This window comes from Labrus bergylta, chromosome 18 (assembly GCF_963930695.1).
Source record: "Labrus bergylta chromosome 18, fLabBer1.1, whole genome shotgun sequence".
Lineage (NCBI taxonomy): Eukaryota > Metazoa > Chordata > Actinopteri > Labriformes > Labridae > Labrus > Labrus bergylta.
In genome coordinates, this window is record NC_089212.1 from 11,507,459 (window position 1) to 11,634,991 (window position 127,533).

At 40.4% G+C, this 127,533-nt stretch overlaps 14 protein-coding genes and 1 long non-coding RNA gene across 28 annotated transcripts in view; 9 read left to right on the plus strand and 6 right to left on the minus strand.

The window, feature by feature from the left end:
• Positions 1-416: 416 nt before the first annotated feature.
• Positions 417-3,880, plus strand: LOC109981352 (syncoilin-like). Its single transcript, XM_029276654.2, has 5 exons — positions 417-670; positions 913-1,406; positions 3,050-3,460; positions 3,538-3,662; positions 3,745-3,880. Exons 2-5 carry the CDS (start codon positions 930-932, stop codon positions 3,788-3,790), a joined length of 1,059 nt encoding a protein of 352 aa, XP_029132487.2. The 5' UTR covers positions 417-670; positions 913-929; the 3' UTR covers positions 3,791-3,880.
• A 961-nt stretch (positions 3,881-4,841) lies between these two features.
• On the minus strand, positions 4,842-7,228 carry LOC109981313 (histone-binding protein RBBP4-like). Its single transcript, XM_065966092.1, has 7 exons — positions 6,635-7,228; positions 6,416-6,531; positions 6,179-6,324; positions 5,940-6,089; positions 5,792-5,870; positions 5,036-5,161; positions 4,842-4,953 (listed from the first exon to the last, which is right to left on the minus strand). Exons 3-7 carry the CDS (start codon positions 6,181-6,183, stop codon positions 4,921-4,923), a joined length of 393 nt encoding a protein of 130 aa, XP_065822164.1. The 5' UTR covers positions 6,184-6,324; positions 6,416-6,531; positions 6,635-7,228; the 3' UTR covers positions 4,842-4,920.
• A 64-nt stretch (positions 7,229-7,292) lies between these two features.
• zbtb8os (zinc finger and BTB domain containing 8 opposite strand) lies at positions 7,293-10,620 on the plus strand. Its single transcript, XM_065966091.1, has 7 exons — positions 7,293-7,474; positions 7,726-7,750; positions 8,365-8,486; positions 8,616-8,698; positions 8,821-8,873; positions 9,344-9,380; positions 10,002-10,620. Exons 1-7 carry the CDS (start codon positions 7,393-7,395, stop codon positions 10,086-10,088), a joined length of 489 nt encoding a protein of 162 aa, XP_065822163.1. The 5' UTR covers positions 7,293-7,392; the 3' UTR covers positions 10,089-10,620.
• Positions 10,621-11,386: 766 nt separating this feature from the next.
• khdrbs1a (KH domain containing, RNA binding, signal transduction associated 1a) lies at positions 11,387-16,735 on the plus strand. Of its 2 annotated transcripts, XM_065966090.1 has the most exons (11): positions 11,387-11,769; positions 12,334-12,461; positions 12,904-13,020; positions 13,136-13,282; positions 13,408-13,535; positions 13,709-13,976; positions 14,096-14,172; positions 14,260-14,321; positions 14,445-14,622; positions 16,334-16,392; positions 16,488-16,735. In XM_065966090.1, exons 1-9 carry the CDS (start codon positions 11,604-11,606, stop codon positions 14,552-14,554), a joined length of 1,203 nt encoding a protein of 400 aa, XP_065822162.1. In that variant the 5' UTR covers positions 11,387-11,603; the 3' UTR covers positions 14,555-14,622; positions 16,334-16,392; positions 16,488-16,735. The 2 variants fall into 2 exon arrangements, with proteins under 2 accessions (XP_065822162.1, XP_020485692.1); XM_020630036.3 differs by having other exon boundaries at positions 11,388-11,769; positions 14,445-16,392.
• Positions 16,736-17,363: 628 nt separating this feature from the next.
• Positions 17,364-22,460, plus strand: tmem39b (transmembrane protein 39B). Its single transcript, XM_020629963.3, has 9 exons — positions 17,364-17,547; positions 18,190-18,396; positions 18,524-18,743; positions 18,956-19,039; positions 19,343-19,497; positions 20,501-20,834; positions 20,933-21,120; positions 21,204-21,324; positions 22,081-22,460. The coding sequence occupies exons 2-9, from the start codon at positions 18,266-18,268 to the stop codon at positions 22,312-22,314; spliced, it is 1,467 nt and encodes a 488-aa protein (XP_020485619.2). The 5' UTR covers positions 17,364-17,547; positions 18,190-18,265; the 3' UTR covers positions 22,315-22,460.
• Positions 22,461-23,344: 884 nt separating this feature from the next.
• ccdc28b (coiled-coil domain containing 28B) lies at positions 23,345-29,742 on the plus strand. Of its 4 annotated transcripts, none has more exons than XM_020630164.3 (6): positions 23,345-23,574; positions 24,831-25,264; positions 25,569-25,738; positions 25,980-26,134; positions 27,779-27,801; positions 27,923-29,742. In XM_020630164.3, exons 2-6 carry the CDS (start codon positions 25,029-25,031, stop codon positions 27,975-27,977), a joined length of 639 nt encoding a protein of 212 aa, XP_020485820.1. In that variant the 5' UTR covers positions 23,345-23,574; positions 24,831-25,028; the 3' UTR covers positions 27,978-29,742. The 4 variants fall into 4 exon arrangements, with proteins under 4 accessions (XP_020485820.1, XP_020485819.1, XP_020485821.1 ...); XM_020630163.3 differs by having other exon boundaries at positions 24,957-25,264; XM_020630165.3 differs by having other exon boundaries at positions 23,345-23,558.
• Positions 29,743-29,860: 118 nt separating this feature from the next.
• LOC109981338 (TOG array regulator of axonemal microtubules protein 1) lies at positions 29,861-43,138 on the minus strand. 2 transcript variants are annotated; one of them, XM_065966307.1, is made up of 23 exons: positions 42,895-43,138; positions 41,176-42,351; positions 39,509-39,575; positions 37,677-37,811; positions 37,186-37,458; positions 36,805-37,085; positions 36,435-36,667; positions 35,893-35,993; positions 35,645-35,809; positions 35,489-35,554; positions 35,047-35,204; positions 34,772-34,940; positions 34,288-34,524; positions 33,809-33,932; positions 33,540-33,645; positions 33,138-33,373; positions 32,844-33,002; positions 32,237-32,363; positions 32,045-32,154; positions 31,764-31,947; positions 31,428-31,647; positions 31,234-31,320; positions 29,861-31,127 (listed from the first exon to the last, which is right to left on the minus strand). In XM_065966307.1, exons 2-23 carry the CDS (start codon positions 42,205-42,207, stop codon positions 30,874-30,876), a joined length of 4,524 nt encoding a protein of 1,507 aa, XP_065822379.1. In that variant the 5' UTR covers positions 42,208-42,351; positions 42,895-43,138; the 3' UTR covers positions 29,861-30,873. The 2 variants fall into 2 exon arrangements, with proteins under 2 accessions (XP_065822379.1, XP_020485735.2); XM_020630079.3 differs by having other exon boundaries at positions 34,772-34,943.
• A 1,523-nt stretch (positions 43,139-44,661) lies between these two features.
• LOC109981384 (kelch-like protein 28) lies at positions 44,662-53,256 on the plus strand. The gene is made up of 6 exons (XM_020630140.3): positions 44,662-44,819; positions 45,628-45,888; positions 45,976-46,613; positions 46,705-47,148; positions 49,355-49,563; positions 49,645-53,256. Exons 1-6 carry the CDS (start codon positions 44,811-44,813, stop codon positions 49,806-49,808), a joined length of 1,725 nt encoding a protein of 574 aa, XP_020485796.1. The 5' UTR covers positions 44,662-44,810; the 3' UTR covers positions 49,809-53,256.
• Positions 53,257-53,332: 76 nt separating this feature from the next.
• c18h14orf28 (chromosome 18 C14orf28 homolog) lies at positions 53,333-57,331 on the minus strand. The gene is made up of 5 exons (XM_020630083.3): positions 57,067-57,331; positions 56,326-56,850; positions 55,973-56,062; positions 55,749-55,883; positions 53,333-54,489 (listed from the first exon to the last, which is right to left on the minus strand). Exons 1-5 carry the CDS (start codon positions 57,150-57,152, stop codon positions 54,306-54,308), a joined length of 1,020 nt encoding a protein of 339 aa, XP_020485739.1. The 5' UTR covers positions 57,153-57,331; the 3' UTR covers positions 53,333-54,305.
• Positions 57,332-57,626: 295 nt separating this feature from the next.
• On the plus strand, positions 57,627-70,805 carry mthfd1b (methylenetetrahydrofolate dehydrogenase (NADP+ dependent) 1b). Its single transcript, XM_020630085.3, has 28 exons — positions 57,627-57,820; positions 59,802-59,886; positions 60,122-60,181; positions 60,298-60,351; positions 60,535-60,671; positions 60,783-60,883; positions 61,009-61,145; positions 61,984-62,095; positions 62,197-62,324; positions 62,424-62,521; positions 62,736-62,909; positions 63,467-63,603; positions 63,725-63,771; positions 63,871-63,978; positions 64,080-64,154; positions 64,251-64,353; positions 64,444-64,520; positions 64,788-64,928; positions 65,022-65,090; positions 65,341-65,452; positions 65,650-65,789; positions 66,074-66,115; positions 66,330-66,430; positions 67,692-67,869; positions 68,078-68,185; positions 68,348-68,500; positions 69,425-69,545; positions 70,184-70,805. Exons 1-27 carry the CDS (start codon positions 57,783-57,785, stop codon positions 69,512-69,514), a joined length of 2,805 nt encoding a protein of 934 aa, XP_020485741.1. The 5' UTR covers positions 57,627-57,782; the 3' UTR covers positions 69,515-69,545; positions 70,184-70,805.
• Positions 70,806-71,423: 618 nt separating this feature from the next.
• Positions 71,424-73,981, minus strand: LOC109981273 (cylicin-2-like). Its single transcript, XM_065966494.1, has 12 exons — positions 73,866-73,981; positions 73,740-73,782; positions 73,020-73,182; positions 72,914-72,934; positions 72,756-72,816; positions 72,627-72,637; positions 72,476-72,535; positions 72,347-72,367; positions 72,039-72,248; positions 71,897-71,956; positions 71,782-71,802; positions 71,424-71,674 (listed from the first exon to the last, which is right to left on the minus strand). The coding sequence occupies exons 3-9, from the start codon at positions 73,080-73,082 to the stop codon at positions 72,132-72,134; spliced, it is 354 nt and encodes a 117-aa protein (XP_065822566.1). The 5' UTR covers positions 73,083-73,182; positions 73,740-73,782; positions 73,866-73,981; the 3' UTR covers positions 71,424-71,674; positions 71,782-71,802; positions 71,897-71,956; positions 72,039-72,131.
• A 3,280-nt stretch (positions 73,982-77,261) lies between these two features.
• Positions 77,262-78,899, minus strand: LOC136177013 (uncharacterized). Its single transcript, XR_010664665.1, has 4 exons — positions 78,264-78,899; positions 77,674-78,187; positions 77,561-77,581; positions 77,262-77,456 (listed from the first exon to the last, which is right to left on the minus strand). It is a non-coding gene; the product is annotated as an uncharacterized lncRNA (long non-coding RNA).
• Positions 78,900-83,142: 4,243 nt separating this feature from the next.
• ccdc9b (coiled-coil domain containing 9B) lies at positions 83,143-104,784 on the plus strand. 9 transcript variants are annotated; one of them, XM_020630014.3, is made up of 15 exons: positions 83,147-83,431; positions 86,298-86,405; positions 86,929-87,033; positions 87,204-87,362; positions 89,136-89,285; positions 91,481-91,543; positions 94,397-94,575; positions 96,725-96,774; positions 96,888-96,938; positions 97,131-97,227; positions 98,457-98,487; positions 98,585-99,173; positions 101,870-101,952; positions 102,405-102,464; positions 102,921-104,784. In XM_020630014.3, exons 1-14 carry the CDS (start codon positions 83,420-83,422, stop codon positions 102,417-102,419), a joined length of 1,692 nt encoding a protein of 563 aa, XP_020485670.1. In that variant the 5' UTR covers positions 83,147-83,419; the 3' UTR covers positions 102,420-102,464; positions 102,921-104,784. The 9 variants fall into 9 exon arrangements, with proteins under 9 accessions (XP_020485669.1, XP_020485667.1, XP_020485670.1 ...); XM_020630013.3 differs by lacking the exon at positions 102,405-102,464 and having other exon boundaries at positions 83,143-83,431; positions 94,400-94,575; XM_020630011.3 differs by lacking the exon at positions 102,405-102,464 and having other exon boundaries at positions 83,146-83,431.
• Positions 104,785-109,071: 4,287 nt separating this feature from the next.
• On the minus strand, positions 109,072-111,164 carry LOC109981334 (uncharacterized). Its single transcript, XM_020630074.3, has one exon. The coding sequence runs from the start codon at positions 110,698-110,700 to the stop codon at positions 109,978-109,980; it is 723 nt and encodes a 240-aa protein (XP_020485730.2). The 5' UTR covers positions 110,701-111,164; the 3' UTR covers positions 109,072-109,977.
• A 2,898-nt stretch (positions 111,165-114,062) lies between these two features.
• The window catches only part of plcb2 (phospholipase C, beta 2), a 19,976-nt gene continuing 6,505 nt past the window's right edge, over positions 114,063-127,533 (plus strand). Inside the window, exons 1-27 of the mRNA XM_029276650.2 lie at positions 114,063-114,270; positions 114,496-114,573; positions 115,249-115,317; positions 116,904-117,044; positions 117,505-117,584; positions 117,696-117,749; positions 117,858-117,933; positions 118,192-118,292; positions 118,681-118,841; positions 118,923-119,069; positions 119,176-119,333; positions 120,516-120,598; positions 120,768-120,852; positions 122,618-122,831; positions 122,917-122,999; positions 123,100-123,196; positions 123,327-123,411; positions 123,558-123,682; positions 123,944-124,095; positions 124,543-124,707; positions 124,806-124,905; positions 125,055-125,159; positions 125,293-125,357; positions 125,507-125,597; positions 125,712-126,152; positions 126,305-126,488; positions 127,057-127,198. Of these exons, the coding sequence (XP_029132483.2) occupies positions 114,187-114,270; positions 114,496-114,573; positions 115,249-115,317; positions 116,904-117,044; positions 117,505-117,584; positions 117,696-117,749; positions 117,858-117,933; positions 118,192-118,292; positions 118,681-118,841; positions 118,923-119,069; positions 119,176-119,333; positions 120,516-120,598; positions 120,768-120,852; positions 122,618-122,831; positions 122,917-122,999; positions 123,100-123,196; positions 123,327-123,411; positions 123,558-123,682; positions 123,944-124,095; positions 124,543-124,707; positions 124,806-124,905; positions 125,055-125,159; positions 125,293-125,357; positions 125,507-125,597; positions 125,712-126,152; positions 126,305-126,488; positions 127,057-127,198 (3,366 nt within the window). The 5' untranslated portion in view covers positions 114,063-114,186. The remainder of the gene's footprint in view (positions 114,271-114,495; positions 114,574-115,248; positions 115,318-116,903; positions 117,045-117,504; positions 117,585-117,695; positions 117,750-117,857; positions 117,934-118,191; positions 118,293-118,680; positions 118,842-118,922; positions 119,070-119,175; positions 119,334-120,515; positions 120,599-120,767; positions 120,853-122,617; positions 122,832-122,916; positions 123,000-123,099; positions 123,197-123,326; positions 123,412-123,557; positions 123,683-123,943; positions 124,096-124,542; positions 124,708-124,805; positions 124,906-125,054; positions 125,160-125,292; positions 125,358-125,506; positions 125,598-125,711; positions 126,153-126,304; positions 126,489-127,056; positions 127,199-127,533) is intronic.

Here is a 127,533-nt window from a genome sequence, read left to right on the forward strand (position 1 = left end):
ACGTATTAACCGCCAATTTATTACTTTCCTGTTTGGATTTTTTTATTTTTTTATTTCAGTGGGTTTTCTATCTGGGGTACAAGATATTGTTAAATATAATAAATACTTTATATCTGTCCTGGCTCTTCCTAATTCTCAGTGTGCTGTGTCATTTTGTGGGTGATGACTGAGTTTGATTGATATCATGCAAAACACTGCAAGCAAATACTGGATATGAGCCATGCAAACCTGATGGGCAGCTGAGCTCAACACTAAAGGAAACGGTAAACAGGCCAACATTTACAGGCCTGCTAATGTTGCCACTTCCCCTGTCTGCAGCAAATTGTTTTCATGTAGAAAGTTATTGCTCAAACAGCTTTAAGTCATGATGTCACCACCTCCTCAGATGCACATAAAAACAGGCTGTAAAGCCGTATAAATATAGCTCTCCTCTTCCCGGGCCGAGACATGTGTTAGCTGATGCATCCAGAGCATGTGGGCTGCACTGACACAGTTTTGGATCCCATGGGGGGCTGTGAGAGTCTTAGATAGAGTTTCCCCTGTGCCTCCAGTGTTATTAATATCACAAAGTGTGCCTCTGTTTTCCTAGTGACAGACCCACTGCAGAGCTGTCTTTATGGTTAAAAGAGAACTGTCTTCATAGCTGTCTGGATTGTCAGCTCCAAACACAGTAAGTCAAAAGTTAGTATTTAGTGTTATTGATCAGTATGGGAGACTGCTGATATAAACTGAGAGTTTTAAGTGCTCTTGTGCGCCATCTTTTGATGTTTAAGTGGTTTATAGCCATCAGAAATAGAAGCCTGATTCAATTAGCATGAATATGCTTTGTTATGCAAAACAGTTTGATTATTTAACCCCAAATCCCATCAAGTGTCGTTATGGGTCTTTGATTAATGACATTTCTCTTTTCAGCGCTTCTTTCTCCGGTGATGGACAATCAAACATCTGCAAAGAATAGGAAAGATGTTCTATCCACTGAGGACTCACATATGGAGCATATACGTGTTGAAGATACGCATAGCACCTCTGACTCCGAAACAGAACTAAACATAGATGAGAGCACACCACATCCCATTATTCATACAGATCGGGCAGTGATGGATGACTTGGGTCAGCTTTTTGACCACTGCATCCTGCAGGTGTCTCATCTAGAGGCGCAGAGGAACGAGCTGATCCAGGAGCTCCTCCGCCTGCAGGAGCCAATGCAGCGTGTGGTGGAGCACCTGCGGGGGAAGATGGAGGTGACACAGAGGCTGCTCACTCTGGCTCAGCTGGATTACATCGCTGTTTATGAGGAAGTGCAACAGGTGAAGAGGAAACTGTTTGCCACAGCCAGAGACTGCATCCAGAGCCAGGTGACACTGGCTGCACACAAGTACGAGGTGGCTCAGTCTGCTGTCACACAGGTAGGAACCGCTGCAGGCATGACACCTATAGAGGGCTGATTTACTGTGGGAGGCTAGAGCAGATCATTATTATTTTGTTCTGTAGTTTTAGAGACTTAAGACTTTTATAAGTGTCATTGAATTGGAATCTTCTTTTTCATGCAAATACTTAAAACTATTTTTACATAAGTAAATGTTAATGCTGAATTTGAGTCATTCCACAGTATGCAAATAAACATATTTGATATAAAGTTATGAAGCTCACCGTTTATTTCTTATCCTCAGATTGAAAGAGAGTCCGAAATAAGCCATTAAGCGATAACAGAAAATAAATTATTTTGAGGCTAAATGTTTTGTTTCATTAACGTACAAAATGTAATTTAGCATTGACATTTTTCTCTGTAACTGTTTTAAAGGTCACATATTATACTCCTGTTTAACAAGTAGTAACTGTCAGAACTCCCCAAAACCTGCCTTCCCTGCCTGTGATTTTCTTGCTAAAAATCCACTCTGATCCTGTATTTGATCATGCCTATAAACCCCTCTATATCAGCCCTGCTCAGAACAGGTTGTTTCTGTGTCTGTAGCTTTAAATGCAAATGAGCGGTGTCTGACCACGCCGCTTTACGGCGAGAAAGCAGACTCAGAGGGTAGAACAAACACCTAGCTGTTGGAGTGTCACCCACCTGGGGGAGGGGTCACTGCCCTTTGTGATGTAATGAAGGGAAAATCTCCAAACTGCCGGTTTATATATACATTTTCTGAAAAGTTGAGCAGGCAAAAGATGGAGATGATGGACTTTTCTCATAATAAGGGGGTTTGTAGACAGACAAGGGAAACATAATAGTGTCAGAAAGGCATCCGAAAGTGTATTTTGCATAATAATGTGAACTTTAAGTATATATATAAATGAATTATATTCTATCAGTCATTGGGTTAAGTTTCAGCAATGCAAACCAATTTCAACCAAATGTGTGTTGCTCTGATATGGTATCTCACCTGTGAAATAATGAATCAATTGTTTTATTTCTATATTCACATATTTCCTTTTGCATTTATATATTTTTAAATTCAATAAAAGTTGTCTTTTGTGGGGCGCTGGTGGTGCAGTGGTTAGTGCGCGCGCCCCATGTATGGAGGCTGTCGTCTCAAGCGGGCGGCCCAGGTTCACTTCCCTCCTGTGGCTTCCTTCCCGCATGTCATTCCCCTCTCTCTCTCCCTGATTTCCGACTCTATCAACTGTCCTGTCTATCCATTAAAGGCACAAAAAGCCCAAAAATAAATCTTAAAAAAAAAAAAGTTGTCTTTTGTACCTATTTTCAACTGGAACTCACCCTGTATTGTTTATTTATAAAAAATCCCTACATTAGAGTACTTCAGACTTAGTAAGACACTCAAAAGCATTGTAAACAAAACTAACACAAAATTGATTCACTCAAACAAGTTTAAGGCTCATAAATCTAACACTTAGAAACATAAAAAAAAAATGATGGAAAAGGCATCAGAGGCTTTATAATAAATTATAATCATCATCACTTTAACCTTATCATCTACCTTTTAAGTCAGTAGAAATTTCAAGTTGTTTGATTATTGTCCTCCTGCTATTTCACTGTTAATCTATTGAATGTTTGTATGAGTTTCTCTAATTTTCTTTTCATCAATAGGAAGAGCTCAAGGCCAATATCCACAGTCTTAACCAGGAGTTGTCCCAGCTCCAGCAGGCCTACCAGAACCAGCTGATCTCTTTGAAGGACCAGTCCACCAGACCATGCAGGCCCCGGGCCATGAGCGACGTCAGCCAATGCCGGCAGGCTTCAGCCCGGCTGCAGCGTCGGCTCAGCGGCAGCGTAAAGGCCCTGGAGGACTGGTACGAGCCGCGGCTGATGGCCCTGCTGAAAAGGAGGCAGATCGGGGAGGACGCCTTGAGAAAGAGCAGGGAGCAGGCGGTGGACCTGAGGGCTAGACTAGGTCCCCTGAATGAGGACTTGCAGAGACTGGAGCTGCAGAGAGCCTGTCTGGAGCAGAGGATCAGTCTGATGGAGCGGGAGAGGGAGGAGAGTGTCACACAGCATAAGGTAGTCACTGAAATGTAGGCTGTAATGGGGAAATTTGGAAAAAAAATTAACTCTAGATGTTTGTTCACTTTTCACAGGAGACGATGGAGAATTTAAAAGAGACTCTGAGAGAACTTCAAGTGGGGTTTGAGATTCAGAGAAAATCTAAGAGAGATTTGGAGGAACTACGGGACGGCCTTTCAACAGAGCTGATGTTTCTGAGGTGAGTATACACACAGCTTTTAAAGAAAAAGATCACCTGTGAGCATCAGGATGACAACAAACAACGTTTTTTTTTTTTATAGAGGCTGTGATGAACCCAGAGGAACTACTGCACAGCAGGGTCCATAACTTCCAGTGGATGATGGTCACAAGACTTAAAACATTTCAGTCACATTTGTTGTCAAAAACCGGAACATTAATTAACTCGTGATATGCAGTACAATTAATTTATTTGCTTGCTTTCACCAATTCATTTACTTGTGCCAACAATAAAAACACATGGGGACATATGTAAATATGTTATTATGAATACACTCATGTGCACAGGAGATAAGATGTAGCAAAGAAAAAAATGATTGTAAAAAATAAGAATCATGAGAAAACTACTACTACAAGCATCAAGAAAAGCCTACATTATGTACAATTTGATTAAAAATTGATCTTAGAAATGTTTTTAGCACAACTTATTAAAGCGCAAGACGTGAAACCATCAAAGAGAAAACCTGAATATCAATGGATGCAGCAGTGATGGTTTCATCACAAAGTTGATCACTCATTATAAAAAGATCTCAAAATCAGACTGATACAGACTTACTTTGAATAGTCCATGACATGGGGCGCAGTGGTTAGTGTGCCCGCCCCATGTATGGAGGCCATAGTCCTCCAAACGGGCGGCCCAGGTTCAAGTCCCACCTGTGACTCCTTTCCTGCATGTCATTCCCCATTCTCTCTCCCTGAGTTCCAACTCTATCCATTGTCCTATCTCTCCATTAAAAGCCCAAAAATAGATTTTAAAAAATTGTCCATGACATGATGAAAAACTGCATTTAAATCTTAAATTGTCTACAGAATCATCAGGGCCAAAAACAAACCTTTTAACAATTTTACTGCTTATGTACCCAGTGCTGGATAATGGATCCATCTTTAACAAGCAGGTCAAATGAAGGCACGTGGAGACTGGATTCATGTGTGGACCTCTGACACTGCAGCACCTTCTGGGTTCTCGTCGTTGTAGATATTTTTATCCTGTAGAAGATGCATTTTTAAAAAGTGTTAGCACTGTGACTGTTGTTCGATTTTAATAAAAGCATATCACATTTCTCTCGATGCTGTGTTTGAAAATAAATCTTTTTTTTTTTAGAATTTCATGAATTTCGACATGTGACAAACCAAACTCTCACCATCCGTCAGACTTGCATGATGTTGTCCTCTGATACAGAACATATGACCCACGGCTCGTTGGGGTTCCATGAAAAATCTCAGACCTTAACTGTGTGTCCTCTGTGGATGAACTAAAGAGAAAGAGAAAAGGAAACATTATTACAGCATGTCATGTTAAATCGAGCAATAACACACACGTGGGGATTAACTGACCAGCAGCTCAGGAACAGCGTCCTCAGCATCCTCTGGAGACTGTTCCTCTCTGGGGTCCCAGACGTTGAGCCTCCTGTCAGTACCGCTGGAGGCCAGGATGGTTTCATTATGAGGGGACCACTGAACCTGTCGGGTAGAGATGGACCACCATCAACAAGTCCGTAACTGGTCAAAAGAGTTTTGTTCCACTGACAGTTGTCCTGTTTACAATGATTACATACTACCAGAAGCTACATGGGGCCGAGCCTGCTTACTACTTGGATGGGAGCGTGCTGGGAATATCATGAGCTTACTTTTGGGCCACTGTGGATCAGTGCTGGAGGGAATACTCTCTAAACCGGAGTGTGGAAAGTTTGATCTCCAGCTCCTGGGGATCCTTGGGTAAGACGCTGAAGCTGAATAGCATCACCAGTGGTGTGTGAATTTGTATGAATGGCATTTGGTAGTACTGATGGGCACTTACTGTTGCAGGCTCTGCCATCAGTGTGTGAATGAGACAGGCAGTGTAATGGCAGCTTTCAGTAGTCTAGAACTAGAAGTCTAGAAAAGCTTTACCATTTACAATGTATGCAGGGCTGCCAGGCAGATCAGTTCATATGCAGCATTGTAATTTAACATGATTAGTGAGCTACAGTGCTCCATGAGAATGTTTTTGTTCGACTACAGTCTTCTGTCTGTTAGTGACTAATTTTTACCAACATTTAAAACTCAACAAAACAAAAGTTATGCCACAAAATCTGCAGAGACACTTCTTACTTGGAAAATCTCGTCCTTGTGCGACTCAAATGAGTGCAGCTTGAGTTTCAGGTTCCTCAGGTCCCAAAAGAGCCACGGTCTAAAAATGAAAGTCATCAGATTTGACAAAATGTGAACAGATCCTGTAAAGTGACGTGAGTGAATCTACCTTATCTGCCGAGCCACTGGCAAGAATAAACTCGCTGTAGGGATTGAAGGACAGGCAGTTGACTTCAGCTGTGTGTGCGTCCACTGCATGGCTCGGTTTGGAGGTGTTGTTGGACCGCATGTCCCAGCTGTGCCCAAGCAGACAAAAGCTCTGTTGTTAAAGAATAGAAAGGTCAAACTGGACAACAACTCTGTGTCTTGCCTTGGACGTCATCGCAAATTTGTTTTCAAGCCACTTACATCATGAGCTTCTGGTCATCAGCCACAGATCAGAAGAGTGACCCGAGGAAACATCCTCCACCACAGCAGTGTGGCCTGTGAAGATGGTCTTTGCATCCAAAATATTTCCCTCCTTTGGCCTGGTGCTGATGTCCAGCAGGCAGATACTGTGGAAAAAAACAGGGTGTATGAACATAAGTTAACAGCAACAACGACATTAGATGGAAAAATGCAGATTTTCTGTGATAGCTTTCTTACGTGGTCATCAGAAGCACTGAGGAGGCAGCCACTGGAGTACAGGTTCCAGGAGAGGCCGTAGCCCTCTTTCTGGTGGCCTCTTAATCTCAGATCTGGGGTACACTCTCCAGAAGGGTCTTCATTAACAGGAAATCAAAGTTATCCATATTGTTCAGAACTACCCTGTTGTTGCAAACATCGGAAATATTTCCAGACAATGCATTTTGGTTGTTCTCTTACCAGGTTTTGAGGGATGTTTTGCATAATCAAAGAGCAGCACGTCACTAGAGGGGGTCTTGGTGGCAATGATGTAAGGATTCTGAGGCATGTAGCGAGCTCGGTTTACTTCTCCCTCGTGGTTGATCTTGATCTCAATCTCTATCTTCTGGGTACTTACAGACCGAAAGCCTCCTAGCTCTGAAATGTCAAATGGGTTTTAACAAATGAAAAACTTGCTGAACAAAGGTTGTTGAACACTTCAGGTCACACTGCATATTATTTACAATAAACTACCTAAAAAAATTATTTAAAACCAAATACATGAAGATTTTCTGCAGCTATCTTTAACTTTATAAATACATTGACAAGAAGCATAACTGACACATTGTTTTTCTAAATTGTATTGCTTTAAATGACAGTAATCTAAACAACGCACAGGCCAGAGCAATTAACAGGTTTTTTTTTAATCTCTGAGTCATTTTTTTGTACTACTTTCAATCATTCGTGACCACATTAAGCGTATTCCGTCTTTAACAGCCATATTGTGCCGTAGTTAAACGAGTTAAATTAGTAATACTGGCAAAAGGGAGCAATCCAGACTATAAACATTAAGCCGTGCGATGGCGAATACAACAGGACTGACCAATCAGAGCGCACCAAACCGGACCGGATGTTGACGCAACATCCGGAATAACTTCCTCATGCTGTAAGCAGCTGTAACGCATTGACACAGTAAGTATACGATTTCATCATTTAAGAAAACGTTAAGAAAACTCACAATGGACGACCGTGAGTTAGACCTGACAGCGGAACAAAAAGCCACAAAGTCAAAATACCCTCCAATCAACAAGAAATATGAATGTAAGTTACGATCAATAAAGTATCTCTGTGTTTACTAAGCCTGTGAACTGATCCCAACACTTTTCTTTACACTGTCTCTAACTTATCTTACCTTGATTAAAACCATGTGTGCGCTCTTATTTAAACTGTATCTGAATAAAGTTAAATATGTCATACTTTACTGAATATGATATGTAAGTAAACCCAGCTTTTCTATGTTGCTGCTATAAGCTCTCAGCTCATTATGTCTCTTTTAATGTTCACTGTTACAGACCTGGATCACACAGCAGATGTTCAGTGAGTGTGTTTTAAATTGTTTGAAGTTATGTTTATTTTTTTATTTTTTTTATTAGGTGCAATAAAGTGACAAACTGGTGATATACAAATGAGGGACAAAAAAACAAACAAACAGCGTAGGTCAGGACAACGACACCAAAATACAATAAATAATAAAATAAAACAAATAAAGACAGCAAAATACGCAGACATCAATAGACACACATCGCACTACGAACAGAAAAACTACAAAACGATATGAAATACCTAAGAAAGGATACAAAAAGTGAAAGAAGCGATAGAGAGAAAGAGAGAAGTGGAGGGAGAGAAGGTGCTTTGTAAGGGGGACTTGAGAGGTAGAAGAGAGTTGAGCAGTGTGTATGGTGTGTGTTGAATATGTTGATGTTAAACAGTGTTGTGGTGTGAGAGGTGAGAGTTTGTGTAATGATGATGTTTTAGCTGAAGTTGACTGCAGCCGGGGTTTTGGGTTTGGTTTGAGCGTTTGATTTGATTGGAGGGGAGGATGGAGGGAGAGGCAAAGTTGTTATTTTTCTTTTCTTTGGCCGGGTCCTGAAGTTATGTTTATGTGTTGTACAGTTGCCATTAAACTCATATATTCTGTTCACTCTCCCAAGAATTCACTCCTGGGGAAGCTCTCTGGAGGAAGCCTTTGAGCAGTGTGCCATGGGCATGTTCGGCTACATGACCGATACAGAGACGGTGGAACCAATTGATACAGTTGAAGTGGAGTCAGAGGGTAGGAGTATAGATAGTTTGATATTGTCTTTTGAACATAAGCCTAAATCATTAACCTTTCTATCCTCAATCAGTCGTGCAGTCCTGCCATATCAATGATACTGAACTCTATGCTTACTTTTTCCTAAAGGTGATGACATGGAATCTCTTCTTTTCCACTTCCTAGACGACTGGTTGTACAAGTTCTGTGCCGATCTCTTCTTTGTTCCCAGGGTGAGTATGTCAGTCAGTAGTTGGTGTTTGTATATCGTACGTTTTTGAAATGTGGAAAAGTCCTTTTTATTAATTTACTTTTACGTTCTTCTCTTGACGTATTTATGTGTTACATCCTCTAGGAAGTCAAAGTTGTGCACTTAGACAGAATACACTTCAAGATTCGCTCCATTGGGTAAGTCTAGGTACCTCTTCACTTACATCTTGTGTACAGTTAGAAAATGGAACTAAAAAGAAGAAATGTTCATCAACTTCAGAAAGAAATTATCCTTACGTCAGCTCTGCATCGTCACGCTCTAAGGGGAGAACACAGAAATGCATTAGATAGCACTCTGCTCATCCAGGATCAGGGAATGAGCACAGAACATAGTAACAGACCCTGCATGTACTTATCCTGGCCTCTTGCTGTTTCAGAACCAACCCCCCCACATCGTCTATGGAAACTGAGAATGAGACCCTTAAAAACAAATTTACCTCCCCCTCCATTTATTGTTAACAAAAAGAACCTTCTTGCAGTCCCCAATCCTGAAAGTAAACTGCAACACCTTTCAACACTTTGCCATCTTCTGCAGGAATCTATTTTGATTTGTCTATTCATTCTTTCAAGCTGCTCACAACTTTGCTCTATATATGTTTTTATTACAGTTGGGGTGAAGAATTCTCTCTGGTTAAACATCCACAGGTAAGCTCATAAACTTTAATATTATAAAGATATTGTTTAAGAATAGCATTTGAAGATTGTCCATTCTGAGTGTAATTCTGCAAAGTACTATTACAGTAACATGTATATTTAATAGGGATGTAAAGGTTAATCGTAAAATTGTGATAAATAGATTCAAAGGTGTCAAGATTCACATCGGTACTCTGAAAAACTAATCGCAATAATATGGTGAGCGACATCAGCTGTAGATTTTGAAATTGAGGATGCACCATCATCTTTTAAATCGTTGGTGTGGAAGCATTTTGGCTTCCCCAAGACAGAAAATGAAAGAGGTGAGAATATAACAGACAAAAACTGTTTGCAATATATTGCAAGAAGACAGGAAACTACATAAATAACACAACCAACATGATGCAGTATTTAATCAACACCACAATGAGAAGCTCCAATCACTGAATCATGAAAAGGCCAAACCACACTGACAAGTGGGTTTGCATCCCCTAAAGGAATCTTTTTCAGACCTAATTTGTCTACAGTCTCATTTTGTAAAATACATATTGAGAGAATTGTATCATATCGTGAGTGGAATGAATCGTTACATCCCCAATATTTAAAGTTTGTTGTCTTGTGTTGTCAATCCAGGGAACTGAGGTGAAAGCCATCACTTACTCCGCAATGCAGATCCATGATACAGAAAAGCCGGAGATCTTCACCATTATTGATATCTAAAGATAACTCCAGAAGCAGACCAACTACCTGGTTCAATGAACTAGAACTGGTATATCTACAGGGCCAATTTAAGTGGTCTTGTTTTTACTATTGCACTGACTTTTGATTTATGTACAAAGTGGATTTTCTTCTTGAAGGTTGAATTGTTAATTCACTGAAGCATGTCTCCTAGTTTCTCAGGATTATGGTGCACTACAATACGAAAGATCTCTGAGAAGTACGGATCAATGATATGACGACGATATCTCACAAATTACATCATTTCAAGAGTCACAAAACCTTTCAACAGAAATGAGACTTGCAGTACTGGAAATAATACATTATGGAACAACACTGCATAGGGAAAAAACTGAAACATTTTCTTAAAGTAATATGGAAATTTAAACATGTTTTTTATTTCACATAAATCAGCCTCTTTTATGGTGTTTTTTATGACACATTTGAAAATGAACTGATCTGATGAACTTTATCGCTGTAAATGAATCAAAGAATGTCTATTTTTTGCTGTGGGATAAAATAAATAATACCTTGACTATTTTGTGACTTTTAATCATTCTGCAGGAAAAGCACTCAGTTAGAATGAAACAAGGAGATCATGAAGATAAACTCGATCAGCCATTACATCCAGGACTATGCTGGTTACTCTTGTTTAAACACTGATGTAACATCTGGATTGTAGTTTTGCTCGAATAATAACCACGATGCTCCATCCAGCTGAAACTTGCTAAAGTTTAAAAGTTCATTTGTCAAGTTATTACAGTGTATACCTGCTGTTTGCGTCTTTATTATTATTGCATTAGTATTTTATAGTTGTTATATTGTTTTTATTTCATTTTGGGCTGAGCAGGCTGTTTAGTAACTTGAATTGCAGCAATTTATCCTCCTTTATTCAGGCAAGGCACCTCGCATAGTGAGCAAACCAAATGTTTCTTTCTAGTGTGTGCATGCTAACGAATAATGAAATTCAACTGATAACAGATTGTTATTGATATACTCGATTGTCTGTTTTGGGATGAGAATCATGGTGGGAAATCTCACTCAACACAATTAAACTATTAAGAGTTTGCTTGTATCATTTACTGTGTATGTTTTGAACTTTTGCAGATTATTCGCTGTTATTCACAAATATATTCAAGTAAAAAAAAACACAAAGAGAAGGGCCAGGGGCATCAAATATTAGAAGACAATAAGAAAACATAAACAATGACAACCGATAAAGTCTTGATAATCTTCTCTTCGGAGGTTTTGTCATTATCTTGATCCCTTGATGACGTCATTGTCTCCTCCTCCCTTCACACTCAAATGCAGCTGCGCCATTCCTCCTTTGTCCATTGAACAGAGGGATTCGGTTAGCAGAGGAGAAAACACCGGCTTTGCAACTTGACCATTTATTTAAACTCATCCGAGACCCTGCGGTTTCTGTTAAGCTTACGAACAGGGCAAGGCTTCGTTCGTAAATACAAAGAAAAGAAAAGAAGCAGCGCTAAAAAAAAAAAACCCCGGTTCATCAACGTTATGAGCCAAGCGAATGGTAATCAAATCAAATCTGAGTCAGTCATAGAATCAAGCCCAGCACATCAGAAAAGCAACATGGAAGATACTAAATACCTCCCGGAGCTCCTGGCTGAAAAGGACAGCTTGGATTCATCGTTCACCCACGCTATGAAACTCATTTCTGCAGGTAAACGTGATTGTGCTTTCTTGTTAGCGTGTCGAAGCTAAAGAGATGCTAAAGGCTTTGAGGCCTGGTGGGGTTCCTCTCTCGGTCGACAGAGGCCTGCACAATGGCGCAAACAAAAAAAACACGTGGCTGTTAGCAATGTGTGTCAAACCTTTTTTTTTTTTTTTAAAGGGAGAATAACTAAAGGCGTGTTGTCTATTTCCCAAGGCAGTTAACTAATTCTGTAACACGGCTCATTGTGTTGCAACAACCAATGTGTTTGATTGTAACCTACCTTAGCAATAGAGCTAATTGTATAGCTACAGTTAAGAATTTGGACACATGTTGCAAGGTACATGCACATTTTGCAAACGTATGTGCAAATAAAGATGTGTTACCATGTCCTGATACCGTCTGTGAATGCATTTAAGAACAAGAACATGATTTCAAGTTAAAATAAATGGACATTGTTTGAATTGGAGCACGCCGCTGCTGCAAGATGTTTCCTCGTTTTCGATATTATAGAAATGTATAGCAATTGCATCAGAAAGCAACCGACTTTTAACCATTTTGACCTACCCACAGAGATCGAGAGGATCGAAAAAGGTGAAACTAAAAAGGAGCCAGAGAAGGAATCATATCTGGACCTATTTGCCACAAAGAGCCACAAACTCAAAGAGCGAGTCCTCATTCCAACAAAGCAGTACCCCAGGGTGAGTCTTTTCTTTTTCCATTCAGGGTATGAAAAGTCTCTACTGTCACCAAGGGAGTAGAGACTGTAAAAGGCACCCCCCCCCCCCCCCCCAAATTGCATTTCCTTGATATGCACCTGCAGTTTGCACATGCCCCAATAATCCTGTTAGCTTAACACACCCCTTCTTCCTCCAGTTTTATCGGCCCAGGCATTTTGGTCAAGTCATGTGCCAGGTGCCCTACTAAACTGGTTTCTGCATGAATAATTTACAGTGGCCTACAAAAAAAATGCAGTGTTGTGAAGAAAGGGGAGCTGTAACCACATGGGGCAGAGTAGAAAAGACCCGTTTTTGTGATGAATGTGACAGCCACAGCATTATTTTATGTAGTGGCAGACTTGCTGTGAGCCTGCATCCTAACTCTGTTTTAATAAAGCAAATTTCATTTCTGTATGTCCCACAGGTCAATTTTGTTGGTAAGCTTTTGGGACCACAGGGCAGCACAATCAAGAGACTTCAGGAAGAGACTGGAGCCAAGATTTCAGTGCTTGGAAAAGGGTCCATGAGAGACAAGACAAAGGTATGCATTGATTTGTTTTCCTTGTACCATTGAAAGGGTTTTATTTCTTACAATAACCATGGAGCAGATGTTTTCTACAGAACAAAAATAATTCTGACCTGATATTCTTTTTCAGGAAGAGGAGCTAAGGAAGGGTGGTGAGGCTAAATATGCCCACCTGGCCATGGAGCTGCATGTGTTTATTGAGGTGATGGCCCCTATACCAGAAGCTTATATGCGCATGGCTCATGCCATGGAGGAGGTCAAGAAGTTCCTGATTCCGGTAGGTGTCCAAAAAAATACTTCTTAGGCTTCAAACTGAGAATTGAAACTAAAGTGGAGAGTTTTCTTCTTCGACCACCACTATGGAATGCCTCACACTGAACAAATGTTATCTCATGTCTGTAGGAGCCTGGTGAGCATGACCCCTACATGGACCCTCACTTCCTGAATGGATCCCAGGATGGTTCAGGCAGAGGACGTGGTGGTCAGTATGGAAGGGGCAGAGGTGGACCACCTGGTGCTGGAGGACCTAGGTAGGAGCCTGATTTTCTGACAATAACATTAACCTGTACCACTGCACAGTCTAGCATCATCATGCAGAGTGTTGGTATATTAAAAGCCCAGGAACCTTTTGACCGGGACCACATAGAAAAATATGTTGTCAATTTAAATACAGAGGCTCACATTGCTGTTTTCTTTCCCATAGGGGTAGAGGAATGCCACGTGGTGGCCCTCGTGGAGCAATGCGGGGTGGAGCGCCACGTGGAGGACCAGGAAGAGGCAGCGCTCCCAGAGGTGCACCTTCTGGCAGGGGTGGACCACCTTCTGCGCCTAATAGAGGGGGGTCAAATCCCCGCTCTAGAGCCCCTACAGCAGGTGCTCCAAGGATGCTCCCCTCTGCAGCTATGTCCCATCAGCAGCACCAGGGTCCTCCATCAGGATCCCAGCCCAAGGCTGAGGGCTATGAGGACTATGTAAGTTTGTTTCTTCTCTTTGCATGTTTTATTTTTTTAATGGTGCCGAGTTCTGTGAGCTTTCCCTTTCATTGTAACTTTCATGAGTTTGCCTTAATATGTTTTTGCTTCGTTCATAGGCTCCTTATGAAGAGTCCTATGCTGAGCCTGCCTATGAAGGATATGACAATTATTACAACCAGCAATCTGCACCAGCGTAAGTCAATCATTTGATGATCTGCTTATCTGTACTTAATTTAAAAATTACAGGAGTACTGTATTAACACTTATTTTCCACCATCAGTGACACTGAATATTATGACTATGGACATGGAGAGGCCCAGGAACCTTCATATGAGCAGTATGGTAAGAGCTAGACTCGTAGCACACACTTACACATGCGCACTGAAAAGCCTCGTAGAAGCTCTTATCTGCCTCGCTCGGAATGTTAACGGTTTGTTCCCTTGTTTCTCTTCTCTGTTGTTGCAGCTCAAGACGAGTGGGACAACTCATGGTCCAACTCTGGGGCTGGAGGAAAGGCCCAAATGTCCAGGCAGACAAAAGGATCCTATAGGGAGCATCCATATGGAAGATACTGAACGGCTACTGGTAGAGAGTTGCTATGGCAACTGTCTTAAGATTGTAACTCGCTGAACATTTTTCAAAAGTAATTTCCCTCTTGTTTGTTCACCTTTTTTATGGTTTATTTTATTTTTTTAAACTCGTTAAAATCGTTTTTTGAGAGGGGGGGGTGTATCATAGAGTGCCAGAAGTGGAACGTGAAAGGTTTTTCGTTGTTTACCTGTTTCCATTTAATGTTTGTTTCAGTTGCGTAGATGGCAGTTAAGGTCCTAGTGACATAAACCTAACAAAGGAACAAGAGCAATGTTTTAGTGATATTTGATGGTTAGCATTTTAAGTTAATTGTTACTGTAAAAATGTGATTGTGGCGATAAACTCCTCTCACGTAGACTTGATTTTTTTTAAAGTCCTCCATTGTCAGGACACAAATTATGCATAATGCCTCAATGTAATTTTTCTATAACTAGTTAACGATCAAGTCACAAACTCAAAACACAACCCTGAGCAATCTAGTTTTGAGAAGTCACAGAATCTCCCAAAATATGATTGACCTTTTTACAAAAAAAAAGATTCTATTTTTGCCACCCATTACAATTGGTATGTTATCTGTCCAAGTTATACCTGCAAAAACGAATTCATGTCAAGCTCGAGGGATTACAATCCTTATTGTGTGTGAGAAAAGCTGCAGCCAACTCAATATTTTGTACATAATCTTAGGACAACTGTGTATGCTTTAAGCCGTGTCGTCTCTAAAATGCATAATGCTTGTGTACCTTTGGCTAAATAGGATTCTTAATATATCCCAAAATGTCTTTCTGCAGTGCGTGTTTCAATAAAGTTTCTAGTTTCTTTTTAACCAATCTAAACATGGTATTTTGCCTTTGTTGTACCAAAGGAATGCCCTCACTTTGTGAAAGTGGTCCTCCGAGGTTTCTCAACAATCCTGAGAAAGCTGTATGTATACCCGTCAGCCTGGCAAAAAACGAAAACAGCAGTGTTTTTACAATGACCTTATCCACTACGTCTGTTTTCAAAACGTACCTTAATGACACCTGTAATGTCACCTTCAAAAACAAATAAAGCTCATCATTCCTTGAGATAATGTGCTGCCAAATATATCTTCTACCTGAAAGTGATATAGTGCTTGACCATGTATTGTCTTTAACCTCTAGTTAGTTCAAGCTCTCAAGAGAGCAATGTATCTTCAGCCACTTGAAGTAACTGAATTTCAACAGTATTTCAAATCAAGCTTGCAGGGATCTTACTTGACTTTGATGCAAAGTCATGCTGGCTGGTTATATAAAAGAAAAAAATCGCAGAGGAGAGGATTCTAAAAGCCTAAAGATCGCCACAAGAAGGTAAAACTAACCCCAACACTCATTTGTTAGAATTTTATTTTGTTTCTGTGCAAAACATCAAGTAATGCAAGTCATCCAAAACATATTAAAACATTCAAGTACAAAATTATGCTATCTGTAGATATTCCGAGCAAAATAAGCGGTAAAAAAAACAATCAGAAATGGTTGTGATGCAACTCTTGCTCAAATAAATCTAATAATGATCCATTCATTTCTCTCAATACTTCTCAATTTCCATCTTGATAATTACTGTAAATGTAGATAATTGAAAACTTAGGTTGCACTCAAAGCGCTAAAACATCCCATTGGGGGACAAAAGCCCTTCAGCTTGAGTTGCATGATACTTTTGTAGTTTAAAGCAAGTTCTGCATGTGTTGTCCACTTTGTACATGAAAGCACCGTTTGTGTCCAAGATCTCACTTCTGTTTCTTTTCTTAGGTTGTCAGAACTGTGTAAATGCAGTTGAAACATTAACTCCAGCTAACCAGAGATTTAAGGTCAGTGCGATACATTTTTGCACATGCAAGATTTTTTTTGGTCCACTGTGAGATGTTGTATCAATGTGTTTCTCTCTCTCTCTCTCTTCCAACAGGCCCATTGGTAGTACCAGGAAAGAGCAAAGGCCTTGCAGTGTCTCTAAGACGGATTCTTCCTAAACAGATTTTTGTTTTTAAAGGTGCAGAGGAAGGCTGTAGATTTTCTCAGACCCTTCTGACATTGTTGATGCAGAGAAAAAATGTGTGTTTTTACATTTTTTTTAAAATGTCCTTTTATACAATATTTTTATACTTGAGAACTTTGACTTGTCTTTTATGAGAAATAAAAAAGTCTTAATGCGAATTGTGTTTTTGTTCTACAAGTCTATATGATGAGACGCTTGTGTGATTGCTCAATGACGGTCACTTTGTTGGAGCCTAGTTTCACTGGAACTGAATTGGAGAACATTGATCTTGTAGTTATGTCATCAATTAATGGAACAGAGCCATATTTACTCAGGAATCAATGTATTGTGTTACAAAGCAATTCCAAACAAAATCTAGACTGGTTTAAAGCTGCTCCTGTTATATATTTAAAACAGAAGAACAGTGCTAAGAATGTTGCATTAAAAAATAAGTAGCCTACTTGACATCAAGTTAATTATAGAAAGAGGTATTAATGGGAAATAAACATATAATGGTTAATATTTTGATCAGTTGATTCCACTCGCACTCTTCCTTGTTTGTGTTGATATAAAAGTCTTAAAATACATTTTCAAAATAAAGTGCAGGACCCTGAGTGAGCAGTCATCAGAAGGGCTTGATAAACATTTGTCTTCACTTCACGCCGGTTATATAGTTGCGAACAACCCAACCATTATGACATTGAATTAAAATGTTCCCACAGTTCATTGCATAGGCAGAGAAAGTAGATCATCTGTCCCTTGAGATAAGATTGGAGGAGTATCTCTTTAAGTGACTCTCCTCCCACAGCTCTCCAACATACCCGCGCCCCCTTCTATCAGCGGCTCAGGCTCACATCAACAATGACTGTCTCCGCTGATTTCAATGATAAACACGCCAATTGCTCAATAAATATTATGCAAATGTACATCGTTTAGATATTATCTATGCAACAAAGTAGCTTCTAAGACATACAACCAGACACTGGCATTGGTAAGCGAACATTTTCTTGTCTAGCCTGTTCCGTAGGTTTGTTTGGAAGCTAGCTGGGTAGTCCGAGACATTGCTAGCCTAGGCCTCAATCTTTGTATTTAATCAAGCATGGTGTTTGGCGGACAGACCTGGGTCCGGGGCTCATTGTACCGGTCCACGTTGTCTCCCCCCCACCCTCTGCCTCGTGTTTGAAAATGAACCGGCTTTTATCTAATAATTGACCAGCGAAGAGATGTGATTATGTTGCTAACTAAGCTATATTGTTATGTCAGCTTCCGCAAAGCCTGCACTAAGTGAAAGGATGCTATGCAGCTAATAATAAACATGTTTTAGTGCTGGCTGTCTGTCATGCATATTAATGCAGGGGAATGTTCGCACTGCAATTAGTCTTGCATGTGCTTTAAATATGAACAGAAAGTTGCAAATGCATATTTATGCAGTTTGTTACTTTGTCTTTTTTTTTTTTTTACTGTATATTATGAATTCTTCCTGTTGTACATTTCACAGTGTGTTTAAAATAATGAACATCTATTAGTTCATTAACATCACTTAACATGTACAGATGATTCTGCATGTATTGTTGGGAGTTCAAGATCAGCACTCCCATTTATACTTGTCAACCTGCTCAATTGTTGTGAACAGGAAACGCAACACGGGGAGGGAGGAATCATTCAGACTTGCAGATAACTCGGAGAACTGAGCCGTGAGTGTGTCTGCGATGGCTGGTGGAAGGAGAGGGGCAAACCGAACCACATATTGCAGACCTCCACTTAGCGGCGAACCCGGCTCAGTCAGCAATGGCAACCACTCCACCAGCTCCCCGGTCACAGGGGTGCGATCTCGTACTAGGTATGTGTGGATTCCCTCTAACCTGGGCTGAGGAATGCACTCTGACATGTGTTTGTCATGCTACATTTATCCTAAATTATGACATAATTGTGATACAACATGATAAATTATTGTTTCACATCTGCAGGAATGGTTCAGGAACATGCATGTCAAGCCCCCCGCTGGCTGCACAGACAGTGGTTCCTCTGAAGCACTGTAAGATCCCTGAGTTATCCGTGGATCGTAATGTGCTGTTTGAGCTCCACCTTTTCTTCTGCCACCTCATTGCCCTCTTTGTCCATTATATCAACATCTATAAGACTGTATGGTGGTACCCCCCATCACACCCTCCATCACACACATCACTGGTGAGTTTTGAGCCAACGTTTATAGACTGATGATCTTGTTTATTAAAGTTAAGATGTGTGTTTGGGTAACCGTACACCACTGTAACGCTGTTGTTTTGATGTTTACATGAACTATTAGCCTTAACTTGTCCTCTAGGTCTGTGCATGTCTGAGCATTTATGTTGTCATATAACAATAATCCTAAATCAAGTCAATTTTTTTTTCATTTTTAGAACTTTCACCTCATTGATTATAACATGCTGGTGTTCACGGTCATCATACTGGCAAGGAGGCTAATAGCAGCAATTGTTAAAGAGGTAAGAATTCTATTTTTGGCAAAAAAAATGTAAGAATTAAATTCTAAAACACAATAGAGCACACAGCATTTTTTCTGTATTTCTTTCCAGGGCCAAAAACAAAAACACGATTTAAACTGATATTGATACTGGACTGGTAAAATTGGTCTTGCACTCTGTTTACTAGCCTCTTATACATTCCTGCTCTGAACAAAAATTACTGCACATAATTTTTTTTTTTTTTTTTTACTGCGTTCTGTATGATAAATGCAGTCAGTAATTTCAGTGATGCACTTCATTCCTGTCTCTCTTCTCTTCTTCCAGGCATCACAGAGTGGGAAACTATCCTTCCCTCATTCTATATTTTTAGTGATGGCTCGGTTTGCTGTACTAACGCTGACAGGCTGGAGCCTGTGTCGCTCCCTCATATACCTCTTCAGGACATATTCTGTCCTCAGTCTGCTCTTCCTTTGCTACCCGTGAGTATCTACAAGAAGGAACACACCATTTCACTTAGTTAGTTCATGTAGTAGTGTAGTATCAGGATGCACTCACAGTAGGCCCAGTTGTCCCGTATCGTGCTTAAGCATGATTGCCCTTTCTCTTTAATGAATAAAGTCCACGTTGTCTACCCATGCTTGTGCTTGTGCATGAACTGTACCGTGCCAATGCACAGATCTTCCAATCGGGCCAGGTCCAAGGAAGTGTACCGTGCTTGAGCACAGATGAGAGCTCTCACACTAGTCAAAATAACTGGACTTTAGGGGTTAAGCGTGCTTAGGCACGATACGGATTGCCTAGTGTGAGTGGGCCCTCAGTCTTCTTCCACTGATTTTCTTGGTTACTGTAATGTCATAATCTGTTAATGATTTCATGCATGCACAAAACTGGGGGGAAAAAAACTCCTGAAGTTTTCGGGTTGAGCTGCATGCGTGAACGCATACAGACACATGAACTCTAAGAGGGCTGATGGGAGATTTCAGCAAGATATTATTGTGAGTGAGTGCATATGTGAAAACGTCTGTATGATTGCAAGTCCTCAACATTTCCACGACCCTTGCCTGCAAGTCCAGAGTCCACTTAGGAAGTCGATTAGATGCTTCTGTTGTGTCAGTTTTACAACATGCATTGCTCATGTTTGACAGCCTCTGTTTTTTTGGTTAGTTTTTATTTAATATTTTATTTGTAATCTTTGGAAAACAAGCTGTGTGTGTTAATAGTCTGAAGAATGATAACTTTAGCCATTGAAATGTTGCTTGTTATGTTTGTAGTCATTTCTTTATTTTGCATTGAAATGGGGAGCTTTACTGTAAACACTGATTTGAGACATTGGTTTATAAAACTTGTATAACCTGCTGCAAGTAAAAAATGATCTTAAACAGTGAAGCCCATATCCTATACATATATGCTTAACTCTTGAGGCAGTGTTGGCCTAGGGACCTGGGTATAAATTAAGTTATTTGTATCTCTTGTTTTCCGCAGTTTTGGTATGTATATTCCATTCTTCCGGCTTAGCTGTGACTTCAGGCGGGTAGGTCCTCTCTCCCCCATAGCCAGCATCGGCTCCAAGGAGGTGGGCAGCATGGGCCGGGGCCGGGACTACTTAACCGTGCTGAAGGAGACGTGGAAGCAGCACACCAGCCAGCTGTACGGCGTCCAGGCCATGCCAACTCACGCCTGCTGCCTCTCCCCGGATCTCATTCGCAAGGAGGTTGAATACCTCAAGATGGACTTTAATTGGAGGATGAAGGAGGTGCTAGTCAGCTCCATGCTCAGTGCTTACTATGTGGCCTTTGTTCCTGTGTGGTTCGTTAAGGTAGGAATCTGTCGGATATCCTGATTGAACCATTTTTTACATTCATACTTTTCAATGCCTCTCACTGTCCCGACATTGTTCCACTTTTTCCCCCTCAGAGTACACAATATGTGGACAAGCGCTGGTCTTGTGAGCTTTTCATCCTGGTGTCAGTCAGTACGTCCGTCATCCTCATGAGGCACCTGTTGCCACCTCGATACTGTGACCTGCTTCACAAAGCTGCAGCTCACCTGGGCTGCTGGCAAAAAGTAGACCCCTCGCTCTGCTCCAACGTTCTTCAGCACATGTACGTAGTATACACAGTTAGTTTGTGCACTTGTAATTTCAATCAAATTGTGAAACCTCACCCCACTCTTCTTCTTTGCACAGATGGACTGAAGAGTACATGTGGCCACAAGGAGTACTAGTCAAACATAACAAGAACGTCTACAAGGCCATGGGTCACTACAATGTTGCTGTTCCATCAGATGTGTCTCATTATCGCTTTTATGTGAGTAAATTAAGCGTAACTTTTTCAAAATGTAACACCCAAAACAAACACAACGATTAGGAGATGCTTTCACATTAGAGTTTAACTTGTTAGCCTTGTCATATCATATTTAAAAAAATATTTGTAATTTATCAATTCTTATTACCTCAACTGATTGAATAATATCTGAAAACATATTTATAGTTTTCTTTAAAAAAAAAGGCATTTAAAGTAAAAATGCTTATAAGACTTAAGGTGCACTATTGAGGTTGGTGTGAAATTGGAAATTGGAGAAGTGAAACAATTCTATGCTGTTTTCTGAACTGAAAGCACAAACTTTATTCACACCATAACTTCTCATGTAGCATTTTATCTTCAGTGATACAAGGACTACATTTTCCTCTGAGGATAGTTTGTGTACTGAGTTATAAACATATACCAGAGAATCTGTACCCTTTTCTGACTTTCACATTTCTTTACCAAAACTCCATAGTGCACCTTTAAAACAAAATAAAAAAGTAATAAAAGATGTAACTTGAGTCAAGGCATTTCAGATTCATTCAAGCAATCAAAACCTATTTCTTGTCAGCTGTAAGTTTGCTGTGATTTTCTCCATGATAAAATATTTTTTTTAGTTTGTCTCTCTGTTGTATCATGAACTGTTTTGTAGAGATTTTCGATTATGGATAGAAAGAGTCTGTATTTCCATCTAAAAAATGAGCTACTTACGCCTCCTTTATCTGTTGACTGACTTAATCTCGTCTCTCCCTCATCTAGTTTTTCTTCAACAAGCCTTTACGAATATTGAACATACTCATCATCCTGGAAGGGGCAATGATATTCTACCAGCTCTACTCGTTGATATGCTCTGAAAAGTGGCATCAGACGATATCGCTGGCCCTGATTCTCTTCAGCAACTATTACGCCTTCTTCAAGCTGCTCAGAGACAGAATAGTCCTTGGAAAGGCATACTCATACTCCAACAGCTCAACGGACCAGAAAGTCAGTTAGACTTCACTTACCATTGGTCGCTTTCACTTTGGAACAACACAAACATGCGTAAGAGCTTGGTATTTTTTCTACAAACTGCATTTTGTGTCATGTTTATGTTCTGATCTGCCATAATAAAAAAAAAGATATTTTTGTATTACTGTAAAGGTTTGATGTTGTTTTTTGTTGTTGTTCTAAATAATGACCCTTACTGTTGCCACACAAGGCCTCTGCATTTAAAAATAGTTACAATTACAGTAAGTTTATTACAGTGAGTTTTATATCTATGTGGTTATCACTTAATACAACATTTTTTAAAGTCAGATGTTAATACATTTATAGACTTTATCTGAGAGAAAGTATTTTCAAATAGTGAAATGTAAACACATTTATTGAAATAGTTTTCAAAGTAAGTGTTTTCTTTGCAAATAAAAAAGGGTGGATGTTTCAATTCTGTATTAAAAAATTAAATATAACAATTAGACATTCAGCTGTTTGTGAAACTTTAGAAGATCATGTCCGTTTTCTATCCTCCACATACATAAACATCATATTCTAGAAACCTCTTAGTTTCCAAACACAAACTGAAGTAACCTTGCTGGCATCAGTCATGTCTCCTTAGAAAGCTTCCTGCAGAACTACGGACAAGAGTGATCCTCGTGCTTTTGCTCTTCTTAAAAGTCTACTTTAATCTGTCTCAAACATTTTTTTATTATTATTACAGATATACCTTTCCCCCCATGGTGAATACTGCTCAAATTGATAGTGGTTGTCATATTTAAAGATACAAAAATGAAGAGGGTTTTAAATAATAAATTTTGGCGCCCCTGTGTGGCATGTTTGTAGTACTCTCAGGTCCAGCATGGTAAACCACTTTGGCAAATACATAATTTAAATAACATAAGGGGAAATAATTATCAGGAGTTCATCTTTGTTGAGCAGTAGTACACAGCTTCCTGGTCCTTGAACCTGTCTTACAGACCGCATAGTTAACAGCGACTACTGCACAGAGTGTGTGTGTGTACTGGCCATAGACTGTAAATAGGTACTGGCCCTTTAAGAAGGATAAAGACGACTCCGCATGAGCCGAGCGCATCGATGCCGCGCTTTACATTTGGTCGGTGATTTACTTGAGTGCCACGGGAAAAAAAAATCCAATATTAGCCTGGTCGACAAAGATCCATTCGTGTGAAGTCAACACTTAGGTTTTATACGGAAGCAGGAGATATGTGACGCTGTTTACTCTGTTGCTGGTTTGCTCTCTGGTGCGTAATTGATGCGGTAAGTCTTATTTGTGCCATATGTGGACGATAAATAAGCGCATACGAAATCCTTTACGCCGAATTCAACAGAACTGGAAAGACACTGCCGTCTGTCTAATATCTGCGTTCCTACAATATCAATTTAATCCAAGTTATTACGTATTTAAGCGTATAAAGTTGCTATTGTGTATTACTGTAGTGGCCATCTTTGTATTCTAATTTGAACGGAGGCTGGCGCAATGTTTTGGAGATAACAGTTTTTATTACATTATATGTATTATATCATCCAACAATAATAATAATGTGGCAAAAGCCCAGTGCCGATAAAACAATGACTTTAATACTGTCGATATGGTTTATTACAATGACAACTTCTATAGCCTGCCAGGTTTGAGGTACTAGTATCACTGAAAAACAGCTTCCTAATATAAAATACCACATAAATGTCGCCTATATAAAAATGTAACCCAATACAAAGTCATGCTTTAAGCTACTTGAGGTAAGATATGAAATCTATCTCAGTGTTGTAGGCTCCATTTACACTGTAAAGATGTTTTTTCGGGTCACTCACTGATTGTAAGTAGATCAAGTGTAGACTCCACTGTCCTATCTTCTAGATAAGTCTCAATCATAGTGCACTATATTGATTTTCTCCTTCATCCATTTATGTGAGAGTAATGTACATTAGGTCCATTTGTCTAACATACAAATAGCTCCTCTAAGGACTCATGTTTGTCCTCTCCATGCATGTGTTTTGTAAAAGAGTGAAACAAAAGACTACAGCTGTATCCATTTATGGAAACATACAAATAGCTCCTCTAAGGACTCATGTTTGTCCTCTCCATGCATGTGTTTTGTAAAAGATTGAAACAAAGACTACAGCTGTATCCATTTATGGAAAAATGTAATAATTTCAAGAAGTTTTTATTTTTATTTTTTATTTGTTTGGAAAATGGCCCCTAAAGTGTGCCTCTCTTTTGTTAATCATCTGTCTTTCCACTCTGAGGTAGACATAAAAAATATCTTTAGGCTGATGTTTCACTCCCGCTTTTACACCAGCGAAGCATCATGGGGAGAAACAAAACCCCTTTGTTTTCTTCCATTAAAAAACGTAATCTGAGTGTAAGCCCTTTTGTAGGCAGAATAGTGTTGTGCTCTTCCTCACTGTAACTTTCCATTCAAATCACAGTTGATTTGGGGTTTTCTTTGACATATATATGGGGGCAAGGCTGTTTAAGTTAATAAAAGCAATACTGATTACTGTTTTTATTGCAGAGTGTGCAACACCCTGCGCTGCAGCACTCATTTTTGCCGGAGTCAGGATCCTTCACAGAACCAATTCAGTGAAGGCTCCTTTTCCTAGAGCTGCAGGTTTTGAACTTCCTACCTTTGTTGTCACAGGACATCCTGAACACTACACATTGCAGTGCCCGCCTCATCTTATCCCCGAGAGCTCCACTTAAATGAGAAATAATGGAAGACAAACGCAAAAAGCGGAGCCCTAAGGTGTCGCTACCCCAGCCCCCTCCTCCACCCATCAACCCCCGCAAACTCACCGTCCTGCCTGCAAGCAAAAGTGCCACCTTCTCGCTTGGCTTGCCGCAGCCCCCCTCCCCTAAGAACAGAGGCAAATACAAGCGATCCATCGGAGCACCTGGGCAGCCCAAAGAGGTGTTCGCCACCGTTGTAGCTCCACCAAAGATCACAAGGTTTGTGTCTTAATGTAACACCAAAAGAAAATAAAACACGTTAGAGGTTTCTTTTTTGTTGTCCTATCAGTTCTTATTTTCAAACAGAAAATGTCTTAAATCAGATCATATTTGATTGAACCTGGTTTGGTTGTTATGCTTTATAACAGTAAAATAGGGTTCAGTAAAAAAGTCATTCTTAGATGAGGCATGATGCATGTCACCTTAAAATGTAAACAATGATAGATACATTAAATGCTGACTTAAAAGAGACAAAACCACAGAATGTGTGTAATTGTGTTGTTATCTTTCTGTTTTTCTTCAGGCCCCCCAAGGAGAAACCCAGGGCCCCCCAGCCAGCAGGACCCAGTAAAGTGGTCCAGTCTTCCCCCCTGCAGCACTCTTTCCTCACAGATGTGTCCGACGTGAGAGAGATGGAGGGAGGCCTGCTCAACCTCCTCAACGACTTCCACTCAGGCAAACTGCAGGCTTTCGGTAAGATAACCTCGATTAGAAAGGCCACCAGGGGAATATTCTGTTTCAGGTCAAGAGTAAAGCCAGTTGAAAAGTGGCTTTGTGAGACCAATCAGGCTGGAATCAAATAGCTCTGCAGCTATTTTTGTACCTGTTGCCATGGAAATACTTGTGACTTTGCTGTAGTCTCTCTGCAACCAAAATAGATGGTACAGAGTTGAGAGAAGTTACGCCTGTTGGGTTGAATTCCTCTGATTCGTAGGTAAGGTGTGCTCCTTTGAGCAGCTGGAGCATGTGCGTGAGATGCAGGAGAAGCTGGCCCGACTGCACTTCAGCCTGGACAGCCATGTGGAGGAGCTGTCAGAGGATCAGAGGAAGTGTGCATCCGACCACAACCTGGAGCACCTGCTCTGTAACGTAAGCTCAAACCACCACAGCACAAAGCCCTTCTCAAGGAAGCTTTTTCATTTGATAAGAAGAGATATATAATCTCATCAAATTTAGCTCAACCCTCAATTCCAATAAATAATATGTACATCCTTATCTGGGTCTTGGTAGAAAGGATTGAAACATCAACATGTGACATTAAATCTTTCCTCTGAAACTCTCTTCGAGTTTTGTTGGTTTTGTAGTTCCCCAGTGAAGAGTGAGGCAGAATTCACTGTTGGTTTTTACAAATGTTAAACCTGAGGCTGAAGAGATGAGTTCTTACATAACCCAGAAATAATATCACCTTTTTACCAGATAGACATTCTGCTTGAATAAGGAAAATGCATTAGGTTGGTTCTTATTTTTCTCTCTTTGACATTTTAAAAAGTTGGTGCTTAACCCAGGATCTGCTCATGTCTGCTCGGTGGCTTTCAGAATTACATTTGCAGATTTTAACTAAATGAATTCCAACACAATGACTTGATAGTTTACTCAAATGTCTGTTGATAAAACTGTGTAAAAAAGGTTTCCCCCACTAAAATTTTTTTTTTTTAATTCATGAGCCACACTTGTAAAACAGGTTGTAATTACATTGATTAAAATTGAAGTTCCTTTATGACAGAAGTGTATCACTTCTTTTTCTTTCATTTGGTTACATTCAGTAAAAAAAAAAAAACAAGATTGGAAACAAGACAAAAACAAAACAATGACATCAAATACATAAAGTTCCCCCAGTAAATAAAGTTTTAAGACCCTCAAACCTAAAACAAGAAAAGTGCATCAAGGGTTCTGTTGTATCCCACTTTTAACTAGAAACAAGTTATTTCCATTAAATATGATGTTTTGCTACTTTATTAGAGTTTGTGGTGATTATTTTTTTCCTAAAGGTTATGACATAGCACTTTATTTTTTTTTTTTAACAAAGGCTAGATTCAGATGTATCTACTCAGGTATCTACTCTTATCAGTCTGTATCCAGGTTCAGTGACTCAGCTCATGACATTAAGAATGACCTACTATAACCTCCTTTCACCTTTTAGCTGTGAACCTTCCTGGTCAGCAGATCTGGCATAAAAGAAACACAATATACTAAAGACTGTCTTTAGGTGACTCATCATGTGACAGTGTCCTCATTGTTATAGGCTCTGCTCATTTTTTACTATGTTCAAATGTGTAATATCATCCCGTACAAACAGGGATGTGTAGTCCAATAGTCCAATAATGCCTTGAAAGTGTTTCTATTGTTAGCATGTTGTGTGGCTCCTGGTTACCCTCGCCCGGGGCTGGTATGCGAGCTGTGGGGAAATTGTGCTGTTATGTGTGAGGGAGGTGAGAAAAAGCCTTCAGCTCATTAAACTCTCTGCTGCCAGGAATACTCTCTAGCTGCAGCAGAGGTGTGTAATCGCTCCTCTGAGCAGATGGGCTGTGAAGTGACTCTGCTTAGCATGGAATTGAAGGCTTGCTTTTGTAAACAGCGTAGTCTGATGAAGGGCTGTTGGTTCAAATATTGATCCAACACACACAGGCTGTTATGCAATATGATCACATTAATAATCGCTCTTGTGTTCTGACATATCTTTTTTCTATTTTTGGCTGTTATCCTCTTATCCATTTTCCCTTTTTGTTTCTATAGCTGGAGGAGCTCAGCACCTCAATGTATCCTTTCCAAACTGAATAACTCTTTATCAATGGGAGTCACTGCCCAGATGTTGGAGTTTATTTAACCCTTTTCATTCAAAAGTCCCTCTGCATGAATCCTTAACGTGTTCGCGTTCAGACAAAAGCTCCACTTGGCTGAGAACCAGGACCTGCCGAAGACATCTGGGCCATGACAAAGGGGGATGGATGACCACCTTCTACTCCTGACGTCTAACCAGTCCAGGTCTCCATGGCATTAATCCAGCTGCCTTAGTAGCAGAATGGAAAGGTCCACAGGAGGAGGACCTATTTTTCTCTCTCCATTTGGTCAGTGAAGCCAAGGGAACAATGCAGTGACTCATAAGCAGCAGAGCATTAAATGATCACTCAACCAAAATCATAAACCTCCCATGTAAGGCACAAAAAAATGATCAGAGGCTTTACTGAATAGTTCTGTGAGAAGAAATGTGTTGTGCTCAAGTTCTCAGAACATGCTTGGCTCCAAATATTAGTTACATCATTTAGTAACAAGTTGAATCCATGTTACAAAAAGCACATTTCATGACAGCTTAAGAAATAACACTATTTCATTTTTTGCCTGTTTTTTTCTTAGTTTTTTTTAAGTTATTACTCTCTCTGAGGAACGTTTTATTTTATACCTGTTTTTTGTTTTTGTTTTTTTTACATACATTCAGAAAGTACAAGTGTCTTTTAAGGAAGTCAAACTGTAGCTATACTTGACTCGCAGCATATTAGGCCCTTTTGACAACACCACTGTGTCTGGCCTTGAACTTTAAAGGAGTTTCAGTTTTGCTATTACGACAACACTCCCTCATCGTTTTTTATATATTTGTTTTTCAAATGTAATACTGGGAAGCAGACTGGATTTATGAGAGGCTGTATGAACCTTTATATTCACTGGATTTTAAAGGGACTATGTGGAGAGCTGTTGTACAAAATGTACCTTTGAATAACTTATAAATTAATTGTTTAATGTTTTGAAAATGTGCAGTAAAGCTACTGTATTTGTTAGACTGGTGGTTTAAATTGACTGTTTTTTTGTTTTTTTTAAAATCAGGATTTCTTTAAGGCTTTGTTTTAGTATACAAGGGCTCATCAGCATTGTCACTGCAAGCACAAGCTAGTCCACCCTGCTGCTGAGATGCTTTAAAATTGTACTGTGACATGAAGAACACAGGGAGTCTGTTCAGTCGGACACAAGACAAATACATTCACTGTGTCCCATCTCACTGTGTTAGACAGCACTCAGAGTAATGCAGCTGGCGTAGAGCTCTGTACAGTAACGTTTCTAAATGGCAGCTACTTTCATTGTTTAGTCATTTCAAAATGTGTCAGCGACGCATCTTGGGTGTAATAATAAATCCCTGACAATCAAATTAGGTGATCAATCGGAGACATTGAAGCATGTGATGCATTCGACTGCTTGCTCAGCCTACCTCTTTTCTAAGGTTTTCGCCTGGAGCCGCTCTAAAAGCATCTTAAAACACTTCTCTTCCTGATTGATTGAAGATCCTTCACCTAAGGGCTCCATCTGGTGTGAATTGTCATAACTGATTAACTCCTGATTATTTTCTCCATGAATCAATCTGCTTGTAGTCTATACAAATCAGAATATACTGAAACTGGAAATCAACAGTCCCTAAACTCAAACACAGTCACTTTGCAAAGATGTGAAACAGAACATTTGGCACTGGATGAAAGAGAATTCTTGAGAACCCATAGAAAACTGAACATGCTTGCAAAGAGGTTTGACTAAATGATTAACAAACATCTTGTTGCAGCTCCACTTTACAGTAAGCTCTTTTCTGTTTGATGTTTTAAGAGCAGCAATGAGCTGAAAATATGAGCTAGTCTCAGTCAAAGCATCAGAAAACTTGTGAAAGATGTGTTTTTTTAGTTACTGTACCCATGAATAAATATAATTTTGAACATTTTAAATGCCTTTCATGTGTGTTACTTGAGTGGTATTATATTCCTTTTCTTTGAAGAGGTCAGATGTAACCGTTTCTTGATCTCATTTCCATTCACAATAAAATTTGAATGAGACACCAGGAAGTTAGTTTTACAGAAATAAAACACTTTATTAATATATCAATCTGTTTTTACCTTGTTCACAAACAAGTTCAATATAATTTAACGATAGATGAGTTCAAAGGCTACTTGAAGACTGGCACTATACTGAGACACAATCAGATCTGGGCCTTCACTGTTCCTCAGACAAACGCTGTAGTAAAGCTGGACTTCTTCCCCTCGTACGCTGTCCCAATCCGGGAGAAATGATTGGAACCCAACCTCGATCTAGGCATCAGTGTACATATACTATACATATATATATACTCATAGCAAAAATATACACAGCTTTTAATCTTGCCAGTAAGTTTTGGTCATGCAAAAAAAAAAAAAAAAGGACTGTACCAGCGCAAAATATCATTAACAGGACTTTCAAACCATTACACAATAGATAAGTTATGAACTGTTGCATCTTACAGCATACAATTACAGATCAAGCTAATACTGTGCAAATACACATCGGAGCTATACAAAAGTATTTTGTACTTGTTCATGTAAGATCACAAATCTTTAAAACAACTATATAAGACAATTTGAAAATCACATATTTGATGAAACAGCAAAAAAATATACACCTTTCAGGTCCCTGTCTTCTTCCTTGTCTTTTTGTGCATTACAAATTTTACATTCTGCAATAGTGTCTGATTTGTCTACAGTACATGTAAAGATAATGAAGAAAAAAAACAGCAATGAAAATAACTGAATGACCAAATGCAAACACCATGAAGTCTATCATGATAATGAGCTACCTTTTCAAAGTGCAAAAAGAGCAGGTTGAGTGGATGTAAGACCTGATGTCAGTATGTTACAAATGTCCGTGCTTCTGTACCAGAGGAAATCTCACTGAGATAAGAATAAGAGCGCCTAATCTTTAAGGACTTTCTATTTATTGATATAAAAGTGCAGGCACTATAAGAAATGTAAAACATCTCTGTCTTCAAGTAAGGTCAGTGTAAATGTTCTTCCAACATTTCGATGTGATGGGATCCTGTTTTACCTTCAAGATAAGGTCCTCAGGACCTCGTTTAAACTTTTATGGACATTGGCAGGCTGAGAGGCAGCGCACTCCGTTAGGTTGGACCCCATCTGGGTGTAAAGGGCTTGGCACAGGTATGCGGTAGCACCCCTCACACTGCCGCCCCGGCCATGAATGGTGCCGCTGTGGGTAGAGGTGCCAAGAAGATGCCACAGCAAGGGCAGCACCTTCTGCTCCACCATCTGGGGCTTACGAGGGTAGAGCTCTGTCGCAAGGTCTGAGAATTTAAATTGAAAAGAAATAATAGGCAGTCAGACATATGGGCTACTCAAAAGCAGAGGTGTACTATTATTAACTGTTGAGTAACATTACAACAAACATACCGGCAACTTTTTCAATTAGATCCACCTTTGCTTTGCCATTTAAAAACTGAGCCTTGGTGCAGAAAGGCTGAAGAAGAAGAATATTATCTGTCGTGGAAACAAAACAAAAAAAATCACAAATTCAAATGACAGTCTTAAAATAGACTAATCCCTGAATTTAAATTGAACCAGAAATACTTAAATGCTTGAAATACCCAGATTTGCGATAAGTGCATTAATAGCTCCAATAGCAGCAGAGTATATGGCATTGTTTTTGGAGTTAAGGTGATTGTCAACAATTGCAGGAACCAGGATGTTGACCACTTGAGACAGATTGTCCTTCAACAAGTGGATGATTTTCTGTAGAGATTCGAGTGCGTGCAGGTTGACCTTGCTGTTTGACTCCTGCAGCCTGGCTTTAAAGCCATCAAACACCTGAAGGGGATGAAACAGGATGTTGTTTGATGGGAACAGACAACCACAACAAAGTATATAACAAAGCATTATTCATAGGATTTGAAAAAAGAAAAAAAGAGAGAGATAGTACTAACCGGAAAAATACTATTGATGACCATGTTAGGGTTGTTCTGGCAGTCAGCTGCTAGCTGGTCGATTCCCTTGATCCTCTCTCTGAAGTCCTTTGAACCTAGCAGGCCTGAGATCTGCTTGATGTATTCACTCTTGTCTGCAATGCTCTGAGTCTGAGATCTGCAGCTGTAATGGCTGTTTGAATCCCTGAAACAATGCAATGACATAAAATGAATAAATAGATAATACAAACAGTGTGTATTTATAAGTTTTAAAGGCTTAAACTGGTCAATATTCATCCCACCTGTTGTTGAGTGGCTCCCTGGTGAGAGACGATGCCCTCACTGTACCACTGCCTGGGAGGGAGCGTCTCCCCCGGGCTGATTGGGTGTCCTGGGGCATCTCGCCCAGACCCTAAAAAAAACCCAGAAACAATGTCCATGCAGCATAATGTTTTGACCTTTAGTAAAAATATGTCAGGAAAAAAGAACAGCACCTTTGTTTTGAGAGTGAAGACTGTCTCTCTGACAGTCGGCAGGTCTTTGGTGGATATGTATTTCTCAAGGATCTTGTCAAAGTCAGGGTGGGATGATAAAGAGAGCAGCATACGACGGCCATAGTACCTGCAGGTTGAAAGAGTAGAAAGGTGAGAAATCAGTCACTAAGTGTTACTATCTATTGCCTTACTGTTATAATTTACTAAGCAGGAAACTCTACCTCTGTTCTTACTTTAATGATAAAAGACTTCTGTTTCAGTGATGTTAAACATTTAGAAGAAAAAAAAAGTATCTACATTTAGTAATGTATCATTAAATACTACATTTTAATTGAAAAATCAAACAAAACATTTCAAATCTTTCTGTATCCAAACCATTCAGACCGATTGACAACCACAACACACTACAGCACAAAGAGGTCACAAGTTGAGAATATTCCTATCCAATAAATCTGAACATTATTAGTTTGCATTACATCATTTGTTCCTCGTCACTCAGTAGATTTAATTGTAAGTGCCATCTCTTTTAAAGAATCACACATTTGATTTGTCCAATTAGTCAATCTAGTCAGACTTGAAAAAAACAAATGAAGGTGCTTCTACATACCGGGCTTCCTGTGAGGAGTCTTGTGCGAGTTTGGTGACAGCAGGTAAAATTCTGTCTGTGAGATCTTTACCTCCAGACAGAAGACGGCCAGCACCGACCTTCTCCACCAGATTAGCCAGATGATGAGCGGTGCATTTTCTCACCACTGCGTTGAGGTGACTATCAGAAGAAGGAATTATAATTCAGAAAATACATTTGATTTAAAACTGTAAAGGGTATTTTGCAAAAGTGTAACAAAATGTAATGAAACAGCCCCTCACTTTGTGTGTACATGGACAAACAGTACATACTGACCTGAGTCCTCCAGAGAGTAGCGCACTGATGCTACGAGTGGGTGTGCAGTTCTGAACCATGCAGTCCAGAGCGGCATCCACATCCTGCCTGATGAAGGCATTAGTCTCTCCTGCTTTCTGAAGCAGAGCTTTAACTGTCCCCTCCAGCTCCTGGTCCATTGCCTTCTGCAGGTGTGTGTACAGATCACCGACTGTACTCACTGCAACCCTGGACACACCTGACCGCAGGTTCTTCACCTGAGCAAAACAGACATCATTACAGACTGACTGAAACAAGAGAAATCCAGAATCCAATCAGATATCAATACATAATTCGAGCAAAGCTGTTTAATTTTAGACGGATTAAACTTGTTCAGTGGATACAGGTTACAATATTGTGGGAGTTTTGTACAAGTTACAGTACCTCTTGAATAAGACAGAGGCAGATATCATGAAGCCTGGCCTGGAGTGTGTCTGAGTGGAAGTGAGCCAGACTGCGCAAGAACGTCAGACCCTCGATCTTCTTCTCCCTGAGAAAAAAAAGAAAGGACAAAGAAAGGATGTTACCTTTGTTTTGTAGATTTCCTTGACTTAGTTTAAGGATATGTGTCCTGGTAAATATAATGTTAGGTCATGAACATTCTCCTCCCAAGTAGTGCAGCCTAGGTACTGGGACAAGCAGGTGTTTCTCACCAGTCTTCGGTGCTCAGCAGGTTGAAGCTCTGTGTCAGGGCCAGGTCCGGCTTGGAAAACGGACACAGCTCCTGAGGCTCTGATAGATTTTTCTTTTGGCCCACAGCACCAGGAGACAGCTCATCTAAATGGCCCATAAGACAGAGCACAACACACAGACACATACAGGTTAGGTCTCATGTTACATCTCTATCAGTGCAAAAACAAGCAGTGTGTGGGCGGCGGCGCATTAACAGAAGGTTGTCAAAATAAAGCATTGTGGCACATTACCCGAAGCAAACATCTTATTCACCCATGCTCCGATGCTTCCACAGTCTAATTAACGTGCAACATTTTCTATTAACAAACACCTGTGAAAGCAATGGATGATCTATTTATAATGCAGAGGAACATACAAGCCAGTGTCAGACTAATGGAGAAATAATCCATAGCAACATAATAAAGACACCAGACCATTCAACTGACTTAAATCCACTAACCTGAGCTGTGAGACAGCGATGGTCTTGTTCTGCTGAGGCTGGGGGCTCTCCGAATACGTGAGAGGTTTTTGGGGTTGGGGGGCACTGTCGGGGGGCTCGGCTGGTGGGGTGGAGTGAAGCACTTGAGGGGGCTCTGGGGTCCTGGTGGGCTGATGGGACTTGTGGGGCTGATGGGGGACTCATCAGATAGAAGGTCTGCTTTGCTGGTGGGCAGTGTGCTTCCGTTCAGATGCAGATCTGTCAGAATCATTTTCAGATATTTTATAAGGCTAGCAAAATGTAAAAAAAATAAAAAACTGCCTATTCGCCATAATGCATGTTTTGCAGGCGCCAGTGGGCGGTTAGGTGGACGTGACACTAAGATATTTTTTACTAGTAGTACAAATAAGAAAATGTAAACTGACTTTAATTTTGCATTAAGAGGAATTACACACAAGCTAAATAAACAGAGGCACAGTTTTCAGGGTTTCAGCCTTTCTCTTGCCTTTGAAGGTCAATGCTCTATTCTCCTCTGTGGGTGAGTCAGAGAGCATCTGTCTGACTCGATGGCGAATCTTTTCTCGTGTCTGGTCCTCTTGGATTGCCTGCCCCTTCTGCTGTTCAAGACCCTGCAGCCGCACATTTGCCCGAGTAGCCCTAGTATTTTTCAGCCTCTGCTTCACACGCATAAGAAAAAAGAAGCACGAGGTGGGACATTGGTTACCATAAGCTATGGAGAATGACTTTGCATGACTTACTTCTGTACTCAGTTTGACTAACCTTAACCTCATCTGAACGTGGGCTGTCATCGCTGTCTAGGTGAATATGGCTGTAGATGCCTGCTGGGGCGTCAGTGGGCGGTCTGGCCATAGAATCACACTGCTCAAGTGACAAGACAGCTCCCGAGCGGCTGGAGGACACTGCAGTGCCAAACATGCCTAAGAAACACGAGGAAGGTGTTTGCAGGGAACTTAAATATATTAACTAAGAGGTGCACACCAAAACCAGGATTGAGTAACAGCGGGCAACTGTCTCTATTTGTTCTTGGCACGAGGATGAAGGGAAAAGAATTCCCTTTACAACTGTGGCTATGCTTCTAAGATAATCATTTCAATCTGTTGTCAAATAAAATCACTAAGCTAAAACGCCTTGGCCCAGATAATTTTGATCAATCAATATATTATTTAATTATTTACATTAATTAAGATTGGCAGACACTTACCTCTCCCAATGACTCCTTCTGACATATCTGTGGCAGGTGAGTTTCTGCTGCTGTCGCCCCAAGATCCTAAGAGTTTTAATTATAAAAGCACAACAAATGTCTAGCAGGTAAATCTAGGAAAAAGCACTAATCTGTTTGTTATCAACGCGTACTGACCTTTGGCAGGCTTTAGAGCTCTGACTGATTCACAGACAGCTGCTTTGACCAACGGAGGGATGGGTCCCGTCATCTCTTCTTCAGTTTTGATCGCTCCGTTTGAGTAAGTGACTCTCTGGCCAACAACACCCACCTCAGATGACAATTCATTCCTCTGGGACAATCCTTGATATAAAGAAAAACCTGTAAACAACCCAGGCTTAGTGAAAAAAATGAATTAGGCCAAAATATTGTATCTCTTTTTTTACCTTGAAGACTGCTGACGTCAGCGGTATATGAAGACCTCAGTTGTGCAGAAGGCACTCTCGCAATGCAAGGTTTCATTCCTGAAGAGGCTGAGTTTCTGGGGCTGTTGACACATTTGACAAGTGATACATTCTGCAGGAACAGCTTAGCACTCTTCAACACTGTGTCATATATTCATGTGTCGCAGGTTATCAAGTATAAACTTGTTAACATGTGTGTGACAACATTTAATCACTGAACAGATTATTTTTTTAAGTACCTGAGCTGACTCATGTCCCCTCATACTGTAATCATTCCTAAACCTAACATCACTGAGCTCATAACATTAAAAAGTAATGCATAATTTGAAGTTCAATGTTTATAAATGATAAAACATAATGTTGTTTAAGAATAATAAGAATGAATTACATTGTCTACAGAGGAAACATATAGTGTAAGTATATAACCAGTGTCACTATCAATATCATTAAGCATCATAATAAACAATAAGTCTAATTTCATGTGCAGTGATGGAGGAAACTTCTGCTAAGTGTGGATCTTTTACCTGGTTCTAATGCCATTCAAGCTGGAGTTGGCGACTGAGCTCAGACTGGACAGACCACTCTCGCCACTGTCTCTTTCCAGAAGTATCGGAGACGTATGTGAAGGGGAGTCCGGACCCTGGTCCAGCCTCACAGCTGAGTCAGGGCTGTCTGGATCTGGATCTACACTACCAAGGCTCACCTTTGCCCTCTTCTTTGCAGCGCTGTTGCGCAATGATCGCAGGGAGATCAGCATCTGCAACAGAAATGAGCACATAGAGAGACGTATATTATGCATCTAAAAATCATTCCTCTGGAGAAGCTGACTGGGCTGGAAGGATTATTTAGAATTTGGTCATTTAGCTCTAATCAATGGGAGAAAACATGTCTGACCTCCTGCATGTCCAGTGGATCATCCTCTTGAGCATCTTGCGCTGGACAGTAGCTGCCAGGGTTCCGATTTTGGTCCCTTTCTAACTGCTTCTGAGGGCTGACAGGAGCAATGGCTCTCTGGGCATTATGAGACTGGACCTGATCTGCTGTAGGGACGACTGGCGAGATAGATAGGGTAGCTCTTGGGCTGCTAAGTGCCCGGCGGAATGAAGAAGTGGAAGAAGAACTCACAAGGGAGGCACGGAGAGGCAAAGGAGAGCATCTGCTTGAGATATTGTCTCCTAAAAGGGGAAGCACAGGAAGGATGACATAAAACAGATGATTCACAGATGCCACATAATTTTAACATTCAACTAACATAGGGCTTTTTACTTATATTACCTTTTTCTGCACTTGCTGTTTCTCTCCAGGGGCTGGTTTCCCGCTGGTGGGGGCTGCTGTCTCTCTTGTTGGGCCAGGTGTTTGACATAGAGAGGGAGGAGTCTGCACGATGACGGGACAGTGTGGGAGTAAGCATGCCTCCTGGGAGTGTAGACAGAGGGTAGGAGGGCAGCAGGAAGGAGCCGGATGTTGCGGGGTGTGAGGGGTTTGAGGGAAGGGAAAAGGTGCGCTCTACACTTGGGTTCCTTGAGAGCGTGCGTCCCTTCGGTGCCACTGTGAGACAGAGTATTAACATGTAAAACTTTTTTTTTGTAAAATATTTTTTTAAATATATGAATACCCTGGAATAAGGACTCAAGTTATTCATTTCCAGTTTTTATTATTCTTATTTTTATTCATTCCTTATTTGTATTTTATAAAGTGATGCATGCAAGTATGCATTAACAAAATACATAAATAAAGCAGGTAATTCTGAACTAGTCTGTCCTTACCAACATCTGGGTCAGAGAAGTTTGTTTTAAATATGTCAGGGTCCAAGTTGAGGCTCCCACTTCTTCTGATTCGAGCAGGAGATGCCCTCCTTCTGGCAGATTGTGGCGTCCGAGGCGTCCGAGGCTCTGCAGAACCTAGATGTAAAGTATTCACACTATAAACTAAACTGTGTTGCGCAATACTGATGAAGCAACATGACAGTTACTATCCCCCATTAAACTGATGAAAATAAAAAGTGTATGATAGTATGAGACAATGGTATTTACTGAAGGAGTAACTAGGTGAGGTTTGATTTGTTAAGGTTGGGATAATTAAGTCAGCAACAATGTCTATCCTCTAAAAAACATAAAAGAAACCCTGCTCCAACTATGGTGAAGTCAGCTGCCCATAGCTTGTTTGTTTGTTTACTTTACCAGCAGCCTCATTTACAGCAGCAGAAACAACACATATTTGTAAGGCATCCATTTTTTTTGAAGATGGCTAATTTAGAAGCTTCTTGCCAAAGTAAATCATCTTGAGTATAAGTGTCATGTGATGGGGCCTAAATTCTACAATGTCTTACCGGTGCTGTGCTTAAATTTAATTAAGAAATGTGCCTCAATGTGAAATGCTTTCAAAGTGTTTACTGAATTGAACTGAGGGTAAAAGTTGTTTTATAGAGAGCACACAGGGTATCTGACAATGTGAACATGCAAATGTGAAGTTTAATGACTGTTTTAAATTAGGTCTGACTGTGTCCATAACAAACCAGAAGGCTAGTGTCTAAAAAAGGAAACACTTGGTGTCTGGTCCAGTCCATCGGGCTTTCTGACAGACTGGTATGACACTTACCGTATCTGCCGTACAACTGTGCTTCTCCAGATAATGGCATGTGGCATGGTGAGTCTTCTGACTCAGTAAACTAATCCAGTTTAAATCTGCTCTAATTTCAGTCCAGCTGAAGTTTACAGTTACAACCTGAACTGTTCTTAAAGCGGGGTACACTCTACAAGATAATCAAGCCGATTACGGGCCTGATTCCCTCCTTCCGACCAAAATCAACAAAGGTCCAATTATCTGATGGTTCCAAAGATTATCTTGCTAGATTTTCCAGTGGTGTGAGGTGTGTTATTAGTGATTTGACCAGGATTATTGGGCAGCCCTGATTTTAAATCGTAAAGATTAGACATAGCACAACAGACAAAACCATGGCGATGACAGCAAACGTGAGGCATTAAGATAGACGCACGTCAGGCCAAATTTGTTGAATTGTGGAAACAAACTCTTAAGTCACGTTTGACTGCGCTAGTATACGAGACAGTAGACAGTCTAACTGTGGTTGTTGGTGAATGAATCTGTTCATGTGTGGTGTGCCGAGTTGGTCGTCTGATTGCGCACCACACACTAACAAAACTGTTCCTATGGTGTGTCGGTGCAGCTGTGGCTCAGTTGGTAGATTAGTTCGATCCCCAGCAGCAACAAGTCCGATGTGTCCTTGGGGAAGACACTTAACCCCAAATTGCTCCCGCTGCTACGTCGGTGGCGTATGAATGTGTACGAATGGGATTTGTTACTTCTGATGGACACTTTACATAGAAGCCTCTGCCATCAGTGTGTGAATGTGTAGGTGTGACCTGCAGTGTAAAAGCGCTTTGAGAGGTCAGAAGACTAGAAAAGCACTATACAAGCTGAAGTCCATTTAAATCTGTCATAATTTGTCGTCATGTATCGGGTCGCTCACATTATTAAAATCATTTAAGACTTTAAAAGTATTCTAGTGTGGGCCAGGATTAACACCTGAAATGGAATTAGGGTGTGTTTGAAGTTGAGAGAAGAGAGTGTTGGCACTTACTGAAACTGGGTACATAGGTCTCTTGACACAGCTTCCTGGACAGGGGAGGGTAGTCCTCAATGGCTACCTATAATTGAGCAGATAATTATTTCCATGAATAGAACAAAAGAATGTTAAGTTCAAATAGGAAACATTAACAACAGGAGTGTAAGTGTAATTCCATCCGCCAGCAGCCAGACTGAACAAAGGGATGAAGCAGATACTCCGCTAGCTCAGAGACAAGGAACACTGACATTAGACAGACTTTTTGCTAAAGTGAAGAGATTACACAAAATGTACACTTCTAACGTTCTCATGAAAGTTTAACTGCCAATCTGCAACTTGTGAAATCTTGTCCTAAAATATATGAATCCAGTAGAGAGAGCATAATGACAGAATTCTGCATCAAACTCAGCCTTTGAGAGAATGAGTCCCACAGCCTCCAATCTGATCGACAATCATTGAAGAGCACTTGGTGAGAATATAATCAACACTAGAGCTGTAAACAAGCCATGTTTTACAAGCTAACTCTGTGATATTACCAATTAGGTTTCACATGTCCTTCAGTTCAGTGTGCTATGTGCTAACAGGGTTGCTGGGAAACAGACACAGCTTTAAACAGAAGGTTGTTCAAATGGAGGCACCAGCTGGATCATAGATTGAATACAGCATCTAATACCTTATGAAACTGAGCGATCAATAAGTAGACACATGAGGAAAGAGCGGCTGGTTGCTTATTCTAAACAAATTATTTTAGTTTGCGAGATAAAACATATGATGCAGTTTGAATGTTGTTTATAATGAAAGAGAGACTGATTTTTTTACAGCAATAGATGGGAGGGTAATTAGTAAGCATTACAAGATTTTCTAGACAATGAGACCCCCAGTAGGGTTTTCCAGGTTGATTAAACAGGATATCGCAGAACTCTATGAAGGGGGATAAAAGATATCCCTTCCTACTTGACTCAATCTATACTGCATCATGAGGAATAGAACTATATTTAGGAAAGGAGGCGCCACCTAGAAGATTTTTTTCAACTTTTAAGACCATACAATTGGGTGTGACAAAGCATGTTTCAAACAAGCATAACATTTGGTCAGTAAACTGTAAAAATATCCACAATTTTGAAGGCAAAGCAATTTTTAAAATATCATTCCACTGAATAATGAGCAAGACTACCTGGACGCAGACCAAGCGAGCCAACACAAAAATAGCCATGCCTTTCATGCTCTGTGCGAGGACTGCACTTGCTCACTGATTGCGAGCAAATCAGGATTATTGCAGAGACAAGGAGATGCTCTGAAATTTCAAAGTCAATGTGAAAAGCACTGTGCTGCTTCTAAAACCTCAGAACAGGCAGTCAACAGTTAGCTGATTAAAGCTCTCACTGATTTTGATTTGAAAAAAAAAAAAGAGTATTTTTAGAATAAAAGGGGAGGGGGCTTTGCTTTTGAGCAGTCATAGCTGCTTCATCAATGTCAATCACTGACAACTAAAATGGCAGAATGTCGGTCTGATCAGAGCAAAACAAAGCTACATATGACAGAATATTATTATTTTAAATTGTATGTCTTATTTCAAAGATGTGGTGTTATTAAAATCACAAGCTAATTCTGTCCCCGGATGGCTTAATTATCACGAGAAATATGTGAGAATATGACAAGCAGACAGTGGTGATGGACCCCACCTGTTCAGAGATCTTTCCATTCGGAGTATTACACTGCAGGTCAGTCTCTGTGGATGAGAATGTCGACATCTCCCAGGGTAGTTTGTTCTTCCCTTTGCCCGCGCTAACAATCCTCCTTTGGTGTGGAGGGTCATCAGTGAGAGAACCTAAGCTGCCATAGCTATAAAACCGCTCGCAGTCTGGTTCAGTCCGATGGCTCCTTGCACTGCTTACCCTCCCCCCATTCATCACCCAGTCCAGGTCGGCTCCAGAACCATTCTGAAAAGAGGACCGCTGTCCTGGTTTGGGTATGACTAAGCCATACTCCACTGTCCCATCTGAGGAAAGTTTTGGAAGGACATGTCTTGCTCGCCTTGCCTGTACAGCTGCCATTAGACCCTCTGCATCCTCATTGAGTTCAACCATGTCCACAGCTTTCGTTAGGGGCTGCCTTTTCCCTATTTCAAGGCAATAGTCAAAAACAGCAAACAGCTCAAGAGCTGCATGGCGGACTTTCCTTTTGCTGTCTGCCAGGGTCGGTGCAACCTCAAAACAAAGCTTGGGGATGTTGAAATCTTTTCTGGGATGAGTGAGCAGAGCTGCCATAATGATGTTGAGTACATCCTCCCGGACCCTTGAATTCTTGTGTTTCAAGTTGCCAATGACAAGATCCAGTATTTGCTGCGGTGGTACAGTTTTCATTAGCTGTCGAAACACATTCATATATTCAATTTTAGTGACAGTGCGGGTGTCCCCGAGAGCCTTAAGCGCCAATAAGACTATCTGTTTGAAATATTTGTCGACGCCTCTATCTAGCTTCTGAATTAGCAAGTTTAAAACTTGTAAGGTGCTGTAAAACACTTTGAAATTACTGTCATCCAAGAGTCGCGGCAGAAAATTGACTAGCTCCTCAATACTGCCAGAAGGGACTGATTTAATGTCCACCTCTGACAAGGCATGTTTGAGCTCTTCAACTCCATTTGTGCGATTTTGGTAATTCTTCAGGTCCAGGAGCTGCTGGTGTAGCTCCTGAGTGATCAATCCAGGTATCATTTTTGATGTTCTTGCGGATGCGGTCAAATGCGAGAATCCAAATAAGCATCCGCAATCCTGTGAGGATAACAATATTCCTCCTCTTTACTTCGTGCCTTCATCCTGAGTGGTTGCTGATGGAAAACCACTCATCTGTTTGTCAAGCTGTGAATACAAAACAGAGAAAAAGCAGGCCAATGAGACAAAACAAATCCTCATCTGCTTAGAGGGAAATGAATGCTACGAGCCTCTGTAATAATGCATATGAACATGTTACACCACAATTACATCATTGCAACGCTGCATGTTAAATGAGGTAGCTGTTCCTTAACATCATTATCTACTACCACCAACTAGGAGACGACCACTTGTGGCTGTCAGGCACAGCACCTTAGTTACCCACATAGATGCTGAGATAACCTTTAAACAAACCAGCTCTATGTGTCGACCTTCTATGTTATTACAAGTTAAAATGAATAGGGTCGCTTGCATCTTGTGCCAAGTTACACTAATAAATTCCTCCAACTGGGTCACACCAATACAAGACTACATCACCGTTAAGCAGCCTAATAAGCATTAGTAATGAAACCTTATAGTTAGCAAACTGCAACGACGCTAAGCTAACATGCTCCTCGGCTACATGTATCAGTGGTTATTACTGGAAGACTTGGACTAGCAAAGTTAGAAAAACAACAAGAAAAAACAGACCTCGCATAGCTCCCGGTCCTCTTCGGTCGCGCTTGAAGAGAAAGAGATCTAATGTTACGTCGTCCAAATGTCCATGTCAGGCTGCGGCAGCTACAGTTCTCTTGAGTGGAGACATTTTCCACGGTTGTTTAAGCTGTTTGGTAAGAGTGTTGAATGTTTGAAAGCTACAGAGGTTTTCCACACACACACACACACAGAGAGAGAGAGAGGAGCCCACACACGCACACACCAAGGCAGCAAAATGGCGAATACATGTCGCAAACTGAGCGCTTCCATGGTGACGCGTTCCAGGCGGTAACATCACCACAGAGCTGCAGGGACGAAAACTTAAAATACAGGCCTTTTTTTATTTTATTTTTTTATTTTTTAGAAGCCTTAAACTACTAAATCAACATGTTTTATACCCTAAATATACATTGTGCTCTTTAAATTTGATTTGGAATTTTACACTTGTATGGCTTTTCAGGCATAATGTATTTTATTTAGAGAAATCCAAACTAGAAAAACACAGGCCACTTCTTACTAATGTTTTACAGATGCACCTATACAAAAGAAACATTAAAAAAAAAAAAAAGTAAATTGCTCGGTTACCATTTCTACCTACATTTGACACACTGAAACTACTTCATTGACTGATATTTCAGAGGGAAATATAGGTTGGTTTTCTTTTTGCTCTAATTACTCGTACATTTTTACAAGACAACAGCAAACAAATTAGTAAAACAACTTAGTAAAACATATATAGTTTAATTGGACCAGCTGTAAAAGCTGTAAATTATATACATTTCTTGTATAAATCTATTTTTAATAGCACAGTTTAAGTTTGTTTCATCTAGGGGTATTCTTTAAATCTTTTTTCGGGTTAATATATATATATATGTATTTTAGCGTCTTAATTTGTAACAAATGTTTCATGTCATGTCTTGTAAACTGCTTCTGGATGCTTTGAATTTCCCTCGGGATCAATAAAGTATCTATCTATCTATCTACCTGTCTGTCTGTCTATCTATCTATCTATCTATCTATCTGTCTGTCTGTCTGTCTGTCTATCTATCTACCTGTCTGTCTGTCTGTCTGTCTATCTATCTACCTGTCTGTCTGTCTATCTATCTATCTATCTACCTGTCTGTCTGTCTGTCTGTCTGTCTGTCTATCTATCTATCTATCTATCTATCTATCTGTCTGTCTGTCTGTCTGTCTATCTATCTACCTGTCTGTCTGTCTATCTATCTATCTATCTATCTGTCTGTCTGTCTGTCTGTCTGTCTGTCTATCTATCTATCTGTCTGTCTGTCTGTCTGTCTGTCTATCTATCTGTCTATCTGTCTGTCTATCTGTCTGTCTATCCATCTATCTATCTGTCTGTCGATCTGTCTGTCTGTCTGTCTATCTATCTATCTACTAGTTACAAATTATTGCATCATAAACAATTTCATGGAGTGATAGTGGCCAATAACTTTAAAATCATAAGAAATTGTCATCTACAAATTGATGTGTTACTTTTAAAAATAAAGTATGTATTCTGATAATAATACCTAATACTTAAGCCTTCTTGAATTTAAGTGCTTAAATACCCGTACTTACATTTTGTGCAGAAGCGTATTTGGAATAAGGTTTTTATTGACATGTGAAAAAAATATTTAATTTTTTTTTTTTTTTTTTAAATATTGGCAAAGTGACTGATTGTCTTGGTTTAGAAATGGTTGATATGCATGCAGCTCTCCCTCGTGAGTGTAGTTTTATTTTGACAGCAGCGGAAGTGGGTGTGCTGTCTCTATTATAAGAGCTCATCTGTAGCTCTGTGGCTAGGTTGGCAGTAGGTTGTTTTCCTGATAGCCGCCTGGGGTTCCTACCCGTCGCCACTGAACTCCGCCACTGCAAAATCGGTCATCACGGCGGCACAACAGACGGACTACATGTTACAGGTTTGTCATCTGTGTGTTGTATCTGAGCTCGCCATGACGTCACGTTTTGTATCAGTCAGCCTTGTTACTGTATATCAATCAATGATGCAGCTAGCCACAGTAACGGTGTTTATTTTTAGCTGCTAACCTTCGCTGACTGCAGTGCATTGAAACACAGACGTGGGCCCTGTTTATTGGCTTTGGTCTAACAAGGTTCACGACATGCTGGTGACATACATGTCAATGCAAAAAAAAATAAAAAATCTTCTGTATCTTATTGAAAATTGTACAAAAAAAACCAAGCTGTGGTTGGGATGTGCCAGTGTTGATGGCTAAGCTGCTGCGTGTAGCTAAGAGATAGTAATTGAGTGTTGATCTGGCCATGTCCTCCATTCAGAAATTAAGACAAGGCCACAGTCAATACACTAACATTTACAGTTGTTGCCCCTGAATGTCACATGTTTTAAATGCACAGCAGCTTGGTTGAGGTGATTTTTAAGATCGTCTTCTAGGTAGTACGGCTGGTTTACTTTTTGCAACGCTGGAGAAGATTATGCTTATTTAGCTTGGCTCGGGGTATGCTAACAGCTACTACAAAACATCCCTGAATGCATCATCCTGTCCAGGCATGTATCCATATGGCGTGCTGTAAATAACTTAAATATGCACAGCCCTATGTCTATTTTTGCTGTTCAGCTTTGTATTGTCACAGCCACAAGATGACAAATGGCTGATTTATTTATTTTTATTTTTTCAGTATTTCCACTCAATCCGTGTAATCATTTCCAAAATGACAACACTGCAATGATATGTGTATTCCTGCCAACAGATGGACCAGCAGGACCAGTCCTATATGTTTGCCAGTCTGAAACGGCCTCACTCGGAACAGCTGCTGCAAGGCCTCCAGCTCTTGCGGCAGGATCACGAACTATGTGACATTGTCCTGCGTGTGGGTGATGCCAAGATCCATGCCCACAAAGTAGTGCTGGCCAGCATCAGCCCATACTTCAAGGCCATGTTTACAGGTAACCTGTCGGAAAAAGAGACATCGGAGGTGGAATTCCAGTGCATTGATGAGACTGCCTTACAGGTATGCTTTCAGCCGCCAGACACCACCAAGTGCTCTGATTAAGTGATGGTTTATTTAACACTTCTACTCTCTCTCTCTCTCTTCCAGGCCATTGTTGAGTATGCCTACACTGGGACTGTGTTTATCTCCCAGGAAACTGTGGAATCTCTGCTACCGGCTGCCAACTTACTCCAGGTTAAGCTAGTACTTAAGGAGTGCTGCTCCTTTTTAGAAAGTCAGTTGGATGCTGGAAACTGTATAGGTATCTCCCGTTTTGCAGAGACGTATGGCTGTCATGAACTGTGCCTGGCTGCAACTAAGTTTATCTGTGAGAACTTTGAAGAAGTTTGTCAGACGGAGGAGTTTTTTGAACTGACACGGGCCGAGTTGGATGAAATTGTGTCCAATGACTGCTTAAAGGTGGTGACAGAGGAGACTGTGTTTTACGCTTTGGAGTCGTGGATCAAATACGACGTAACTGAGCGACAGCAGCACCTGGCTCAGCTGCTGCACTGCGTCCGCCTTCCACTACTCAGCGTCAAATTTCTCACTCGCCTATACGAAGCCAACCACCTTATACGAGATGATCACGCATGCAAGCACCTGCTCAATGAGGCCCTCAAATATCATTTTATGCCGGAGCACCGACTCTCCTATCAGACTGTGTTGTCGGCACGGCCCAGGTGCGCCCCCAAGGTTCTGCTGGCAGTTGGAGGCAAGGCGGGGTTGTTTGCAACATTAGAAAGGTAATCCAATCTTTTCTACATCGTTTAAACATTTTGTTACAGTCTTTGTTTAACCACAAACTAATTGGATATGATCTGTCTTGTCTTGCAGCATGGAAATGTATTTCCCACAGACTGATTCATGGATAGGGCTGGCCCCGCTTAGTGTTCCCCGGTATGAATTTGGAGTGGCGGTCCTGGACCACAAGGTGTATGTGGTAGGAGGCATCGCCACGCACATGAGGCAAGGCATCAGCTATCGGAGACACGAGAGCACGGTGGAGAGCTGGGACCCTGAAAGCAACACTTGGTCCACGGTGGAGCGCATGGCTGAGTGCCGCAGCACACTTGGGGTGGTGGTCCTGGCTGGTGAACTGTACGCCCTCGGAGGCTACGACGGCCAGTATTACCTCCAGTCAGTGGAGAAGTACGTCCCCAAGTTAAAGGAATGGCAGCCTGTGGCACCCATGACAAAGTCCCGCAGCTGCTTTGCCACTGCCGTGCTTGATGGCATGGTGTACGCTATTGGAGGCTACGGCCCAGCCCATATGAACAGGTAATACCACAGAGACTGTTCTTATTTATTTACCTGCTGAAATGCAACAATTTGTTATGAGCCTTTAATGAATAGAAAGGTGCACTTTTGAGGAAATTGTTCACTGATTTATTTAATCAAATTGTGGTGAACAATTTGACACTTCTTATTTGTGCTCAAATCATAAGCATCAAAGTATTAAATTCCCTTTTATAATCATGATCATAATATTGAATTGAAAGGTTATTATAAGAAAAATACAACAGATTGTTTTTTGGATGCTCAGTTTGTATCTGTAATTGATGTTGTAAACCTCTTCTCCGTACTTGAATCAATTCCACATCGGATCTGAGCGACCAAAGATCAAAACATAAAACTAACCTTTCTTCACTCCTGCAGTTGAAATGTGACATCAGCATTATGACAATTTATGAGCTCTACCACACCTTTTTTTTTTTTTTTTGACAGAAATAATCTTTTCTCTTCTACGCTGGCTTGCTACCTCGTGGTCTTGGTAGATATTTAGTGGCTCTGACAAAGAAGTGAAGGATGTCTAGTGTGTCTGAAAAAATGTCGGGGCCCTGTTAATGTGTGAAGAGGAGTCCTCGCAGGAGTGATTGCTCAAGTTTCATTGAGAGGGTGCCTGGCTGTGCTGCTGGTTGGACCTCTGTTGTTGCTTTGTATCTCTAGAGAGCAGCGTCTCTGTTGCTTGTTTCCTTGACTCCTGAAACCCCTCAGGAGAATGTGTTTGGACAGAATCTTTGAGGACTATTTTCATGTCGTTCCCAAGTGGATGATATGTTCCTGCGTGCTGCAAAAACAATCCCGGATTGTTGGTCTTCTAGTCGCTATCAAGGGTTCATTTGGGTCTTGACAAATTTGGTTACGCACAGTTGCGGTTATTGGCCTTTTTACAACCTATAGGTGGTGTGTGTGTGTGTGTGATCGGACCAGTTGAACTGTTTTCCTTTTCTTAGCTTTAAATAACTCTTTAAAGACAATCTAGCATTGTTCTGATTAGGTTCTTTGTCACTAAGTTAAATTAGCATATAGAATAGGTTTAAAACTCCTTGATTACCTTCTCTTTTTTCACGGTTTTATACACCTATAGCCACAAATTGCACTTGCTTAAAGCTCCTGTGAGGACATTTTGGGATATGTCAATGTTGCTGAGCTTGTGGAAAATGTTAATCGATTTCTCTTTGTCGATCTTGTCCCGCACATGTGTGAGTTGTGTTTTCTTTATTTTTAATGTTTAATATGCAACTCGCAGTACATTTTTGGCATTGTGCTGTTTTATTGCCTGATCTGACACTTGGCAGAGATGACGGGCACGAGCAATAACTGTAGAAATAATCACGCTTTTCTCTGATGGTCTTGTTTGCCGTTGTCATAAAGAGGCTTCGGTAATAGTTTTGTCCGTTGGATTACGAGCAAAGACTATTAACGTGCGCTTTAAAGGTATGATAAGATATTTACTGAATTAAATCATGAAATGAACTTGCTATATGATGAGACATTAAGGCAACATGCTAAGTTTTGATTGTCATGCAGGATAGTTTGTTTTTGGTTGGACCACAGAAATGGGCGGCACCCCCACAAAGCCGTTCTGCCCCTCCCCTCGGTTTGCCAGGCAAACGGCAAGCCAACAGGTGTTGCAGTGATGGAAGCGGGCAAGCGGACTGGTTCAGATATAACTGATTCCATCAGACCTAAAAAGCCTCAGCATTTTTCTAATAAGCTCCACGACCAGAAACCTGGCTAAACAAGGTTAAATATTGGAGACGCTTTTGAAAAATGGAGAGATTTAAGAACGCAGAATGGTTTCAAGACTGACGCAGAGCTTATTAAAGACGGCTTCTGTGCCCGCAACATGGCATGACAGCATGACAACATGACAGCATGACAGCATGACAGCGTGCACATGGACTCTAGGGAGGAGGGGTTAGAGGGAGATGGGTCTCTCCAATGTTTTGAGTTTGGACTGCAGTACCAATTTTTAAACGCTAGGAGTCAGAGTTATCTATTGGTAATTTCAAACCTACCACATTTTATAGATTTTCTCAACATCTATTTTTTTTCAGCACCTATAAAAATAAACCCAGTTTCTTGACCTTGCTTACAACTCATAAATTAGTACAGTATAAATCTAAGGTGTTCGATTCAACTGCGCTTATACTCTTGAAATATTGTGTTGTCTTAACGTCTCTCTATCTGCTCCACACAGCGTTGAGCAGTACGACCCCAGCAAGGATGCCTGGGAAATGGTAGCCCCCATGGCAGACAAGAGGATCAACTTTGGAGTAGGTGTCATGCTCGGCTTCATATTTGTGGTTGGCGGACATAACGGAGTTTCACACCTGTCCAGCATTGAGAGGTATGATCCACATCAGAAACAGTGGACGGCATGTCGGCCAATGAATGAACCACGCACTGGTGAGTTGATGTCATGTTTTGGCTAAAGCTTCTATTTGTATTTTGTACGTAGCTCAATGTAATCATGGCCATGTGTTGCAGGTGTTGGCTCTGCCATCGTGGATAACTACCTCTATGTTGTGGGAGGCCACTCGGGGTCATCCTACCTGAACACTGTCCAGCGCTATGATCCTATCTCAGACAGCTGGTTGGACTCTAGCGGAATGATGTATTGCCGTTGCAACTTTGGTCTGACTGCCCTTTGACCCATGGCTCAGGCGGCTAGGACCCCATGAGAGAACTTATAGACACAAAGACGTTTCTTTTTTGTTGTCTCCTCCTTCTTCCCCACATTCATCCTCCAGGTGCAGAGGAGTGCTACACACAGACGTGAACACCAGAGGAGAGAGAGAGCGCCTGCTGGGTGGATGGATGGATGTGCCGGGCTAGCTGGCCGGCTAAACGGGGACCACAAGCATAGTAGCAGAAATGAGAAAAGAGCTGTGAAGTTGTGCTGAAAGAAAGGAACATGACGGGACAGATTTTTGTCACTGGACTGAGGGGATACCTGCTCTGCTGCTGCTGCTGCACCACAATGAGGACTCTGAGCCATTTCCCAGAGGATTGTGGGGGAAAACTTGTCACTTTTTGTTTCGAAATGATGTTAGCAGACATTGTTTTGTGTCCTTCTTCATGCCATTAATTATGTTTAACACTTAATGACGTCACTTAATTTCCCTGCTGCAACTAGAACCGTGCGTTGAGGTTTTGTAGAACACCGCAGTCGGCTGGTGTAATATGTATGAAAATGTGTTTGTCGGCCATGTAGCGTGTGTGTCTGTTTGAATGCTCGAGGGGTACATGCATGTCAAATAGGATTGTTTGTTTGTTTGTTTTGGTACGTGTCTGCGTGCAGAACTGATGCTTTGGGCTCAGTGATGAAGGAGTTCTGCATCTAAATCAGTGCTTCACAAGTAAACAGACAACTTTCAATCTTTATATTTTCTCCAAAAGGGCTGCCTTTTTCTCTCTTGTAAATAGTCTCAATGAAATATATAGATATGAATATATCCTCTAGTGCATTGCCTGTAAATGTTTTTCTGCACTGGGTCACGTGTGTGTGTGTGTGCGCGCGCGTGTTGTGTGTTTGGATGAGTGTTAAGTTTGATTTCTGCGTTGAGGTGAATAGCAAACTCTCTCCTGAGAGTATTCGCCACCCGTCACTTCTTCATACCCGGAGCCATTAAACAGCCCCATGTTCTAGCTTCTGTTACATCTTCTTAATGTCAGGTCATGGACTTGCTTTTCTTCATAGTTGTTGAATTGGACCTGGGCCCTCTTTCTCCACCCTTTGGTCTGTACACAATACCAACTGGTGCTATATTTAGGATTCAGCTGTTTTGTCTGCGTTGCCTCATACAATTAGGTCAACCTCTCTTCAGCCTCTGCCGCATTACATCTTTGATTTATTTGCATTGAATTTTAAAGGCCCCATATAAGGCAATAAAAAGGCCCTACTGAATGGGAAACTTGTGATTGGATAACAGTAGTACTCTGAATATTAACATCATACACAAATGGAAGTTTTTTTTTTTGTTTTTTTTTGTGGTTGTCCTTAATTTATAATGAGGCTGAGTTAGTATCACCCTTCTTCCGCATATTCCCTGGAGTAGATTACGTTTGCCTTATGTTCTTAATTTCTGTCCCCAGTATAAAGTCAATCTCTTAGCATGTAATTGGTCCTGACACCTGCTCACTGCACTCACCACCAAACGTGATTGTCATGTAGCCTTGGTCTTGTTTGCAGGCTCAGGTATGAGGTAATCCGTTCACCGCTTCATGTGAAGTGCCAAAAACCTAAACTTTTTTTTGTTTTTTCTTCTTCTTCTTTCTCACCTCCAATGCTAGAAGCAGCTTCCCATTGTGTGCCACAGTTAGAACAGTTGCTTTTGTGCCCTTATAGTTCATGTGTTAGCATTACATCTTCCATGCCGTCTTATGGATGGATGATAATAAAGCACCAAGGGCTGTGCCAGAACACTCAGGACATGTCGCCACCTGTTCTGTGTCCTGGGAGGTAAAACCCCAGTGTGTTCCTATGGGTGCATCCAACTTCACGCCGGCTGACGGTGCCACTATGTGCAGCCTTTGCTAACATCTAATGGACACATCAAGCAATGCACAGCAATAGAGGGGAGGGAGGTCTGATGTGTCTTGTTGAGTCACTTTTGAATAGTCAAGTCTAGTTTGAGCTGCTTGGTGCACTGATGTCTGCACACACAAGTGGAAACTTACCGAGCTCTGCATTGCACTTACCAAACGATTTGATACATGTTGTCATTTGTACATATGTTTTAATTTAGTATAATGGCATTTAGATGCAATAAGACGTTATGTTCTCTCTGTGGATGGAAATGTTTTGTGTTTGTCTCTTACAAAAAAAAAAAAAAAAGCCAAGGCATCTCATGTTGTAACAGAAACCACACATGGCATGTCTGTTGGTTGACACTGTTGGCTCCAATGACACAAATGGTACCCATCATGACTTTGCTTCATCCCAATCGTGTTGTCTTTTTATTGTATTTGCTTGTGAGCTTTTTGTTACAAGGCTTTTGTTTATTTAAACAGACTGAGATGAGTTGATCTAAAAAAAAAAAATGGTATGGCCAAAATTTGATGTAAACACTTCTAATATAAATACAGCTGTTCTCAAAACATGGAGGTGAACACTAGACGGAACAGGTGCTCTTCCACTTCACTCTTGCACTCTACCCTTGGGTTGTTTGATTATTGTAACCATTGCTGCAGACAGGAACTAACAGGACATTTGCCTTTAAATGGATCACTGGTAAGAAGTTGAGTTAAAAAGTCATTTCCTTTGATTTCTGCTTCATTTTGAAAAAAGTCACAAATAAGCAACCCAGGGGTGTTCCTGCATATATGTCATTCTAGAAAAGTATGACTGATTTTTTATTTTATTTTATTTTATTTTTAAATTTTGTATTTATGATTATAAATCTTGTTTGTATTTTTGGTTTTTCTGTTATTTGATTTGTTTTTTCTCACTTCTTGTATTTAACTTTTTCTTTTAGACTTTGTTAGTCACTAAACAGCAACAGCACAAATCACGCAGGCGTAATTCTGAGCTGTCGCCATGTTTCATTCAGCATCAATGTTGTGTATAATGTCATGATTTCTGAGGTGAATAGTAACTGCGACTTTAGTGAATATTGGAGTTACGCTGATGAAAATCTGAAAACGTGAATCTGCAAAATGAAGGGATGTTTAAATTATGTTCGTACGCGTTTTTATTATTAAGGCCTAACCAATGTCATGATTTTTGCCACCACTCTCACCAAAGTGCTTGTTCAAAGAAAGCAAAATGGATGACTTGAACCTGGTCTGCAATGGACTGCCGCTCTAGTGTTTGTGTCTGAAAGAAGAAAAAAGGAAATTGTTTGAAACTGATGTCAACGTCAGCCAAATGACCACTCTGCTTCTTTTACATTTCCCATAGTGTGTCTGAAACAAAGGTGACGATCATGAATTTTATATCCTGTGGATTAATACTGGAAGTACAAGATAACCTTAGGTGTAGAAACGGTAGCTTTTCACATTTGATCATGTTTGATTGAGGACATTTTACATACATTTAAGTCTGTTTGTGTGGTGCGGTTGTACCCAGTTTAAAATAAATGCCTGCCTTATAAGGTACCGTCTGCTTTTTGTGGCTCTTCTTTTAACCCATCCATGCAAAATCCACAAGTGACAAAACAAACAAATGCAAAGCTACTCAAAAATATTTTTATTTTAAAAGAAGCTCTCTGTGTAAAACAACAACAAAATCCAGCAATTCAATTTAAACAACAATCAGGGATTTATCCTTTTAGGATTCCCACAAACCTTCCTTACTGAGGCACTGTGTGAAACAAGTTCTTTGATGTTTAACACTATTTTAAAAACATTAAAAAGTTTATTTTTGGCAGCTGCAGAGTGTGCTGTGACAGTGTGGGAATGCTTGCATGCTATTGATTAGTATGGACATGCTGCTAGCTTAGCGCCTTTTAGTTTAAACAAGTAGAAACTCGACAGCCTTTGTGTCATTCAGGAATAATTCAACATTTACTCACCACTGCTAGCCACCAATTCTAGCCTTTTCAAGAAACAACAAGTTAACCTGACATGGAGCTCAGTCTGGTTTGGTTGTTATTTATCCTAAGACCACAGTGTCATTAGAAGAAGCACCGCTATTAAAAATAAGAAAGGGCTGATGTGCATGAATGTTTAACAGCCAAAATGATGGAAATAGAAATGATGATTAACAGTCTTCTTATTGCACACAGAGTAATCCATTTATCAACTACGACATTTTTAAACTATTCTTTCTCTGTGTGTCAGGCAACTATAAGAACAGCATGTCAATGATTCAATGGTTTGTATTTATGCACACCAACCCAGAACTATTATAGTCCATTATTATTCTTGGATTCCAAGCATTCAAAAAAGCAGGAACTTATCCTTTGCAAGCATTCAGGAGAATCTGATCTTATATCATTCAGCACTCTGACAGCTGACTGAGGAAGCAATATAGCTCACATGAATTACAGAAAAGAATGTTTCAATAATTATATAAACATGATTACAGCAACACCATGCCATCCATGGGATTGTTCAATATTAGACGAGGAATGTTTTTTTTTTTTATATTTTGTGCTAAGTTTGAGTCCTGCTCCTCCTGTGTGCACACCTCTGATAAGAGGAGTTCACTTGTCGGAGGCTCGGATGTAAATCAGAGAAGACAGCAGCAGGAGCTCTGGCGGCTTGTGTAACAGGATCAGATTGTCACTCCTCAGACCGTCGTAGTGCATCCAGCAGCCGTCTATCTGGAAGGCTGCAGAGTAGTGATGCTCCTCCTTGTTGAAGAGTGTGGCGCCCTCTAGTAAGTACCTGTGGAAAAAAGGAGCAAATTATATATATCTATTTTTCTTTATTCTGTCTACAGTACTCAGAAACAATATTGATTTTTATCATTCACAAATACTTTTTTAAAATATGTCTTTTAACTTAGTACTTTAATACTAGAAATCACAATTTATAGTAAATCTGAAAGATCATGAGATAGATGTGATGAGTACACAATTATATTTATTTAGTAAATCCATAGATCAAAAGCTAGAAAATTTATTTCTTTCTTACATGGAAAATCACAAATCCTATTAACAAAATTTAGATTACATTGTATTGTAATGATCAAGAATCGAACCCTCGACCTTCAGGTTCAGAGTCGACAACTCCACCAACTGAGCCACAGCCGACCAATAAATACATTTTTTTTTTTTTTAAATGGGGATTAATCGCATGTTATTTTGTCTCCCTGTAGTCACCGTGATGGAAATGAACGAAACTTATGTGTCTTTGAATGTCTCATTTCACTTTAAAAAACTGAGACAGCTCACATGACGAGTCCAAAGTAATATCCACCTTAGGACATCAAACATTTCACTTTTATTACCGTCCTCTCTAGCTGTTTTTATTCAGTATGTGATCCATAACAGGTTCCTTTTTCTGAGATTAAGTAAATGTTGTAACCTTATCTCAACCACAAACTCCTAACTGTATTTCAAACAACAAGTCAAGTACTCTCAGCTTTACACAGTACAAACATTCAAAATAAAAGCCTAACAAGTTTTATTTTTAAATGCAAAATGATTGAATTTAAAACGTGATTCAAATTTTGAGTAATGGCAATTAAAATGGAAATTTAGAAATGAATTGTGATTAAAAAATGAAATCATCCGACAGCTCTATTATTTATTTTATAGGGAAATATCTTTTTATGTCTGCATCTGAATTCTGAAACTGAATTTGCCCTCGCAGGATTAATAAAGGATAAATTATTATTATTATTATTAATTATTCGTTTCTGCAGGTGTTGTCATGTGCCTGTACACTTTATAATGTGGTTAAGCAACATTTTTGCCTTTGTACATGGACCAAAATAAAAATAATAATAATAATAATAATACATTTTATTTAAAGGCACTTTTCAAAACTCTCAAGGTCACCTTACAGAGCAGAGATAAAAAAACAACAAAGCAAGTTTCAGGTTACATAATTTACATATTAAGCAATACTACAGGTCTGTTGGGCAAAATGTCTGAAGCATGTAAACTGGCCAATGGTAACACACTGTGTAAGCTTCTTACCTGTGCTGACAGAGAGCCAGGTGATAAGGAACATAAGATAGTTCCTCTGACTTCCACTGCTGCATATTTAGAATGACAAAAGGTGGGGGTCCATGGCAGAAAACTCTTTGTGAGAACTCCCTTAGACCGTCGCACCTGTAAAAAATAATAAGAAGGGGGTATAAGACTGAACAAAGATATTAATGTATAGATATCAAATATGTCACATCCTCCCTATGCCTCACCCTAGTTCAGAGCAGAGTAGGAGTTTGGGGCAGAAGTGCAGATCCACGGCCGACTTGATGGGGTCTCTGTGAGGCAGCTCATGAGGAGGGCTAGAAGAAAAACATCAGGGGGAGATAATAACACAATTTTAAAAAACATTTATACAATCCATCCATAATCACTCCACTAGGTAGGACTAATTAACTTTGATAAAAAGAAATACCTCCTACAGTGTGATAATGTTCTACCCGCAGTACTGAACATGTGGATTTACATGCCGAAAAAAGTAAAGTATGTCAAGAGGTAAATGACACTCTGAATATCTACTCTATGTTTACAAAATTAAAACTTAGAGAAGGACATCACAACATGCCTGATGTTGATCGTGGTCTTGATGAACTCCTGGAAGCGGGCCGGGCAGCTCCAGTTGGTGCACAGACTCTCCTGCATGGTGGACATGAGGCTCTCCAGGTTCTCTGTGAAGTTGTCATGCTCGTTACCGAACAGGTCTATCTCCAGTGCTGTTTTCCGGACCTCAGAGCGATACTGTCTCCTTGACATCCTGTCCCAGATCCAAAGCATCTTGACTGTAGTGTAGTCACAGGAGTCCATCAGGTAGAGGAAGTACTCCACGAACTGCTTGCCCAGGAAGACAGCCAGCTCCCTTGGAAAGCCCTGATTCTCTCGCAGGATCACATACAGGATCATGAGGAAGCCGTCAATGGTGCAGGTGTTCTTTAGATTGATTTTGACGTACAGAGGGGTGCAGGATAAGGCCTTCCGCCCTGCTTTAATGGTGAAGACACCACCCCAAGGGAGCACAGGCCTCCAGAAGGAACGATCCTCTTCATCATTGTTGTTGAGGGAGGCACGGATCTCTTCAAACAGTGTCTTGGATCTAAAGACACATATGCAAATGAGTTAAGCACGGAATGCACAGAGGTGGTTTTAGGTAAAGTTTGTCGCTTCGATCATTTATTTCGAGAAAAAAGATACTTCATGATATACTCTAAGCCAATATGCATATGTGTATATGCATCCTCCAGATAATACACAGAGGCCTCCTAGCTTTAAAAAAAAAAAAATAATAATAAAATAAGTGTTTTCAATTTACCTTTCGAAGATGAAATTGTTCTCCGGGTTGGAAATCAGCGTTTGCAGCTCTTCAGTGTCGCTCCGAACAGAGAATCTACTCTCCATAGCTTTCTGTGTGTCTTCATGTCTTACTTCGGATCTACAGCACAGATAACGAAGTACAGGGTTTTCTCGCAGTTTCTGGTGAATAAAATATCTTTCGGCAAAGGCACCAAATGCCAAGTTGCCCCACACGTAAACACTGCTGCTGTTTTTATTTTAAACGGAAGCGTTGTGTTCACAGAGTGCTGCCCTCTGCTGGTACCTCAGTGTAATTACGCCCTCTTAAGTCCCGCCCATTCCCCCCCCGCCCCTTACCTCGCTCACTCGCTCGGTTGGATGAAGTGTTTCTATTGGCGTTGACTACCGAGCGCTTGTTTTTTTTAAGTCATATGATTGGCTGTTCGCGTTTCATGCGTTTCGAATAGTCCCGCCCTTCTCCTGCGTCACCCCCCCCCCCCCCACACACACACACCTCTCGCCAGGCTGCGTGCTACGTCAGACGCTATTCCTTAAACTTTTTACGCTGGTTTTAAACAGTAGTGTCGGACCTGTGAAAGAAGCCTGCGTCCACACCGTCCACTCCAGACTCCCGTGGAATAAACTCCAGTTTGCAGCGTGCTCCTCTTCTCCTCAGGCTGTGAACGTGCAAGGACAGCAGAAGCACCTGAGAACACGGACTTCCAGGACCAGAAGATGTCTGCTCAAATCATTAGTGGGAAAGAGGTTTCGGCGTAAGTATCACATTTTTAGTCTAGTACTTTTATGAATGCACATGTCCAGGAAGTTGTAACAGGCATGACTACATGTCTGTGAAACTTACTTAGTTGCTAACTGGACAGCTAACTAGCAGATTGATGCAGTTACTATGTAGTTAAAGTTAATGTCATTTGAGCCATAAACAAACTCCAGCACCTGATTCTAGCCTTGTCGTGCATGCAGCTGTTATATAGCTTCATCTTTTTCTATAACAAAACTTAGTTTGAACACAGTTTTGTTTGCATATGATGCCCAACACGTGAATGGAGTTTTCCACCAGTCTGTTGATTGTGTGAGAAATCAAAGTTTACTCTTGCACACTTCTTCTTTTGAACTGTGTTTCCTGCTTGTCATTTACCATAATGTTATATATTATATGTGTTCAGTGTAAATACACGGGCTTGTGACAATTTGAAATCTTGTAGTAACTCATAAATCTAGATCTCTAAATACTTTGGGATGCATTACTGTAAATCCTGCAGTGTTATGTAACAGCCTCAGGTGTTGATATGCTCTTTGCCCCATCAGTCCAGTGACCTTAAGTCTAGAAGCAAACCACACTCAAATGTAATCTGCAGTGGGTTTGTATGTTTTTCATTGCTCAAACTTTGAACAGTAGAATATTGCTTATAACAAACACGTTTAGGAAATGGATTTGGAAGAGGTGAACCTTTGCCTACACCAAAAACTACAGCACAATTGGCTGCATGTGCTTGTCACAAGACATGACAGGCTGCACCTTGTTAACTGTCCCTCACAGTTCTCATTAGTTAAATGAATTTGTGTAGCACAAAAGGACTATACAGCCTCTCCACAGATCTGCAGGGCCTTTACCTTCATTACCTCTGAAGCGCATCAAAATCTGACATACCATTGATTGTTCTGGACAAGTGACCTTTAAGGTCAGAGTTTTATTGATGAGGTTGTCGTCGTTTTTCAGGAAATGCTGTTTGTTGTGCGACTATCCTTCTTAGTTTATCATTGACAAGGACTTTAGATATCAACTGTCATTGTGAGGAGGATTGTTTTAATGTTGCAATATGCTAACAGGCAGAACGTTATGAAGTCTATAATATATCTTGTTAATGATTGTTCTTACTTTTCCCAGATCCTCAAAGTTAATCGTAAAAGCAACGTAGTGCAGGTCACATGAAAAACAATATACCTGAATTACAGAGTTTAGATAGAAGGTTGTCTTTTGTTATTATTTGTAACTATATGAATTAAAAAATTAAAGGGAGTCTAAAGAAATTAAGATGGTGGGAGACTATAAGGGTTTTAGAGCACGCACATTTGCAAGGACAAAAAACACTCTGAGGATACTTGAAAATGAGTTCAAATTGGTGTCAATTCAGTGTATCATACATCCACAATCAGCAGTCATCACATGTTCGTTTCATCTGTGCTGCCAATGACGCTCGTGATGCTCAAATTATCTCAACATCCGTGTGTCTTTAGAGCTTTTTATTTCACACTCAGTGAGACCAGAACAGCTGATTAGTTGTGTTATTAATTTTTATGAATAGAACAAAAAGAAAAGCTCAGGTTGAGCTCTTTATTTAGACTGGCACAGGTTAAGCACTTGAGTTAAAGACCAATAACTCTTTCATCAGTGCTGTGTGACGCAAATTCTTTATTTGTAAAAGTGTAGCCACTACCATTGCCAAACAAATAAGAGACAAAGCGGAGACAAGGTCCAGGGATACAACGCTCCTTCTCACAGATTTTTTTGTTTGTTATTGATGATAGAGGGTTAGAAAATTGTTTCAAAAACAGACAGTCTGTATTAAGTCTCCACATCTGCAGCCTTTGTTACAGAAGGAACACGTTTGGATGATGGCTTGTGAACCTCATAGTCATCATATCCTTTCATGGCGGTATAAAGATAGACCTGTCTGTCACTACATGTAGGCTAAACCCTGGACTGAGTTTAGTTCTACTGTCCTGTGTTCTCAGGCAGGTGAGGGAGCGTCTAAAGAAGGATGTGGAGAAGATGAAGCTTCAGGACCTCAACTTCAGACCTGGCCTCGTGGTTTTGCAGGTTCGTGTGAGAACTAAAATGCTTTTAGGTTAAAAAAAAAACAAAACATTTTTAATTGTTTAGCTAATTTTGCCATGTGCTTTCTCATGGCTCTCTCTGGAGAAAGTTCCCAGGTAAGGATAAAGTTGTGTGCCTTCCCTTGTTACACAGTTTATAGATGTGTTGTTTTGTAGGTGACTTTTGTGTTTGCGTTTATATTTCATCAACAGTGATGTGATTGTGTGTATCTTTGCAGGTTGGAGATCGAGATGATTCTAACCTGTACATCAGCATGAAGTTAAAAGCAGCAGCAGAGGTAAACAAAAACCAAACAAAAAAAAAACAATTTACACACAGTGTACTGCATGTGCACCACACTTCTACTGTAATCAGTCTTCTCTCTTGGTCCAATCTTTTCTTCTGTGCCCACAGATTGGAATAAATGCCACACACATGAGACTTCCAAAGACTGCAACAGAGGAGGAGGTGAGAAGGCATTCATTTAAATGATGATACTTTAATACTTGACATAGGACGCAAATTATTTTCAATGCTGAAAGATTGCAAAGTTTGGTATTTGAGGTGTTATTTGTTTCCAAATACGGTAATCACTTCATACAGAAACTAAAAGCTCTTGATTGTAAAGTCCATCTGTCTCTCTGTCTGCAGGTTCTTCACAGTATCACGGAGGTGAATGAGAACTCGTCGATCCACGGTCTCATCGTGCAGCTCCCCTTAGACTCAGTCCATAAGATCGACACAGAGAAGGTCACTAACGCAGTGGCCCCAGAGAAGGATGTAGACGGGTAGGCACTGACATAAACTTAAGATTGTAGTGCTTAAATCAAACCAAAGCTTTTTTTAATAGTTGAAGACCATTCTATTTGCTATGTTCACTGTATTCTGGTCTACTGCAGGCTGACCAGCATAAATGCAGGGAAGCTGTCTCGCGGGGATCTGGGCGACTGCTTCATCCCCTGCACACCAAGCGGCTGCATGGAGCTCATCAGGCAGACAGGTAGATGCCACAACTAACACCGTACAACACCTATCACTATGGTTACAAAAAAACCCCATCTTTAATCTAAAAATGTACGAAAAAGAAAGACAAAATCAGTTAATAAGACTTCTGCTCGTCTACAGGTGTGTCTGTGGCAGGGAAGAGAGCTGTGGTGCTTGGTCGCAGTAAAATTGTGGGCGCACCCATGCACGACCTGCTGCTGTGGAACCATGCCACCGTCACAACCTGCCACTCGAAAACTACTGATCTTGCTGGAGAGGTACAACAGCGGGACATCCGTCCAGCCTAGTAACACAGTCTAGGGCGGTTGTTCTTTAACAGTCAGGCCTCAGGACCCTCCACCAACTCCTTCATGAAAAATCCTGACCTACTTTTCTGATATTTTTCTACCAATCAGATTTATCTAATGAGAAATTGTGCAGGACCTCAGATGGTAGAAAGCATGTGACAGAACAAAGAAACAGAACGAAACAAACTTTGCTTCACAAACTTTTTGAAAGCATTTTTTTTTTTTTTGCCAGGGTCACATTCGCGACCCACTAAAAGTGCCCATTGTGCAATAAGTGCTCAAACACCACTCCAGGGTGTGTGGCATTTTTTTATAGGCCATTTTTTTCTTTTCTGCATTGGTCAAAGTGAAAGTATCCATGCAGGTATACAAACTGCTTTCAACATTTCTCCAAAGAGGTTAAATAAATCAAAGTCTGGCTTGTAAGATCAAAAGCATATTTGTGTTCAGTGACCAATTAACATTCTCCTTTGGACATGGCATGAGCTGCATGTTGTTTGATGTTTCAAATGAAGCCATTTCACAGCATATGTAAATCTGATGAAATGCTTCTTTACTTACAGTATGACTTGTATATTTTGTGTAACCTTCTGCATTGTGCGTGGCGCTTCATGTAAAACTCGTTGTAGATGACACCAGAATTACGGATCTCTGCTGCCATCTCCTGGCCGTAAAATTTACTTCACATTTGAACGTATTTTGAGCATTTCTAACATATCTCAGAAGTTAAATATCAGTCAAGCCTTGCGTCATTATTGCAAAGTATCATTGTTTTTCTGTTAAATGTTGTATCTTTTCCTTTGTGTAGGTTGGTAAAGCAGACATCCTGGTGGTTGGCATCGGGAGAGCAGAGATGGTGAAAGGAGAGTGGATTAAAAAAGGCGCGGTGGTAATCGACTGCGGCATCAACCATGTTCCAGGTCCGATTGTACATTCCTGTTCAAGCTTCATAGAAGTCCATCAGCAAAACTCAGGTTTAATTTATGTTATTTACCATAAAGGTTTTCTCATTGTCTTTCAGACGATACTAAACCGAGTGGGAAGCGGGTTGTGGGTGATGTTCACTATGCTTCAGCCAAGGAGCAGGCTGGCTTCATCACGCCTGTTCCAGGTGGTGTTGGACCCATGACTGTGGCCATGCTGATGGCGGTAAGATCCATCCTAAACTAAACTCTAGTTAAGAATTAGTCAGGAGTTCCTATTAATGCCATAGTGTCAGTTTGACTCTGAGTGTGTGTTTGTGTGTAGAACACAGTGCTGAGTGCAAAGCGTTTCCTGGATAGCCATCAGCCGGGGAAGTGGAGCATCTCTCACACCAAACTCAACCTGCAGAAGCCTGTGCCAAGGTTTGAATGCTTCCCTTCTTCTTCTCTTGGTCACTCACTCTATAAACATGTTACTGAAAGATTACTTTATTTTGATAATCCACATACAGTGCAGCCTTTTGAAATTCTCTATCTTGATGTGTTCTTTCAGTCTGTTTCTGTTTCTGTCTGTGCTGCGATAAAATGTTTAGTTTTTTTTGGTCTCATCTTTTTTTCTTTTTTTTTTTTCAAACAGCGACATTGTGATTTCTCGCTCCTGTGTGCCCAAACCCATCGACCATCTAGCACGAGAGGTGGGGCTGCTCTGTGATGAGGTGGAGCTTTACGGCAAGACTAAGGCCAAGGTCCAGCTGAGTATCATCAAACGGCTGCAGGCCCAACCAGACGGCAAATATGTGGTGGTCACTGGGTAAGCAGTCAGAACTGTTATCTCCTGTACTGTACTGCATTGTAGTTTAGTGTTCTATACTGTACTGGTTGTTTTACCCCCTACAAAATGATTATTTAAAGACTCTTTAGAAAAGATGTTCTCTGACAATTGGTTGTTGCTATTGATAGTGCTAATTCTACAATTCAATTCATTTAGCAGACGCTGAGTGTTGTAGGAGATATTAAAGAGTTCAGGAAATTCTTCACAGAAGAAACACAATTGAATATTTTTTATGTTTGAAATTGAATCACATTTTAAATTTACCTAGCCAAGTCAGAGCCTTGAAAATATTTTAGGGTTCAAGGTGGGTTTTTTTGTTTTTTGTTTTACTTTTTTTTGATGTGAAAATACCAAAAGTTGTCTGTGATGTAGTTTTTTTCAAATCGCCTCATGAATTAAAACAGCTGATAAAGTTCGTACCTCGTCATGCATGCTTGTCACAGATTCTGTTGATGTTTTCAAACACCTAAGACAATTATTTGGTATTTGGTACCTCTTCAAATCTGAAATCACTGATTGCATTTTTCTGTTTGCAGCATTACACCCACCCCTCTGGGCGAAGGAAAAAGCACCACCACCATCGGCCTGGTTCAGGCCCTGGGAGCCCACATGAAGCTCAACGTGTTCGCATGTGTCCGGCAGCCTTCGCAGGGACCCACCTTTGGCATCAAAGGTGAGATTTGAGGAAAAAACGTAACTCTGTAAGAGATTGCACAAGGTTGCAAACTGTTGAAAAGTACTTCTTTTAATCCTACACTAGTGTTTTTAAGTGTAGTTTTGTTTTGTGTCTGCAGGTGGGGCTGCAGGAGGTGGATATTCTCAAGTCATTCCAATGGAGGAGGTACTACACCTGAGTTTCAACTTAGCAAATTTACCTTTTTCTTGTTAAAAAAAAAAAAAAAAAAAAATACAAACTCAATAATAAGTCTGTTCATTTTAGTTCAACCTCCACCTCACTGGGGACATCCACGCCATCACAGCAGCCAACAACTTAGTGGCTGCAGCCATTGACGCTCGCATGTTCCATGAGTCTACACAATCTGACAAGGTGGGTTTCCTATTTTGTCTGTGATTTGATTAAAAATACGTTATGCTAAATTATTTTGAGAGTTGGTGGACGATTTATTTTCCCTCTCTTCGCCTCCTTAGGCTCTATATAATCGCTTGGTGCCGCTGAATGGAGGACAGAGAAAGTTCTCCCCCATCCAGATCAACAGGCTCAAAGTAAGCGACAGTGTCTGCGGACTTCTATGTTCTGACTTAACTTAAAGTCTTGACAAAAGAATAAAACTAACACTAAGTTTGTCTGTATTTGTTTAGAGACTGGGCATAGAAAAGACTGATCCCTCCACACTGACCGAAGAAGAGATCACACGCTTTGCCCGGCTGGACATGGAGCCGAGTTCTGTCACATGGCACAGAGGTATGAAAACTCAACATGTCTTTAAATCCACATGATTCTATCATTGTCTGCTTAATTGCCTCTTCTGAATATATATTTGTGCCGCTCTAGTGTTGGATACAAACGATCGATTCCTGAGGAAGATTACAATCGGCCAGTCTCCCACTGAAAAGGGACACACAAGAGAGGTAAAGAGATACAATCCACAAAGCTGGAATGATTGTTCATGTGATTTGTTTTGTCTAACAATAAAAAAAAAAAAAAGAAGACCATTGGGGAAACAAATGATTATCATTCTTTCAAATCTCTAAGTTAGTTGAAATCTCAACTGGAATTACCCACTATTCCATCTCTGTGTTTTTGTCTTTTCTGCATGTTGCTGATTGATTTCTTCGTAATCCTGTGCTCACTGTGTTGTTGCTGAGTGGTAATGTAGTCCCTCTTTTGTCCCCCAGGCCCAGTTTGACATCACAGTGGCTAGTGAAATCATGGCGGTGCTCGCCCTCACCAGCAGCCTGGAGGACATGCGACAGCGTCTGGCCAAGATGGTGGTGGCCACCAGCCGCAGCGGACAACCGATCACCACTGAGGACCTGGTCAGTGGTCTGGAGTCTCCTTCAATGAGTGAAATCAACATGTGATAAGTATTGTGGGAACATGCTTTAATAGGGTCATGTGTTTCTCTACAGGGGGTCAGTGGTGCTCTTGCAGTGCTGATGAAAGATGCCATCAAGCCAAACCTGATGCAGACCTTGGAGGTGAGTGAAACACAAACGCTAACATGCAAAGTTACCCCAAAAGAACCCTACAAATCAAAACAGGGGCAATTTAAAGCTCTTCTATCTCTTAAGCTTTGAAAGGTAAATCCCTTCAAATGATGATGCTCTTGTTGTTTGATTGCCATTTTTGGCCGAACCATTTTTTTATCCTTCCCCGTTGCGTGCCAAAGGGATGATGTTGCCTTTAGTTACACGCTTTGTGTGATATATAAACTTTGTATATCCACAGGGGACCCCTGTGTTTGTCCATGCCGGCCCATTTGCCAACATCGCCCATGGCAACTCTTCCATCCTTGCTGATAAAATAGCTCTGAAGCTGGTTGGACCTGAGGGCTTTGTAGGTAAGTGGCGATATATGCTAGCATGCTTCATCAGTATTTACATGTCTGATTTAGTACTGCACTGCCTCAATATATAGATGGTTAGCTGTGTTGGTAGTACAAGTGATGACATCATTAACATTACCCACTATGCCACACTGCTGGGATTTTCTTACTATTGTCTGTTTCTGACAACCCCTATCAAATTTACAAAACAGTGACCGAGGCCGGCTTTGGTGCCGACATCGGCATGGAGAAGTTCTTCAACATCAAGTGCCGCTACTCCGGCCTGAGACCCCATGTGGTCGTGCTGGTGGCCACCGTGAGAGCGCTGAAGATGCACGGAGGAGGCCCGACAGTGAGTTTTTTTTTAGCGTCCTTATAGAAAAATACTTTCTTTTTTTTTCACACGTTTGCTTTTCTCAATTTTGCAATTGTGAATATTGACTGCAGCACCCGCCATATACACATCACAATAAATACTTCTACACTGATTTATTCAGGATTTTTTAACTCTTGATTCATACCATACGAGCTTAAATCAAACGGCAAACCATCCAAATCGTCTGTTTTACAATGCTTTACATGTTAATTGTTAAAAGGATTTACATGTAGTGAAACATTTACCTTATTCTTCATCAGGTCACTGCTGGGATGCCACTGCCCAAAGAATACATTGAGGAGGTAATGTAGTACAAGAATCTACAATAACGTGGTATTTAATAAAACGTTTTCTGTTGATTTGCTGAAGATTAACAAAAAAAAATCAACATGCTGATTTGGCGGTTTAATGCATTATGAGCATCTCCATAGATCTTTTATATCAACTGTGAGATTGTGCTGCTTCTTCCTCTTCAATGAAGTTGACCTAAAATACTTTATGCATACCTGAATGTAGAACCTGGAGCTGTTGGAGAAGGGTTGCAGCAACATGAGGAAGCAGATAGAGAATGCGCAGCACTTTGGTGTCCCCGTGGTGGTGGCTGTCAATGGTTTCAAGTGAGTATGGCAACGTGGTTGATAAAGGATTGCATTGGTCTATACCAACACAGACATGGACACACAGACTTTTTGGGTTTAGTTTAATTATTACAGATCAAATTACTATTTACCGTATTTTCCGCACTATAAAGCGCACCGGATTATAAGGCGCACCTTCAATGAATGGCCTATTTTAGAACTGTTTTCATATATAGGGCGCACTGGATTATAAGGCGCATAGAATAGAAGATACTGCAGTCAAACGTTTGACTGGGGTTGCGTTATGCATCCACTAGATGGCGCTGTGCTAAAGGGAATGTCAACAAAACAGTCAGATAAAGTCAAACTTTATTAAGCGTTCTGACAACTCCGTTCACTCCCATGGTAACGATGTTCAAACGTTAATGTGCATATTCACAATATCTCCCAGCCTTGTTCAGTTGTAAACACGTAAAAGAAACACAGTCTGATACCGCTAATTCAAACGTTAGTGCATAACTCAACATTGTTCAGTTACGTATAACACGTAAAGCTCACTTTTTCAGTTCATTCCCCGTCCACGAATCCCTCGAGTTCTTCTTCTTCAGTGTCCGAATTGAACAGTTGGGCGAGTACGGCATCCAACATGCCCGGCTCCCTCTCGTCATTATCCGAGTCAGTGTCGCTGAGCGCCGTGTACAACCAGTATGGATCAACCAATTAACCAATTGATCCATATATAAGGCGCTCCGGATTATAAGGCGCACTGTCGTTTTTTGAGAAAATTAAAGGCTTTTAAGTGCGCCTTATAGTGCGGAAAATACGGTACATGGACACACAGACTTTTTGGGTTTAGTTTAATTATTACAGTTAAAATTACTATTTAGTTAGATCAACCTTGCAGTTCCCCCTAGCTCTCCTGACATTCAACTCATTTTAAGTGCTTTGTTTTTGCTTTATGGTAAATTCCTTTGATCTGCTCTGAAATCTGACTCTATACAAACTGCTAGTTCTGCTTGTAGCGTCCTCAAAACTCCCCTTAGTTTACATGAATCAAGACACATGAATCAAGTTTTACAAGTCGAGATGAAAAATAAAGAAGACCAGACTTGCTTTGAAATCAATATTTAGTCTGACTGTAAGTTATCGAAACCAGTAAAAATATGAAGCACTTTGAAGATTTGCTTTCTTGCACGGACTTAGCTCTTAATAGGCTTCTCTGTTTTCTACCTTTCCTTTTTGGATCTGTGTGTGTCTGTCTGTCTCTGACTCCTTTCGTTTCTTTCTGACCACCGTGCAGGGCAGACACTGAGGCTGAGCTGGATTTGGTCTGCAGCGTGGCTAAAGCTGCTGGAGCCTTCGATGCTGTGCGCTGCTCTCACTGGGCTGAAGGTGGAGCGGGGGCAGTGGCTCTGGGTCAGGCTGTTCAAAAGGCCTCTGAGGCTCCCAGCAATTTCAAGTTCCTCTATAATTTGGAGGTAAGGAACATGTTTTTACTTGTGTAGTTCATTAGGTATGTCAAAATAGTTTAGATTAAGTATGTTACTGAATCTATTAGATAGAGATTTATTGATGTAATTTTTTTGTCTGTAAAGGGAAAAAAAGCAAGATGCACTAAAGATAATTAACACCTAAGAAATGTTCTGATAAACATGCCTTCAGTCTATTTTTCTAACTCCTCTCTAGCTCCCTATTGCTGATAAGATTCGAATAATCGCCCAGAAGATCTATGGAGCGGATGACATTGAGCTTCTGCCAGAGGCTCAACACAAGGTGGAGCTCTACACCAAACAGGTCAGCACCTCTCCAAGTCCGCTGGTTTTCGCCGTTTGTCCGAGTCGTCAGGCCTGATTGTTGGCTGCTGCAACAGAATCATCATAACTGGAATGAGAAAGCTTGAATATGCCGTAGTTAAACATCCAACAAAACTTTCTGTGTCCTCACTTCTCCCCTCAGGGTTTTAGCAATCTGCCAATGTGCATGGCGAAGACTCACCTGTCGCTCTCTCACGAGGCCGACAAGAAGGGTGTGCCCACAGGCTTCATCCTGCCAATCAGAGACATCCGAGCCAGCGTCGGCGCTGGCTTTCTGTTCCCACTGGTTGGCACGGTATGTTTTCGTTCATGTTGATCCAACATTGCCTTCTCTGTCAACAGTATGTCATTTCCACAGCTTCGCACAAATGCAACTCCAAACTGCGTGACAATGTTCACAACCGGATTTTCTACATTTATCTGTCTATCATAAAATTATATTTGTATCCCATTCAAAGAAACAGAGCATGTTTCTTTACTGAACTCTTGTAATCTTTCTAATCAAATACAAAGAAAACATAACATGATATATTTTGAGCTGTAAAAACACAGCTGTGAGACGGTGTGCTACAACACGCAGGGGCAAATTCACAGAAATGAAAGGGATGGACTTCAGCACTAACTGCTTACGGACTACAGATGTAAACTAGCACACTTAACTCTGCATGTTTACATGTCCCATTTTTATACTGATATTCATCAATGTGCTCTGTTTGATTGATTGAAATCTTTATTTCGAGTGTGCGTGCATGCGTGCGTGCGTGCGTGCGTGCGTGCTTTTTTTTCCCAAGATAAAAAAAAAAACTAATCAAAACAGATCTAAGAAAGAAAATTGCATAAGACAACAGAAATTTCTAATTTCATGTTCGAAAAGGAGTGGGTAAAAGTGTGAATTTATATAATCCCACCCCTCTCCATTAATCTTTAGTTAATAAATGTATTTATGATTAAATAAGTAATAAATCTGTAATATTATATATACTTCCTTAAAAAGAAATAAACAAGTACATAAAAAGTATCATCAGTTGCACTTGGGAGTGTTTCACGCTTTGTCTTCAGGTCTGATTCATGAAGGGTGTGCCTGAATGTGCTATTGTTCAACCAAGTCCATTACCTGGATGATTGGATATGGTTATTTAATTTCTAATTATATTACCTTTTTTATACAAAGTTTTTTATTGACTGTGTAAAACATAGTCTCTGTTTTTTTCCCTCCTAGATGCCAACGATCCCTGGGCTGCCCACCAGGCCTTGTTTCTATGACATCGACCTGGACCCTGAGACTGAACAAGTCAACGGGCTCTTCTGAAGCAGGACTCTCCTGTACGAAGCTAAGGAAGGTAATTAAGATGAACGCACACTAGAGTTGGTATGATGAGGCCAAAGATGCACTATTTGGAATGCTAGTCATAACTTTGATACAATATCTTTTTTTATGTGGCCCCCATCATCCCCCAAAACAATGCACTTTTTTTCTCTAAAGCTGAGAAAAAAAAAAAGAAAACATCATGTCTGCTACTAATGACTGGTTTAGAGTACAATCAGAACAAAAAATAATGGAAACAGTTAGGAACAGTGGGCTGCTAGTAGAGAGTCTAACATGAGTCACAGCTAGAAAAATGTCCCCCTGTACCATCTTCAGTCAAATAAAATTGATAAAGCAAACACTGGATGTAGCAGGTTAAAAGTCTCAGCCTGTTTTTTAAAATTAAGGATTCCTTCAATGTAGTGAGCCAGGCCATACAGCAGTTATAACTGTCATACCCATATCCCAACATGAGCTTACATCTCATAATGATATTTAGTGCTTTATTCACTGCACTAGTAATGGATGTACTCAGTATGTGTAAATAAAAACTTAACGTATGGAAAAGTACTGGAACATCTCTTACTCACACTAAACTCTTATGTTAGCAGGGATGGAAGACAACTGTCAGTTTATTAATAGTTACCGTTGTTCTTTGTTTTTTCCCCCCAGCACTGAAACATCACGGTCTAATAACTGGAAAAGACGTTGAGCTTGTCTGCTGGTTCTGTTCGTAGCTTTTTCAATCAAACCCCGACATCTGTAAATAATTGATCTGCTTGCCCACATTGCTCCTGTTAGGAAAATAAATAATATGATTCACAGCAGAGTTTAGCACCTTGAGTCTGTGATAGTTTGCAAGTGGGAAACCTCCTTTTTTTAAAAAACATTTCACTTACATCACTTGCTGCACAGGTAATCTCAACGGTCTAGACGGTTTAACATCTGACACATCTGGAGTCTTGTTTTCATTTTCTGTTTATTTTCTGTGTGCACTAAAACAAGATAATCTCCTTTAACATGCTGTCTGTATTAGTCTACTGAATTTGATGTGCAAACAAAAAAAACAACTGAACCTAAAAGTACGGCCACCTTATGAAATATTTTTATGACATTTTATTTTCAGTCCATATGATGACTTTGAACCTTTAGTCTGTCCTGTGTCCTAACGTAATATTAACGCTGTCTAACATTAATAAAGCTTCGTCAAACCCAACTGTCATGACGCTGTAAAACAATGGTTTCCATTTTGTTGTCAGAAGAAATCAAATAAAGTGTTCAACCAGAAAAGCCACACAGGAGACTTTTTTTTTTTTAAATTGGACTAAAGTGTTTCAGTGTTTTTAAAATATTTTATTCAGTAAAATCTTGTAAATACAACACTTGTATAACACTATTCTGTTTACTTTATACTTAATTAATCCAAATGTATTCATTTAATTTGATCATTAAACAGTAATCTGTTAGTTATTGGTAGAGGAGCAGATCCCAGCTAACATTGTGTCTCAGGAGTCAGGTACATCCTGAATGTTTTCTTTCATTTGACTTAACGACTTGTAGCCTTCACACACCCTTGGCTGTGTTTTTTAAAGATATATTTTGGGGCTTTTTATGCCTTTTTATTAGAGAGATAGGACAGTGGATAGATTCGGAGATTGGAGAGAGAGACAGAGAGTGGGGAACGACAGACCAGGAGAGGAGACTTGTTATTGCAGACTTATAATCCAACAGCATTTTATTTCAACACTTTAATGATTCAACTCAGAGACCGGTCAAAATATTTGCCACATGATGTGCTTGTCATGGCTGAATATTCACATCTAACCCACACGATCATACTTCACTCTATTTGTTGATATGGAGTCTTCTAATGAAGCTCTGTCCACATGAAGAAACAATCCACCAGTCTTGCTTTGTATTGAGTTTAGTTTATTACAGATGGGTTTATTCTTTACCATCCTCACAGGAGTTTTCATTTATGAAATTCTCATCATTTATTTAACTACATCCATGGCCACCACCACCACCACCACCACCGTCACGGCCGCGGCTTCTACAGCCGCCACCACCACCACCACCACCACCACCACGGCGGCCACCACCACCACCGTCCCTGTCTCTTCCTTTCCCACATTTCCCTCCGCGCCTTTTTCGTCTTCTATTCTGTAAACCAACAGATGAAAAATGATCAGCACATTTAAAAAAAAAACTAAAAAAACACTGAATCTTGGGATGTATAGTTTTAATCAAAGATGATTTAAAACGCGTACCGTTTTACGCCGTCCTCCTTCCTGTAAAACAATAAAAGATAAATATTCACACAACGGGACTGTAGAGCGATTGAATTTTGTAAAAAAAACAGAAAGTAGCTGAAAGTTGACTTACTCCGTCTGACTCGGTGTCCGTTTCAGAGCCGTCGTCGTCCCCTGAGCCGCTTCTCCCGCCCTTGTGAGTGAATGAAACCGCTTAATAAGTTACCATGTTCTGTTTGATTTTGGTGTTTTACGTCGTGTTGTGTGTCACTCACCTTATCGCAGCCTGTGATGGAATGACAAAAAAAAAAAAAAAAAGATTCAAATTAACAGCTGAAAGTTGACAAATTTTTTTTTATAATTTAGTTCTAACAATCATCACAACCATCACCATCAGCACCATGGTTACCATCTTTCCCTTTCCGGTCGTCTTTCATTCCTCTACATCCCCCTTTTTGGCCCCTTCGTCTTCGTCTCCTCCCCTCCTGTGAAACAAACACATGAAGGATGATTGGCACGACTTCTTAAAAACACAAAGCTTCAGGCTGCATACTTTAAATTCAAAAAAATGTTAAACTCCTACCTTCTTACGCCGTCCTCCTTCCTGTAAAAGAAGAGTCATGAAAAAATCAACACACGCACTGCAAAGTTACAGAAACAGTTTGATAGAGAAAAGGAAGAGGAGGAGGAAAAAAAAAAAGAGATGACTTACTCCGTCTGACTCGGTGTCTGTTTCAGAGCCGTCGTCCCCCCCTGAGCCGCCTCTCCCGCCCTTGTTATGTGAATGAAACCGCTTTATAAGTTACTATTTTAATATGCTCTGTTTGATTTTGGTATTTTACGTCGTGTTGTGTGTCACTCACCTTATCGCAGCCTGTGATGGAATGACAAAAAAAAAAATATATCAAATTTACAGTTTAATTTTTCAAAATGTAAAAGAAAATTTGGAATCATTTTCACTATCCAAACAACACCATCACCACTATGATTACCTTGTTTTCCTCTCCAATCCTCCCTGTCATCTTTTCCACATTCCCTGCGTTTCCTCTCCCCCTTTCAAATCAACCACATGAAGAATGATTTGGCACATTCACCTAAAAGCACAAAGCTTCAGGCTGCATACTTTTAGTTAGAACGAATTTAAACCTACCTTCTTACACCTTCCTCCTTCCTGTTAAAGTAAAATATAGGAAAGTAAACAAACAAGTGCTGTAAAGTCACAGCAAACGTTAGAGACATGCTGAATGATTACTTACTCCGTCTGACTCGGATTCCGATTTTGAGATCGGGTCGTTGTCTACGGCTCCGTGTGGGGCCATCTTTTAGAGGGGACATCATGAGCTTTCATGTTTGAATGCTCTTAGTCACACATTGAAGTCACCATTAAATTAAAAAAAAAGGAACTCACCCCTCCACAGCCTGTGAGGAAAAGACAAAGAAAGTTCAATTTAACAATACTGAATTGACATTTTATCATCAACAATTAAACACGATCCTCGTTAAATGCATCATTTTTTTGATGAATGAAAAAAAGATCAGTGTTGTTTTTATAGTGCAGTGAACCAAAATCCTTCAAGTTGTTTGGCACAGATATTTGTATTTGTACTATTACCATATACCTAGAGCTGAAGTGTATGATCTCCCTTTTTCATATGAAATATTGATCTAATTCCTCTGAAAGCTTAATGTCAGATATTTGTTGTTCTCAATAGTCTTTAATAAAGTTCCAAATACACTGGAAAATAGAGCTAAAACACTAAAAAAGAAAAAGGAAAGATACTGTTATCCTAAACGTCCATATCTAGGTCGACACTTTACATACTTTCTTTAGAAATGTGGTGTAAATGACAAAGTAAAAGATGCAGGTAAACGTGTTTATGTGGAATAAAGTCCAGTGAGCGTTATAAAAGTAATGTCGGCCTGAAGATACAGTAACATTCTTAAACTATTAACACATGATAATAATAGAGACTTACTCATTTTGACTTGTTGATGTTGGTGGTAGAATATCTTCTCTTACTGAAACGGAGGAAAAAAGAGGTCTTAGAATATGAAATACTTCATTTTTCTTGAAGTAAAAAGCAGCGACACAAACTACATACCTGGTGCAGAAATCAGAAAGATACGTCTGATGGGTGTTTTCTGAACTCATTTATAGAGTGCCTGTGAAATGAAGAATGTGGAGGTGTTACTTGATACACCCAAGCTTCATGTTCAGAAACGTGACAGTTTGATAGTTGCAGGACAGGATAGATTTGGGAGTGTCCAGGAGAGAGAGAGAAAGAGAGAAAGATAGTGTTTGTCTTCATAAAAGTGATTGACAGCTCCTTTTTAAAACATCAAATAAACGACTTTCACTTTTTATCAATAATTATTTCACGTATGTATGTTTTTATTGCACTGATATTGGAGGCTTGCTCGATATTAAAGTCTGGGTCAGGAATGGGATTTAGGAAGGACATTTAAAAAAAAAAAAAAAAAAAAAAAATCTTAAACATCTTTACGAGTCTCTTACTGGCGTTAGCAGGTATGGACTGTAGATACTTATTTACCCTCGTGGATTGTTACTGCCTACAGGCCTAATGGAGATCTTATCTTCAAGTCAGCTGATCTCACATGAACAACAATCAAGCATGTGCTGAGTCGTGCAAAACTGTCACTGAAAACCAAGAAAAAGAGGGCTTGCACACTGCAAGGCTCCAGTGTGAACATTTAATTCACCAGTCTGAAGAAGGGCTGATCTCACATGACCTTCTGCACTCATGTGAACCTGGACCCCAACCTGGTGATCCCAGTGGTGTAGTGAAGGGTATGCGGAGTATACCCACTTATTTTTCAGTCTCCATAGGGTATACCCACTTCTAAATCTCATCTGATTTACACCATTGATTGATTGACAATATTCAGTAGTATGTTGCATTTTTTTTCCCCCCTGATGGTGAAGGGATGACTCTCCTTACTTCGCCTCTGATTGGCTAATACACACAAACTAAATATGTAGGAGTAGTTTTACCTGTCACTGTTTATAACACAGGCTGTTTATACTCTGCTGGACGAGCCTCTTAAAAAAGGGGAAATGGGGAAAAATTAAGAGTATACCCACTTCTTTTGGCACCACTGGGTGGGCCAGAGTGCCCTACCAGCATGGCATTTTTGGACTTGGAAGGTTTTCCCTGATGGCATGCCACTTTCATTGGGCTTGCAAAATGGGTAGCTAGTGTCTAATGACGCTTGACCGAGTGTGGTCTGTCAAGATCTGAGAGGGTCTCTATCTGCATCTTCTGAGGAGCTTGCTATCTGAGTACACCACCTGCAGAATGAATTAATCAAACAAGTTTGATCAGTGCCGCAGCTGAAGGGAGCATTGTGCACTCTGACTCATCAGTTAGTATATGTCCATTAACCACGATGTAGAATCACTCTGATAACCTTCCACAGCACACGATTGCATTTGGTCAATGGAGGTAGAGTAACTCAGCGGCTGTGTTTATGACATTACTCTTTTATGTTGGCTCCTTCTTGAGGATACACTGTGCCACCCGCTGGGTCCTCCCAAAGCGTCAGTATTTATCATTGGACCGGATCCACTGAGTGACTTGGAGCCATAGTGATCTGCTGAATGGCTGAGCACTTTAGGTCATGTCTATCATACAAAAATATCAAACAGCACACAAAAGCATCTTAATAGTTGAGTACTGGGTGCTGGACAAAAAGTATATCCAAAGACAGAGAAAGTCTGAGTCCACCAGAGGCTGCTCCAATTAACATTTAATGGGAATTATCACCTCATGTAATGTTTCGGGCCCTCGCCCTTCATCAAGTTAGTAGACACACCTCCACAATATATACAACTCCTGAGGTCACCTGACAGGTCATGTGATACAAAGGAAGGAACAATATAGATTATTTACTATGCAAGAAATTCATAGTTAAGGTCCACTATGCATAGACACTTCAAATACACAAGAACATACAAGAAATATATAAATATACACAACTCTAGCAGGTAAAAGCCTACAGTGCCTGGAGCATTACCAGAATAACTTGAATTACATAACATAATTACTAGAACTAGTGATGAAGACAAATTAAAACATAAACACAAAACACAAAACACAACATTGTCCAGCACTCCTCGTTTGGCAGAAGTTTTCAGTCCATCATCCAAAAACACTGCCACATTATTGACTCTGATCCAACTCTCACGTTACACTTCACCACCCTGTAATGTCTACAAGAGGCCACCAAACCTGAGAAACCTGTTGGTGAGAGCCCACCTTCCAAATTTGACTGCGCACCACTTTTTTTTTTTTAGAAAAGTCGGTGCCTTCTGGCAACTACAGACGCTGCAACTGCCCCCAGTGCAACTTCACACACAAAACTTCCACCTTCCATCACCCACACACAGGAAAAACCTTCGACATTTAATGTTATCACATGCAGCGCCAATAATGTAATCTATATTCTCAAGTTGCTCCATGTGGCCTGGTTTATGTTAGCCAAACGACTCTGAAACAACCTCTGAAAATAAGAATCTCAGAACACAGATCCAACATTTGTAACCATGACAGCAGAAGCCCAGTAGTGGCACATTTCTCACAATGTTTGTACTCTCCGGTACTTCAGTATTGATCTAGTTAAACAACCCAGTGGTGGAGGAAATGTCGAATTCTTTGTTGCTTGAACGAGAAGTTTTTTGGATTTATACTCTGGACATTGACTCCAAGAGGGTTAAACCAAGAGTTTAATTTGAGGCCTTTTCTATGATGAGTCTACTATTCAGCCACCTCAAGGAGGTTCACTTCTTTGATTGGTTTAGTAACGTTTATCATCCTGGTTCAGGTTGTGTTAATTTAATGGGAGGAAAACTTGCCCAGTATAATATTCCAATAGAAATACATGTGTTTGATAAGTCTATGAAGACTTTGGCTGTTTATACTTTCAAACTTTACAACATGAACATAATATTTAAGATGCTGCAAACAGATCAATGTCACTGAATATGTGTTTCATTGAACTACATTTCTTCTTCTTCTTTTCTTATTGTATTTAATAATGTCAGCATGTTTTTAATGTTACATTTTATTATATATTGTTTGATCACCTTTGCCCTTCATTGTGTGCAAACCTCCTCTAAATGGGGGATCAATTAAGTGTCTCCTCTTTTCTTTAATTCAACACAATCACATTTTCTGTTATAGCCACATGACATTATTGAGTTTTTTGCTATCTTAAGTCATCCAAAATATAGCAGAAAGTTTTATTTGTTGACTTGTATGATGTCTAATGCAGGGCTTCTCTCTCTATATACATCTGCTTCATGGTGAGGCTGTTTTGGCTGAAATACTTATTGAAAAAAGCCGCTGCAGCCTGTTCCCTGTAAAGCACTGTCACTTTAGACTTCTTCATTTGTGAGCCTTGCAGAGCTAATCTTCAGTGGGTGTTCATTTAAAGTCTCCCACTGAAGTTATATCTATGAACAAAAAAATAAACCACTCTTACATTTTCTTGATTAGTTTATTAGAAATATATATCATTCATAATATATAATTCTCAGAGGATTGTGATTCATTTGAAAAACATTATTTTCGACCACGTCTGCTTTCACAACCACCACCACCCTTATGATCCCCAGATTTTCCCCTCTCTTCGTTTCCTTTTCCACATTTATTTCTCTTCTTCCTTTTCTGATCCTGAAAACCAACACAGAAGAATGAGAAGCCTTTCTAGTAAAAAGCAAAAACCAACAAAGCTTTAGGATGTATGGTTGCAATTTAAACGTCTTCAAAACTCCTACCATCTTACACCGTCCTCCTTCCTGTAAAAGAAAAGAAAAGATACTTAACAAACAGTGCTGCAAAGTTACAGAAACAAATCAAAGTGCATGAAGGTAGAGGAAGGATGTCTTACTCCGTCTGACGCAGTGTCTGTCTCATCTGAGCTGGAGCCCTCTGAGCATTTCTTCTTTTCCTTTAATGAGAGTGAAACAGATTCATCATGAGTGAACATGTTTACATGCTGCGTGTCACACATTTAAGAAAATATAAAGTATAAAAAATCAATTACCTCTCTGTCACCTGTGACAGAAAGACAAACAAAGTGCAAATTAATAGTCATAAATGGAAAGTTTTTTAAAGGCAATAAAACACAATCCTTTCAAAATATATTTTTAAAAAAAACATCAGAACAACAACGTGTTGTATTTGAGGCCCAAGGACCCGAAATCCTTATAATAAAAAGATTTTGCATGGATAACTATGACTCATTTTGATAATAGAAAACAAGTGTATGTCAAATACTGATCATAACCAAGAGTAAGGAAAGGTTTTCTCTAGAATTCTGCAATAAAACACAAATTAAAAAAAATATTGTAGAGACTTACACATGTTGGCTTGTTTAGATGGGCAGTAGAATTCTTCCCAAACTGAAAACATAATGAGAGTTAACATCTTTATAAGTTACATCATTACATAATCAACAGTAAAGCCAACTATACTCACTACTTATGTGATGCAGAAGTCTGAAAGGTGTGTGTCGGATAGTCTGATGTGCGTGTTCAGACTGTATTTAGAGTGCCGGGAGATGGAGAATGTGGGTGTTTGGTACAAGCACACTATTACGGGATAAACTACTCATTGACCAATACACTTTATGTTTACAATTAAAAATGTACTAATGTCGCAGGAAAAAAAAGATTTGGGTGTGGCCAGAACACGAGTGATGGTGTTGTTTTCCATGGAAGCAATTAACAGCTTCACATCACAACATGAAATGAATGACCTTCACTGGCATCTCAAAAACAGGGGTGTAACCTAACCATAAGGTGGCTACAATGTAACTGGCACAGCTTTTGTTCAACTACAAACCATTGGTTCAATAAAAGCTCCGTCATGCACGACTGCAGTACATTGTAAGTGTATTTTGAATGGGAAACATAACACTAATATAACAAAGAGGTATGACTAGATGAGCCAATGGCAAGTGTCCTGGCACAACTTTTGTTGTTGTTTGGTTGCTAATTGCCTTCATCGAAAGAATCACATTGAGCGTACATGTGTGCTATATACATGTTAAACAGAATGATGTTGAAGTCCATCCATCTTGTATAGTCCCATCATGTTTGGGCAGATGTTTGCTTACCAAACATGAAAAAAAAAAGATAATTGATGACAGAAATTACAACAGAATGACTGAGGTTGTCTCTGCTGGAGGTTTCTGCTCCTTAAACAAATAAGTTAAAGTTTTCCTGGCTTCTGTTGCCGAATGGTGGACCTGTGTTTATTCTCTTTAAAACAATACAAAACACAGTACAGCCTAGACCTGCTCTTTTTGTAAAGCGTACCTGGATTACTTATGTGTTATGGCTTCATTTTTTAATTTGATTATTTTGGCATATCACAAGATCACAAATCAATGCAAGTTTTCCAGCATTAAAGTGAATATCTTATTTTTGCCTGCACCTTATAACCACTTATACTCCTACATGTACTGGAACAAAACAACTCCCATTGAATTCAAACTGTAAATTACTGAGGGTGTGTTTGCACTTCAATTGATCAGTGACATGGCTCGATTGTCTCTGAACGTGCTTTCCATGCAAAATCTTTCTTTCCAAAGAGAGATTGAAAACTTGGCTGCAGAAACAATGTGCTTCCTCTGAGCTTCACAGTGCTGTGTGTAAATAAACGCCTGCAGCCATAGTAACACAACCTTCCCTACCTGCATGTGTGTTTAAAATAATTATACCGTCCACAACTCAAGGACACACCTGCTACTGTGGCTTTGATTCAAGAAACCTGAAATCTGTGTCAGAGTCACCTGATGTGATCCAGGAAGATACAGGAGAAAAACAAACGGATGTAGGTCAGTACGGGTGAAGCCGACTCCAGAACTACTCTTTCCTGAAATGTGCAGGTTTTTGTCACGAAATGCAGAGGGAAATATTTAAATTTATCATTTTGATCTTACCCTCTCTCATGGCTTAAACATCAAAACCACAAAGAATTTTAGATAAATGTAATAACGTGTGTGTGTGTCAAGCTATAGGCAATGCCTCATTTTTATCTGAGCATGGCTCAAACATTTTGTAGGGTGTACTTGTGTGCAAATATCCTTATCCTCACAAAAGCTGACATCACAGTCATTTGGGTTAAAAAAAAAAAAACCTAGCCATTTGAACTGCGTTGCTGCCTTTTTTAAAAAAAAGTTGCAACTTTACTAAAAATGTCCATACGAGCTCCGTTTAGATTTATGAGAATAAATTCTCATTTCATATGTTTATTTGGAAAACATTGTAAAAGAAGAACCAGATAGGAGTAGATAAATGCTCAAGGGACAGCGCCTACTGGTGAGAACAGATCACAGGCCATTTAAAAGTGAGGCCATGAGAAACAAATGAAGGCAGATGATTCATCTGATTCTCCAACTGTACAAAACATCAAAACTAGTATGCAAATACTGTAAGACTACACCCACATCGCTTGACTCCTAATCTTTGTTATTCAAATTGTATTCTTATTTATATTTATTCTGCATTATTGCTTAATACATTAATACGATCTTCAATTGTGTCACTATACAGATTTACCCTTCATTTATATTCATATGTAGAAGTCACATCAAGTCTTTTATATCAATTATCAGTAATAAATGTAATAAAAACATTTAGCTGATATTATTGTTTGAAAACTAGTTGAATACTCATCAGACTGTAAGTTTAAATCATACAGTTTATTGTTTAAATACGATGCTGTGGACCTTGGGGACATGGGGGACAAACCCGGTGAGGGGACGTATGTGAGGTGGCTTTGTCAACAACATTTAACATCTGGATTTTCTAAGATAGATTACGAACTGTTTTTCTCTGCTATGAGTTTTATGCTTGAGCAGATGCTGGTGCTACTTTTTCCAGAGTCAGAGGACCCTGGTGAGAAATAATTTGGCGCCGCCTGGTGGACATGATGTGAAACTGGTTTGTTCCTACTGATAGCCTGATGACGGTGAGTCCTGCTGATGCGGAGGTCAGTGTGCTACTTATTCACTTTCCATCTATCATTACGATTAACAATATTTTACAAATAATGAATTAACTATTGGTCACTATCATGGCCCTGATATCTGCCATGTAGGCTACATGTTCACCAACAAGCAAAGAGGCAATACACTACTTTATTAATTAAGTGTTAATTAATAAAATAACACGACTATAATGATCTCAGGCTAACTGTAGCACCATTATCAGGTCATATTAAAGTCAAACTGAGTATGGCTAATGACAAAAGACCTGAAGATATATTACAACACAAGTCTTAGCTATCATGTTTATGACTGAGACTTAGGGAAATGCTAGCTATGGCATGAGTTTAAAGCACCACTGTTTCTATTGTGCTGCTAGCAAGTCCTTTACTTGACAATGCTTTGCTTACAAGTTAAAGCAAAGTTTAGCACTATCGTTAGCCTAAAGCTACACCACTTTGCTGAATCATATATTTTAAAAACAATAGAGTCCCATTCAGCTTCATGTAACTTCATGTAAGTAACATTCCTATGAATATTTGTTTTTCAATCAATTGAAGAAATTGATGAGCTTTAAGTTGTCATACTACATTTTTAACTCCCACTCTCTTCAAATTGTCCCAATAACAAGTTCATACAGTATATGGTTCATACCTGTAAATGATTCAGGTGCAATTGCAGGCAGCACATAGGCCTGCACCTAATCACCAGGTCAAAACTCAGCTGCTTAACTTTATCAGCTAGTACAATGGTTTAGAGCAGGAGTGTCCAAAGTGCGGCCCGAGGGCCATTTGCGGCCCTTGAGGAGATTTTTTGCGGTCCGTGACAGCAAATGAAGATTCAGAAGATTTTGGCCCGAGGCCTCGATTAAGATTGGCACATTATCTTATTTTTCTTTTTCATGTTAACAAGGGCTGAACAATATTCCTAAAATAGAAAATGTTCAGTAACATGTATGTTGTTTTTTTAAATCTACAGCTTTTACTATTTTCCACATTTTTTTTGTAAACTATGAAAAAAAAACGTATGCAAAGACTGTTGTTTAACCATTTAATGACCTGAGCTAAATGCAGAAAACTTTTCCAAAAAAAAAAGAACCACGTTACAGGCTTGATTCTGAGAAAAAAACAAATAAAGTAGAACGAAGAAATCAAAATTTTCCTTTTGTTATTTTATTATTTCCTGTTTTTAAAGGGGTTCTTTAGCGAGCCTTTTGATTCTGATCTACAAAGCCTTACTATTTTTTTTAAACTATATTTAAAAAAACAAAACCTGTGGCCCGCAAGCGATTCCAACACGACAATTTTGGCCCACAAGAAAAAAAGTTTGGACACCACTGGTTTAGAGTATTAACATGTTAGGGGCCCACTTCACATCAAACACAAACATTTTTTTTCCAAGTAATTTCTTACATGAATTCATAAATAAGTCAAACAGCTACTTGTAGGCTGAAATGGTTCTTATGTGGGGGTTGGTTGGCCAAAAATGTAGCCCAGTCTGTTAACTTTCAAAGCTGTGAGTGTTTCCACAATGCTCTGTGTATCAAATGGCTGACCTGCGCTCCTAGAGATGTCTGTGACATTTGTCTGCCCGGGCTGCCTGTTTGCTTGCATTTCATTAGCTCTCAGGCTTGGCTCCGGCAAAGGTAGCGCGCCATGCATGAAGAATTGTGGGAAATTCAGCAGGCATCCCCCAAACCCCCCCCCCCCCCAGTCTGTAGGAAGCTTCTTTAGTACTCCAAACATGTAGCCTGCAGCTTTTAGGAGACGCAGCTGTTGAAACCACAGTGGGAACAAACAAAACATGCATCTCATTTATGATGTTTGGATTTATATGCCATGTTTATTCTTCTTCTACCCCCCCCCCCCCACACACACACACACACACACACACACACACATTCACATAAGATTGGACTAAAATACACAATAAAAGATATTTAAATGCCCCAACACACACAAATATAATCTCCTTGAAAATTTAATGTTTAACATCTTAACTGTGTAGAAAAGTGTACACCTTCATATACATTATCTGAGACTAATATGCTTTATATAGGATAAGCACCTACTGGAAAAAATACAGATTAAATCAATATAATTAAATGTCAGATATATTAAAACTGTCATCATACTGTCAATTTAGTATATTTCTTAGTAAATGAAAAAAACAAAGTGATAGAATTCATTTGGTGAAGCTGACAAGAACATGATAATTGTCATTTGTAACAAACCCTTTTTTCTCTGATAGTTTCATTAAGTAATAGTTAAACTTCACATTTTGCATCGCGCATTTGTTGGGTGGTGACATAATATAACTAGCATGCTTTGAGCAGAGGATAAGTGAGGAGGGGGAAAGAGCAAGTGCTTTAAAGAGGGCGAGAGGGAGCGAGAGAGCATATGTTCAGGAGGGTGGGAGGGTTAGAGAGAGAGAGAGAGAGAGAGAGAGAGAGAGAGGAAGAGCACAAGCGGATGGGTGCTGTGAAATCCGTTAACAGGGGAGCACTGTGTATTTGTTAGACGTCTTGGCTGCTTGCCCAACTTGGCTCATTGTAATCGAGGCATGATCGGCGACTCCAGGCAGCCTTCTCTGCTGCCTCGGCTGCCTCGCGCCTGGACCCAGCCCAGCTCCCTCCGCTGACATGGAGAGACCTGTGAGTGCCTTCCTCTCTCCTTCTTCCCCCTCTTTCTCTCTCTCTCTCTCTCTCACCTCATCTCATCCCTCTCTCTCTCCGGCTCTGGTGTTAGGTTCCCCCTCTTCCTCTCCTGCTCTGTCGCAGATTTAGCTGGGGCTACATGCAGCATTTATGTTGCGTCTCTGCTCTCTCCCTCCCCTGTTTGGAGCTGCTGTAGGTGGGCAGGAACGCTGGGTAGAGAGGAAGCTTTGGCAGCTTTCTCTCTGCAGGGCCCCCTCCTCCTCCCCCTCTGCCTGCCTGCCTGTCCGGGCATGGCTGGCAGACCCACAACGCCACTGTGTGTTTTGGGGTTTTCTGCTGCACAATCGCAGATCTGGACGGCTCAACCCAAAGGCAAACCGTCCCCCACAGCGGTTTATAGAGACCGGCGTACACTTCTGTTTCCGACGTTGGGTTCGCTGAGATTCAGAGTCGGCAGCGTGTCTCTCCCTTGCGCCTATTCTTGGTGGTATGTCCTCATGGTCTGTTGTGTTTGGATACCCTGACAACTAGAAGCTGTGAGGTAGCTGTTCTCCAGCTTGCTGTGCTCTGTACTCTCTCTGAGTGAGTCACAACTTTTCTCATGCTTACTAAAGCTTGACACAACTGTCTGTAGTTTGTTTTGTTTTTGAAGTGTGACTGTTGAACTCCAACAACATCTCAGTTGCAACGGATCCTTGCAGGCACAATAACAGCAACAATGGAAAATAGCTTGAAGAAATTCCTCGCAGTACCACTGTGCTGGTCTTTGTGCGCTCGCTGGTCGTGAGTCATCTTTCTGTTATGGTTTTATCACATACAAACCGCCTTTACTCTTTTGTCGTCACTGAGGAAACAGAGGATGACTGACTCACTTTGGCACATCTCCTCCATGTATCCCTCAAGATGGTTTGACCCCCTCCAAATAATTCAGAGTGTGGAGAATGTGATGCTTCAAACTGAATTATGTGTGTTCACACAGCTTCGACAAGCCGCATTTGACAACTTTTTCTATTTGAAGGCATTGTTGTCGCATCTCCTCTTCAGCTGTGAATAACAACAGATGATGCCTTGGTTTGGCTTGGAAAGCGAGGAAGCTGATTGAGAGGGGAGCTCTTTGTTATGGTTATGTGTTCATTCAGTATTATCAGAGCACTACTGAATCAGATTTCTCTGATGACATGGAGAGAAATGCATCCCTCTGCTGCAGGTGCAAGATAAGCAGACACCAAACACGAGACTGATCGTGTATTTCCAAAGTTTTGGCTTGTCTACTTTTTTTTATCATAAGTCCAAAAGAATTATAAATTATTCCTGTTGAAATCTACATTTTATTGACATCTTCAAGCGTAGACTACAAGCTGTAGGCGAAGAAGCAGTTTGCTTGAGAATAGAGATTTTTTCCTCTTGGTATCATCTCATTTTCTGGAGCCTGTGTCTTTGGAAGATTACTTTGCTTTTATATGAAGAAGGTGCTTTGCCACGTGAGCAGCCGTCACGCTGACATATTTGGGATATTCTTATACACTTTCTTGCTAAGAGTTAAGAAGGATACCACTTTCCTGTTTGTATATCTGATTTGATGCTACAGCGAGCAGTAGTTAGCTTAGCCGAAACAGGGGAAACTGCTATCATGGCTCGGTCCAGTTCAGCAACAAATTCCATCCACTAGCATCTTTTCAGCTCACTTTTTTTGAATCACACAAACAAATGTAAAAATGAAGAACTGCACTAGAACAGTGCTTTCTATGTGATGTGCACATTCCTGCTACCTGGCTACTTCACAGTGACAAAAAGAGTTCACAGAGTGATGTCTGTATGCTAATCTAAGCTAACAGGCTGAGAGCTGTAGTTTATAGTCCAGGCTGGATTTATAGTCTTTGAACACTCAGCAAGAAAGCAAAAAGGGTCAATTTATTTCACCTTTCATATCATATCCTATTGACCTACACCTCTGGAAGTGTTGTGGCATATTCTGTGAGGCGTTGTGCTGTAGAGAAGTTTCTCATTCACCAGTCTGCTGTGACACGAGCCCCTCAGTTTGCTTCTCTGCAGGGTAAAGTTACCATTTCCCATCGCCCACAAAACTCTGAAAACAACATTAAGTTACTGCAGGCTAAAGGAAATGAGATCCCTGTTGGACTAATGCCATCCCATTATAATCCTGAAATATTATCCTCATCTCGTCTATTTTGAATATACGTTTACATGTTTCAACTCAGCAGCTCTCTTGCACATGTTTGAAGTTGGTACAACAAGCTGGAGAGAGATTTTCCTGAAAGGAAGTGTGAACATACACCTATCTGCTGTTCCATGAGAGAGCACATTGACTTTCAGTATGGAGGCATGCAGTGCTGACCACATTGGGATGGTTAGGATGCTCTGCATATGCATTCTGCCTGTGTAACTGAGCTGTGTGATGAATTCTCCATCTGTGGTGGATGTATAAGTGTTGTGTGTTGTTAGAGAACATGAAGTGATATGGACATGCTGGGGCATTTCTTTTCTATGTTTTTAATTCATTTATAGAATTTTTGTATATTAAGCATAAGGTATTACATACATATATGTATGTATTTATTAAGTTTGCAAGACATTGAAATAGTCTCCAAATATTACATTTATGTTCGTACCACCCAAAATTGTCAAGTACAGAAAAAGTGCATACAGTATCTGATCCGATTTCTAACATTATATTATAACGACTTTATGAAAGCAAAGTTTTTCTACATCTGCTAATGTTTATACAATTTGAAAACCTTTGCTTCTTTTATTGAAGGCTAATACATTTTGTTTCAAAGCTATGTTAAAAAAAAAAAAGTAGTACTTATTCATCGCATTAATTAGCTGATTTGTGTCTTCACAGACCCCCAGTGACATGATGCCCAAGAGGGATCATGAGAGGGACCTGGAGCTGGACAAGAAAATCCAGGCTCTACGCAGGAAGAACGAGGCCCTCATGAGAAGGTACAAGGTAAGGACAAGTGCTTGCAGGCAGAAAAGTCCTAGTAGTAGGGCTGGAGCAATTCATACAGTTTCAATTACAATTCAATTTTGGCATCCCACAAAAATGAAAACAACAATGTCCTGTTGTTATCTATTGTTATATTTTGGCTACAAGATTACATGAGCACTACTTCAATAACATAACTTATTTATTTTTATTAATTAATTTATTATTGCTTTTATATATATTTTTTTTATGTTTTTACTTGTTAATTTTCAAGAATAGCTTTATTGTTCAGAATGTCATTTTGAGGAGTGTTTCAGTTCATGTGATGCAGATGTTAAATCAATGAGTAATTGTGTTTAATTATCATGATCTTAATATCAATCAAAATTAATTGTGATAATGATTTTTGCTGAAATGGAGCAGCCCTTCTTAGTACAGTCATAGTCAAAGTAGAAATGTTGGGAGGGTTTTCTCCTCTCTTGAAGAACCTGCAGCTCTTTCAGGCTCCCTCATTAGTTGATTGTTTCCTTTGAGTTTCATGTAGGAGGTGGAGGAGGATAAGAAAATGGCAGAAGAGGAAGGAATGGTTCTGCAGAGCCGCAAGGGCAAAGCTGATGATCTTACCATCACAATCAGCAAGTCCACCACTGTGAGTTTTTCAGCACGAGGTGCCGGACTTCAGAACTGAAATAATACCAGACTAACTAGATCCTGAGAGCACTGCCCTTGTTGCTGCTCTTAGTCCTTTATTTGGAAAGGATGCTACTAATTTCATGATATATATGAGACATATTTTATAAAGTTGTTGTCTTTGGTTAGCAGGATAATCGTGTGGTGGTGACAAAACAATTCAGCGATGGTTCGCCAGCTGGGAAAGAACCACAGGAGTCCGGGCCTGACAGGGAGGGAGAGGCTCCACCGCAGGCTGCTGGCCAAGGCCACAGGAAGCAGATTATGGTCACCATGGCTGGCAAAAAGGTAAATACACTACAGTACTGATTTTCATTCAAAGTAAAGTGTAGTTTTACTGCAATAATTAAATAACAAAAAATAAAATAAAATAAACCTTTTAAATCAAAACGTACAAGTAGCTCAAAGCAATTCGATAATTGTTCGAGTAAAAATTAATTGGCGCATGGAGAGGTGGTTAACAAAAAAGGTTTCAGCTCCTAACATTCAGATATTGTCTCTACTGTGTATCTGCTATCTTGGCTACTTTGTTTTTTTGAATGAAAGAAGTGGGCGTAGCAACCATGACATCACCCCTTGTTATTTTTAGACTACTTTTTAGAAGCCTTGAGTTTGGCATGTGGGCGTCTTCTTCTTGTTTTTCTTGGCTGGAAAGTGTCCCTTTATGGACCAGAGGATGACTACTCAAGAGGTCAAAGTCAGGGATTTGAATGGATGCTAAGCAGAGAGCTAATGGCAACTCCCTGTTAATAAAAGTGGCTACACCCAAAATTATGCAAAGCATTAAGACTTAATATAATATAATTTAAAGGCAGTAGTAATGCGTATTAGGGATGTCATCATTTTTATTGATAGGCCCATAATGCTGGTTAAATGTTATGTCTAAACTGTGATGCAGGCCCCCCTCCATTAGTAGCTCCGGCAGTGGGCGTGCTCTCCCTGCTCTATTACCTGGATGTAAACCAGCACAGTGGATGGATGAAATCTAGAATGTAGGCTGTGTCGAAATGATGCATAACCTCTCGACCGGAGCAATGTGTCACCACATTCAGCACTTGCATGTGGATGTTACCCTGCAAGGGGCACCATAGACCTGGGGAGTTAGCATTGCAAACATCAGCCACACTTAACAAACCAATTTGACATTGTTTACCTGCAGAGTAAAGCACATTGCCAAGTGCCACACATTTCAGCAGCATTTTAATAGCCATAAATTTAGTTTATTGAAGAATGTGATAAACTGTTTCAAATCACAATTTAGACATTTCTGAGTGTTTTTCTAACCGTCAGGCTAGTTGACTAGAACTTAGAGTTCTGTTTAATCAACAGGGAAATGAGTCTCTAGGAACATCCCTAATGTATACATCACATCCCTAAACAGTGAATAAGGAAGTAGGTTATAGAGACCAATTATGTTTTATATCATGTTGTAAACATGTTGTTTTAATGTTCAGTTGGGTATCGACTATATATATAATATATGGGGTATTTACTCGCAGGTGTAGCGAGCCTCAAGTGTCCATTTTAGGAACTGTTATTTTTTGCCCCAGGGAGATGCTTTGAGCTAAAAGCTGGCACATAAGTTTGATTAATGAAAATATTAAAAGGTTTATTTTTGTGTGATGCCAGAGAAGACATCTGGATACAACAAAATCCTAAGGAGACATTTCTTTATTATTTATATACAATGTTTTATTAATACAGACTAAGGTGTGGGGGCTGACCCATAGACACTAAGTTTTCAAAGAGACACACTGCTGTATGGCTAATAATGCCAAGCTGTGATTGGAAGATTAAATTATATTTTAAATCAGCAACATCAGGGAAGAAATCATAGATTTGTGCTTTCACAAATACTTTTTCAAAATACTACATAAATGGCTTTATAGCAGACAACCAGTTTCTGTGGCAACTTTTTTTCGTTTGTTAGAATAAATGATTGTTTCAACTTTTTGTTCATTTTCTTGAATAGAGTTTTGAAATGATCAGGACTGGCCCTTTCATTTTACAATGAACCTTGCTACAGTTTTGATGCTGTAATATGACTAAGTGTCTCTCCAGGGTAAGAGGGTGGTGAGCGAGAGGCCAGAGAAGAGGCCAGGCCCTGAGGACGCCAAGAGCCCCACAGATGATGGACAGGCGAGGCGCGTGGTATCAGCGGGGAGGGGGAAGCAGCCACCTCACATGACCAAGAGAGAGGCAGCAGCACAGGTCTGAATCACACTCTCTGAACACTCCAGTGATCATATGCTTCAGCATTGCAGCCTCCCTCCCCTCTTTGTTCACTCTCTGGTGCTGCAGCCCCGACGTGTTTTACATAGATGTCAGACATGTCGGCTGGCCACACCCATCCAGTGATGAAGCACAATGGTGTGTGGACAGGAGGTGGAATGGAGCTGTGACTGACTGGTTTTGGGATTAAAGAGGGGGCTGTCATAGAGCTGTTGGTTGAGTAGATGCTCTGGCAAACCAAATATTCTTTGAAGGGCTTTTATTACTTTTTTCTACTTATTCAAGTGCCATCCCTCTCAGATCTGATTGTATTCATTTATTTTGTATTTTTATTGCTCAGCTAGCACCAGGAAATATGCTATCAAGTCTTTCCTCAACAAAATGCCGTGTTCGTTATCTATATTCTATATGGCTCAGATCACATGTTTAATGCAGATAGGCAGAAAACAAACATGCAGTGCTCCCGGTCGGGCTGTGAAATGCCGCACTGTCACTGCCCTTAGGCCCCCTGGGTATGCTGAAACTCTGAAACAGCTGCTCTGCCTCAGTCAAACACACTCACACTCACATACACACACACACACACACACACCCACACACACACCCACACACACACACACACACCCACACACACACACACGCACATATTCACCCATGCACTCAGACAGAAATGAGAGCCTCAATTAATGAGCTGATACACAGACAGCTGATCCTCACTACTATAAACACAGTCTTGTCTAGAGTATGGACAGAAAAGCAATGTAGGCCTTATCTAAATATGTCTGTATGTGTCTGCCTCTGATTGGCTGATACACTGACTGCTGCCCTCTAGCCCGTGTGAGCTAAAGTGCACTAAATTTATGAGCTTCTCTTGATGCTCCCTTGCCTTTATTTCTGTCCTGCTTGATTTGTACCTCCTTTATTCACCATGTGCACTGAATCAGCACTTGGAACAGTAGCCAGCGCTCCGGTGCACCAGACATCTTTGAAGTCCAGAGACCTGCCTTTTCCACGTGGTCGCTGTTTACATAACCAGTATAACTTGACATGGTTTACGAGAGAGAGAATGTCTCTTAGAGGAGTAGTTGCTGGAAGATGGTTCATGGTGAATTGCACCCTGCTCTGTTTTTTTGCAGAGCCTCTGAAATATTTTTATAGAGTGTGGGTGTGTGGAAAGAGTCTCTGACAGGGGTGTGGTTATTTGACAACATCCCAGGCAGATTGTAACCCCATGACTAGACTGTCACTTTACACCCAAAAGAGAGAGAGACAGGGGATGGGAGCAGTCGAGGGAAGGAGAAAGGGGAAAAGAACGGGAGGGGCAGAGAAGGGGAGACACTCCTGGCAGCCCACCGTCTGTTTCCAGTCTCCGTTTCCCCTCTCTGAAACCTTAAGTGGTCTGCCCTCCTCCGGCACGATTGTTTCCCCATTCCCACCAACCCGAAAAGGACTGATTTAATCGAATTAACATTCAACTGCCTTCTCACTCTGAAAAGGCTCATTATGCTGCCAGAGTGACGGCTTGGCCAGTTGCCAGGAAAGGGTCATAGGCAGAGAGGAGGAAGAAAATGAGATGAGGAAGAAGAAAGGAAACAAGGTAGTCAAGGGTCTTTTGTGTTTGCATGTGAGCCAGCCAGCATTCATGTCATGTGTGGGTAGGAGAGTGTATGTTGTCTGTAGGTGAGAAAGCGCTTTCTTTCCAGCATGTATTTTCTTTTACCCCCTTTGGCTGCTCATTTAAGCGTCGCTGTTAATGGCAACATGACTCATCCACTGTGTTCATGGAAGCAAATCCCTGCATTTAGATATCACTAGAGCCAAAATTCACACATTCTCCCCCTGCAATAAAGTGGGTTTTAATTTCACAACCTGTCTAAGTCTGACCTGCAGTTCACGCTCTGTTTTCATACCCTGATTGCAGAGTGATCCTTTAAAACAAAAAACCACAGGTGCCAGATTACACCGTAGCACCATTAGTCCAATAGGGGGCAGTGTTGACCTCTTAATTCAAGCAGATGAGTGTGTGCTCTTGCTTGATTTGCTTGTACTGTTTATGGCAGCAATAACGTGACTCTTTACAACCATTTTTAATTGGCTCACAACAAGTTGCTGTGTCACCCTTATTGTTGTTCTGCTAATACCTTTTTTTTAATAGTCGCTCTTTTCTCTGACAGGATGATGTTAAACAATGGCAGAAGCACACTGAGGAGCATCCCAGGCTTTCAGAGCAATGCCAGGTAACAGTGCACATGGTGGTGCACACCTACATGAACACACAAAACATATTAACATGTGAATTGTCCTCTAAAATGTACCTGGCAAGGATCAGAGAAAACTCATTTGCCAAATTGTTGTATCTCCAGCTCATTATGAACACATGAGTCACTACTGGGAACAAATGTGAAAAACAAGGTTTCCACATGACTGTCTTTGCACACAGATCCACAGAAAAAGGCCAATTGACCATCATCACAAACACAAACGCAGACAGGGCACAACACATTGCATGCACACTCCCACCTATTCTACTTCTTGTCCCCATCTGCCTCTCGCCGGCTCACGTGTAAACATTGCTGGAGTCGCTCAGAGCTGTCTGACAGATCAAGCGTGCGATAAACAGAATAACAGTTGAGGCGGGGGGGGGGGGGGGGGGGGCAGTCTTCAAAGGCCCGTCGAATGCACCACATGACAAGTGATGCTGTTCAGGCCTCCCTGTGCCTAGCCTGCTCTGTAGCTCGTGCGGATACATCGCTCGAGGAAAAAACACGCTGAGTTAGATTTTTTTTAATCTTCTGTCAAGCTCTTCTGGCAATTTCAGGCCCAAAGCAGAGAATCTTTAGAGGGTTAGGGGGGGAGCAGTTCAGCTGTCCAGAAAAAGAGGACCATCGTTCTTGTCTAGAAACACAGTGCAAAATATCTTTCTTCAATAATATCAATGATTATTGCAATCTAGCAAATACAAAATAACCTTGTGGTAGTAAATAGATAATATATACATTATGGGTGGCAGTTGCTCAGTCTGTAAGGACTTGGGTTGGGGAAAAGAAGGTCATCAGTTCAAGACCCGGTCTGAAATGGATCTGGTTGCTGGAGAGGCGCCAGTTCACTTATTGAGCAGGTCCTGCTCTCCTTTGAGCAAGGCACAAAACCCCCACCAGCTCAGTAGCACTCACTGTGGGTAACTCCCTCATTCTGACATGTCTCCATTAGTGTATGTCCATAGGATCCTGTTTGTGCATGTGTGTGTGTACAGAATTACAGCCCATGTGTGTGTAGATTGTTTAATAATAGAGTGTAAAATTGAATTTCTACTTGCGGGATTAATAAAGGATTTCTTCTGTTTTCAGCAAGCTAGTCGGTCATCTGTTGAGGGTGGTAATCTTTAAGTCATTTAAGATTTAATTTAACAATTATTTACTTTAAATGCCTCTGGGGTCTGCAAAACGTTTTTTGGTGTATCATATAAATTAGCGATGGTACGGAGGCTATAGTCCTCATAGCAGTGGCTGTGGGTTGGAATCTGGCCTCGGACCTTTGCTGCATATCATCCCCCACTCTCTCCTCCCAACATTTCCTGTCTCTCTTCAGCTGTCCTATCCAATAAATGCAAGAAGGCCCCCCAAAAACCAATCTCATTTAATATAGTGGTGACAGTAGCGCAGTCCACACTTGATTTAAAAGTAGAGTTGGACTGAGTAGATCAAAATATGAATCGAGTTCGAGAGTTTCAGGCAGCATTCATGGCATTCTCTTGTGACAGTTTCAGTAAGTCTGTTAACTTGACAGTCATATTGTTGCAATAAAAGCTAATGAAGTGAGATGAACAGCCTGGATCCTCATCTTATTAGAGAAAACAGATGTAGCCATTTTTTCTTTTGGGAACTTAAATGGCAATAAACACAATCGCAATACTCTTATCGCAGTAATATCAGATCATGACTGAAGTATTGTGCTCTGTCTGAGACCAGGTCCTGCTCTCTCTCAGCTTTACTGTGTCACATCCTCCTCACCTGCTTTACAGCCAAACAGCCTCCCTGTGAGGCCTCATGGAGGTGAAAAGTTGAAAAGTGCTAATTAGCAGTGCGGCAGGGGTGACATCAGCACACAGCCTGTTGGAACATGCGGATGGACTCTCCCTTGTGACCCCTGACGTCCTCCAGGGGGCCAGAGGAGAGGGAGGGGAAAGGAAATGGAAAACACAGGAATGGGCACAGATGAGTTGCTCAACGATAACTGAACATGTGAAGGCAACATGTTTACTTGGCTGTGATTGGTCCAAACCTGAGGGGAAAACATCTCTCGTCATAGTTTCACTGTGCTGTTTGACAGAACGTGACAAAGTGTCCTAAACCTCCAAAAAAAAAAATACATTTCTGATCTCAGCAGTATCGTTTTCCTCCTGCTAAATAAAAAGAAACAGTGATGAGCTCTTTTTCTCTATTTGTATCCTACGTGTTTTACCCCTGACCACAGCACTGTTTGTAGTACTGGTCCCCTTCAGGGCTTTGTAACAAAAGCACAGTCTCTTTCTCCTTTGATGTGTTCAAGAGCCTGCCCTTTAGTCATCGTAATACTTCCCTCTCTCCTCTCAGAAAAGATAAAGAGGGGAATAGAGTAGGCCTAGTTTAATTGATTGTGACTGGAATATTGTATTGAATAATTTAGAAGTGTTGTCTTACAGTTTTAATTGTCGACAAACAATAAGTGTTTTTTAAAATAATTGGAACTGACTGGAATACATCACCACAGAAAGTCTTTAAATCCACTCTGAGGCAGTCATTGGTGTTTCCAGTGGATGACAATATCCTTGTTTGTTCCTTTCTTTTGAACCCTTTGTTTGCCCTGTTGCTTTTTAATTATTTGTTTTGACATACGAAGCTGGTCTTGTTAATGTGAGGCTTTTGCTCTCATTAGTGTTCAGAGAGATCCATCAGATGGATTACAATGTGACACTGAGTGATACAGCTGTTTAATGTGGTTATTGCTTCAATGCAAGAGCTTCATTATTAAGTGAGGACAGTAGCATGATATAAATGAATGTCTCTTATTATTACGCCATAAATACACTGACCTGATTTGTGTTTGCTGAGGAGCCTGAGAGCCCACAGGTCTGCACAGATCTCAATATCCCCACATCGAAAGAGGAGCAGGAGGAGTATCTGCAGTGGAAGAAAGAGCGCGAGCAGATCGACAGGGAGAGAGTCGCACGCCACAAAAACGCCAAAGGCCAGTGGAGACGGGCGTGGGACATGGACAAAACTGAGAGCATGTAAGACTTCTGAGCACTCACACACAAGGCATGTCTTAATCTGCTTAAGTTGCACTCATATTATAATAATAAAATAATGTATACTTGACAGATTCTATATGCAGCATATTTAACACAGAGTTAACACAGATCTTTGAAAGACAAAGCACAAGCAGGATACTAAAAGAGTAGAATAACAACGGGAATCCAGAATCTAAAGCCAAACAAACGCTAGAAAGAAACAGTCGTAAAAAGTTAGAGCTTGAAGACAAAACACATAAACACAGCACATAGAAGACAGACAGGTTAGGAAAGAAGAGGAGGGCCAAGGAAATGACACAAAAACTTCAAAAATGTAGAGTATGAAAGAAATGAAAGGAATACATGACATAAACCGTTTTTATGGTTGGACTTTTGGTTTGTGTTGATTTAGCTGTGACCAAAGCTGCCTTTGCTGATTTCTTCCTGTACAAGCATTAGTAGTTTTTTCTTTTTGAACAAAATCTCATCCTTGCTTTGGAAATTGTAAAAAAAAGAAAAGAAAAAAAAAGTCTGTTCCTGCAGTATGCAGTTCATCACAGTGATCACCTGAAGACTATCCCCTGGAAGCAGTTTCAGACATTAAGAATAGATATATAGAAAATTCAATCTTTATGCCAATGTTCCTGTTTTTCTTTTTCAGGTCATAAAGAGACATCACTGTAAATCTCAGTCTGTGTCATAACAACCAGCTAAAATCTCAGGAGCTTTAATGTGAATAATAAAAATGTTTTATGCTTTTGTTTTATAAGGAATCCAATGCTGGATCCCTCTATATTTCTACCAAAAACCTTATTTTATTACAGAGTGTAAATATCCAGTTTGAGAGAGGAACAGAGCTATGCTAGCTATTTCTTCCTGCTTGCTCTGCTAGTGGTATCAATCCTTTAATCTAAGAAAGTGCAAGAAAGTAAATACAATTATTTTTTAAAAGTTATTCCAGCCCTTACAATCATACATTTGTGAAAAGATATTCTATAGTCTTAGTACAAACTGTAATTAATTCATACGCTGTCTTTCTGGCTGGCACATTTATTAGCTACTCCTCGTTCTAGCTAGCCAGTTATTTTACGCACCAATTTCTTTCTTCTCCCTCGATCTTCTACTTTTAAACTTTGTGAAAAGCTTGATTCAGCTTTGGTGCTCATGTAGAAAAGAAACATGACGACCTTGAAGAACAGCTTGTTTCAGTCTCGTAAGCTTATTGAGCAGACCAAATCCATTCAATGAGGTTTTAGGACCACATGATCACAAGTCACTAAATAAAGTCACAGGATGTTGCTCAATGATTGCATTACAATTTGATTACTGGTACTCTGAAGGTTATTGTATAATTGTAGTTTTCTGTTACTATAACTTGATGTGTTTCCTAACACTTTAAAGTTTGATCCTAGGAGGATTACGGTGAACAGACCTCACACATACACGCATTTAAAAAAGAACATGTCACATCAGCAGATTCATGGATAAAAAACAAAACCTGATTAGTATCTGGTGCCATAAATAGGGTCTCAGCCTTATTTTCATCAACATCGACTCTGACTTTTTCTTTTCAGTAGAAAGTTAATCAAGGGAGCCTAAACTTCTCCTTCTTTCTTTTTTCAATACAACCTTAAACTTACTGCAGATAAAAAAAAAAGCTAATTTATTTGATGTGTGGGATAGACTTCAAACCAAAGCGCCTGTAGTACAGCCAGTGACCAAGCTGCAGAGTAAATGATTGTGCTGTTTAAAGGAAGCATCAAAACGTAAAGAGACAAAGGAGGAGCAGTTATTTTTAACGTGGGATAAGGGATGGAATTCCTTACCTTATTTGGCGAGGCTTGAACAAGGCTCTGGAGTAAGAATAGAAGAGGAAATGTGTTTTTGATTCCACAATTTTTATTTTACCACTGGCTGTTAAATGCAAGGATGTGACTCATGGAGTTAAAATCTCTTCCTGATTCTGCAAATTCTCATATTTTTGGCTCATTTTGATCAAACTTTGAGGGTACTTAAAAGTCAGAGCCTCTAGATGTGGGTGTTGAGGAGCTATTATGTCATCAGAAATAAAAGTGATACATTTGACATGAACATCTCCCTTAAATCATTTTGTGTTTCTGTCTAAAGTAAACCGAAATTTTGATTTTAGGTTTACAGGCAAAACCCTTCCTGACAGGGACTGGGGGCCTTCAAGCAGAGGTGAGACATGCTCTCAGTCCAAATTTAGAGAATGAATTTCAGGAACAAATTCTGTGTTGTATTTTTACCTTTTGTATTTTTCTTAATATCGAAACGATGTTTCAATATTACAGGGGGACGAAATGCTAGAAGAGGACAATCAAGGGCAGGTGCTGACTCAAGAGGTATCCCACAATTATTGAATATCTGTTCATTTTAAACATTGTTAAAACATTTACATAAATTTAGATAAAAAAAAAAATAAAAAAAAATGTATAATGACCTGAGCGATACCATCCACTATAATTTGTATGAACCTTTTTTTCATGTAAAATGCAACAATTGTGACTTGAATTGTCAGTATTTATTTGTCCTAGGTCATGATAAGAGGGGCAAAGATAAGGGAGCCAAGAATGTGCCAGCGATGAGCAGCAAAGCAAAAGGAATCGATCGCCTGACTGGGAGAGCTCGGAGGTAAGTTACAGCTGAACATGTTCATGAAATGCATAAAACGATCACAGAAGGCTTTCTGATTTTTGCCACACTGTTCTTTAATATACAAATCACCCTGAGTATCATGAGACTGGATTCTAAGGTCCATCAGCCCGAAGGCCTCTTTCAGGTCTCACAACATTCATCATTGTCTTTTAATTTTTCGTCAGTTTCAAACACGTTACTGTGCTGTTAGACAGGACGCTAGCAGGATGTGTTGTTACATAATCGTCGTTGCTCATGAAACTAAAAACTACAAGGCCAATATCCTGGAAGTGCAGGATTATAGCCTTTCAGCATGACATTTTTATGTACCAGATGATCTGCTGTGTGTGTATCTGGTGGATGGGGGGGGGGCAGTGGTAGTTGTGGTATCAGCTGCTGATGCATCATAGTGTAGAAAGTCCACACAGGCCACTACACAGTCCTAAATCTAGATGTAGCTTAGTCACCTGCTGCTTTCTACCAAAACATTTCCTTTGCTAGTTGATGATTGATTTTTTCGTTTGGCTGTTCACAATTGCTTTGCAATGGGGCCGATATCAGACTCCTGCTGGACTCCACCTATGTAAGTGGCCCACATTGAATTTGAAAAGATCAGATTCTTTGTGACTTGTGCTGTTCACACTTTCATAAAATCTGGGTCCCATAGGAACAAAAAGATAAAAGACACTTTTGACTGCACTGTGAATGCAGCCCATAGCTCATTCTTAATTATGCAATAGTTCAAGGATTTTCTATATTTTGGAAATTGTGATTTGATACTAATACAATTAGCTACATACAATTATTTACATTTCTCTAACATAAAGCTAAAGTTACAGCTAGCAGCTGGCTAGCTTAGCTTAGCATAATGACTTTAAACTGGGGCAAATGACTTTCCCTGTCTCTTTAAAAGGTAAATATTCTATGCACACAACTTACAACTAGTGTAATTACTTTTCTTAAAATCCGAGGTTCGATGGGGACATGTTTGTTTTTTTGCAGGGTGTTATTTGAAGGGCGTTTTTTACATGGTCTGTTACACTGACTACCTTCGTTATGTTTTTAGAGTTCAACACGCCTTGAAGGAGCCTAGCTAGCTGTTTTTCCCCATTCGTACGCTAAGCTAAGCTAAGCTAACTGCCTAACAGCCTCATCTTGATAGTTACTGCAACTGTTTTAATATTGTAACAGAACAGATTTTGATTAAAGACCCATTTATTTTTTAGATGGCAGGGAAATGAAGAAGAGAACTCACAGGTAAGATATCAAACTTGTGTGTGTGAATTGGATTGTAAACGTTACTAAAGAAATCATCACATTTGTGATGATTTTCTTTTTTCATCTCGTCCACCAGACTCCTGACACAACGTTAGAGGAATTCCTGGAGGAGCTTGACGCGCTAACAGATGCCGAAGTAGAAGATCAAAAGGATCAGGAGTCAAAATTGAAACTGTCCCTTAGCACAGATTCAATGAGTACATCTGAGAAAGTGTCAGCTGCAATCCTGAGAGAAGACACCCCCACTCAGGGGAAGGCAGAGGTGTCGTCCCCTCGGGGTTTGGAGAAGAAAGTGCGCTTTTCAGATGCGCTCATCCCGGCGGCTCATACAAGGCAATCAGGCTCTCAGGACTCTGTTGGCTCAGAATCAAGAAGTCTGGGCTCTTTAAAAGCTTCCTCGCCTAAAAAACAGAAACATAAAGTGCAAGGGCCTCAGCAGCCTCTTGAAAGTGCCAAGCAGGATGATGGCAGTCCTCAGCATCAGGAAGGTGGTCCGTCTTCTGTTCCCCAGCAGAACGCCCCTGAAACTAAATGTACAAAAAGAGACACCACTCTCCCCACAGCTACCAGCGCCCCCTCCCCTGAAAAATCGTGTGCCTCTTTACAGGAGAGCTGTGTCCAGCCTGTAGAGCTTGCCAAGGGCAACATAAGCAACACAAACACAGGTTTGCAAAACATATAATGCCTTGAAAGGGATAGTTCCTTTTTTTGTTTGTTTTGTTTTTCTCTTCGAGGAGAGACCAGCAGGAGTACCTGCACAGGAGCTAGGCCATCATCGATGCAGACAGGGTCGTTTGCACCACTTAATTTAGCAACTACATCAAAACAAGCTAAAAAAAAACAACCTTGGGGTAAACGTACTGTTGGGGTTGTATCAAGTCAACTTTGGTTATATTCTTTAATAATTATACTTAATTATTAATAATATAAATAAAATATCATTAAACTATGTTTAATCTCGTTTTGGGGCACCAACCTGTAATCAGGTAAATATAACCAAAATATCACTCAAATCAGTCTCAAATTAGTTATTTAATTACTAATATTATTAATAATGAATAACTATATTTAATAAATTGAAGGCGTGAAATCCGTACACAAAGCCTTCGCACCCAGCTTATATCACAATGCAAATACACCAGTAATCACAAACAACTGCTCTCTTAAATTATAACAGAATTTATTTAAACAAAGCAACATCAATCCAAAATCAATGAATTTAATTAAACAAATAACTATTATAAACTAATCTAAGCAACAAACATTATCAAGCAAAGGCTTGTGGATGAGGTGTGAATGTAGGTGTGTGTGTGTGTGTGTGTGTGTGTGTGTGTGTGTGTGAGAGAGAGAGAGAGAGAGAGAGAGAGAGAAGAAGAAAGGGGGGAGATGGCTTCGTACCCTCGTGGTCGTTCACGATGGCGCAAACCTAACAAAGACCTGGGTGTGTGCACGTGTGGATGAAAGGGAGAGAGAAGGGGGGGGAAGATTACTTCGTCCCACGTGGTCGCCCTTCCGATGGCACACACCTAACAAAGGCCTAAATGTGGCCTTAAGCTCTAAAAGAGACTGAGTTCGGCCCTACACGATCTGTGTCTCTGAGGCGTCTGGATGGCCGCGAGTGTATAGATCTCTGTGCGTAATGGCGCGGTGGTGGAGTTGGTCTCCAGATGTACGTTTACACGGGACTATGTGTGTATGTGTGTGCGTAGAAGGGGAAATAAAAGAGAATAAAAGAGAAATGCGTGCCTGAAGAGGCCGGATCACAGTCCGACTCCCGCGCCACAACTCGGAGTAATTCCCTTCATTCACAGAAACAAACCAATAGCCGAATTCAGGTTAATACAGCTTACACTGGCCTTTCTGATCAGAAGAATAATACCCGGTTATAACGCTGTTACGCTAAACACATATAGGACGCAGCGGTCCGAAACAACAAGAGTTTTAAACAGTTAAAACTCAGGACGCAGGTCCAACAAAGATAAAAATTACAGTTTCTGCTTTGATCATCAATTGTTAAAAACACTCTCTAAAGCTAATTCTGCCCAGACCTAATTAAGCCTCACTTGTGAATCGCTTTGTCCGCGATTGGTGAAAGGAAAAGAGTCCGGCGATGGAGCAGATCTTCTGTCCGTCCTGGTGCAGAGGCGTCTGATGGCGGCGAGGGTCCCTTACGGCGAGAGCGGCTTCGTTGGTTCTCCGTCGAGTGGAAAAATGTCATTTGATGTCCTTTCGTTGCAGGACGGAATAAGACCGTTATCTTTCTGATAATCTGTTATAGTCTGACGCTCTCCGAGAAACTGAGATGCGTTCACTGGACAATCCGAGCTCGGAATTTAGAACACTGCCGGCCGCGGATTACCTGCGCGCCAAAACTTAAAACAAAGGAAGATTGTTGCAGGAAACAGGAGATCTTCTTGGGTCTCCGAGCACCGAAGGTCAGCGCGTGAAAGAGAGCGAGCAATGGAAGTCTTGGAGTTTTGTAGCCTGGCCTGCTCCATGGGGGTCTACCTCAGGTCCCCTCCAATGAGGAGAGAGAGGTTCCGGTCCCCCCTTTACTTCACACGTAGGTGTGAAGTACCGCAGGGGATTCTGGGATTAAGAGTCCTTTTAGGCCTCTTTGTGATCTCAGTGAATAACTCAAATGAGGCTTTTACAGAGGTGCAGGCCCAAGTCCATTGCTTGACTGTTCTAAGCCTGCGTGGCCCAACAGTACGCTATATTTAGAAAACTCTCAGTGCTTTACTCTTCCACTAGCAAGCCACTTAGTTTTGGCCCTACATCGGCACATCACTTGCGTGTTCCTTTGCCTGCATCACACTGATCAGCTGCTCGGGTCTATAGTGTCACAACTCCACATGAATTTGAACAATTAGACTGATAATTAAACTGTGTATTTTTATATGACTGCAGCTCTGTAAAAATGATCTCACTGATACAGCGACGACTATAGAGTTTGTTTTTCTAGCTTAGTTTTCTTCTTCAACAACACAGTGTGTTTTGATCAAGTGAACATATCCTGCAGACCATGGGTTGTGTTATTATGCATGTCGTTACATTTTTTATTTCATGTATTTGTTGTCTCTTCCCAAGGCCGCAAACTTGATGTAGTGTGCCAAAGTAGCTCCAACACAAAGTGATTTACCTCATCAATTAAAAAGTTAAAAAGGACCCTATCTTCGGCCATGTATAGCCTAGATTCTGTGCTAGCACTCAGGCCCTCCGGTCTCTCCTTAACAGGACCTTGCTGATGGAAATATACTTACTGTACTACTGACAACTACTGAACTATCCCTTTATTTACTTTTCTGACTGAACACTTGGATGATATATACCTAAACCAATGTCTGTTTTTCTTTCAAAGAGGAACGTATAGACTCCAGTCTATCTGTCCTGAGCCTGGAGTCAGGAGAAACACACCCAACACACTCCACCAGCAGCGACAAGGTCAGTGTGAGAGACAGGAAGACGAATGAGAGAATTGATAGATGTGTAAATGAAACCGGTGGAGGAAGGTGCAAATGGATAAAGAGCTAGAGAAAGACAGGCAGCACATCTGCAATGCAATGGTGTAATATTCAATTTGGTTTGAAGTACTGTCAGCACTTCTGCGACTTGTTGGAGTGCAGGAGAAGTAGTCTCAAGAGAGAATGCATTTTCTTCTCATCCACTGCTGAAGCAGCATGATAATATGTCTAACTGCCTGCGTAAATCATTCATGTAGAAAAGAGAGGTAGAAGGCCCTTGATTCATAAGATGATTACGTGAATTATGGAACAGGAATCAGTTCTCCCTAGGGATGTCAGCATTAACTAGTTAATCGCGATTACTTAAGGTCTGAAATTAATGCATTCATTTTTTTAAATCGCGATTAATCACATGCAATTTTGTCCCTTTAGGCGCACCGTGGATAAGCCAGTGTCTACCTGTAGTCACAGTGATGGAAAAGAACGACCCCGGTGCGTTTTTGAATGTCTCATTTCACTTTAAAAAACTCTCAGACATCTCAACTGACAAGTCAAAAGTAATATCGATGATCATGACATCAAACATTTCACTTTTGTTACCGTCCTCTTTAGCTGTTTTCATTAAGTTATTGATCCGTAACAAGTTCCTTTTTCCGAGGTTAAGTAAATGTCATAACCTTCGCTCAGCCAGAAGATCCTTACCTTGTTTCAAACAAGTCAAGTACTCTCAGCTTAAGACAGTACAAAACTTCAAAATAAAAGCACAAAGATTTTTATTTTTAAATGCAAAATAAGGGAATTTATAATATGCGATTGAAAATACCATTAATCCTGATTAACTATTGAAATTAAGTGATTAATCGCGATAAAAAATTGTAATTGTTCGACAGCCCTAGTTGTAACTCATACTCTTGTGTGTCTTTCTCTGTTTTTTGTTTTGTTTTGCAGGCAAGAGAGCATGGGAAGATTGTTTGATCGCCATCTTTCGGTATGTAAATACTGAAACCAAATCACCAGGAACACAGAGCGTTGCCTCTTTTTGTTTGGATGCATCATTTTGCTTGAAACAGCTATTTTAAGAACTCCTGGTTATGACTTACTCTTAAAAACCATGGTCTAGTTTTGCTTCGTAGGAGTTTTTAAAAACCTTAAAAATTTGACATAGGAATGGTGAACATTTTCCCTGCTTACATTTTGAAGTCCCAGCACTTTATTAGTATAAGAGTATGTGTACTGACACACTATTAGAATGATGGTATGCTACTTGAGTGCAATATCATTGAATGTTTACATTTCAAGGTACATATCAGTTAGCTAGCGTCTTTGGTAGCCCTTGAATTAAACTTCAGCCACAGTCTAATGATGAAGAAGCTGATCTGCCTTAGAGGTATTTGCGAAATGAAATGAAGTCTGTATTTTATGATGGTACATTAGTGACAGACCTATAACAGAGTCTGTATTCTCTAAAGGTGAGTAGATATTATTTGGGAGCTGCTTCCAGGAACAGTCGAAGGCCTTTCAAAAGTCATAAATCAAAACCTGATTATTATGCACATTTGAGACGTTTTGTACTTACGCCCTATGTGGAGGAGTTTTTTTTTTGTTTTTTTTAAGTTTTTCGTGTGGCAAAAATGTATTTGTTTGTAAAAACATTTAAGCCAGAACAAAAAAATGTATCAAATGTTGCTCATAGTGTTTTTGAACAACCTGTGTTTTAAGTTTATAATAGTCTCCAACCTTTTTCTCTGTTGAGGCTTTTGGCCCCTGTGGGGCCGACACACGTGGCAGGTTGAAAACAAGTCATCCACATCCATGAGGCCAAGCCTTTAGTTCACATTCAAAACAATAAATAATTATAAACAACATGTTTTTTAAAAGCTTCCTCACTTAGAATAGAAAGTGGTTGTGCCTTGCATATTGTCTTTTTCAAATACTGAATATGTTTATGCCATGGTTTGTATCATAACACACAGTAGTGTTGAATGTACTGTACTAACAGTGCAGCGTCAGTATTGATTTGTATTTATTTGCCTCTCCATTTGGAGAAAAGAATGTTTAGAATGATTTAGCAAATCTAACATGTGCATTATAGCAGCTGTTTTATTCTGTGACATGCACCGATTTATTTGTATTTATTGCCAATCAATTATTTTGATTCTTGGTATCAAGTGACTACTGCATTAAGAAGCCTTATAAGAACTCATCGAATAAGTTTTTGTCAATGCTACTGCATAGTAAACAGTTCTGTAACCGTAAGTAGAGAGCATTAGTGAACATGCTCTGAGCTGCAGGGCAACATCAGATTTGACTCTGGATACATAAAATCCAAACCATCAGCAATCTAAAGGAGAACATCAAGATATTTAATGTGTTTGAAGAGGCCTTATACTAAATTATGGAATGGCATTTCATACAGATTACCTCTGAAGTATTTAAATACCCCATGGGATTCAATTTAATGAAATGAATCTATGACCTACAACCGTTGAGCATTTGAACATTTGTCCTTGTTCAGCTATTAAGACATCTGCATAATCACTTTGCTTAAATGTCAAATCTAAGAGGTGCCTGTGGTCGTTTTTTGCCCCCTGGGTGTCTGTTGCTCACCTTCATGTTTTTACATGCACTTCCAAGGAAGAATTATTACTCAGTGCCTGTGTACGACTGTGTCAAAATTTGATCCTAACTTTACAATTTCAGAGTGCTGATTTTGTTTGATATCTGTTGGCAAAGTATAGCTTCGTATAGAGTAGGACATTTTAGAAGAAGGCATACAGATCATCAATAAAGTTTTTCTGTGTTTCAAACTCTATTCTTTATGGTGTTTGTTTGATGTACTGTCACCTTCCCCACCTTCAACAAAAAGAGGCAATGGCACAACAAATATGTAGGAATCCTGACTCTAGAGCATTATGCTGTTGAAAAACAACAGCCTCTTTAAGAGTGTAGATGTGACAGAAACGTAGAGCACATTGCAGACCAGACTGTCAATAAAGCTACATCTAGATTCTCTGAGTCCTGCCTTAGTGTAAGATTTGATTAATTTGGGATGAGTTCTCTGCAGACCTGTTTCATTGGAAACTGCCCCCTCCCAGCCCTACAGGTGGGACCTCCCACAGGTGCCACTATTTTAATTATCTCCTCCTGAGGCTATCTCTACAGCAGCCTTCTGCCACTGAGGCTGTAGGGCTTATGGCCTGCTGTACACAGTGAGCATAGAAAACTCCCACCTTTGTAAAATGTTCTGTCATGCTCTCAAAAGCTTTTGATCCCTGCAGTTAATATTATAAAACCCAGTCCATAACTATCCTGGTTCACATTAGTGCTAAGCTAGCTAATAGTTTGAAGGGTCTGACGTAATAGCACACTACAGTGGGGGTGTTGATTTTATGGAAATAAGTCCTGTAGGCCGTGTTACAGGATTGAAGTGCAGTGTAGGATTATGTCAGCTGCACTCTGCAGCAGAGAGAAGCTTCAGAAACGTTGAGGGGAGGGAAATTCAACTTTTGGTCAAAACAGCTTTAAAGCAATGTGGTGAAGGGACCTGTCAAAGTAGAACTCTTAAGATCCTTTTTGTTATAAAAAGCTTTTTGATTTGGTGCTGGGCTAGAACTGGCAGTGTGGGGGGGGGGGAGGAGGCTTTCTCCTAAATCCATTCTCCAAAATACTGTCACTAAATCAAACCAATGCAAGGGTGTTCAAGTTATCTTTGACTGCAGAATGAATTCATTAACTTTTATTTAGAAAAATGTAATGGGTGCTATTTGCACCATTTCCCAATTTAGTGCAATTTGCATTGAATAAACTGAATAAACCAAAGATAACAATATGTACCTAAAACATAATTCATTTGGCAGACAATATATCCTATTTAAGTCCAATAAATGTATTTAAACTTAACGATAAGCCAATGCAAGTAGAAGTGTATCCATTTCAAACAAATAACTAGGAGCATTTCCTATGGCTGTGCAGTGCACTGCTCAGATTTGACAACCAAATGGAGACACAGATAAGTGCTAGCAACACGTTTCGCGTCAACCCCACAGTGACAAGACTCCAGGTAAGAAAATGCCTTAAAGATATATTTACAAAACTGTCCTGTTCAAATTTTGTTCAACCAGCTACCTATAATTTGATACATAGCACAGTGAGATTTAACGTGACAATGGAGCACACTTTTTAATTATCATACAGAGCTAGGCTAAAGTAGTAGGTATGATATTTTCTAGCTAACAGGCTGCTGGTTGCACTAGACTACCAGAAAAACATGAGAATGACATCAATGTTGTCAGATAACTTGCACTGAGAGCGTCTATAAGCATATTTCAGACGTTATATGAACTAAAATTGCTACTGAAAATGATGTGCTCTCTCTCATATAATGGCAACATATGGCTTTGATGACATTAAACCAGTAGTCACATGGTTTTTCATTACAGTCGATGAATGTAGGTTAAGTGGAAGCGAGGTCGCCCCCTCATAGACCCTGATAGAGCCTGACAACACCTCACATTTGCAGTCCCTACTTAACGTGTGCGTCATCCCCCCTAAGACCTGCCATGGTTCAGGATGTAACAACCACGCCTCGGCAGCTGCCCTGATCAAGGAGAGTGACTGCCCCCCCCCCCCCCCCCCCCTATTCCCATCACACCCCCTGCCAGCATGGAGACAGGAGGCTGGGCTGGGCTGACAAGGTGTCCATGTCCTTCGTGCAATATTGATCTGAGGTCAGTCATTTCTGTTAGCATCACTTAATAAACCTATTGGAAGGCCTATATAGCAACTGAATAACCACAAAGAGCTGCAGAGTAGGAGGTGCTCTGTCCTCATCGTCATAGATCACAATTTGGCCCTTGTCAAAGTGCCTCAAATCTTTTCTATGCCCACTTTTCCTGCTTCTAACACATCAACTATGAGGACATTTATTTATCGTCCCACTGGTATATTGTTATTGGGTAACAATTATTATTGTGTCTGGTAAGTGATCTGATTTCACATTTTACAGTGAATCTTAATCAGCTAACACTTGTTCAGTGTGCCAGACATCATGTCCCACCTCAGAGGTGCACTGTAGAGTTTAGGAGTAAATACTCAATGGTAGACATCTTTGACCCTTTGACCTTGAACCTGAGTGTCACACAATGTTTCATTGCTGCATCAGAGGCCGATTGAAGATGTTGCCAGAAATTATTCAAAAGGTCGAGACATAAAATCATTAGTAGAAGCCCTCTCCCCAAATCTATAAATCATTTGCCCTTTTGTTAATTGGAAAAGCTTTTTGTTTGCTGCCCACATTTTGATCTCCTGTATTGTGAGACACCGTGTTCATATTTCCTGACTTTATAGGATGGTGTCTTGCTAAAACAACGGAGACAATGACAGGCCTTTCTTTCCTCCAGCTTTGTTTGAAAGGTCTCGATGTTGTATTGTGTCACTTCCAAACACATCACATCTAATGAGGACAACGTTTTCTGAGAAGCAGAACTTTAAATAGTCTTTCCACTGAAATGTTTTTAGCCTCTTATCAGACTGATATGAGGAACACTGTACGCTTGTTTTTATATTTTAACTGAGAAAGTGAGTATTTTTTAATCACATTAAATCTTACTAAAGGACAAGTACATACTTGTTTGATTTCAAACATCATAGACAATTAGGCTTTTGAACGTTTTGAAACATTTAACACATTTAGGCCTTTCATTTAGACAGGAGAGGCTGTAATATAAAGAGAATGATTGTCTTCTTGTGAAATAGTGAATCAGACACAAATTTAAATGTTTTTCTGTATTACATACAAATGGCCTCGTTAAGAATTCTTTATGTCTCTGTCTTATAATATAAGCTGTGCAATTGTTGCTTTTTTGGACAAATCTGACATTAAAGTGTGCCTAGAATAGCTGCAGTTATCATCAGTTAAGAAGCAATGTCTTTTCAAAAATGGCACAGTAAGCATCTTTGAGGACTTGAATGTATATACTTATATGATTTGACAAATGAACTGTTTTTGTCATTCCATGTTTAGAGAAAACATGTGATCCATACATTCGACCAATCACAAAATAAGCTCAAATGTACCATATGACTGACTTCACATCCGATAATTATCTTTCTGGTCTAACGGGTTCAAATAAGTCAGGAGGTCGGGTGCTGGGTCCTGACGTACTATCAGGTAATAACTGTCAGTATACTGATGAACTCCTTTATCAATAGGTCGCTCATTACTCCTCTCATATATCACAAGAAGCCGTAAGAGCCAATGGCAGCACATCTGTCAAGGCTGTGCTCGACACAGAGACCAGCGCAACATTGACAGGCCTGTCTCTGTGTCGCATACACTCAGTGTACCGCAGAAAACATGTTTCAAATTGTAAGCACTGAGATGTCTGTATTTTGCAATATTTTCCCTGGTCTTCTCAGCATGTTTAGCTCCTTGGCTTTGCTTCTGAAAAATCTGTCATATCAACACAACTGTGCGTGTCATCACTGTTTACATCACAGTGTGCAACATTTCTGGCTGCTCGGCGGAAATCAAACTGCCTTTACCCTCGTAGTGATAGTAAATGGTGCTTGTCAGAGGTAGCACAGAAAAACCAAACCTTTAAAGCAGAGCGAGTCCCTATCAGAGAGAGTGGGATCAAAAAATAGCACCAACGGCATTGTGTAATGTGTTCTTCTCTGTTTTCTACAGTGCAACAACAGAGCTCTCAAATCGATAACGCCTCCCTCACATGCTGCTGAGAGAGCGCATGGGGTGCTCGGTCTTATTTCCACTTCATAGTTCACCACATGTGACTGTGTGAAGAGGTTTCAGTGAGTGCTGCAGTGACTGAACTGTGGCAGACTGGGAGATGAATGCTTCTGTTCCCACGGGAGGCAGACACACAGGGCAGGTCACCCAGGTAATTACAGTGCTGCCCCAATCTAATTTGATCAGATGTCCAGATCACTAGAACATCCATAAATTCAGCTCTTCTTATACTTGCACACCTATTACGCTTGCCTCTTAAAATAGGCAATAAATGTGGGGTTTTCCACATTAAACTAATCACCTTAAGTGAACCACAAAGAATTCAAGCCACCTTAGTTTTTCATTTTCAAATGAAATTTCAGATGTTAGGAAAAACCTAACATTTATTTGAATATATATCATCCATTCTGTCTCTGAATAAATAAAATATCATGAACACACAGGATAATATCAGCGGTTAATTCATGATTTACATAGATCTATTATAAAACCATAAAAATGAATCTTTTTCTGCGGATGTTTATTTGTAGCTTGTGATATAGTTATAGCTATATTATACATACTGTACCGTTAATAAAAATCATCTAATTACACTAAGAGTTCATCTATAGGCCAAAAAAGATGTATGCCTGCGCTATTTGTACATGTCCAAATCACAGTACATTTACATGGTTATATGCACATACCTGAGCATAACTCAATAATGCAGGTTCTTCTACTCGAATCCAGGTTTGATCCATGACAGAAAAACACAGCCTACATGTTAAAAATGCAATAACTCAGAACTGATTGAGACCAGCCGATGAATGGCAGTGATGTTAAGCGCTGAGTGCCTTTGAGATATTTGTATATCCTGCATGGACAAAAGCATCTCTGGAGCCTGTGTCTTTAATTTAACAAAATATCTATGCCAGGTTTGTCCACGGATACAGGCAGGTTATTGGCCTCAGCTGTCCGAGGTATAGAGTAGACACACATTGATTTAAGGCATAAATATGGCCTAAAACAAAACAGCATTAGTATTGAAAGGGGGGACGTGAAGATTGCGAGGTCTCCTCTTTTTTTTTTTTTTTTAAGTCATGGTGTGCAGATTTCTGTTCATACGTGCAGCTCAGCATCCATAAGAGGCTCTGCAAAACGAGTTGTAAGAAGAGGAGCTGTGTGTTATCCGACCTGCGGCATTAAGTCTGTAAACACTCCTTGTTGGGGCAGATTGTGTGTGTGTGAGAGAGTGTCTGCGATGTCCAAGAGGCCTGATCAGTCGTCTCTCAGGCCCGGTGCGGAGGATGGAGGACCGGTGACATCTGGATCGCGTTGGTCATTTCCCCCGTCGCTCCGTCTGTGCGCCCCCCTCTCCTCCTCCTCCTCCTCCTCCTCCTCCTCCAGTCCAGACTCCCTGTTCGTGGACTGGACATAGTGGCTCTTTCCGGGTTGAAACCCTTGTGTCTCTCTCACCGATCTCTCCGCGCTTGTGTGACCGTGGGAAGACGCGTACCGTTCTTCTTCCTGCCGCTGCTGCTGCTGCTGCTGCTGCTGCTGCGTGCGCGCTGTTTCCGCTCCGGCACCGCGCGGAGACACGGACCCACTCTCGGCTCTGTTGTCCCACTGAAACGGCTGACTGTGCGGGTTGGTTGTGCCCTGCCTACTCTGGTTCAGAGATAGCAGCCCTGTCTGTGTAGAGTTCCACTCTGAGACGTTGTGGCTTGAGGAAATATTAGTTGAGATGTTTGCGGTGGGGGTGACCTCCTCAGGCACTGTCGGCTTCCCCGCAGAAGAGGATGCACTGGTCGGTTTCCAGATCAGGCTGTAATAAATAGCCAGGATAATGGCTGCTAAAGACACGGACAAAACATATGCAAAAACAGTAGCTAGTCTCACCCACTTCTTGTTCGTCTTAGCAGCCATCTTAGCCTTTTTGTCCCCCGTGTAAGTAGCAGGTTTACCCCTCTCCATATTGGGCATGAAGTCCCGCTCCCTCATATTGCCCCTATTTTTCCCTCGATGCTCCACCACCCCCTCCGTCTTGAAGGCTTCTTGTGATCCACAATCCAAGAGAAGTCAGGAGGCTGAGGAGAAAGATGCTGGACCACCGTGCACCGAAGGAGAATCTTGCAGTTCAATTTGATTTCTTCTGATTCATTTGATGTGAGAAACGCAGCGCCTATTGCTCGGTACCCAGTGCAGAATAGCGTTTCATAATGGACATCAAGCATCCACAGGCTGATTGCGCGTTTCAGCATCCGACAGCGATGGGACAAATGTCCAGTCTGTGTGGCATTGCCAGGTAACAGCTGGCTGCAGGCCCTTTTACAAATCCGCAGTATACGATTTGATATATTAGGACGAAGAAGTGAGATCATACGGTACACAGCTGTCTGTCTAATCCAACAAATGAAGTGGCTGGCTCAGCTAAAAATACAGGAGAGGGGGCGGGCGGTGGCTCTTAAAGAAGCAGCAGCTGTGCAGCAGCCCAAGAAGAAAGCAAGGGGGGGGGGGGGGGGGGGGGGGGGGGACGTCCACACATCAGGAGGCTTGTGCCGCACATGGAGAGCAGGATGTTGTAGCGGAGATGAACAGTTGTCCAAGTGACGCTGCAAAGTGTTTACGTTACAGCCAAGTGGGGAGGATGTTCTAAGTAATCTGCGATGAGTGGTGATAGATGGAACATTTTTTAGCTGAATCTGTAAGTTATATAATGTTCATCAAATTCACAGGTATTATTGTAAGCCCCCCCCCCCCCCCCCAAAAAAGGATATTTCTATATTTTTAGATCCTTTTTGCCTCATAGCTGTTGGCTCATTTACAGCGCGTCATTTCAGCACAATGGACAGCGCACGTGGTCTGCGTCATTGCGCGAGTTAGTAGAGGTCAAACAGGTAAAGGGTTAACTACAATTGAGCAGTAAGGTATTCAAATAAAAGATGTTTTAACAACAGTTTTCTCAGCATCTCTTTGCATTTTAAACCTCGTTTGCTCCTATATTTGGCCTTCTTCTTCTTACACCTGTTAGTTTGTATTCAAATGTTAAATTATTTTCTTTACAAAAAATGTTTAGTTTTTTTCCAGTCCATTTCTGCAGCCAACATCTAAAAATCCAATAAACCCAGATTATTAAATTACACGTTACCAGGGTGTCACACAATTACGGTGGTTGACTTACGGCAGGTCAAATATTTTACAAAACGTGAAAACATTTTTTGACAATGACATTTCATGTAAACACGATGACATTCTACAAGCCACGATGATGTTGACGCAACATTGAAATAAAATAAAAACCTTTCATAAAACTCAACCACATTTGAAACTCAGCAACATAGAAGAAAGAAAGGCATTTTCATAATTCATGCTATTTCAAGTAACACAATACATTCCACTAAACGGAGCTACATTTCATTAAAAAACATCTTAAAAACACACAAGTATACTTTAATGACTTTCAATTTTTATTTTACATAAAACTAATCAGCTATATCACATGGTACACAGTGCAATCTCTTACAAATACCCCCCTCCCCCAACCTATATACACTAAAAACACTATCCTAGAGGGGCTCTTTCATGTTGAGTGGCTTAAAAATGAAAACATACATTAAATAATAAGGAAAAAAAACAAGTACATTTTAAAACAACAACAATGAAAAACAGAGCTTATTTTTTTGAAAGATTTTTTTTGGGGTGTACAATAAAGGGGTGTACCTTTATTGTTGAGACAGGACAGTTGGAAATCAGGGACAGAGAGTGTGGGAAATTACATGCGGGAAGGGAGCCACAGGTTGGATTTAAACCCGGGCTGGCCACTTCAAAGACTACAGCCTCTGTACATTAGGCGCCCGCCCTAACCACTCAACCACCAGCGCCCCACAGAGCTTAATTTTTTTTATCAAATGAATAATACTACATTTCAGAAAACATCGTCATCAAAACATCACAACAATTTAAAAAGAACACTGCAGAATATTAGGAACTCAACATAACCGAAAAAAATACAACAACATTTCACAAACATAGAACAACAGGTTAATAAAACTAAAAAATGTTATTCTGTGAAATGTTGTCCTCATATACATCTTTATTTACCTGCTGTCACCAAACTAAACCACCTGCATCTACAGGTGGCTGTCAGTGTAATGGGTGATACCTTTATACGACACAAGCAAGTCATCCCACAGACCCAAACACACCCACAGTCAGGTGTTTATCAGCTTTATTGTTTGTCACTGTTTGTTTTACAATGTGGACACTGGGCGTTGGAGGCTGATGAGCTGTAATCAGGGGTTTTCTACACCATATTGATAAGGTTGTGTGTGTTGCTCCTTTCTTTTGTCATTATTATACTATGATATAAAACATCTGCATCTTCAATAAACTGACTGTGAGGTGGTTTACTAAATGTCGCTCGTCTGTCACCTGGCTGGGTGAACGTTTGCATTTGATATTTCAAGACCTTAGGTCCCTGGTTTATTTGAATGATATCCAAATGACCAGGAATCTTTTGTTCAAACAGCCACCAGTGTCCAGCCTCAGGTAATAAATGACACAACATTATGACCCTGGACTTGCGGCTTCGGCTCAGGTTAATGAAATAACCAGACCATGAGTAAATCCTCCCATACTGTTAATGTTAATGTACTGTTATGCCCTCACTCTGTTTTAAATCCTGTTTCTTCTGTTTCCAGGCAAAATGTTCTTTTTTTTTTTAAGCATAAAAAAAGTCAACATGCTATTAGCAAACAACATTTCTTATAACGGGTGTGAGAAAGAACTCTGAAAGTCACTTAACCCATCTCACCTGTCTTTAGCCGATTCCGAGATTTAAGAAAACATGTCAATATTCTGCCTGGTTTATAAAGCTTTGTCTGATGCTCATAAGAGAAATATCTTTAGAAAAATGTATTTAAACTAAATACAACATGAACCGTGTCTCTAATAGTTGGAGACGGAACACATCCCCCAAAGAAAACTCTTCATATGATGTGCATGAACTAGTTAAGGCTCTGTTTTTAGAGGGGAAATGTTGAGATGTTTTACATTTCTTTATGACTAAAAATTTACTCTCATTACTTCTTCCTTAAGTCAGCAGCACCTACACGTATATCCTTTTTTTCACTGGCACAAAAATCAAGCACGGATCACTTACAAAGAAATCATTATTTTAAATTTTTTATTTATAATTTAGGTCTTTCAAATCAGTTTTCTTTATTCATTTTCGTCCAGAGTTGGGACGTTCACCTTTCGTCAAGTTCCTTGCTTTGTTTTTTCTCATCCATATTTGCAATGCATATCTGCCGGGGTGTGTCCTTGGGCAGTCAGTGTCTATGCACTAAAACTCCACCTTAGTCTATATCGTGGATACATTTTGAGGGATACGCTGGCAGATAGTTGTGACAATGGTGCACATGCAGAAAGGGGATGTATCAGTCCTATAACATTTAAGTGAAACAGAAGCCAGTTCAGACGCTCAAAATGAACAAGAAAAGGCACTTTCTGGAGCCTCCAGAGGTCAAAGACTACCTGGTCAAAGGAGATAGATTTACCAAGTGGTCAGAGGTAAGTCAATATGTTGAGAAAATCTAATCTTTTAAGAATTTAATACCAGCTAAAAGAAAATATTGGACCATATACAGATCAAATCTATAAGGTTCAATCAGTAAGTCTTCATTCTGATTGTTGAGCAGTGTGAATGTTTCTTTTGATTTGTATTGATTCTGATGTCAGGCAGATTTGTTTTTTCAGAGGGTTTAACTCAATAGATGTTTCCATCTCTTTCCCAAGGACTCGACAAAGACTCATCCTGTCACCATGAAAATGGATCCCAAAGGTTTTTATGTCTACTGGATCAACCAAAGCAAGGTAATCAATACCCTGAGTGTCAATATGTCATAGATGTAGAGAGGTGTTGACTCCTGTTCAGAGGCTCACAGAAGTGAAACAGCCTTTTTTCTGCGCATCAGACAAACACAACCTGACAGCATATCAAACGGAGGTAGTTGTGTTTCAGTGACTCACATCCAGAGTGTGTGTAGAGTGCAGAAGCTGAGGCTCTGCCAAAGCTTGTGGGTTAGCTCAGAGCCGCATCGCACCTTCCGGTCCCAGCAGCTTTGTGGAGATTATCGATCAGTGCTGATGTGGGCTCACCATCCTGCAGCAGCGTGCAGCTGAACTGTGATGCACTCCATGGAGAAGACTATCATTCTCATGCTTCATCTCTTTCCATCTCGCTCAATGAAGCACCTTCAGGTTCCCACAACATCACAAAACCAGTACATCAAATGTGTGTCTCATGTGTCTGGGCTCAATCGTTGTAACATTAAAGTATTTGTGTGAAGTTTAGATCAAAATGAAACACAGCAGTTTCCAACATGAATGTTCAGAGACATTGCATCCTAAGATTCCTCACACAGACAAAGTCAATCCCCTAGTTTTTTTGCACTTTGCCAAAGGATGACTTGTATCTGAATCCATATTTGGACTAGCCCCTTCACATTGAAATAATAGTTGAGATGTATCTCTGCTTCTTGTTTCTAGGAGACGACGTTCCTGGATGTTGCTACCATCAGAGACACCAGAATAGGAAAATATGCGAAACTTCCAAAAGTGAGTAGTGTGTAGTAAAGTAAGTGTCATTATCTGACATAAGCACCTTCTTGTCGATCAAATTAAGTTTAACTGGTTTGTTTTTCCATGAATCTTGGCATGCAAATCTGTGTTCAAGCCCTTAGTTTGCACATTAGTTGGACAGGCAGATTTGCATTGCAAAAAGGGCAATGGACACATGCACCAAAGCTGCTGCCGTACTATAGAAACACACAAACAAACATAGATACACACAAACCAAGTGCCACACATTTAATCATGATCTAAGATTTGTGTGAGGGGAGCTCGTGTGTTTGTTTTCTTTGTGTCTGACTGCTGCAGCTCCTCTTCACTTCCTCTCCGGCATCCACAAAGAGTTGCACTACGCAGCCTATGTCATCCCTCGTTGAGGGTTCAAAAGTCGATTCAGAAATCTTCTCCCCCCCAGGGAGAGCACTGAGCTCTGCATCATCCCAGCTGGGGTGCTGATGGAGGCACATCTTCCTCTCGGGGCCTCTGAGAAGTTTTGGGAAAGCAGCTCTGATGCCGACATTATGTCCGCACCTTTGAAAGTAGCATGGGAGTGATTGATTGAAGAGTAGCAGATGCAGGAAGTGGGTACCTAGAGCTGCAGTGTTGTTTATATGTGTGCGTGTGTGTGTGTGTGTGTGTGTGTGTGTGTGTGTGTGTGTGTGTGTGTGTGTGTGTGTGTGTGTGTGTGTGTGTGTGTGTGTGTGTGTGTGTGTGTGTGTGTGTGTGTATTTGTCTGCATATTTTTGCATGTTTTGGTTGGCAATTTTGCCTATGTTGATCAAGCTCAAAGCGTACAAGTGCTGCAGACTTGATTTGACCTCTTTGAGCTAACATAGGAAAAACCTTTTCTTTCCTTTTTTTTATCTTAGAAATGTGTGTCTTTTATTGACCCAGGATACGTCTTCACTGACATTTAATGAAACATTTTTAACAACAGTCCAAGAAAGCATGCTAAATTTTCTTACAGAAAAAAAAAAAAAAAAACTTTCAGTATTCACAGCCCAGTGGAAAAAATACAGTGGATGCAATACAGTTTCAGGTTCTTTAAAAAAAAAATTCCAGTTTATTTGAAATATTTTTTTCTTGTGGTTTTGTTCTTACTCTGAAAGCCAATTTCTATAGCATATTGTGTTAGAGCAGTCACCGCTGATTTTGCTTTATTTACCTGTATGTTAACAATAAAGCACAGTTAAAACAGATTTGTTCAGAGTCTAAATATTCTGTAGGCACACAGCTTGTAACTCAGCCTTTGCAAGAAATGCACAGTAATGAAAAGATTGCCACAGCAAGTAATAAAGTGTAGTGTACAGTGGAATGCAGTATTGAGGTATAGGTAATGCATTCATAAAGGGCATCCAAGTGATGCAATATTGATAAAAAAAAGTTTGCCAAAATCAGATATCTCATTTCCTGAGAGGGAAACATGCTTTATATGAAGAAAAAAAAAATGAACATACTTTTACAAAAGCATTGATTTATTTATCAGCTTGAAATAATGTTTTCAAGGTTTTCTAAAAATGGCATCATTTCTCTGTGGTCAGTTCTCTATTAAATCCATCATCTCTCCTTTGCAGCACCCTAAGGTTCGCAACGTGTTCAACCTCGACTTTCCAGACAGCAACCACCTTGCCAAAACTCTGACCATCGTCTCAGGTCCAGACACTGTGAATCTGACCTATCATAACTTCTTCGCCTCCAAAGAGAAAGTGACACAGGTAATAAACCAGCGCATACACTTGGTATTGTGTGTGTCTAATATTTAGCTGTTTACAGTCCTTTCTTCTCTGCCAATGATCCCCTCTGATGTTCAAACACAGCAATGGGCCATTATAGCCATTACACAGAGAGCCATCCCTCCGATAAGGCGCCCTCTCACTCCCCTTTAGTCCTTATTAGACTCCATGACTCCAATATCCGGATGTAATCAGCTGTAATGAAATCTCAACGGTGCTTTGTTCAAATTCAACATGCACCACTTTCATTTCCTGAGGTGCTTTTACATTAACGCCCTCTAGTGGTGAGTTTGTGTCAATTTCAGAATCAGAGTCAGAATCAGAAATACTTTATGAATCCCATTTTAAAACCTCTTGCAATGCCATTTAATGACATTTCAAGCACAATTTGTGTTCAAATTTAAATAATGATTACCCTTTTTTCTCATTTAATACACAACAGAATTGGGCAAATGACATTTTTGCAATCGCATACAATGCTGCCAGGAACAATGCATGCAGACAAGTCTTCCTGGAGAAAATGTAAGTGAACATGATGAGTTAGACCTGTATTGTTTCTGAATGAACATATCACACATATAATACAGCACTGGACTATCAAAGTTTAATTTGGCCTTTTTTGTTTGATTGTAGATACGTGCGTATTTCTCTTCACACCAACAAGGACGGCAAGATCCCAGTGAAATAGTAGGTTACAGCAATCCATGTAAAGGTGTAGGATGGCTCATTTTGATTTTTTTCAGCAGATTTTTTTCACATTTGGCTATTCAATGTTTCTCTGTTTATTTCTGTCAGTATTTACAAGATGTTCCCTGCGGATAAGAAGAGGGTGGAAAGTGCCTTATCATCAGCACACCTCCCTAAAGGAAAGGTCAGAAAAGAACAACCTTTTTGTGGGCTGCTTGTCTACTCTGAGTCCATCTTTTTTAAAAGATATTTTACAGTAATATTGATATTTTGTCTCTCTTCACTGTAGTGATTGTCGTTAGTCTTTTAGTATTTCAGCTTAAATGAAAGTACTCAGACACCTGCTGAATTACTGCAAGATTAGGTCAAACATTTTTTACAGTGGCAAATAAGTTAATATCTTTTATTATTATGACATGATGTACATGCTTCAACATTTCAGTACGACTCCATGAAGCCGGATGTCTTCACTGAGGCTGCCTATAAGACCTTCTTGACACATCTCTGCCCTCGGCCTGAGATCTACGAGATCTTCACTTCTTAGTGAGTCTGCTTCACGATTACCTTCTGATGCCGCTGAATCATCCTCTTATCATGTTATATAGGGATTTTATATATATATACACCTGATCCAACTTACTAACACATTTTAATCTTGTGATATATCTGGAGTGTACCTTTAAATACTTTTTCAATGGCTTGGCCCAAAAAAATAAAATCTATTTAGTTTGTTATCTTTTTCCATGTGGTTAACCCTTCAGCAGTTTACTTATTCTAAAAGGCTAGATAAATGATGTGCTGTAGTTATGAAACCAGAAACTTGTATTTGTCATTTGACCGGGGCTCAGGTGGGCTGTATCAGGCCCTGAGAGGCAGAAGCAACATGACGTGCAGATCTGATGTGGTTGTCATGCATCTCTTTGCCCCGCAGCTCCAACAAACCCATCATGACGAAAGAAAACTTCACCAAGTTCCTCAACGAGAAGCAGAGGGACTCTCGCCTCAACGAGGAGCTGTTCCCACGTCTGCGGCAAGACCAGATCAAGGCTTTGATCGACAAATATGAACCCCTCTCTGCCAACTCAAACAGAAGTGAGATTCTTTGACATTGGCATTGATCTATGTAGGTTTTCAAAGGTGGATAATGCTTTCCCTCCCCTTGTGCATCTTCAGATCTGATCTCTCCAGAGGGTCTGTTGTTCTTCCTCATGGGGCCAGAGACGTCAGTGGTCGTGCAGGACAGGCTGGCCAAGAGTCAGGACATGACCCAACCCATCCCCCACTACTTCATCAAGTCCTCCCATAACACATACCTGACAGGTCACACACACCGCACTGATTTTAACCCAAAAACTCTGATACGTTAATCATCTTAGGATCATTTATGGGTCGTTTCATTCTTTTCTTTCTGCGTGTTTCTCTGCAGCTGGTCAGTTCTCGGGCGTGTCCTCCCCGGAAATGTACCGTCAGTGTCTGCTGTCCGGCTGCCGCTGTCTGGAGCTGGACTGCTGGAAGGGCAAACCTCCAGATGAAGAGCCAATCATTACCCATGGTTTCACCATGACAACTGAGATCCTATTCAAGGTAGTACTCAGAAACATTTAAACTTTTTACATTGTGGTATTTTGGTTTCCTTTTATTTATTCATTAGCCCTCTGCATCATGCACTAAAACAATGGAGAGTTTGACAAATATAAATTGATCATTTGTCTGAACAGATGGAACAAAATCTGCATTTTTATCTAACATGTTTATAGAATTTTTTTATTTGCTCAACTTGATAGTAAACTTTAAACTTAAGAACTTCAGTTATGGATCTCAAAATCAAATAAAAAGCCAGAAAACTTTTTCAGATTTTTACAAGTAGCATAATATTTTTATTAATTAATACTCTATTACCCTCAATTTAGTTGTGACTGCCTCTCGTTGAATACACATCCTCTGTTGAACAATATACATTATACATTAGTGCCCAGTTTGATATGCTGTCTATCCTTTTTTCAGTTTTTGTTGTAGACTCCTCTGACCAATCATGCAAAATCCAGATTCTGACACTCAGATGTTAATGATTTACAGATAAACCCCCTGTTGCAAATAATGCAGCTTTGAGAAGTATAAAAGGCATTAACTTATCCCAGAATGGGAAGAAGTAAAGACCATTGACACTACCTTTGGTGTGAGCTCAACCCCTCTCTGAGGAGTATTTCCCTGCAGTAGCCATTCGTCTTCGGCCTTTTCTAGTTAAGACCAACCCCAGTTCCCTGTGAACATAGTTAGCATTGTTCCAATAAACATCCTGATGTTTGCATTCCAGAGGACCTTCATGCTGACCAAAGAGTGCAGGCGTTTGATGAGATGTGATATGAGAAGTCCATGCACACATTTAACACACACACACCCCCACACGCACACACACACACACACACACACACACCCACATGCACACACACATTGTCACACACAGTCCCCCTCTCACACTCAACACTTCCATTTAAGGGCATCTGGAGCTCTGCAGTCACCGGGGCCAGCACACAACACCTCAGTTTATTTTACTGTCAGTACATGTGAGAGCTTAAGAGACGGCCTAACGCTTTGGAGTAAATATCAAGTTTATGATTTGTACCCATGGTTTTATAGTTTTCTACTGTATTGTCCCCTTTATTTTATGGTTTTCTACTGCTCTTTTGACTGATGCAGCACCCCTAATCAAATACAAGTCTATCAAATGCATATTAAACAAAAATGCATGTCTCTGTTGTGTAACAGGATGTAATTGAAGCCATTGCCGAGAGCGCCTTCAAGACCTCACAGTACCCGGTTATCCTCTCATTCGAGAACCACGTTGACTCGTAAGACCCGGCTTTTCCATCACCTCATTCTGAGTAATATTATAAGCACACTGTAATATTGTTCTGATGCCATTATCCCAAATGAAATATGGATGGAACATATAGAGAATGTAATTGAATCTGTGTTCCTGTCAGTAAAGCACACAGTAACAGGTCTGCTTTGTCAAAGGGTGAAACAGCAGGAGAAGATGGCAGACTACTGCAAAACCATATTTGGTGATGCCCTGCAAACAGAGCCACTGGACAAATACCCTGTGAGTACACTGCTGCAACACAGCTAACTGAACAAAATCGTGCAGTTAGATGCAGTTTATTCATTAAGAAATTGTCCAACAGAACACTGATGACTAAATGTTCAACTGTGAGACTCTGCTCTGTTCTGCATCACTTTGCAGGAAATACGTAGAAACATAGTTTAATGTTTGTCCTCTTTCTTATCTCTATTGGACATGACCCTCATAGGCTCCTGTACACATGTAACTGGTTTATATCAGCAGTGACTGTCTGTTTACCTCCTCTCAGCTTTGTGCTGTGTGGAGTGCGCACATGTGTTTGTCCTTCTGAGGCAAAGAGAGGACGTGTTTAACTGTCTCAACGTTTAACTGGCTGCAGCAAGGACTTTTGAAAGGCTTAAATCAAGACAAAAACATTTCCAAAAAACCTAATCCACTCAAATTTGACAGAAACAAAAGTTTTGTTTTGTTTTGTTTCAAATCTTAATAGCCTCCACACACATACAAATACAATTTTACAGCAAAGAAACATCAAGTCATTTTTGATCATTTCATTGACTTAATTAAAACAGGCAGTCTCATTATATGCTTGAGTTTTTAGATCTACTCCCTTCCAATGAGGCTCTCTGTTGTGCATTGCTTTATCTTAATTTTGACATACCAATAATAAGTCCATTAAATTCATAAATTCCGTCACTGACTCTTGTGATTGTACAGTAGCCTATAATGTTATTACCTTTCTTTATTTATTTCTTTATTCATTTTTATTCTACAGGGACATGCATATTAATAAACATTTCTGAAAATATTCCAGAGTTAGACAAAAGGCTAATTTTCATCCGTGGGCAGATTTTATAAAAGGCTCCCTAAAAAAAAAGAATAAATTCAAACCTTGCCAAAAGCTAAAAATAGAAATATCATGACAGTAATGAAGCAGGCAGGTAAGTAGCCACAGGTGAAAATACATAAACCATGCAGGACAAACAAGAGGCAGCACTTGTTGAATATTAAGAGAAAATACATAAAACATGCAGGATACACATAAAGCAGCATTTGGTTAATATTAAGAATGCATAAAACATGCAGGACAGACGTGGAGCAGCATTGAGCCGACATAACAATATGTAATTGAATATACTATCAAATATAATCAACTAGTTTGACATTTCCATCTTGTGGACTCAAAACCGTCTAGAGCTAGCATTTCATTTGCTTAGCTTAGCTTAAAGAAAGGAAACGCATGGTATCTGCTAGCTTGGCGCCATTTTCATTTAACATACTTTATGAACCCCCTGAGGGGAAATTCTGGTTTTACACTTGTTATTGAGAGACATGCTTCTCACACACATAATCCCGAATTACACACATGCACATACAGGACCTGAGGACATGCATTAGTGGAGAGATGTCAGTGATGGGCTGCTACACATTGTGACACAGGGAGCGCACCAGAGCTGTCGGGGGTTTGGTGCCCTGCTCTAGGGCAACTAGACCAACTTTGATACTTTGGTCTACAACTGGACTGCAGAGAAAGAATTTATTCAGCTAGCTGTATCTCTGTGTTTCCAGTCAATGCACTAAGATATCCTGCTGCTGTCTGTGGCTACATATAAATCTCCAAAATATCATTTTATGCATTAAAATCCTGATTTTTCCAAAGACAAAACGTGTTTCCTGAATAGTACTTTTCTTACAGCCCTGTATGGGCTGGCTATGGCTATGTATTGTTTTGTCACAGTTGACCCCATGCTACTTTAGGGAGTCTTATTTTATGTTTTAAATTCAGCTAAAGCCAGGCCAGCAGATTCCCAGCCCATCTGAGCTCATGGGCAAGATCCTAATCAAAAACAAGAAGGGCAGCCATGCAAAGCCAGCCCAGAATAAGAAAACCAGCACAGCAGCTACTGACCAGACCACAGCCACAGCTGCACCCACTCAGGACCCAAACATCACCTCCACAGATCCTGCCAACCCAGCACCCAGCACCCAGGAGAACCAAGGTAGATTCGATAAACTACAAGCCAAATGAGGTTACCAACAGTTATACTTAGCTGTCACTGACATTATGTTTACATGCTTCACCAGAGGGGGACGCAGCTGTGGAGGACAACGAGGAGACGGAGGAGACAGACGAGCAGGATGAGGAAAAAATGAAGACATCGGATGAGGTAGAGTGAACGGCTGTGATGACAGTTTTATTACTGTACATCATCCGTGTGTGTCTAAAGCCATTCAAGCATCTGTCAACGTCCTGTCAATCCCCCACAGGGCACAGCTGGACAAGAAGTCACAGCATACGAGGCCATGTCATCTATTGTCAACTACATCCAGCCAAACAAGTTCATCTCTTTTGACAATGCCAGAAGTATGTGTCCATGAATTTAACTCAAAAATAGATTTTACACTATATACACCTTTAGAGAAATCACAGGTAAACAAATTAAAGTCAGTGTGAGTTGTGCAATTTTTCCTCCTACTTTATTCGTCCTTCACAGAGAAAAACAAGAGTTACGTCATATCATCTTTTGTGGAGACCAAAGGGGAGACAATGATTGCCAAGACCGCTGTTGAATTTGTCGAGTATCCTTTAAGAATGCTGGAGAGGGAGTCGAGCTCCAAATGATGTCTTAAATCTGCTTATTTTTGTTAACACTGTGATGAGGGTGTTGTAGGTCAAATGCAAACACAGAGATGCAAAATTGGGCTTCCTGAACCGTCTTTCTCAGATACAATAAAAGGCAGATGAGCAGGATTTACCCCAAAGGAACAAGAATGGACTCATCCAACTACAACCCTCAGCCATTTTGGAATGTCGGCTCCCAGATGGTGGCGCTAAACTACCAGACCATGGGTAGAAATGCAAACTCAAAGCACTAAAAAAAACCACTTTAAAATACATACATGTTGCTGCACACAAGAGAATGACAGGACTAGCTTGTTCTTTCTATTCACCTCTTCAATTTGATCTGTTGTTTTCTTTCCCACACATGAGGCTTCTGTTTTACACCACAGCAGGTCAGTGTTGCACCTCTTTGTGCAGCACAAGGCCCCTGCTCCACCATGAGCTGAAGAGAGGGGGCATGAATGGGTCTGTTTGTGTCTATTTTTTTAGATTTCCCCATGCAGCTGAACATGGCTCTGTTTGAGTTCAATGGCAGAACAGGATACATCCTCAAGCATGATGTGCTGCGGCGAAGTGACAAAAAGTTTGATCCTTTTTGTGACAGGATCGACACAGTGGTGGCGAGCACACTGACAATAAAGGCAGGTTCATGGTCTTATCATGATTATGTTTTTCTCACAGAATCCATGCAGACTAAATACTAAACAGTGTAATGGTGAAATGTCTTTTAAACCATTAAGTTGCATCATTAATGATATTGCATAGGAGGGAAATCGTTGAGCAAAAATTAATCAAAGCTGTTTTTGCGATTAAGTAAATCATTGAATAAGCCCCAGTAACCTTTGGGAGCTTGTGTATGTGCAGCCGTGCTTGCTTGCTTTTAGAGTCTATAATAACTTAGGCGTACAGCTGAGACTGACACATAATTCCTGGTATTCATCTGACTCTGCATGAGTGAAAATCTCAGTTCTATTTATATTCTTTTTGTCCAGAACATGCATCCATGCACAACAGGACACTTCCACATCCATTTTGATTACCACTTCATACATTATGTGTCATAAAATCCTATTCACTTGTGTCCATAGATCTATTCAGGTCAGTTTTTGTCTGACAAGAATGTGAAAACTGGAGTGGAGGTAGAGGTGATCGGACTGCCAGGAGACCCCAAGAAGAAATATCGCACCAAGTGGTCCACCACACCCAACGCCATTAACCCCGTGTGGAACGAGGAGCCTTTTGTTTTTGACAAGGTGTGATAAACATGAAAACATATGCCCAAATACACATGTTTAGGCCAGTCTGTTGTTACTGTTCTTTATAATGTATTTGTTGTTGTTATGACGGATAGATTCTGCTCCCAGAAATGGCCTCTCTAAGAATTGTAGTTCACGAAGAAAATGGTAAATTCTTGGGACACAGGATCATCCCACTTGATGCCATCCAATCAGGTCAGTGAAGCTTGGGGGGGGGGGGGGGGGGGGGGTGACATGCTTCATCTTATCTACATAATTCAAACACCTCTGAGTCATCCAAGGCCTCTGAATGTTTGCGAACTTGTTTGTGCCACTTTCACTGGGGTTTGTTTTCTGCCCTGCAGGTTTCCATCACATCTGCCTGCGCAGTGAGAGCAACATGCCGCTCACTCTGCCTGCTCTGTTTGTCTTCATCGAGGTCAAGGACTATATCCCTGCTGCCTTTGCAGGTGCTTGGCTTTTTTTCACTTTCTGATTTTTGGAAAAGAAAAATCAGAGGACAAGGCTGGTTCAGTTTGAAACTTTGTTGCTCGGTAACATTTCATTTGCATAAAGAGTAATTCGCTTTTCATGCTATCCCAGATTTCACAGATGCTTTATTCAACCCGACAAAGGGCACAGAAAAGACCACAAAGACCCCAAAGGAGGTAAAAGCTACTGATACTAAAACTGCCTTTATATACTAAAATATATATAATTTTCCTTAAATCCTTAATAGCACTAATTAACTTCCTGGAAAACCCCTGATGTTGTTGTTGTAGACTGTGATGTTCCTGTTCTTTCTGTGCTCACACAGTCATCCTCGGACTACATTTCTCCCTATGAGATGCCTCTTGTGGCCCAAACCGCTGCAGTTGTGGCCCAGGAAAGCGAAGCCCCAGTTGCAGGTAATGAAGCTCATAAATGGGAAACAGTTCAGAGTTTATTTTTGTAGGATGCAGTGTCTAAATATGGCTCTTATCTTGCTGATTTAAGAGGTCAAACTTCCCCTCTCTCCCCAGAAAAACCAGAATCTGAACCTGCACTACAGGTTGATGCCAGTGAACAATCACCAAAGTCTCCAACGGATCCTCCTCAAACTCCTGAGGAGGCCCCTGTTGAGGATCCAGCCCCGGATGCAGAAACCCTTCCTGAAGCTGTTCCATCCTCTGAAGAGCCAGCTGCTGTAGAACCAACCCCTGAGGAAAAAGCCCCTGAAGATCCAGCCCCTGAAGAGCCGGCACCTGAAGAGCCGGCACCTGAGGAGGAACCCGCTCCAGAGCCAGAGGAAGCTCCTGAAACTAAGGAGGAGCCTAGGACTGAGTCCACTACAAAGCTAGATCCACAAGACACAGAAGCTGCTGATGAACCTGCTGCTGTGGTCCTGCCTGTTCCAGCAGCAGTTGCATCGCCTGAGTCCTTAGTATCAAATGAGTCACCTCAGCCGCCCACGTCTAGTGAAGGTACCTTTGAAGTGACATTGTAGAGAAGGATCCAATCAGGAAACATGCAGACCAGTGAAGAGATTTTTTCAGTTGCACAGAAGGGTTATAAATGAATATCCACTCCAATAGCAGAAGTTGTAATAACAAAGCCCTGTGTGTTTTTGCTGCAGAGCCTTCGACTGTTCCCACCGAAGAACTGACACAGCACAAGAACTACCTGAAGGTCGTCAAGCGTCAGGAGAGAGAGATGAAGGAAGCAGAAAAGAAGTATCAGAAAAAAGGAGAGGACCTGATTCAGAAATATTCTGACTCCTTCAAGGCCATGAAGAAGAAGGCCTCATTGAAGAAAAAGGAGTAAGGAGCAACATTTTTGTTTCCCATGGTCATTTTCAAGATTTTATTCTGTTATTATATTTTAGGAGAAATAAATAACTGACAAAAGACTGTCAGATTGTGTTGGCGGAGGAAGGAGTGTCATGTAATAAATTCTGAGTAGTAGTATCCATCTGTCCAACGGTTTATGTTCAGTCATTCACCAAAAACAATGCCTGTGAATGCTACAGAATATTAATACTGACCTACTAATGAAGATGTTATTGTTTTGGCCAGTATTAGAAATATTTAATTCATAAGCATGGAAAATACTCTACTCACATGATTAATGTGCTGATGCAGAGTAAGAGAGGATGAAGGGAACAGCTAAATGGATACGTGCTGCAGTCTTTTTTTTTTTTTACAAAACCCACTGCACAAAGCCTTCAGCACAAAACATGTCGTTCAGTGACAGAAGAGAAATTCTGCAAAGACTTTCTAATACCCACAGGGTTGTTCAGTGAAATCTTAAAGAGAGAGTGTCTGTTCAACTTGATAAACTCAATTTCTTCTTGTATGTGTCTGTTGCATGATGGTATGTTTCCTTAAGGGGAGAAAAGGACTCCTCTGACTCCAGCCTGAAGACGGAGCGGGTGCAGGAGCAGAAGGACAAAATGTATGTCGAGCTGCAGGATTTGTGGACGGAGCAGTGCGACCAGCTGAAGAAGAAGAAAGAGCAGTGTGCTACAGAGGTTAGCAAAATACAAGTTTCAGTTTTACACTTGGGGTTGACTCATTCAAAAGCTAAGCATGATAAAATGTGGGTAATGTGGCCAGAAACATCCTTACACAAACTAACGCTGACAATTTCTAATGGTTAGGGTCAGCATGTCAAAATGCTTTTTTTATACTTAATTTACATAAAGTCACTTGAACTGATTCTGATGATAAAAAAACAACCAAAAAACGACTTGGACAGTTCAACGAAGAAGTAATGTAATGGCGAGGATGAGAGTCAGAGTTGAAGGTGAGTTTTTAGGGATTTCTTGAAGTAAGTGTGGGGGAGTCTTGTATGTTTTTTTGGGAG

What these genes read in the sequence shown, in the direction of transcription:
- LOC109981352 (XM_029276654.2), top strand. Translation starts at nt 930, where the DNA reads ATGGACAATCAAACATCTGCAAAGAATAGGAAAGATGTTCTATCCACT. An exon ending in CTCAGTCTGCTGTCACACAG is followed by an intron (nt 1,407 to 3,049) that starts GTAGGAACCGCT and finishes TTTCATCAATAG; the next exon opens with GAAGAGCTCAAGGCCAATAT. An exon ending in ACAGAGCTGATGTTTCTGAG is followed by an intron (nt 3,663 to 3,744) that starts GTGAGTATACAC and finishes TTTTTTTTATAG; the next exon opens with AGGCTGTGATGAACCCAGAG.
- LOC109981313 (XM_065966092.1), bottom strand. An exon ending in CCAGTGGCTCGGCAGATAAG is followed by an intron (nt 5,871 to 5,939) that starts GTAGATTCACTC and finishes TTTCATTTTTAG; the next exon opens with ACCGTGGCTCTTTTGGGACC. An exon ending in ACAAGGACGAGATTTTCCAA is followed by an intron (nt 5,162 to 5,791) that starts GTAAGAAGTGTC and finishes TCTACCCGACAG; the next exon opens with GTTCAGTGGTCCCCTCATAA.
- zbtb8os (XM_065966091.1), top strand. Translation starts at nt 7,393, where the DNA reads ATGGACGACCGTGAGTTAGACCTGACAGCGGAACAAAAAGCCACAAAG. An exon ending in AATCAACAAGAAATATGAAT is followed by an intron (nt 7,475 to 7,725) that starts GTAAGTTACGAT and finishes TCACTGTTACAG; the next exon opens with ACCTGGATCACACAGCAGAT. An exon ending in CTCTGGTTAAACATCCACAG is followed by an intron (nt 9,381 to 10,001) that starts GTAAGCTCATAA and finishes TTGTCAATCCAG; the next exon opens with GGAACTGAGGTGAAAGCCAT.
- khdrbs1a (XM_065966090.1), top strand. Translation starts at nt 11,604, where the DNA reads ATGAGCCAAGCGAATGGTAATCAAATCAAATCTGAGTCAGTCATAGAA. An exon ending in CCTGGTGCTGGAGGACCTAG is followed by an intron (nt 13,536 to 13,708) that starts GTAGGAGCCTGA and finishes TCTTTCCCATAG; the next exon opens with GGGTAGAGGAATGCCACGTG. An exon ending in ACCTTCATATGAGCAGTATG is followed by an intron (nt 14,322 to 14,444) that starts GTAAGAGCTAGA and finishes CTGTTGTTGCAG; the next exon opens with CTCAAGACGAGTGGGACAAC.
- tmem39b (XM_020629963.3), top strand. Translation starts at nt 18,266, where the DNA reads ATGGCTGGTGGAAGGAGAGGGGCAAACCGAACCACATATTGCAGACCT. An exon ending in TCCAACGTTCTTCAGCACAT is followed by an intron (nt 21,121 to 21,203) that starts GTACGTAGTATA and finishes TTCTTTGCACAG; the next exon opens with ATGGACTGAAGAGTACATGT. An exon ending in TGTCTCATTATCGCTTTTAT is followed by an intron (nt 21,325 to 22,080) that starts GTGAGTAAATTA and finishes TCCCTCATCTAG; the next exon opens with TTTTTCTTCAACAAGCCTTT.
- ccdc28b (XM_020630164.3), top strand. Translation starts at nt 25,029, where the DNA reads ATGGAAGACAAACGCAAAAAGCGGAGCCCTAAGGTGTCGCTACCCCAG. An exon ending in GCTCCACCAAAGATCACAAG is followed by an intron (nt 25,265 to 25,568) that starts GTTTGTGTCTTA and finishes GTTTTTCTTCAG; the next exon opens with GCCCCCCAAGGAGAAACCCA. An exon ending in AGGCAAACTGCAGGCTTTCG is followed by an intron (nt 25,739 to 25,979) that starts GTAAGATAACCT and finishes TCTGATTCGTAG; the next exon opens with GTAAGGTGTGCTCCTTTGAG.
- LOC109981338 (XM_020630079.3), bottom strand. Translation starts at nt 42,207, where the DNA reads ATGATACCTGGATTGATCACTCAGGAGCTACACCAGCAGCTCCTGGAC. An exon ending in ATCCACTGGACATGCAGGAG is followed by an intron (nt 36,668 to 36,804) that starts GTCAGACATGTT and finishes TTTCTGTTGCAG; the next exon opens with ATGCTGATCTCCCTGCGATC. An exon ending in TCTAATTGAAAAAGTTGCCG is followed by an intron (nt 31,128 to 31,233) that starts GTATGTTTGTTG and finishes TTAAATTCTCAG; the next exon opens with ACCTTGCGACAGAGCTCTAC.
- LOC109981384 (XM_020630140.3), top strand. An exon ending in GGCCCAGCCCATATGAACAG is followed by an intron (nt 47,149 to 49,354) that starts GTAATACCACAG and finishes TGCTCCACACAG; the next exon opens with CGTTGAGCAGTACGACCCCA. An exon ending in AATGAATGAACCACGCACTG is followed by an intron (nt 49,564 to 49,644) that starts GTGAGTTGATGT and finishes CATGTGTTGCAG; the next exon opens with GTGTTGGCTCTGCCATCGTG.
- c18h14orf28 (XM_020630083.3), bottom strand. Translation starts at nt 57,152, where the DNA reads ATGGAGAGTAGATTCTCTGTTCGGAGCGACACTGAAGAGCTGCAAACG. An exon ending in AACAATTTCATCTTCGAAAG is followed by an intron (nt 56,851 to 57,066) that starts GTAAATTGAAAA and finishes ATGTGTCTTTAG; the next exon opens with ATCCAAGACACTGTTTGAAG. An exon ending in CTGGCTCTCTGTCAGCACAG is followed by an intron (nt 54,490 to 55,748) that starts GTAAGAAGCTTA and finishes TTTTTTCCACAG; the next exon opens with GTACTTACTAGAGGGCGCCA.
- mthfd1b (XM_020630085.3), top strand. Translation starts at nt 57,783, where the DNA reads ATGTCTGCTCAAATCATTAGTGGGAAAGAGGTTTCGGC. An exon ending in TTCTGTCACATGGCACAGAG is followed by an intron (nt 64,354 to 64,443) that starts GTATGAAAACTC and finishes GTGCCGCTCTAG; the next exon opens with TGTTGGATACAAACGATCGA. An exon ending in AGTTCCTCTATAATTTGGAG is followed by an intron (nt 67,870 to 68,077) that starts GTAAGGAACATG and finishes ACTCCTCTCTAG; the next exon opens with CTCCCTATTGCTGATAAGAT.
- LOC109981273 (XM_065966494.1), bottom strand. Translation starts at nt 73,082, where the DNA reads ATGGCCCCACACGGAGCCGTAGACAACGACCCGATCTCAAAATCGGAA. An exon ending in CGGAATCCGAGTCAGACGGA is followed by an intron (nt 72,935 to 73,019) that starts GTAAGTAATCAT and finishes TTACTTTAACAG; the next exon opens with GAAGGAGGAAGGTGTAAGAA. An exon ending in CAGACACCGAGTCAGACGGA is followed by an intron (nt 72,368 to 72,475) that starts GTAAGTCATCTC and finishes CTTCTTTTACAG; the next exon opens with GAAGGAGGACGGCGTAAGAA.
- ccdc9b (XM_020630011.3), top strand. An exon ending in AGAGAGAGGCAGCAGCACAG is followed by an intron (nt 89,286 to 91,480) that starts GTCTGAATCACA and finishes TTTCTCTGACAG; the next exon opens with GATGATGTTAAACAATGGCA. An exon ending in ACTCCACCAGCAGCGACAAG is followed by an intron (nt 101,953 to 102,920) that starts GTCAGTGTGAGA and finishes TTTGTTTTGCAG; the next exon opens with GCAAGAGAGCATGGGAAGAT.
- LOC109981334 (XM_020630074.3), bottom strand. Translation starts at nt 110,700, where the DNA reads ATGAGGGAGCGGGACTTCATGCCCAATATGGAGAGGGGTAAACCTGCT.